This window comes from Cervus elaphus, chromosome 18 (genome assembly GCF_910594005.1).
Source record: "Cervus elaphus chromosome 18, mCerEla1.1, whole genome shotgun sequence".
NCBI lineage: Eukaryota > Metazoa > Chordata > Mammalia > Artiodactyla > Cervidae > Cervus > Cervus elaphus.
Window position 1 is genome coordinate 22,831,565 of NC_057832.1, and position 122,165 is coordinate 22,953,729.

The window sequence follows — 122,165 nt, forward strand, 5'->3', positions numbered from 1 at the left end:
CAGTACTGGAAGTGAAGATAATGGTTGTTGTTGGGGGTCAGGTGAGTGGAAGGAGACATAAAGGGGTTTCAGGTGTACCTGAACTATTTTGTGGTTGAACCTGAGGGTTGGTTACAAAGGTGTGTTCACTTTGAATATTCAACACTTTTGACTTGTCACTTTCTACTTTCTTACATTTATGGTGTACATCAATGAAATAAGTAAAAATATGTTATGATTTGCATCCATATTTACATACTTACATAAATTCTAAGAAGTAAATACTATTATCTTTTTTAATTTTTAAAAATTTATGATACCAATACTATAGAAAGTTTACACCAGTTCTGACTCTCACAGACAGTATGGAAAATGTGATTTATTTGTGTTCAGATTAACACTATCCTAATTTTTCTAATTTGTAGTGATGTATACATTTAAAAATTGAGTGTTTTTCTCTCTTACTTTCTGTTTGGAATATTTTCAAACTCATAGAAAAGTTGAAATAATACAACGATATCTGAAATATATAATTGTATTATACAATAGTAAAAAAATATCCTGGTCATCTTAAATCCCTCATTAGATTTTCCAACTCTTAATTTTTTGCCACTTTTGCTTTTTCTGTCTCTATTTACACACTCATTCACTCTCTCACTCATGTATGTATACATGCATATATGTGTGTGTGTATATATATGCATTTAATTTTGTACTTCTGAATTATTTGAAATGAATGTTTAGACACCATGACAGTTTACCCCTTAAGAATAAGAATATTCTTCTACATAACCACAATACTTTTCTACCACACCTTAAAAAATTAACAAGAACACTATTATCAAGTAACATCTAGTCCATATAGTCCCACAACCGTACCAAGATAATCTTTTCTAACTGATTTTTTTAAAATACAAGATTAAATAAAGTTTACTCACTCATTGCATTTAGCGGTTTTTATCTCTTTAGTCTCTTTTTACCTAAAATGGTCCCCTACCACCATTACTCTACCCAGCTTTCTTGTAGGATGTTGGAAGTCTGTGGCACTTGATAACCTCCTGTTTGTTTTCAGATGTGTTTGACCGTGTTTGATTTTGCAGGCTCATACTGCAAAATTATTATAGGTTTTCAGAAGCACATGTATCAGAAACTGTAATAAATTTTCATTTGTGGCTATTGGTTAATCAGAGCAAGACATTGACTCTCCAGTTGGGCACCAGATGTTTATACAAAGGGGGAAAAAAGCAGTAAGAGCTTTTAAATCTTACACTCCTCTGATTGTACAAGAAATAATGATGACATTTCAGTCTCTGAAATATATTGCGAGGATTTTCCTTCATATTGACACGACATGTTCTTCAATGAATTAGTATAGAACCAGTTTAAAAGTCCTGCGAGTGCAGTGACAGCCAAGAAGGATATTTTGAAGTTTGAAATGATCCCTATATAAATAGAACGGATCAGCATAACTTTGGGATAAAATTAGCGACAGTTTGTGGGCTCTCTAGCATGTGCCTGTTTGCTCGCTGCTCTTCGCCTGATAAAGCACGACAGAGCTTCCAGAGGGACAGGAAGGATGGACGGTACGGCTGCCCCTATCACCAAATCTGCAGCTGCCAAGTTAGTCAAGAGAAACTTCCTTGAGGCTCTAAAGTCAAATGACTTCGGAAAATTGAAGGCCATTTTAATCCAAAGACAGATAGATGTGGACACAGTTTTTGAAGTTGAAGATGAGAATATGGTTTTGGCATCTTATAAACAAGGTAAAAAATTAGAGGTGTAATTGTAAAATCGATAGAAAATGGATTTTTTTTTTAAATGCGCACCATTAGTCACCCAAGGTAAACTGGTAGCTCTTATTGTTTCTTTAAATATAGGTTTAAAAAATATTTCTAATGTAATCATTTCATTCTCTTTAAACTAGACCAAATCATGAGCTGATATATGTATATGTGAATATATTGTTTTCTTTACTTTCCTTCTCTTTTCTTTCTATATCCCTGTGCCTGGAATTTGAAATCTTGGATAAAAATATTTAGTAATGCAGTTTTCTCCTATTTCTAGCTTTTCTTCTTCCTATAAATGCATAAAGCTTCTCTAGATTATGACTAAATAGATTGCTGAAATCTAATCCAGCCACTATGACTGGCTTGGGAACAGGCTACTAACTTTGTGTTAACAGGGCCCTTAAAGATATATCATCTCTATGTGCACTTGAAGGAAAAAGGATTTTTGCCCCTATTTGGAGGGTTAATAAATGGGTAAGGCTATACCTTGATGCACCTTTATGATCCTTGTCATTTAAATGAGTTTTCAGTTCAGGTAGAAACGCTAAAACCAGAAAAGCCAAAAAGTTAACTTTTTTTCCGTGACTGTAGTGAAAGCTTAAAATTGTAGATCTGCTTATTACAGAGTACCTACTTTATGAAGAACTAAGGATAACAAAAATTAGAACCAAATTTCTTTTATCAAGGGATTTTCTGGAACCCATGCTTAATAACTCAGAAATAAATTAGAAGTGAGCAGACTCTGATTTCCCAAATCAGCTAGTTAATGGGGGAATTTGAGTAGCGAGGCCATCTGGTGAGCAGACTGCAAACAAACACCATGTTCAACATCACTTCTGTTTAAACAAAATAGAGGATAAGGTCTTGTGTACAGCATTGGGAGAGATAGCGATTCATTTTTTATGTTTAAAATACTTTCCATTTGTATATAAATCATCAGCATGATCAGTTTTCAGAAGTGAATACTAATGGTATATATTTCTACATTAATACACTGTCACTTCTGAAGGAAGCATGGAATAGCTGAAGCAAGTTAGTGTTTATATTTTTTACTCGAGGATTTTATTATAAATTGCCATTGCTATTTTGACTGGAAAATAAGGAAGGGGTCTGTGTTTTCAAAAGTGGTTGATAGAAGCTCTGTTAAGAAGAAGTATATACTATATGATTAGATTACTTTCATCTTATGTATTTGTTTAGTGAAAGACTTTCTGAATGCCAAATACATTTTAAGGTATTTTTAAAAACGTATACTTAAGCCGAGAGTAAAATAACTTACATCCAAGTCAGCAGGTAATTTGTGTGACCCTGAGTTGTGAAGACTGCCTTTCCTCATCTCCTGAGCATGCCAAATTGCGTAGATCATGGAAAAGTTCTGAGGTGGTGAGAAACGGGGTTTTAGTGGCAGTTTACAGAGAAGGATGCTGTTTCTCTTGCTTCCAGTGGTGTCATCATCCTTGAACGAGAAAAAAATGCACTTTAAAATCTTGCTGTCAGTATGAGCCGACTCTCTATGGTTTTCAATAGAGCTAAATTTTCATTCATGCTAATGGGTGTTTTCATAGGACTGTGGGGATGGGGCTTTCAATTAGAGAGAAAGCAAATCACACTCTCTGGGTTTGGGGGAAAAAACAGAACCATTCCATTCCTGTGCATGCCAGGTGAATGCAGGAAATGACAGAATTTGTGGTCATATCCTCAGAGTTTATGCAGGAAATCATGAGTGTGTGTGCACACGTGTGCATGTCCACATGTACCTATAGAAAGAAATACACTTACTCCGTGTTTAATATGAATACGGGTATAAGACTCTGTCTCTTCAATCTTAATCCCATTTTCTTCAAAGTTTCTTCATATATTTTCACTTGGCTTCCAGCCTAATTATCAAACCTTTGCTTTTAGTCACGAATGGAAGTGAAACATCGAATCCTAGTTGCTAGCCAAGCAAAGTAGACCTAAGTGGCTATGTCAATTTCTAAGTCACAGAGGAATTCCCAAGGACTAGTGTAGTGCTGAGCAGGCTACACTGGTCGTTTGTTCTTTAGTTAGTTAGAATTAGTTCCTTTCTGAATAATTCTAATGAATGAGACCCTTTTCTGTGTGGCCTTGAATGGTATGTGACTGGATTAAACTTTGTGAGATTTTATTAAATCACAGCAGACTTCTGGGATGTTGAATGCTGTTGAATTGTTATGCATTAGTTTTTTATTTTTTAAAGCACTTTTGAAAAGCTCTACAACAGAAAAGTGCACAAATCCTAAGTGTGCAGCTTGATTAATTTTCACAAAATGAACAGACGTCCACAGCCAGCATCCAGATGAAGAAATAGAATGTTACTGGCTTACTTTGAAAGTGTGGCAGTCTTCAGTTTTTAGTTGCTCAGTCTCTCAGTCGTGTCCAATTCTTTGTTACCCCATGGACTGTAGTCTGCCAGGCTCCCCTGTCCATGGGATTCTCCAGGCAAGAATACTGGAGTGGGTTACCATTTCCTTCTCCACAGCTTTTAGTTATTTTTGGCTTAATTGGCATGACAGTGTATAAAATCTAGAACATAATATGCCTCCTTTAAATTTGGTTTGTGTAATTAGTAATGGAATTTATACTCAACATTTGATTGTCTTGTGGGAGATCAACAGTGGTACAATTAATCCCAAATAATTTTTGTTTCTTTTAGGATATATTGTAGCACTTTACATAAGATGTTTAAAAGTGACCACATTTTCACCTAAATTATGGTATGTTTAAGCCAGTATGAAAGTCAGTTTACATTTTTTGTAAAGGCAACTCAAAAATCTGTTGGTGAAGAAATCAACTTGGAATCTTAACAATGCAACTCCAAATCCACAATCTAAATGGTACCGCCAGTAATCAAAAGTTGACCTCCTAAGCAAATGTAAAATATGGACTTGGTGAGGAAAGTAGAACAAAGTGTCTGGAAATTCACTTCTGCTGCCCTGTCTCATTGAGCAGCTTCTCTCGCCTGTGAGAGTGAGAACAGATTTAGAAGCTAGCTTCTAGGTCCAGATGGCGGGTCCTGCCTAGCCCCAGCCCCTAATAACGATTCTTTTAAAGAAGATTGTATTTATTTAGTTACGGGTGTGCTGGGTGTTCATTGCTGCACAGGCCTTTCTCTTGTTGCAGCAAGCAGGGGTGCTCTGAAGTTGCAGTGGCTTCTCTTGTTGGGGAGCATGGGCTCTAGGGCTTGTGGCTTCAGTAGTTGTGGCTCGGGGGCTCCAGAGCACAGACTCAGGAGCTGTGGTGCATGGGCTTAGTTGTCCTGCAGCATGTGGGATCTTCCCAGACCAGGGATGGAACCTATGTCTCCTGCATTAGCAAGCAAATTCTTCAGCACTGAGCCACCTTGAAGCCCAATAATGATTCTTGGAGACATCTCGTTTTGTTTTTTCAAGCATTTTGAACTTCATAATCAAGTCTTCAGATAAAATTATGTTTTGTCAATTAAAGATATGTGACTTTGTAAAGTAAACATCAGCAACATTCTGATTGGTATTTGCATTATCTCCTGGAGAATGACTGATATATCGGTCTTAAAATGAAAACAAGTAAGCGAAATGCCATCTACCAGCTGACCACTTTAAAGTGGGAATGATGTGAAGTAAAGTTAAATAATGAACAACTCTTAACTCCCAAATACAATAAACAGTTGAATAGTTAGGAGATGTCAATGATATACTTTATTATGAGTGAAGCACACAACATTCATAGCGAAAACAGGCCTCTAAGAAAATGTAGAGTTATTCTCAGTAGGTGATCTCCATACTGGAAACATGAATATCCATAAAGCTGTTTCCAGAGATTTTTCTCACCGCATGTTTTGATTCTCCTTCAGGTGTATGAGCCTTGGCTCATTAATGTTACAAGAGGAATATCATACTTATCTCTTTGGTATGAAATTCCCTAGTCAGCAAGGTTAATCAGAATCCTTTTATTAATCAGTGTAATGCACTTTAAGTACTTCATTTATGGCCCACAGCCACAGGTTCTTTGGTTGATAGTCATATTTTTAATTAAAATAGCCAATGACTGATTTCACTGAAAAACTTTCTGACAGGTAATCTATTACTAAGTAGCAAGAGCCTTCCAAATATCTTGAAAGCGCTTATTTTCACTCTGTTAATGAGTAATCTTCTTATCACCTAATTTTCCTGTCTGCCAGAAATTCACTCTCCTGCTTTTGTATTGCCATCCTAGGGTTCTTTTCCTTTCCTAGATGTTCAAACATTTTTCTTTTAAATTTTACATTGCAAGCTTACTTTTTTCCTTCCTCTCTCCTGGGGGAACTCTGAGATTTATCCTGAAAATATTAGCTATTAAAAGATAGCCAAGAATTGTGCTCCAGTCTATAATCCTTCAGGACTGTGTAAATACGTGGACAGAGCAGAGCAAATGTCTGCTAATCCATCCATGAGCAGCGTGTGTAACCTTTGGCTGTAATAACAGAGGCTTCTCATGTGTGGGGTTCTTTGGACTCAGATAACATTATAGCTGAAAACTGTGGCAGATCTAGGGCTTAGCTGAAGGTTTACCAGAAATGTGTACATCCTCCCAAACACTGGAGCAGAACCAACCCCCTCTTTCAAAAGATGACCCAAATATTTCGCGCCTTACCCTCCTTCCTGAGCCAGCGGGTTGTCTACTTAATGACTCTGGTTTCTGATTTAAATTAAACACACACACCCAAACACACACATGAGAATGGGTCTGCATATTTTTGTAGGAGCATAACTCCATTCCTTTAGAATTTTTGCCTAAAAGTGATATCAGCTTGGAGGTGGACTGCATGTAGCTTTCAGACCATTGATGGCTACTTAGAGATTTGTTGTTGCTGTTCAGTCGCTAAGTCATGTCCAACTCATTGCGACCCCATGGACTGCAGCTCACCAGGCTTCCCTGTCCTTCACCATCCCCTGGAGTTTGCTCAAACTCATGTCTGTGGAGTCAGTGATAGCATCCAACCATCTCATCCCCTCTTGCCCCCTTCTCCCCCTGCCCTCAATCTTTCCCAGTACGAGGGTCTTTTCCAGTGAGTCGGCTCTTTGCATCAGGTGGCCCAAGTATTGGAGCTTCAGCTTCAGCATCAGTCCTTCCAATAAATATTCAGGGTTGATTTCTTTTAGGATTGACTGGTTTGAGATTTGGGGAGATTAATTATACAAACATGGGCACTTCCTGCTACTTAATCTCTGCAAGATATTTATCCTCATCTGTAAAGGGGAAGCTTTGTCAAGACGCCCTCTTAATCTCCTGCATGCTGATTATCTACAATGTTATGAAGGCGAAATTATATAAGCAGATTATGTGTCTTGGTCTGGGAATGGTAAAAAAGTGACTATGGATGCTGTAAATCCAAGTGGGCATGGCCTGTATTTGAGAGTTCTTTTGGGGATTTTTGCCTTGGAGAAAGAATCTGAATTTTCATCTCTTTTCTTCTCAGTTAAGCTCTTTGCTCAGGCAGAGCAAAGCAGAGGGCATCACTGCACATAGACTGCAGACCTGGGGCGAGAACCGAGTGATTTACATTAAGGGGGTCAGTACCTCCCTCACCTCTGGCCCTATCAAGGGCTTTGTTCCTGGGTTTCCCTCCCCACGCCCCCCTCCCCAAACACCTCGCCCTGTGTGCAGTCTGAGCATACAGTCAGAGGGGAGCCTGGCCTCTGCAGAGGTGAGCAGAGGGGGCCCTTTGAAAGACAAATGCTAAGAGTAAACCACATTCCGAGTTCTGAAGCCCTAGGACAATTCTGCTGTGGAAAGAAGAGAGAGTGTGAAAAGGACTCTGCCCAGTTAGTTAACTGTATTTCTGTCATGCTGTGACCATTGGGAGTTACATTTTGGAGGAGAAATTGTGATCTCTTGACATACCAGCATTGACAGGAGTGTGTTAATAAGTGCTACATCACTGCGGTTTTTGATGATGGCATCGCCTCATGTTTGGTCCTCAGTGAGGGTGGGTAGGGGGGAAAGGACACTCCTGCTTGTTGCTGCACTTGGTACACAGTGACCCGTGGCCACAGCCTCACTGAAAGTGGTGATTGGATGTGGGTGGCCTCTTTGCTGTGGGCTGCTGCTTTCTCTCTAGTGGGTTTTCCTGCTTTGCAAGGGCTTGAATCATCCAGAAGCTCCCCCCACCAAAGTTCTGCAATGCAGCATCAAGATACACTGCGAGGGAGGCTGGTCTGTATCCGACAATCTGTCTTCTTCCTAATCTCTCCAACTCAGCTCCCTTGGGGCACCAGCTCAGGCATCTTGCTGTCACCCACCTACAGGAACATTCTTAACGCCCAGGTTCCTTTCTAAGAGGTGAGTTGTAGGTGCAGTTCGATTCAGGGAGGTGGCTGAATTCCAAGACCTGGTCCTCTCTGAGCCCAATTTACTGGTTAGTGAGTATGATTATGAGAGACACAGATGTAACTGATGGAGAGGCCGAGGATGACTGATTCAGGTAATAAACAGGCAGGAGAGTCTCTTGGTGCTATTGGGAATTTAGGGGGAAGGAAAAAAACCAACCAGCAAATGTATTTCCATATCAAAGTGTGACGTACTACAGATGAATTCAGAATCTTCTTTCTTTCCTCATGGTTTGTGAAGTTGGGTTGGCACTACACCTAGTCTGATTCCACAAAGACAAAGGCAGATGGAAACCCTGCGCTGCAGATACCCTGAGTCCATTAGCTTGGACTGAGGCAGACGTCTTACGGCTCTAGCAGGCTGAAAAAGTGGCAGTTTTCTCATCTGGAAAATGAAAGGCTTGGACTGGATAACCTTCCCTCCAGCGCTAACATTCTGTGTTTCTTTGATTTTACATCAAAATGATGTTTTCTTAATCAGCTCTCTGTTGCTTCCTTTCTGAGATCATTTTTCTTCCCATTGCAGAAGCAGACATGAGTTTCCAATCAGTTTCTGCATAGAGCTGCCTGATCTTTGCTGCTAATCGGCAGGCAAAACACACTCTGGTTTTCAGATCCGGAACCAGCTTCTTTGCAAGAGAGTTAGAAGGGGCTGTCCTTCGCAGATTGCTTGTAGAGGAAATTTGAGTATTAAGATGACTAGGCGAATTGAGAAAGTAACGTTGAAACATATACATTACCATATGTAAAATAGACTTCTTGTTGTTCGGTTGCTCATTGTGTCTGACTCTTTGCTACCCTGTGGACTGCATGCAGCACGCCAGGCTTCCCTGTCCTTCACCAGCTCCAAAGGGAATTTGCTGTGTGACGCAGGCAACCCAAAGCCAGCGCTCTATGACACGCCAGACGGATGGGATGGCGGTGGGAGGTGGGAGGGGTGTTCACGAGGGAGGGGACCGAGGTATACTTACGGCTGATTCATGTTGATGTATGGCAGAAATCAACACTATTTACAACAGTATTTACACCAATATCATAAAGCAATTATCCTCCAGTTAAAAATAAATAGCTTTTTAAAAATGGGAAAAATTAAATCATGTCATGGGTGAAAAAAAAATCATAAAAAAAAAGATGACTAGATATTGGTGTGAAGTGATTCATTCCTTATCAAAAGCAGGTTGCATACCATATAGCTTAATAACTATGCTTGGAGCATGGATTCAGCATACACAATTAAATGGAAACGTATATATGGACACATGCAAATGTATATACATATCTGCATATCTATATGTGCATGTGTATTTCCACACACACACACAAACATAGGCACAGGGTTGATCCTTCCCAGCCCAGACTGTCTGTGACACTATTTGACTCTTCCAGGGAAATTCCATATCACCAAATACCTTCCATTTTCAGTGTCTGAAATCTGGAATTAGTATCTTAGAACTTAATTCTTTTGTATGAATACAGATTCCTACACAAATTCAGATAATCCTAAGAAGGTCATACTTTAAACAATCCTCAGTCTGTGAGACCTTAGTGTAAATTAACTTTGGATTTCTTTTTAAAGAACAACTTTGGATAAGGGAAGAGTTGGAGAAAGAGAAAGTGAAATGATCCTAGAATTTTGAAAGAGATGAAGAGATTAAAATGTGTGTGAGAGGGAGTGTGTGTGAGTGTGTGTATGTGTGTGTATGTGTATGTGTCTGTCTAGGTTGGAGGGAAGGCTGTAGAAAAACAAACTTTGAGCTGAGAGTATTCATTCCCTCAGGATTAATCAGCACTGTGCATGACCTCTTTAAATTATTTCCCCCCCTGGACAGGGGCACCTAATTTATTTTAATTTTACTTTTATAATTAGTAGTACACACACAAGGGACTAAATTTAAAAGCTCAAAGGGAGCACTCAAGGACAAGTAAATCTATGTTATTGTCCCCCAACCCCCAGTTCTTGGAGGCTACCAGTGCAACCAGTTCCTTGTGTTGCTGCTGCTAAGTCACTTCAGTCGTGTCCAACTCTGTGCGACCCCACAGACGGCAGCCCACCAGGCTCCCGTCCCTGGGACTCTCCAGGCAAGAACACTGGAGTGGGTTGCCATTTCCTCCTCCAGTGCATGAAAGTGAAAAGTGAAAGTGAAGTCGCTCAGTCGTGTCCGACTCTTCGCGACCCCATGGACTGTAGCCTACCAGGCTCCTCCGTCCATGGGATTTTCCAGGCAAGAGTACTGGAGTGGGGTGCCATTGCCTTCTCCGGTTCCTTGTGTTAGGTGTTTATAAATATTTTCTTACATATTAGCATTTATGCACACTTTTCAGCTCCCTGCTTATCTCGCTTGATACTGTATCTTGAGATTTTTCCATATCAGTATACACAGGACTGCCCCCTTCTTTGTGATGGCTGTATGGTGTTCCACTGTATGGATGTACATGCTTTATTTAAACAGTCTCCTATTGATGAAGATTGAGGTGGTTTCCTAGCACTAACCATTAAGAACAATGCCGTGGTGCACTACATGTTGTTGTCCTGGGTCAGGTTGCCAAGATTCCTAACTCCCAGGAACTTCGTACTCTTCAGAAAGAGTTCAGTGCAAGTAGTGTTGCTGGGAGTTGTGTAATACAGTGGCCCTTATATGGCATTTCACACATGAATGAATGTACTTGCAGGATAAATACCCAGGAGTGGCACATAAGTAGCACTTTCCACTTAAATGAGAGAATTTTAATACCTGATCACCAGGCTCACCTTTAATGTGGTCATCATCTTCTGAGTGCCTTGCAAATGCTCATTTTTGTTGCCCAGAAGTACTCACAATATTTTAGATTTATTCTCGCCTCATCTATCAGTGAAAAATACAACTTTTTACTTCTTTTGTTCTGGGTGCTACACTTTTATTAATGTAGTTAACGATTGTGTCTGCTTTGGGGCAGCTTCATCTCACTGTCAGCTCATTTTGAGATTATTGTCAACTCCAATCCCTAGTTTTTTCCTCAAATAAGTTACCATTAAATCATAATCTTCCTACCTTGTACTTGTATAGTGGAATATTTTTACAACCTAAAAGCAAACTTCTGATTTACCCAAGTTAAAATGTATTTTGTTGTTTCAGCTGTAGAGTTTCTTCTGAGCTGTCAGATTATATCTACATCTTCAACTTGCCATGAAATATTTCATCTTTCTGTACCTGTTTTTCATTCCCCACTCATAGTGAGCATGATGCCATGGCTCTGGGTATTGACATTGAAAAAAAAATGTTTATAAAGTTGTCTCTGATGAGCCTAGAGCCTATTACACAGAATGAAGTAAGTCAGAAGGAGAAAGACAAATATTGTACATTAACTCACATATATGAAATCTAGAAAGCTGGTACCAATGACCCTATGTACAGGGCAGCCAAGGAGACACAGACATAAAGAACAGACTTTTGGACTCAGTGGGAGAAGGAGAAGGTAGGATGATTTAAGAGAAGAGGACTGAAACATGTACATTACCATGTGTAAAATAGATGGTCAGAGGGATTGTGATGTGTGATGCGGGAAGCCAGTGCTCTGTGACAAGCTGCAGGGATGGGTGGGGAGCGAGGTGGGGGGTGTTTAGGAGGGAGACAACACAGTGTCTGCCCATGGCCAGTGCATGTTGATCTATGGCAAAAACCATCACCATATTGTAAAGTATTATCCTCCGATTGACATAAATAAATTCAGAAAAACAGACACACAAAGTTTGTTTTGTGATAGTTTGTCAAGATGGCAACTGTTGGACACTTGGAGTAAAGGACTAGCTCAGTGTTTAGAAGTCAGAGGTAAGAGGGAAAACGCAAAGGAGAGAGAGAGGAGTTGGGGTGGGGCGGGGTGGGAGATTTCCAATAACTAATGGGAAAAATTTAAGATCTCAGTTCTAGAAACAACTATGGTTCTCCTGACCAATTAATTTGTATATATAGCTTGTGCTTGCAGGCATAGTTAATTGTATAACACATCATGTTTTCCTGTTTATTTTGGCTGCTGGGAAGTTCAGAGGAAAATTTAGATTGTGGTTCTAGCATATGGAACACAGTTAACACAGTTTATATTTATTTTGGTCACCTATTTGACCCAGGACCTCTTTTTACTTTCCTACCTTATATTTCCCGTTGCTCTTATTTTGTAGATCACTTTTTAAAAATCTTGTATTGTGTAAAATTTGTAAGCTGCTGTAAATTCTTTAATTCTTCTTTGGAAAGAGGTGTTGAATAAACTGATAGGCAAATAAAATCTTGGTGTGACAAATATTCTAAAGACATCAAATACATTCACACCTTAGCCTGACAGCAGCAACAACTAGAGGGAAAAAGCACTGTGATGGAATGAAAATTACAAGCTTGTAACAACTTTGAAATCACTCAAGATAATGACTGGGAGTTTAAAAAAATTCTTTAATAAGCATCTCATGTAAGATAAAATGCAATCACATAAATGAAGTCTCAAACAGAAATACTGTGGACAGGCAGGAAGGTAAAGTAAACAAAGGAACGAGATAATAGGGAATAGTAAAGACAGTGACAACTCGAGAGCCCCAGTCCTGTTTAAATAACCCAAAGAGGCTACTAAGCTAAACATTAGGAGGTCCAACAGCTGCTACTTACAGCTTCCGAATCATTCCCCCAGTTTTGTAAATGCGTGAAAGTCCCCACTAAGCAGGGAGATATCCTAGGCTAATCCGAGGCTAAACTTTCTTTCCCTTTCTTTTTCAGGCTATTGGTTGCCTAGTTACAAATTAAAGTCTTCCTGGGCCACGGGCCTGCATCTCTCTGTCTTGTTTGGTCACGTGGAATGTCTTCTGGTGCTCCTGGACCACAATGCTACAATCAACTGTAGACCCAATGGGAAAACCCCTCTTCACGTGGCTTGTGAAATGGCCAACTTGGATTGTGTTAAGATCCTCTGTGATCGTGGAGCAAAGCTCAACTGCTACTCCTTAAGTGGACACACAGCTTTACACTTTTGTACAACTCCAAGCTCCATCCTCTGTGCCAAGCAGCTGGTTTGGAGAGGTAAGCCTGTCTGGGTGGCTGACCTTGTCATTACTTGCGTGGTTATGGTTTTGCAAATTGGTGATCCTTACTTACATGAGGCAATGTAATTAATAGTACATATCTCTATGCATAAAGCCTAATTTGAGGGCCCTAAAAATACATAGAGAGATGGATGGTTGTGTTTGCCCGGGTCCTTCAGGGATAATCATATTGAAATCTTACTACTGTTTTAACTGTAGGTGTCTTGTTAATCTACACACTTATTTAACAAATATTTATTAGCTCCTGTGATGTCAGGTAATGTGCTAGTAAGTAAGTAAAAAGAGAAAACAGTTTCTGCTCTCTTGGAGCTTATGTTCTAGTATGGGAGATGAATATTGAGAAAATAAATTCTTAAGTACATAATTATAAATTGGGAAAGGGCAAAACAAGGTGGTGTGAAAGAGAATGTCAGGAATAAGCTAGTATAAAATGTATAAAGACTTCTCTAAAGGTACAATATGTAAGCTGAAACTTTATAATGAGAAGGAATTGACCTTTAAAAACAAGAACAAAGAAGAAAAGTCTAGGTATAGGAAATAGCAAGTGCAGAGTTGTTAGGGGAGCAAAAACCTTGGAATACTCCACAAATGGAAGAAGGCCAGTGTGGCCAGAGTATCATGAGTGTGTGGTGGGGCGGGAGAGGCATGAGGGTAGAGGGGAGTGCTACAGCATGATATCAGATATATTAGATTATATATGGCCTGCTGGGGGCCGTGTATGGGGTTCAGAAATGGAGCTACTGAAAAGTTTAAAGCAAGGCAATGACATAGATTAACTGACATTTAAAGTCATCTGGACTTATTCAGAAGTCGGGTTGGAGAAGGCCAAGAATGAAAGCAAGAAGACTAGCAAGGAAGCTCTTGCAATACTGTAGGTGAGGTGGATGATGATTTGCACTGAGGGACATGGAACGATCAGAAAATGGATCTGCAATATGTTTTAGAAGCAGAATTGATGGGATTTGGACATGGACTAGATTTAGGTTGCTGATCAGGGGGTGGTGACAGAAAAGGAAATTTCAAGAACCATTGCCAGGTTTCTGGCTTTAGAAAATGGGTGGATAGTGATGCCATTTTTAAGATGGGGAAACTTGAGGAAGAAAGGTATCATATGTGAAGACTGTTATATCTTTTTTTTTAAAAAAAAAAACAAAACAGATTTTATAGGAATTGTTTCTTTATGTCTGGCGGCTCTGGGTCTTCATTGCTGCCCGCAGGCTCTTGTCTGGCTGTGGTGCGTGAGCCTCGCAATAACTTCTCTTGGTGTGGAGCACAGGCTCTCAGGCCGCAGGCTTCACTAGCTGCAGCCCTCGGGATCAGTAGTAGTGATGTGTGGCTTAGTTGCCCAGAGGCATGTGGCATCTTCTTAGACCAGTGATTGAACCCGTGTCCCCTGCATTGGCAGGCAAATTCCTAACCACTAAACCACCAGGGAAGTCCCGTTATATCATTTTTTAAAAGTCAAGTTTACAGAGGTCATTATGTATAAGCTGTAAATTCACTGTTTTTGAGAAGTAGATAGTCGTGAAGCCATTCACCACAGTTATCTCAGAAAATTCCCTGATGTCCTTGGTAGTTAATTTCCTCACTCTACCCCCACTTCTGGCAACTATTGATCTGTTTTCTGTCCCTTTAACTTCATCCTTTCAGGAGGTCACATTAATTAAATTATACAACGTGTAACCTTTTGAGTCTGATTTTTCCAGTTTAGCATATGCATTTGAGGTTCATCAATGTGATTGCACTCACCGGCTAATCAGACCTTCTTATTGCTGAATAGTATTCCTTGTATAGATATAACACAGTTTATTCACTCCTCAGAAGAGGGGCATTTGGATTGCTTCTAGTTGTTTGTAATTTAGGGAAAAAAAAAAACTGCTATAAACATTTGCATCCACATTCTTGTATGGGCATGTTTCATTTCACTTGGGTAAACAGCTAGGAGTGGGATGATGGGTTGTTATGGTAAGTTTGTAAGGAACTACTAAACTGTTTTCCAAGGCGCTTGTGCCATTTTACATTCCTACCAGCAGTGATAAGAGTTCCTGTTACTCTCCATCCTTGTCAGAACTTCATAATGTCAGATTTTTAAAAACTGTTTTAGCCATTCTATTAGGTATATATTAGCATCTCATGATTTTAATTTGAATTCCCTTAATGACCAAAGGGGCTTCCCAGGTAGCGCAGTGGTAAAGAATCTTCCTGCCAATGCAGGAGACACAAGAGACATGTGTTTGATCCCGGGGTCAGGAAGATCCCCTGGATGAGGAAATGGCAACTCACTGTAGTATTCTTGCTTGGGAAATCCCATGGACAGAGGAGCCTGGCAGGCTACAGTCCATGGGGTTACAAAAACTCAGACACCACACACACACACACACACACACACACACACACACACTGACCACACACACACACACACACACACACTGACCACACACACACACACACACACACACTGACCAAACACACACACACACACACACACACACACACTGACCAAACACATTGCATGTGTTTTTGTATATTTATCTGCTAGCTAAGTATTCAGTTTGGTGAAATATCTGCTCAATTATTTTGCTTTTTTTTTTTTTATGGGCTGTCTTCTTATTGATCTGTGGGAGTTATTTTTGTTGTTGTTAGTTTTTTTTAAATTAGTTTATTTTTTTAATTGAAGGATAATTTCTTTACAAAATTTTGTTATTTGCTGTCAAACCTCAACATGAATCAGCCACAGGTATACATATATCCCCTCCCTTTTGAACCTCTCCCCCATCTCCCTCCCATCCCACCCCTCTAGGTTGGTACAGAGCCCCTGTTTGAATTTCCTGAGCCATATAGCAAATTCCCGCTGGCTATCTATTTTACAAATGGTAATGTAAGTTTCCATGGTACTCTTTCCATACATCTCACCCTCTGCTCTCCTCTCCCCATGTCCATAAGTCTATTCTCTATGTCTGTTTCTCCATTGCTACCCTGTAAATACATTCTTCAGTACTATTTTTCTAGATTCTGTATGTATGTGTTAGAATACGGCATTATTCTTTCTCTTCCTGGCTTACTTCACTCTGTATAATAGGCTCTGGGTTCATCCACCTCATCAGAACTGACTCAAATGCTCAAATGCTTTCCTTTTTATGGCTGAGTAATAGTCCATTGTGTATATGTACCAGGACTTCTTTATCCATTCATCTGTTGAAAGGACATCTCGGTTTGCTTCCATGATCTAGCTATTGTAAATAGTACTGCAGTGAACAATGGAATCCATGTGTCTTTTTCAACCCTGGTTTCCTCATGGTATATGCCTAGGAGTAGGATTGCTGGGTCATATGGTGATTTTATTCCTAGTTTGTTTTTTTTTTTTATACCTAGTTTTTTAAGGAATCTCCATACCGTCTTCCATAACGTGTTGGAGTTCTTTATATATTTTGGATACTAGCCCTTTATAAATAAATGTTTTGCAAATATTTTAATCCACTCTTTGGCTTTTCATTTTCTAATGGTGTTTTTAAAGGAGCAGAAGTTTTAAAATTTTGATAAATTCAGTGTTTACATCTTATGGTTTGTGCTTTCTGTGTTCTAAGAAATGTTTGATTAACCCAAGTAACAGATTTTCTGCTGTGTTTTCTTCTAGAAGTTTTATAATTTTAGGTTTTGCTTTTAATATATTTGATTAATTTTGAGTTATTTTTTTGCATATGGTGGGAAGTATGGGTTAAAGCTCATTTTGTGTGTGTGTGTATGGATGGATGGCCAGTTGTTTCAACATCATTTGTGGAAAAGACTATTCTTTCACCATTGAATTGTTTTGATATTTTTCTCAGAAGTCAATTGGCCAAATATGTATGGTCCATTGATCTATATATCTATTCTTTTTTTGCTAATCCTCCTCTGACTTGGTTGCTTTATAACTAGTCTAAAAAGCACATAGACTGAGTCCTTCTAGGTTAGTTTTAAACATGAAAGGTTTCAGACCTCTTTGAGACAACAAAGCAAATAAGTCAAGGATGCACTTGATATAAAAGTATAGATTTCAGAAAAGAACTCTGGACTAAAGCATTAGGTTTAGGAACCATTGGCCAATAGATTGCATTTGAAACCAAGAAAATCACTGAACTCACCTGGAAATATGGGGTAGAAAGATGAAAGAGAACTTAGGCCCAAGCTCTGACAAATTCTTATGTTTAGATGTTAGCAGGATGAGAGGAGGCAGTAAAAGAGAGTGAAATGATTCCACTTTTGATTTCTTTTCCTTGCAATAACCACCTTCCTCTGTCTATATTTTTTATTTCTAAGAGTGTATTAAAACATATTCCACACTGGAAAATAAAGAGTGAAATGGATTTGCAAATGAAATCGGAGAAAACCCAAGAGCATTTTTGGCATCAAAGAAGCTAAGAAAAAGGCCGGTTCAGGAATGGAAGAATGGTCTGCTGTTCTGATAGATACTGAAAGGTTTAATTAGGTGTTCATTGGATTAAGAGAGTTATTACTGATAAAGATAGTTTTGGTGAAACAGTAGGTGCAGAAGCCAGATCAGAAGGTATGGATGGGAGGTTAGAAACTAGAGATGGCATATGCTGACAACTCTTAATTTTGGCCGCAAATGTGAGCATAGGAGTAGCATGATTGCTGAAGGAGATTAGGGTGTATCATACTAGACTATTACCTACAGTTGAAGATAAAAGGAAATGTTTATATGCCGGAAATGATTTCTAGAAAGCAACAGTTGAAGATGCATGAGACAGGATAACTGAAAGATCTAAATCTTAGAGAAACTGAGATGCGGTGAAGTCCAGAGACCGTAGGACACATCCTCATTTTCAGCGGGCAAGCCAAAGTAAAATATGGCTTTAATGCCAGGGCACTTGCAGATTTGGTTGTTGTAAGATGAGGGGGTCCCTTTCTGATGCAGTCATCAACCAAAGTGAGAGTAGAAAGATTGGAAACATATTGAGAGAGGGGAAGATATGAAAGGATCATGGGGAAAGAATGGGAGAACATGCTTGAAGATGTTATGATCTTCTCAACCTGTGAGGATTAAAAGGAAAAAAAATCAGCCTGGCTTCTTTTTCTTTTTGCCTGCCCTGGGATGAAGGGCCTAGTGCAGAGATGCTCAGAGAAGGACAGGCATCTGTTGGAGCATGGGGCCATCACCAGTTTTCATAGTTACTGATACATATATTTCTAGATTTAGTTTTTATTTTTATCTATATTTTAATTAAACTTTTAAGCTGTTTTCACAAATTTTGGAAGTTAAGAAATATGTTATATATATTTATGTATATTATATATATAAATATATTTGTTTAATTATTGGCCTTTTATATTGCTGTGTTCATCAACTACAGACTAATAGCAAGCTGTCACCACTGTCTGTCCTCTGAGATATTGACACAGTCATCCCACATGTCCTTTACCCTTGTGGACAGAAGGAGACCTAACTAGAGAGGCAGGAGGAGACCGAGCCTGGTTTCCTCTAGGCTGAGACAAAGAGTTAGACTGATGACAATCTTGTAGAAAGAGCAGAAGGAAGTCCATCAAAGCTAGCTCACTCTTTCCCACCACTGCAGCAAAGGCTGAGCCACAACAGGAAAGATAAACTAGTAAAAACAAAAATGTTCAACATCTGTGTGGCAAATAGATTATAAAACTAAAAGGCAGTCCTAAAACTCAGGAAAATATTTGGGACTATGTGACAAAGGCCTCACACCCTGAATATATAAAGAAACTTTAAAAATTAAAATTAGGAGGATAGCAGCTAAGAGAAAAAAGAAAACCAAAGGGACCAAGAGCAGGAATAGGCATTTCAGAAAAAGACAGGCATGTGAACAACAAATAAAGGTGAGACAATGATCATCTGTATTGGTAATCAGTAAAATGTCAATTAAAATAAGAATTAGATGCTTTTGTTTTATTTATTATGTTAACAAAGGTACCAAAGATGATAATACATGTTCTAGCAAGCACGTGGAGCAGTGTTCTTACACAGGCTGCGGCTGCTGCTGCTAAGTCGCGTCAGCCGTGTCCGACTCTGTGAGACCCCATAGACGGCAGCCCACCAGGCTCCCCCGTCCCTGGGATTCTCCAGGCAAGGACACTGGAGTGGGTTGCCATTTCCTTCTCCAATGCATGAAAGTGAAAAGTGAAAAGTGAAGTCGCTCAGTCGTGTCCAACTACTAGCGACCCCATGGGCCGCAGCCTACCAGGCTCCTCCGTCCATGGGATTTTCCAGGCAAGAGTACTGCAGTGGGCTGCCATTGCCTTCTCCGCTGACACAGGCTAAGTGGAGTGAAAACGTGTATGATTGAGGGGACTATCAAAAACTCACAGCTTTTTCTAACTGAGAAATTCTGCCTCTAGGATTAGGGACTAATTCAGCACCTTTTGACTTACTGTTCTCATTGATGTAGGGCCTCAAATTCAGACTCTGGATATATCTCCAAACAAAATTACACATTGAGTCAAAGAGATAACTGATGAGAAAAAAGACAGTTATCATGTAACAGAATTGTGCTTGGTCACATGATCTGTAGTACACTAGAAATTGAGCTTTTCTCCTAATTCTATGAGAGTCTTCAAAATAGTGTACTTACAGTGTATATTATTGTATATTTTTTCAATGAAAGCCATGATTGGTTATGGAATACGTTTAAAATATGCCACAATTTTAAAAGACATATACTGGCATTTTTTAAGATACTTAGTGTCTCAAAAAAGTTGCCTAATTGTTTTTTTGCCCTCAGGTAGTCGTTTATACTACTGAAAAACTTAAAAATACTTGCATATGTAATAGAAAAAATTCAGTTCAGTTCAGTTCAGTTGCTCAGTCATGTCCAACTCTTTGCCACCCCATGGACTGCAGCACACCAGGCTTCCCTGTCCGTCACCAACTCCTGGAGCTTGCTCAAACTCACGTCCATGGAGTCAATGATGCCATCCAGTCATCTCATCCTCTGTCGTCCCCTTCTCCTCCTGCCTCAATCTTTCCCACCATCAGGTTCTTTTCCAATGAGTCAGTTCTTAGCAGCAGGTGGCCAAAGTATTAGAGTTTCAGCTTCAGCATCAGTCCTTCCAATGAATATTCAGGACTGATTTCGTTCAGGATGGACTGGTTTGATCTCCTTGTTAAGCTGTGTTACTTCCATATCGTAAAGACATTTAAAAATGATGTTGTAAAAGGATGTTTATTAACATAGAAAGATTTTTAAAAATAAGTTCATAAGACAGTATGAACTGCATAAACTTATTTTTCTAAAAATTAGATATGATTATGCATATCAGAAAATAATATCCAAATTATGAGTCAAACTTGGTAGCATGACTAATGTTTAGCTGTAGCTAAGCTACTTCAAAAAAAATTGTTTTGTCTGTCAAATTCCCATGATAAATACGTTTTAAAGTTGGTACCTGGAAAATATATCAGAACAAAATAAAACTGCAAGTCAGGTAACTGAGGAACATTTCACCCATTTTATGAATGGAGAAACAGAGAAAAGGAGAAGAAAAGTGCTTGGGGGTAGATCGTCTGGTCTGGAAATTCTAGAAAACTGTCAGCATCCCGCAGCCTTTCTTCTGCATTTTAATGTCTCAGTCTCTTGGACAGTGCTTGGCACCTGGGAAGTACTCAATAAATGGTCTCTGACTCCTGGGAATGACTCCAGGAGCCCTGAGTGCACGGAGGGAAATCACGCCCATCTAGTAAATATAAACTGCTATGTTCACGGCTAATGAAATGCTGCTATTGGTCAGTTTCAGCCTTTCCGTCTCTAGAGACATAGACGAGGGATGAATTTTCTCTCTCCCAGACTATGTGGTGTAGGCACTTTGAAAAGTCACATACATCACTTTGTAGCTGGACAGAGGGAATTGAGACAGCACACAGACAGGAAAATAAGTCAGGCTAACATTAAACTTGGGACCAGAGAAGTCCATTAGAGGAAAACCAATGCCATGGCAACTGAAAACCCATGTAATTTCATTTGCTATTTAATGGGCTCTTTGTGGAAAAGTGCTCTTTGTGGAAAAGGCTAATTGAGGCCAAAAAATTGCATGCAATTTTCTCTTAAAGGATTTTCCCCGATTTTTTCAATGTTGCAGAGCTGGCTTTGTTCTCAAGCTGGATTTTGTCTGCTATTTTTCTGTTTGCCTTCCTACTTAATGCCCCCCATCTTCTGGCCTTTGTTACCTTTGGTATTAGTATAATAGTGTTCATCAGTTGAGAGGGCTTATTTACCTCAGTGAAAATGTCCTTTCTGTGTATCCTGCCTTTCCCTATGAATAAAGAGAGTCAGGTCAGGCTTAGCTGGCTGAAAAGAAGCATATTATTTCTACCTATTCCCTTTCATAAGAGGAAAATGAAAGCTACTTGCTTTTCTCTGCATGAAGCAAATCCTGACAGTTGGAGGAAAATTTGTTACTACAGGAAAGCCATAAAAATTCAAATGTTTCCTAGCAGAATGTAACATGAGGGCAATGCAGAGGAGACCATGCCTTTTAAAAGACTGTCCCCTGCTACTTGGTGTGACAGTCACACAAGTTACCCGCACATTAGGAAATTCCCTATTCAGTGATGTGAACACAGGAAGACAAGATGTCATTGGACTTCACTTCAGTCAAGAAATAGATACGCCTGCTTGACACCTACCTCGTTCATTAGTCCATCACCTCTGTCTTTCCATCTCTCAGGTTATACATTGTAGTAGCAGAAATCTGACCCTCCTAGTCACTTGCAAACAACCTTGGGGATTTTTGTCCCATCTGCTGCATGGTTAGTACCACCTGCACAACATGAATTTAATATTGTCTTTAAATTGACATTATTATTAAGTTTAATTTTAAAGGAACCTTTATATCACTATAAAAATTGATTCGTCATTGTAAAAAATATGCCAAAACCCCTTGCCAAATATAGAAGGTAGTAGTAACAGGGCTTCCCTGGTGGCTTAGATGGTAAAGAATCTCCCTGCAATGTAGGAGTCCTGGGTTTGATCCCTGGGTCTGGAAGATCCCCTAGAGAAGGGAATGGCAACCCATTCCAGTATTCTTGCCTGGAGAATCCCATGGCCAGAGGAGCCTGGCGGGCTACAGTTCATGGGGTCTCAAAGAGTTGGACATGACTGAGCGACTAACACTTATCCCTTTCACTCTCAATAGTGACAGTAAATAGTGGGCAATCAAATTCTTAACTTCTGTCTACCCAGAGACTTTTTTCCTCAGCTAGCAGAGAATGGCTTTAAAAAGTCACATCTTCTGGTTGCTGTCTTTCTGGAAGCATTGTCTTCAGTCCTTTTGCTCTGAATGAGTGAACCTGAAATTTGTTTGCAGATTGTCTCTCACACCCAGTCAAGCAGCAGGCATCCCAGCCCAGTGAAGAATCATGTAAAATCATGGCACACTTGGGAAGGCACTGACTTAAGCAGGGCTTTGTAAAGTCTGTGGTCTATTTAGAAGCAAATTTTAGAAGCCTCCTCTTTAGAATCAGGAGTGAAATAAATTTACTGCTCTCACATCTCACACCTCTGTCTTGGAGGTCCTAGCTGACACAAAGAGAAAAGAAAATAAGATGTAAGAAGGTTGGAAAGCAAGGAAGTAAAACAGCCATGATTTCATACAATATGTTTGTCTAGACTTTAAAAAAAACAAGAAAACTTAAGATCAAATGGTTAGAATTCATAATTGAGTTCAGAAGGGGTACTGCATTTGAGATCAATTTACAAAAATCAATCACATTTCTGTACACCAGAATCAAGCAGTGAGAAATTATAAGAAAAGATGTATTTGTAAAATCACAAGAAATTTAAGGGATCTAGGAAATATATTCAACAAAAGGTAGAACAAACATAAAAATTGATTAAAAGACAGTAAGCGGATACTACATTTATTATGAAAAATATATTTCTTGATTACTCCCTCCTCAGAGGCAACCACTTTCACTACTTTTGGCTGATTAGTTTGATGTTTATCTCCATATTGCCAAATAAATACCATTTATTTATGCATAAAATTGAAAAGAGTAAGTAGCAACGTAAGCAGTTTTCTGATAATCTATTGATTTATCATGATGGAAGTGGAGGATCTGGCTCCTCTTCCTCACTACCCTCCTCCCCATACACGTACATTTCTTAGTCTCCATCCTCATAATATAATTGCATTAAAACTATGAGGCTTGTAGTAAACTAGGATAGTCATTTCTTCTTTTGACAGCATTTCCCCCTGGATTTGTGTATTATTTTCTGCATTTGCTCCTTTTTTTTTTTTTCTGTGACTCATCACTATTTTAACCCCAAAACCTTTTGCCAATAGCTTTAATCTTTTCCGAAAATATTTCAGTTCAACGGGTATTTCATCAGTTTTATTTTGTTGAGGAAAAAGTCCCTTCTGGAGACAACAGATCTGCTCCAATGACTGCCATCCTGGAATCTCCATTCTTCAATGTCCTGGAGGGTCCCTTTGCCCCTCGATGTGTTGGATTTCCTGTTTCCTGGATTTTGGGTTTTTCTAGGTCTTGGTTTGTTGCTTGTTTGGGTTGAGTACCTCTGTTAGTAGGTTTCTGAGAAAAGGTGCAAGAAACTGCTCATGCATTTATTCCACCCTGACTTGGCACAGAATTCCAAATTGATAATCATTATCCTTTAGAATGATGAAGGCATTTCTGCAGTGCCATTTTAGTTCCTCATAGTCTCTTTGCAAAATTCAGAATTAAATTGAAGAATGTAGGGAAAACCACTATACCATTCAGGTATGACCTAAATCAAAGCCCTTGTGATTAAACAGTGAAAGTGACAAATAGACTCAAGGGATTAGATCTGATAGACAGACTGTCTGAAGAACTATGGACAGAGGCTCGTGACATTGTACAGGAGGCAGTGATCAAGACCATCTCCAAGAAGAGGAAATGCAAAATGGCAAAATGGTTGTCTGAGGAGACCTTACAAATAGTTGTGAAAAGAAGAGAAGCTAAAGGCAAAGGAGAAAAGGAAAGATAAGCATCTGAATGCAGAGTTCCAAAGAATAGGAAGGAGAGATAAGAAAGCCTTCCTCAGTGATCAATGCAAAGAAATGGAGGAAAACAATAGAATGGGAAAGACTAGAGATCTCTTCAAGAAAACTAGAGATACCAAGGGAACATTTCATGCAAAGATGGGCACAATAAGGACAGAAACAGTATGGACTTAACAGAAGCAGAAGATATTAAGAAGAGGTGGCAAGAACACACATATACAGAGATCTATACAAAAAAGATCTTCATGACGCAGATAACCATTATGGTGTGATCACTGGATTAGAGCCAGACACCCTAGAATTCAAAGTCAAGTGGGCCTTCAGTTCAATTCAGTCGCTCAGTCGTGTCTGACTCTTTGCGACCCCATGGACTACAGCACGCCAGGCCTCCCTGTCCATCACCAACTCCCGGAGTTTACCCAAACTCATGCCCTTTGAGTCGGTGATGCCATCCAACCATCTCATCCTCTTCATCCCATTCTCTTCCTGCCTTCAATCTTTCCCAGCATCAGGGTCTTTTCCAGTGAGTCAACTCTTCGCATCAGGTGTCCAAGGTACTGGAGATTCAGCTTCAACATCAGTCCTACCAAGGAACACCCAGGACTGATCTCCTTTAGGATGGACTGCTTGGATCTCCTTGCAGTCCAAGGGACTCTCAAGAGTCTTCTCCAACACCACAGTTCAAAAGCATCCATTCTTCTGTGCTCAGCTTTTTTATAGTCCAACTCTCACATCCATACATGACCACTGGAAAAACCATAGCTTTGACTAGTTGTACCTTTGTTGGCAAAGTAATGTCTCTGCTTTTTAATATACTGTCTAAGTTGGTCATAATTTCTTTTCCAAGGAGTAAGCATCTTTTAATTTCATGGCAGCAGTCACCATCTGCAGTGATTTTGGAGCCCCCAAAAATAAAGCCAGCCACTGTTTCCACTGTTTCCCCATCTATTTGCCATGAAGTGATGGGACCAGATGCCATGATCTTAGTTTTCTGAATGTTGAGCTTTAAGCCAACATTTTTACTCTCCTATTTCACTTTCATCAAGAGGCTCTTTGGTTCTTCTTCACTTTCTGCCATAAGGGTGGTGTCATCTGCATATCTGAGGTTATTGATATTTCTCTCGGCAATCTTGATTCCAGCTAGTGCTTCCTCCAGCCAGGCATTTCTCATGATGTACTCTGCATATAAGTTAAATAAGCAGGGTGACAAAATATAGCCTTGACATACTCCTTTTCCTATTTGGAACCAGTCTGTTGTTCCATGTCCAGTTCTAAGTGTTTCTTCCTGACCTGCATATAGGTTTCTGAAGAGGCAGGTCGGGTGGTCTGGTATGCCCATCTCTTTCAGAATTTTCCACAGTTTATTGTGATCCACACAGTCAAAGGCTTCATAGTCAGTAAAGCAGAAATAGATGTTTTTCTGAAACTCTCTTGCTTTTTTGATGATCCAGTGGATGTTGGCAATTTGATCTCTGGTTTCTCTGCCTTTTCTAAAACAAGCTTGAACATCTGGAGGTTCATGTATTGCTGAAGCCTGGCTTGGAGAATTTTGAGCATTACTTTACTCACATGTGAGATGAGTGCAATTGTGTGATGCTTTGAGCATTCTTTGGCATTGCCTTTCTTGGGATTGGAATGAAAACTGAACTTTTCCAGTCCTGTGGCCACTGCTGAGTGTTCCAAAGTTGCTGGCATATTGAGTGCAGCACTTTCACAGCATCATCTTTTATGATTTGAAATAGCTCAACTGGAATTAAATCAGCTCCACTAGCTTTGTTCCTAGTGATGCTTTCTAAGGCCCGCTGGACTTCACATTCCAGGATGTCTGGCTCTAGATGAGTGATCACACCATCGTGATTATCTGGGTCGTGAAGAGCTTTTTTGTATAGTTCTTCTGTGTGTTCTTGCCACCTCTTCTTAATATCTTCTGCTTCTGTTAGATCCATACCATTTCTGTCCTTTATTGAGCCCATCTTTGCATGGAATGTTCCCTTGGTATCTCTGATTTTCTTGAAGAGATCTCTAGTCTTTCCCATTCTGTTGTTTTCCTCTATTTCTTTGCTTAATCACCAAGGAAGGCTTTCTTATCTCTCCTTGATTTTCTTTGGAACTCTGCATTCAAATGGGTATACCTTTCATTTTCTCCTTTGCTTTTCACTTCTCTTCTTTTCACAGCTATTTGTAAGGCCTCCTCAGACAGCCATTTTGCTTTTTTGCATTTCTTTTTCTTAGGGATGGTCTTGATCCCTGTCTCCTGTTCAATGTCACGAGCATCTGTCCATAGTTTTTCAGGCACCCTGTCTATCAGATCTAGTCCCTTAAATCTATTTCTCACTTCCACTGAATAGTCATAAGGGATTTGATTTATCTCATACCTGAGTGGTATAGTGGTTTTCACTACTTTCTTCAGTTTAACTCTGAATTTGGCAGTAAAGGCCTTAGGAACCATCCTGAACAAAGATAGTGGAGGTGATGGAATTCCAGTTGAGCTATTTCAAATCCTAAAAGATGATGCTGTGAAAGTGCTGCACTCAATATGCCAGCAAATTTGGAAAACTCAGCAGTGGTCACAGGACTGGAAAAGGTCAGTTTTCATTCCAATCCCAAAGAAAGGCAATGCCAAAGAATGTTCAAACTACCACACAATTGCACTCATCTCACATGCTAGCAAAGTAATGCTCAAAATTCTCTAAGCCAGGCTTCAACAGTACGTTAACTGTGAACTTCCAGATGTTCAAGCTGAATTTAGAAAAGTCAGAAGAACCAGAGTTCAAATTGCCAACATCCACTGGATCATCGAAAAAGCAAGAGAGTTCCAGAAAAACATCTATTTCTGCTTTATTGACTATGCCAAAGCCTTTGACTGCGTGGATCACAATAAACTGTGGAAAATTCTGAAAGAGATGGGAATACCAGACCACCTGACCTGCCTCTTGAGAAACCTGTATGCAGGTCAGGAAGCAACAGTCAGAACTGGACATGGAACAACAGACTGGTTCCAAATAGGAAAAGGAGTACATCAAGGCTGTATGTTGTCACCCTGCTTATTTAACTTATATGCAGAGTACATCATGAGAAACGCTGGGCTGGAGGAAGCACTAGCTGGAATCTAGATTGCCGGGAGAAATATCAATAACCTCAGATATGCAGATGACACCACCCTTATGGCAGAAAGTGAAGAACCAAAGAGCCTCTTGATGAAAGTGAAATAGGAGAGTAAAAATGTTGGCTTAAAGCTCAACATTCAGAAAACTAAGATCATGGCATCTGGTCCCATCACTTCATGGCAAATAGATGGGGAAACAGTGGAAACAGTGGCTGGCTTTATTTTTGGGGCCTCCAAAATCACTGTAGATGGTGACTGCTGCCATGACATTAAAAGACGCTTACTCCTTGAAAGGAAAGTTATGACCAACCTAGATAGCATATTAAAAAGCAGAGACATTACTTTGCCAACAAAGGTACATCTAGTCAAGGCTGTAGTTTTTCCAGTGGTCATGTATGGATGTGAAAGTTGGACTATAAAAAAGCTGAGCACAGAAGAATGAATGCTTTTGAACTGTGGTGTTGGAAAAGACTCTTGAGAGTCCCTTGAACTACAAGGAGATCCAAGCAGTCCATCCTGAAGGAGATTAGTCCTGTGTGTTCATTGGAAGGATTGATGTTGAAGCTGAAACTCCAATACTTTGGCTACCTCATGCGAAGAGCTGCCTCATTGGAAAAGACCCTGATGCTGGGAAAGATTGAGGGCAGGAGGAGAAGGGGACGACAGAGGATGAGATGGTTGGATGGCATCACCGACTCAAAGGGCATGAGTTTGGGTAAACTCCGGGAGTTGGTGACGGACAGGGAGGCGTGGCGTGCTGCGTTTCATGGGGCCGCAAAGAGTCGGACACGACTGAGCAACTGAGCTGAACTGAAATGTGAGGAGGAGGCCAGAAGGCAGATAAAGAAGAAGATGGTGCTGAGAAATTTTTTCTTCTAGATGATAGAAAACTGAGCATTTAAGAAACTGATGACAGAATTCACTAGTGAATCAGACCCCGAGGACAAAGGAGAGAGGAGGGATATTTTATGGTGTGAGAATCCAATAAGTATGGGCAATGAGATTGAGAACCAGGCAGAGGCATATGACTCTAAAGAGAAGAACACCTCTTCGGTTGTAGTTGGAGGCAAGAAAAGAGAGAGAATGGAAGTGACATGGGGATAGTCAGACTTCTCGGAAGTTTTCTCTGAAAGGTATCTTTATGTTAAAAAGAGGTGAGGACATATAAGAGTGAAGAGAGAGGGGAAAGGGTTAAAAGATTGAGGAACTTAAAAAGAGTTTGAAGTAATTATAATGAAGAGTGGGGGAATAAAGTGAGTAGAGAAATACTGACTTGGGGGGCAGTCTCAAGGACCCAGTTGAGTGTTTGTGTTTGACCTGAAGGTGATGCCAGCCTTGTACGGCGGCACTGCATTTGCACGGTGTGATTTTTGCCACAAAGCTCTCAGCTGCTGGGGGCAGGTGCTGAGAGTATAGATAACCGGGTTCACTCAGGATTAAGTTCATTCCTAGCACCAAGCAGACGCTATGAAGAGTAGGAGGTAGTTTAAGGTTTTGGCAAAAGAGTGATTAAAATGATGGGGAGTGGAACTCAGCTGGATAGGAAGGGGAGGGGAGGCATGTAAGGAATGTCTAATGGACAAAGAGACTGCGGAGAGGGGTTCCAGTGAAACTAAGATGCGAAGATAGGCAGTTATGATCAGAGAATTGGATTGGGGAATTTGTGATTTTTTGGTGTGCATGCTCAGTCATGTTCGACTCTTTGCAACCCCATGGACTAACCCACCAGGTTCCTCTGTCCATGGAATTTTTCAGACAAGAATACCGTAATGGGTTGCCATTTCCTATTCCGTGGGATCTTCCCGACCCAGGGATCGAACACATGTCTTCTGAGTCTCCTGTGTCTCCTGCATTGGCAGGCAGATTCTATACCGTTGAGTCAAGTGGGAAGCCCTGGAGACTGAAAAATTTCAGGTAATGACTCAGTTGCCAGGTGACTATAGGTAGGAGTCACCGCGTCAGAAAGGAGGAGAAAGTGACAGGAATGAGATCCAGGAGTTGAGAGGCAGGGTATTAAACGGGCATCTGAGTGATAGTTAAGGCAACCCAGAATTTGTGTGGAGGGGTCACGTGAGCCAGGCGCTGAAATCTTCAGAGATCGATGGGGAGATAAATGCATTCAGAAGGAAGGTAGGTGGTATTGATGAAAAAGCAGAGCCCCGAAGAAGCAGTGGTGTTCCTTTTTATTTTTGTTGTTTTTTTTTTCAAAAGTGTTAGGGAATAATTGGAGGCAGCAATGGGGAGTCAGATATATGAAAAAAACACCCAGCTATATACTGCAGGCCAGAGTTAAGCATCCCGCATGCCTTCTTTCAGCTTGGAACCAGGCAAAGCTCCTTTGGTTGCCATGGTGACCAACACCACGTCTCCGGGCTCATTAATCCTGTGTTCCAAACTAAGCACTTAGCGATAGGTTCTGAATAAATGCAACAAAGCTCTGCATACTGAAAAGGGCACATTCGTGTTAAGCAGGGGAAAAAGGTTTTCAATTTCATTCATTAAACTGGAGTAAATAATTTAATATCTTTGTGCGTCAGTCCTCCTAGCTAATGAATAAGGATAAATGCTTAATGGAAAATCTAGCCTAATAAAGTTAACAGCATCAGCTTTACGTATAAAGGAAATTGATGTTGCTGGTATATATGCATATGAAGGGAGAAATGGAAAGAAAAAAACATATAAGTGTCTGTGATGTGGAATGTCAGGTACTTTAAAATAAAATGTCTCATTTAATCCTCTCAACCACCATGTGAGATTGTTCTTATTATTCATATTATTTTCTTCATTTTATAGATGAGGAACTGGAAACTCAGAGCAGTTAATAAGGCCCCAGTTAACACAATTGGTAGAATATAACCAGGCCTAACTCTGTCTGATTTGGTTCCACAGTGGTCCTACAGTGCCTTGCTGAAAATTGTATACTGCTGATTCTTCTGGGACTTTTGGCTATTTAAAAAGTCAGGAGAAAAGTTTATGCTAAGGTGACACTGCCTATATAAAAGAGAAGTTTAAATGCTGTATTACAATTCCATTAGCTGAAAAAACCCTTCACCATCATAAGATGATTTTAAAGGCTCTTGTTGGGGAAAAAAAAATGAGAAGGTTGTTGGGTATATTAAACATGTTTAATTAAAAGTGGTGAAGAACGTTTATTCCAAAATGCACCCCTCCCCGCCCCACCTCCTCAAAGTAACCATTTATCCCACTTTGCCATTTGCAAGTACATGGAAGGCACATGTACATATATATGTTTATATATATGCTAAAAAGTAAATTAAAAAAAGAAGGTTTGGAATTGCAAAGCAGATCCTCAACACAGAGGCTGATTTTTTTCTTTTCAGTGTCATTCCTTCATGTGGGTTTTCTGGCTTGGCGCCAGCAAAGGTATAAATAAAGTGATGGACAAAGATATATTAAAAATCCATTAATTCGTTTTCCTTAAAAGTAAGTCTTTTAATTAAAACAACGCTTTGATCAATTTCTAATTTCTGCTTCTAATACAGCAAGGTTTAAAATAAATGGAAACAACTGGGTCCAAGTTAGATATCTCTGTCACTAAACTTAGCAGTTAGCACTTTCTTTTAGTTCAAATACTAATTGTTTTGGTCTCAACTATATGACTATCCTGTGTCTATTTTCTCAAATTTGGGTAATTGCCCCAGACTATTCCCAAATGTTTCTTCAGAGGGAAAGTGTTAATTTTGGCCCTCTCTTCCATTAGTGTTCCTTCTTCAACTGGCTCTCTCTACTTTAAATTCTCCTATCAAAGGCCGTATGTGGGGGGAAAAAAAAGCCATATGTGACCTGAGTTGTAAGTTTTCAGTCTGGATATTTTATCTTTGTTTTGTAACTAGAAGCATCAGAAACCAGAAATTGAAGAATGGCATTTCCTTGGGCCTCCTCTGCTTTATTTATTTATTTTTTCCTATCAGCACTTGTCTAATTTGTTTCTTACTTAGAGGAGGCTGGATCTTATTATCTTCTGAACAGTTTAAACACCATTTAGCAAAAGATATCAGCTTTATAAACAGGAATGTAAGTCTTTTCTTTGTAATCTCCATAAGTAATTATTTATGGAGGATAATCTAAACAGTTTTAATAGGAGACTCCTGGGGCCAGATCTGGAGGTGAAATGGTTAAGTCAAACAAGACCCTGGTGCTTCCATCTCAATTTTCCATTAAAGCTGACCAAGAAAACCTCCAAACAGAGAAAACAGCAAAAGCAGCAGAATTGGAGGCTAAGAAAAGCATAAGCTAGCTTCCTGAAGACGTTCCTACTAATTAGAAGGCTAATGGGAAGGGAGCAAGAGTGGACCCCCTCTTTTCTGAGATAAAACATCTACTGCAATCACAAGAGGTATTAGCCGACCCCCACTGAGAGCCACCGATGGCTGAATACTTGTGGGGAGGCCCTTAGAGCATCCTTCTCCTTTGTTTCCCTTTGTTAGAAGTACCAGCAGCCCTCTGAAACCCTCTTCAATTAAGAGGGCCATGCCAAGCAAAGAACCAAGTGGGAAAGGCAGAAAGTAAATGCACTTCTTGCAAAAAGAGTTGAATTAACCTGGGTTGGGGCAGGAGAAATAGATTGAAGAAGAGCCCTAGGGAATGGTCGGCGTGGACTTAATAATAAGTGGATATGGTGTTTCTCTTGCATGCCTGGCATTTTATCCATATTCTCAATTAACCCTCACAACTATCTTGTGAGAGTAATACTATTCTTTTCATTTACAGATTAAAAAACACTGTGCTTTAGATGAGTTGCTTAATGGTAAGCCCCGGTTTTGAATGCAGGATGACCTCAATGCAGAGCACTTGCTTCTTCCACTAGGTGGGGCTGCCTCTCCTTTGCTACTCAGAATCCTGCCAAGAAGAGAACCTAATCTGGGGACAGCCCTGCTGCCCTGTTGGGAATCTGTCTCCACTGTAGGCTGGACGTGTCAGTCAATAAACCAGCTGCTTCCTCAGCTCCTCCTGGAATGGCCTTGTTCACAGCCCCTGGTGAAGGGAAGGCTTAAGTTGTTAAGTTCAGTAACACTGGATCCTTCTCCACCACAGCCCATTAGACCAGGGGTGGTATGCAAGCCAGGGAATTCAAGTACAACTTGATATATAAAGATGAACTCAAATATAGTGCATAAAAATGCGGGCTCTGGAGTAAGGTTTGTTGTTGTTCGGTCGCTAAATTGGATCTGACTCTGCGACCCCCTAGACTGCAGCACACCAGGCGTCCCTGTCCTTCATCGTCTCCCAGAGTGAGATTGCCTGCATTCAAATTCTGACCTCCTTCCTGTTCACTTCCTGCCTGAGACAGCGCCAGATTTAGCCTCTTCGAATCTCAGCCCTCGTTTACTAAATGGGGAGATTGATAATAATCCAAGGTGATTCTAGGGCCAATAAGTTTGGGAAGATATATGTTAAATTAGACAGTTTTCCTTACCATAGGACTTCTCAGAATCCTTCATATGCTAATATAAATTGGGACTATACCAAGGCGCACAAAATTACTAATTTATTGAACTAAGAACTTTCATTTTTTAATAAAAATGCCCCAGAATAAGTTTTGGGAAATACTGGTTTAGAAGAGTGAGATTAGGGTTTGTAGCTGGAAGGGGAACTCATATTTGGTACGTCAGGCACTGACTTAGCCCTGTGTATATCAATCTCCCCTGAGGGCAAATCCTATCTCACTATAGTAGGCAGATAATGACCCTCCACAGTTGTCCACAGGCTAATCCCTGGAATTTATGAATATGTAAACTTACGCGGCAAGAGGGATTTTGCAGATGTGACTAAACTAAAAACCTTGCAATGGGGAGATGATATTGGGCTGTCTGAGTTGGCTCATCTCCTTAGAACTGGAATTTCTTTTCTGGCTGTGGTCAGAGAAAACCTAACTATGGTAGGAAGTTTAGAAAGGTTTTATGTGAAAAGATTACATACATCATTGCTGGCTTTAAAGATGGAGGGAGAAGTTATGACTCAAGGAATGTGGATGTTCTCTAAAAGTTGGAAAATCCAAGAAGACAGATTTTCCTAAAGACCATCACACTGACTCCTGCTCTTGGCAGACTTATATTAGAGTTTTCCAAAGAAACAACCAGTGTTGGGGGTGGGGGATGTAGGAGAGATTTGTTTTAAGGAATTGACTGATGAGATTGCAGAAGTACGAGGAAAAGTGAAGTTTGAGATCAAGGCAGTCTGGAGCAGAATTCCTCCTTCTTCAAGGGCCCGTAGTCCTTTCTTGTAAACCTTTCAACTGACTGGACGAGGCCCACCCACATTGTGGAGAGTAACCTGCTTTCCTCGGAGTCTACTCCGCGTGTGTGCTTAGCCACCCAGTCATGTCCACCTCTTTGCGACCCCATGGACTGTAGCCCTCCAGGCTCCTCTGTCCATGGAATTTTCCAGGCAAGAATACTGGAGTGGGTTGCCATTTCTTCCTCCAGGGGATCTTCCCCATCCAGGGATCAAATCCACATCTCCTGTGTCTACTGACTTAAATGTTAATCTCATCTGAAAAAACACCTTCACAGAAACATCCAGAATAATCTTTGATCAAATGTCTGAGCACTGTGGCCCAATTAAGCTGTCACGTAAAATTAACTGTCATACCCACTAAGACCTGTGCTAGACTTCTAACCTACAGAGCCATGAGCAAATACGTTTGTGTTGTCCTGGGCTACTAAGTTTGTGGTAATTTGTTACTGCAGCAACAAGGAACTGATACATTCACCTACTACCCATTAAGCACTGCCATCAACTGTAATGCTAGTCATTTCCTACTGAGGATCTGATCATTTGTCTCAGTTTTTGTCCATTTCCCGAGTTCTATCAACAGGGATGGATTTCAGTTCTGACATAGATTGCCAATCCAAACTCAGCCTTGGCTCCTGGACCTCCTCAATGCTAAAGACCTTCATCTCACTCCAGTTCAACCACCCATTCCTATTGTGGCATCCTGGCTCTTTACGTTGCTCCATTCTTTTCACTTCCTATCTTTTCAACCATCACTCCCTCAGTTACACCTTCCCAGTTCTTCAGTGGTGTAGTTACTCCAGTTCCTTGCACCTCTCTTTAATCCAGGTCTCCCAACCCTCCTAGCTTTGTTTCTTTTTCCTCACCGTGTGTCCTGATTGATTACTGGAACTACTGTCTCACCAACATTATGCCTTCTTTGGCACAGCAGGGTTCTTTTGAGCAAATATGCCAAATCTCTGCTTACTGTTAACTGTCTACAACAATATGTTTAAAGGTAAAACAACAACAACAAACTTTTAGCTGCAGCTATATAAACTAAATATATCAGCAAACTATAAACTAAAAAATGAATGAAATTTCGTCTACGTCAGAGGGAATGGATTGGAATGTTTGGATTGGATTGGATTGAATGGATTGGAACATTTTTGATGAGCTGTCACATACTATCTCTTAAACAGAATAGGATAGGTACCACCCCCCCTTAAAGGTTAGGGAGAGAAGTTGACTCTAATGTTCAGTATTTGGCTTCATGGATTCCTTCTCCCCTTAATTTCTTCATCAGTCTGTATCCACTGAGAATACAAACTCACAGCATGCAATGTGTCAGGAATTAGAGAATATCTTGTATTCTCAGTTGATTAGTCACTACCTGTCTGACAGAGCTCCCAAGTGTGAAGACAGTAACAAGAAGTCCAGCTGGGAGGCTATGAAAAATACACTAGCCCACAGGGAAGGAACGTTACCCTGACAACTCAGGAAAAGATCATTCTGCAACTGCTTTCCCACAAGAAATAGAAACACTGAAGCCCTCTGCTTTAGCTCCATTTAAAGTTTGAAGGGGAAGTGGCCTCTAAGAAGCCTAAGCAGAGATAAAGGATAAATGCAAAGGGATATGGGGGTACTGAATCCCTCACCCATCATCCCCAGTTCAGTTCAGTCACTCAGTTGTGTCTGACTCTTTGTGACCCCATGGACTGCAGCACGCTAGGCCTCCCTGTCCATCACCAACTCCCGGAGTTTACTCAAACTCATGTCCATAGAGTCGGTGATGCCATCCAACCATTTCACCCTCTGTCCTCCCCTTCTCCTCCTGGCTTCAATCTTTCCCAGCATCAGGGTCTTTTCCAGTGAGTCAGTTCCTCACATCAGGGGGTCAAGGTATGAGAGTTTCAGCTTCAGCATCAGTCCTTCCAATGAATATTCATGGCTGATTTCCTTTAGGATGGACTGGTTGGATCTCCTTGCTGGCCAAGGGACTCTCAAGAGTATTTTCCAACACCACAGTTCAAAATCATCAATTCTTCTGCACTCAGCTTCCTTTATAGTCCAACTCTCACATCCATACATGTCTAATGGAAAAACCATAGCTTTCACTAGACAGACTTTTGTTGGCAAAGTACCATCTCTGCTTTTTAATATGCTATCTAGGTTGGTCATAACTTTCCTTCCAAGGAGTAAGCATCTTTTAATTTCATGGCTGCAGTCACCCTATGCAGTGATTTTGGAGCCCCCCAAAATAAAGTCTGTTACTGTTTCCACTGTTTCCCCATCTATTTCCCATGAAGTGATGGGACCAGATGCCGTAATCTTAGTTTTATGAATGTTGAGTTTTAAGCGAACTTTTTCACTCTCCTCTTTCACTTTCATCAAGAGGCTCTTTAGTGATTCTTTGCTTTCTGCCATAAGGGTAGTGTCATCTGCATATCTGAGGCTATTGATATTTCTCCCGGCAATCGTGATTCCAGCTTGTGCTTCCTCCAACCCAGCATTTCTCATGATGTACTCTGCATATAAATTAAATAAGCAGGGTGACAGTATGCAGCCTTGACGTACTCCTTTTCCTATTTGGAACCAGTCTGTTTTTCCATGTCCAGTTCTAAGTGTTGCTTCCTGACCTGCATACAGATTTCTCAGGAGGCAGGTCAGGTGGTCTGGTATACCCATCTCTTTCAGAATTTTCCACAGTTTGTTGTGATCCACGTAGTCAAAGGCTTTGGCATAGTCAATAAAGCAGAAATAGATGTTTTTCTGGAACTCTCTTGCTTTTTCAGTGATCCAGCGGATGTTGGCAATTTGATCTCTGGTTTCTCTGACTTTTGTAAATCCAGCTTGAACATCTGGACATTCATGGTTCACATACTGTTGAAGCCTGGCTTCGAGAATTTTGAGCATTACTTTACTAGTGTGTGAGATAAGTGCAATTGTGCAGTAGTTTGAACATTCTTTGCCATTGCCTTTCTTGGGATTGGAATGAAAACTGACCAATTCCAGTCCTGTGGCCACTGCTGCGTTTTCCAAATTTGCTGGCATATTGAGTGCAGCACTTTCACAGAATCATCTTTTATGATTTGAAATAGCTCAACTGGAATTCTATCACCTCCACTAGCTTTGTTCGTAGTGATGCTTTCTAAGGCCCACTTGACTTCACATTCCAGGATGTCTGGCTCTAGGTGAATGATCATACCATCATGATAATCTGGGTCATGAAGATCTTTTTTGTATAGTTCTTCTATGTATTCTTGCTACTTCTTCTTAATAACTTCTGTTTCTCTTAGGTCCATACCATTTTTGTCATTTATTATGCCCATCTTGCATGAAATGCACACTATCAAAGTAATGCACAAAATTCTCCAAGCCAGGCTTTAGCAATACATGAACTGTGAACTTTCAGATGTTCAAGCTGACTTTAGAAAAGGCAGAGAAACCAGAGATCAAATTGCCAACATCCACTGGATCATCAAAAAAGCAAGAGAGTTTCAGAAAAACATCTATTTCTGCTTTACTGACTATGAAGCCTTTGACTGTGTGGATCACAATAAACTGTGGAAAATTCTGAAAGAGATGGGCATACCAGACCACCTGACCTGCCTCTTGAAGGTCAGGATCAACACTTAGAACTGGACATGTAACAACAGACTGGTTCCCAATAGGAAAAGGAGTACATCAAGACTGTGTAGTGGTACCCTGCTTATTTAACTTATATGCAGAGTACGCTAGGCTGGATGACGCACAAGCTGGAATCAAGATTGTTGAGAGAAATATCTAAAACCTCAGATATGCAGATGATACCACCCTTATGGCAGAAAGTGAAGAACTAAAGAGAACTCTAGATGAAAGTGAAAGAGGAGAGTGAAAAAGTTCACTTAAAGCTCAACATTCACAAAATAAAGATCATGGCATCTGGTCCCATCACTTCATGGCAAATAGATGGAGAAACATTGGAAACAGTGGCTGGATTTATTTTGGGGGGCTCCAAAATCACTGCAGATGGTAACTGCAGCCATGAAATTAAAAGGCGCTTACTCCTTGGAAGGAAAGTTATGACCAACCTAGACAGCATATTAAAAAGAAGAGACATTACTTTGCCAACAAAGGTCCGTCTAGCCAAGGCTATGGTTTTTCCATTAGACATGTATGGATATGAGAGTTGGACCATAAAGAAAGCTGAGCGCTGAAGAATTGATGCCTTTGAACTGTGGTGTTGGAGAAGACTCTTGAGAGTCCCTTGAACTACAAGGAGATCCAACCAGTCCATCCTAAAGGAAATCAGTCCTGGGTGTTCATTGGAAGGACTGATGTTGAAGCTGAAACTCCAATACTTTGGCCACCTGATGTGAAGAGCTGACTCATTTGAAAAGACCCTGATGCTGGAAAGATTGAGGGCAGGAGGAGAATGGAACGACAGAGGATGAGATGGTTGGATGGCATCACTGACTCAATGGACATGAGTTTGAGTTAACTCCGTGAGTTGGTGATGGACAGGAAGGCCAGGCGTGCTGCAGTCCATGGGGTCGCAGAGACTCGGACACGACTGAGTGACTGAACTGAACTGTACTGAACAGTTGAATGACCATAGCAGCATGCAGGTTTTTCAGTGAAAATACCATCCAGTCGTAAGACATGGTCTGATATCATGAGCACAAGATTAGAGCAAAGTAGTATGATAATAGTACATTTTGCAAAGTCTGAGTTATGCATGGTTACTTTGCTAAATTTTAATCAATATTTTCTCTCTCTTTTTTTTTTTTGGAATAAAAAGGATGAAAAAATAAAATATGTTTAGGTTGACTGTGCTCAGTGCCTACATGTGGATTGCTCACATCTAGAAAGATATTTTTTCCTTAAGGCTGAGTAAATTAAAAATAAACAGAAGAATAAATAAACATAGGCTCTATGAGAAGTCTACATCCCAAGGGATGAGAAGCAATAATCGGATGCGTCAGCAGATAAGCTTTGATATGAAAAAGATTTGCTTCAGGAGACAGAAGGAAATAGTTCATGATATTTGCTTCCTGTTTTCAGTTTGTTTTTTAAAAAAATACAGGTAGCTGTTAAAAGAGAAGAAACTTCTTATGAGAACAGATTGTGTCTTAAATGACTTGGTTTAATGGCTGTTTATAATGCCAGGCTGTTTTTCTACTCCCTCACTGGCCTTTCTTCAGTCCTGTTTTCCTGGATTTCTCTTTTTCATGTTTAAAAGTTGGGGGGTGCCCCAGGGCTCAGTCAAACACACTTTTCTCATCTAAACTCACCCTGGTGATCTTATCTAGTGTCATGACTTCAAATATCATCCAGTGGTGCTCCCTCCCTGGCTTATTCTCTCCTCTGAAAAGCAGCTCACCTATCCTGCTATGTATAACCCACCTCCACTGGATTTTGAATAAGCACCTCAGGCTGACCACGTCCAGACTGTACCTGGGTCTTAGTCCATCTTAATGCTCGCCATTTTTATAAATGGCAGTTGTGTTCTGTCAGTTGCTCAAGCCAAAAGCGTCAGGAGGGATCTGTGTTTCCTGACTTTCCCTCACACCTCATACGCCGCAAGACCTGTTGATGCAGCTCTGGTCTGACCACTTCAGACCACCCACACTGGGACCACCTTAACCAAAGCCATGTTATTTCTTGTTGGCTACAATAGCAGACTTCAAATAGTTCCCTTGCTTTTGCACTTTCCTTTTTTACAGTCTACCCTCCACACAGGCAGTCTGAGTAATCTTTACAAAAGATGAATCGGATCTTTTCATTCTCCAGTGCTTCCTCCCACATTTAGAATATAATTTAAAGTCTTCTCTGTGGCCTTCTGTGCCTGACCTCATCTGATCCCTGCTTGCCTCACCAATGCTAGTTCCTACTGCTCCCTCTGTTACTCACCTCCCCCCTTTTTTAAAATCTCTGATTCATCCACTATTTTATTTTTTAAATTAATTTTTATTGGAGTATAGTTGCTTTTCAATGTTGTTCTAGTTTCTGCTGTATGGCAGAGTGAAGCAGCTATACGTTGACATGCATCCCTTCTGTTTTGGATTTCCTTCCGCTTTAGGTCAGCACTGAGCATTGTGTAAAGTTCGCTGTGCTATGCCGTAGGTTCTCATCAGTTATCCGTTTTGTCCATGTGTGCGTGCTAAGTCGCTTCAGTCATGTCCGACTCTTTGCGACCCTATAGACTGAAGCCTGCCAGGCTCTTCTGTTCATGGGATTCTCCAGACAGGAATACTGGAATGGGTTGCCATACCTCCTCCAGGGGATCTTCCTGACCCAGGGATCGAACACACATCTCTTATGTCTCCTGCACTGGCAGGGGGTTCTTTACCACTTGAGCCCCCTGGGAAGGACATAGTGGTGTATATATGTCAATCCCGATACACCTCTTTGGACGCTTCTCCTTGCGTTTTCTGAACACATCGCTGTTGTTCTTACCTACACAGGAGCCTTTTCCCTTGTCGCCTTCCCTTTGCCAGGACGGCTTTTCTTCGTGATCTTTGGGTGGTTTACTTTCTTGCTGCACAAAAGTCAAGTACCACCATTAAGTGAAAAAGTTCATTTTCTTCCCTCATCATTCTCCATCACTTTACCCAGCTTTCTTTTTCTTCATAATATATCACTACCTGTAATTTTATCATATATATATATACATATATATATATATGTATATGTTACTTTTTGTCTGTCTGCTTCACTTGCATGTGAAGTCCATGAAGTTAGGGACACTACCTGTCTTATTTACTATGGTCTTCCCAGAGCCTCGAACAGAAGCTGGTACATAGTAGAGTCTCAATGAATATTTGTTCAATTAATGAATGTATCAAGCACTAGGAACACAAAGGCAAATAAAAAGAGCATCTGCTCTCAAGGATCTTAAAGTGAGGAAGCCGAACTTCTTGTTCCTGAGCACTCTAGATGAATTTTTTACAGAGGAGGGACAACCAGCACAGCCAGGAGTAAGGGAAGTTTTTTTTAGAAGACATAGTGCTGAACCTTTAAGGACGAGTAAAGTTAATCAGTCAAAGAAGAAATTCAAGTCATTTCAGGTCAAGGAAACAACAGAAGCAAAGGCACGTAGGTGTTTGCACAGAACTGCAGGATGCTCAGTAATTAAAGCAAAGTGTGAGACAAAAGACAGCAGGAAAGAAGCCTGGAGAGGTAGAAGCTGGACTGTGGATGGCTTTATCTCATGTGATGAAAAGCTTAGACTGTATCGTACAGAAAATGGAAAGCCATTACAGGATTTTATGAGGTAGAGCAATATGGTCAGATGTGCCTTTTAAATACATCACTCTCGGAATTATGGAGGGTGGATCTGAGCGCATGGTAGCCAACAGGGCAAATGCAAATATACAATCCCGGCAGTGGCCATAGGATTGGAATTAATAGTGCCAGCACTCGCTGACTGCTAAAAAGGGGCAGGGGGATGAGAAGGGAGGAGGGATGGAGTGTGAATTTCTGACTTTCAGTTTGATTCACTGGGGCCAAAGCATTGCTGTTCATTGAAATACAGCTTATATGAATAACAGGATAAGAAGGAAACAAGTTTGGGACATGTTAAATTTTAGTGCTCAATGAACCTCCAACTGTTTTGTTCAGAATGCAGTTGTACATTTGGATCTGAAACTCAGGGGTTAGCTCAAGACTGGTTTTATATATATATGCATATACCTATATACATGTATGTATGTATGTATATGCTATTTATTTATATATTTGGCTGCACCGGGTCTTGGTTTAGGCAGGCAGACTCTTAGTCACAGCATGTGGGATCCAGTTTCTTGACCAGGAATCAAACCCAGGCCACCTGCATTGGGAGCCCAGAGTCTTAGCTGCTGGACAACCAGGGAAGTCGTAAGACCAGTCATTTATTTTTTAGCAGCTTTATTGTGATATAATTCACTTATATACAGTCCATCCATTTTAAAGTGTGTAATTCAGTGACTTTTAGTATTTTCACAAAATTATGCAACCACCACCACAATCAATTTTAGAGCATTTCATCACCCAACAAGAGAACTGTCTCCTTAGCAGTCATCCCCCCATTTCCGTCAACTGCCACTCCCCATCACCTCAATCCTAGGCAACCACTAATTTACTTTCCATTTCTATGAACTTGCCTATTCTAGACTTTTCATATACATGGAATCAGACAATGTGTGGTCTTCTATATCTGGTTTCTTTCACTTGGCATAGTGTTTTCAGTTCTGAAATGATGAAATGAAACAATGTGTTAATGCTGTAATCCTCCTTATTGCTGAATGATATTCCATTGTATTGATAGGACACATTTTGTTCATACATTTACCAGTTGCTGCGTTTGTGGATTGTTTTATGTTTTGGCTGTTATGAATAATGCTGCTCTGAATAGTTACATGTAAATGTTTGTGTAGACATAGGTTTTCATTTCTATTGAGTAAATGCCCAGGAATGGAATTGCAGAGTCATAAGGTAACTCTGTGTTTTAACTTTTTGAGGAATTGCCATACTGTGTTCCAAAGTGACTGCACCATTTTGCATTCCTACTATCAATGTATGAGAATTCTCATTTTTCTATTTCCTAACAATTGGTACTATCTTTTTGCTTGTTTCATTGAAATATAGTTGATATACAATATTATATGTTACAGGTGTACAATATAGTGTTTCTCAGTTTATAAAGGTTATATTCCATTTATTGTTATAAAATATTATAAAATTATCAATAAGTGGTGCTGAGAAAATTGGACAGCTAACTGTGAAACAATGAAATTAGCACACTCCCTTAACACCATACACAAAAATAAATTTAAAATGGTTTAAAGACCTCAGACACTACAAAACTCCTCAAGGAAAACATAGGCAGAACACTCTTTAAAATAAATCACAGGAAGATCTTTTTTGGCTCACCTCCTAGATTAATGAAAATTTAAAAAAATAAACAATTGGGATCTAAATAAACTTAAAAGCTTTTGTACAGCAAAGGAAACCATAAACAAAACAAAAAGACCACCCTCAGAATGGGAGAAAATATTTGCAAATGAAGCAACTGACAAGGGAGTAATCTCCTAAATATGCAAACAGTTCATGAAGCACAATACAAAAAAAATAAATTAATAAAAAGAAGGGCCACAATCATAAGATGAGCAGAAGACCTAAATAGATATTTCTCCAAAGAAAACATACAGGTGGCCAAGAGACACATGAAAAGATGCTTAGCATCACTAATTATTAAAGAAATGTAAATCAAAACTACAATGAGGTACTACCGTACACCAGTCAGAATAGCCATCGTCAAAAAATCTACGAACAGTAAATACTGGAGAAAGTGTGGAGAAAAGGAAACCCTCCTACACTGTTAGTGGGAATGAAAATTGATGTAGCCACTATGGATAATAGTATGAAGTTTCCTTAAACAGCTGAAAATAGAACTACGATATGACCCAGCAACCCCACTCCTCGGCATATACCTGAAGAATACCATAATTTGAAAAGATACATGTGCTCCATTGTTCATTTCAGCACTATTTACAATAGGCAGTATATAGAGGCAACCTAAAGGTCCATCAACAGATGAATTGATAAAAAAAGATGTGGTGCATACATACAATGGAGTATTACTCAGCCAAAAAAAGAACAAAATTGTGCCATTTGCAGAATGGCAAATGGATGGTCCACCCATGTGGATGGACCTAGAGAGTTTCCATGCAGAGTGAAGTAAGTCAGAAAGAGAAACAAATGTCGTACATTGATGCATATATGTGGAATCTAGAGAAAACAGTACCACTGAGCCTATTTGCAAAGCTGAGATAGAGACACAGACATAGAGAACAAACACGTGGACACCAAAGAGGGGAGAGGCAGGGATAAACTGGGAGACTGGGCTTGACATATACACGCTACTGATAGGTTACGGTGAAGGATGTCAGATTCGTGATCTCCAAAGAAAAAAATTTAGCTTCGGGGCCAGGGACCAGGCTTGGTCACTCAAGAGCCTTTGTGTAGCCACGTTTTATTGAAGTGTGAAAGGGGACAGAGAAAGCTTCTGACATAGACATCAGAAGGGAGAGTGCCCCCCTCACTAGTCTTATCAAGGCCTTGTGTACTTTTACCAGACCCATTCCCTCAACGTACATCTTAAATGAACAAGATTAGAACTAACAATAGAAGGGTCTCACCAGACCCACTCCCATAATATACACTTTAAGATGACAGGATTAGTCAGAAGGTTCTCAAGAAGGAGAAACATGTCCTCAAGCAGGATACCTGGTTGTTATATAATCCTTAGTACCAAGTTTAAGATGAATTGTTTTGTTGTGATACATTGTTGTTATATAATCCTTAGTACAGAGTTTAAACTGGGTGTTTTGTTTCAGCTCTGGGCTTAAAGAAAAGAAAATGTTTATTTAAAAGTCCTTTTCTCCTCCTTGAGAACTCCAGACCCCTATCTCCTCCTCAAGAGCCCCAGACCCCTCTCTCCTTCTTGGGGACTCCAGACTTCTTATCAACCTACCTAGGAATTGTCTCTCTCACTACTATGTGTAAAATAGATAACTAATGAGAACCTACAATATAGCACAGGAGAGAGAAAGGAAGGTACAATCTTTGTAGGACATAAGTTAATCTTCAAAATTCATTCCAATGTACAGTTGGTGCAGACAAATGCTGTTTGATTCCACTCACATGAAATTCATAGAGTCAGAAGCTACATTGGTAGATGCCCAGGGTCGGGAGCGGTTGGTGGGATGGGGAGGAAGAATGGGGACTTCGTGTTTAATGGGGACAGAGTTTTGGTTTAGGAAGGTGAAAAATTCGGGAGGCTGATGATGGTGAGAGGTGCAGAACAATGTGAGGGTACACAGTGCCACAGTTAAATATGGTTAAAATAGTATGCTTTAGATCATGTGACTTTTACCACAACAAAAAAACATTTAAAAAATATTGACTATACTCCCCATATTGTACATTATATCCTTGTACCTTATTTATTTATTTATTTATTTTGAGAGGGTAAAAAAAAGAATTTAATGATGGCGAGTAACAGAAGGACAATTGTCTCCATGCACGGGGACGCTGAAACTCAGGGACACGTGGCCATCTGAGGACAGGGGCCCGGGGGCTTGGGGCCACCGCGCGGCCTCGGGGTCCTGTGGTCCCACCACTGGCTCAGCAACTGCAGCCTGCAGGGCAGGGACGGGCTTGCGGGGGGGCAGCCTGTCTTCCGGAGGTGGGAGCGGGGGCCAGGGCAGAGTGAGTCAACCTTATACCTTATTTTATACCTGATAGTTTGTGCCTCTTAATCCCATACTCCAATATCACCCTTTCCCCTTATACTGTCTTTTTGATGATAGCCATTCTGGTGGGCATAACGTGGTATCAAGTTGTAGTTTTGATTTACATTTCCCTGATGACTAATGACACTGAGCATCTTCTCATGTGATTATTGACCATTTAGATATCTTCTTTGTGGAGACAGCTATTTATATACTATGCTCATTTTAAATTGGCTTCTCTCTCTTTTTATTGTTTAGATATAATAGTTATATATTCCAGATACAAGCCCCTTATCAGACCTATTGTAGTTCATATAATTTTGAGAGTCATTTGTTCACAGGTAAAGTGAAAAGAGTGGTTATGACTATTCAAGGAAGTTACATACAGTAAGAAACCAAATGATACCCAGCTGAAACAACACAATTAGGGGTTGAGAAGAAGAGAAATCATAGAAAAATAATGAGGGAATAGCCAGAAAGGGAGGAGAAAGCATCCCAGGGAAGTTGAAAAAGTAGATTGTAGAAGTGAATTGTCAGCTCTCCTGGATGCAGCAAAGAAGTGCAGTAAGACGAAGATTCAAAATTGCATATGGGAATGATTGATTGGAAGCCATTGGCAATGTTTCTCAGAGCAGTTCCAGTGTAGTGGTGGGGACAGAAGGCAAGTTGTGATGGATCGAGAGAATCATAGGTGGTAAGGAAGCAGAGACCACCCTTTCCAGAAGTTTGACTAAAAAGAGGTCAAAGGAAATTGGAGAAAAGGAAAGAAAAGGATTAGGACAAAAAGTTGATGAGAGAGAGATGATGGATATAGAGTAAAGAGATATTATCTGTGGAGCAACATTTGACTTCTGGGAAGACCATCAGTTGGAAAGATGGAGGTACTTGTCTTGAAGTAGAGACCTCTCTTTCCTAACATGAAAGGGAGAGGAGATAAAGGTAGGTATCAAATCAGCCAGAACCATTGTTCATCTTACTGTAACTCACAGAAACTCAATTCAGCAAGGGTAGAAGTAACTACTGCTCATCTATATCTCTTTCCCTCCAGGCTCATGGAAGACCACACTTTCTTGTACAGTTCAGCAGGATCATGTGAGCCTTTTGACTAGTGTCGTGTGACTAGAAGAAATGAGTCACTTCCAGGTTTAGGCAATGTAAAGCCCACATAGGGTGTTTCAAGTCCTTTTCTCCCCATGTTGTTGTGGTATTGGAGGAAACCTCAGATAGAGATGGGGAAGCCAGAAGACCAAGGTAGCTTGGATTCCTGATATTCTGTAACTACAGTGGACAATGTGAGTGTGATAAACAAACTTTTATCATATTCAGCCACTGAAATTTGAGTGTTATTAAGGTGAAATTGAAAGAAAGTGAAAGTCTCTCAGTCGTGTCTGACTCTTTGCGATCCCATGGACTGTAGCTGGCCAGGCTCCTCTGTCCATAGAATTCTCCAGGCCAGAATACTGGAGTAGGTAGTCATTCCCTTCTCCAAGGGATCTTCCTGACCTAGGGATCAAACCCAGGTCTTCCACACTGCAGGCGGAAGACCTAGGTTCTTTACCAGCTGAGCTTCCAGGAAAGCTCTCTAGATACCAGGAGTGTTGTTACAACACTATAATTTAGTCTATCCTGATTAAATCCTAGCCTAAGGAAAATTTAGAATACTCAAGAAAGAGTTGAGTAACTTCACTAAGGGAAGGATAGAAATGCGACTGGGCAACAAGAACCAGTATTTCAAACTGACTTCAACAGGGAAGCCACAGCAGGCAGGACCAATAAGATATTTGATAATGGTTATATTAACACAATTTGCTCCAGAAGATATAGGAGTTGTGAGTGCCAACATGTTGGATCAGTCATCTGCAAAGATACTGCAGAGTGATGTCAGGACAGATAAAGACTGAACCTGATACCTATGTCCGGTGAAAATGGGAGAGTGGCTGGGGGCTTGTGAAATGGTAGGTGAGAGTAAAAGGCATAACCTCGAGGCATAAACCTTAACAGATGAGGGATTGTACACAAGGCTGAGAGAGTGATGGTTCAGAAGCACCATAGTTGATCTAGAAGAAGGCAGTTCTCAACTCCAGACCTGGGAGAATGTAAGTGTATAGAAATGGGGCCCTAGGGGAAATGCTGTTTCATTTAAGATTTCATTTAAGATAAGACCATGAAAGATACAGGAAAATGAATTTGCCATAGACTGTAGATTGAAAGGGCAAAGTTGAAACTAGAACAAAGCAGGCTGCTGAAAATGTGCTTTGGGTGACAGTTAATAACAAACTTGACACTGCACCAAATTGCATCCTTGACAAAGAAGCAGACTTGAGAAACAATTGCAGAACTTGCAGAAAGTGAAAAGCCCTGAATATGAAAAAAATCTCATCTTTGAATAATAGGTGTTTCTAAAGAATGCTAACTATTAATCATAAGCAAGACAATATATGTAAAAATCCTAGTGAGTGCTTGAAAAATAGCAGACATTATTAATATTTTCATAAAAGAACGCTGAACAAATATGCTGTCTTTTTTTCTGCATAAAAGCCTATGCAAAACCCTAGCATGGTTTTAAACTGAGGCAGGTGAATTTCAAGCTAATGAGGAAGAAGGTGTCTCAGACAAAACTATTAGCTACTTAGGATTCTAAATTTCTACCTGCAGTTAATAAACTGAAGAAAATTCCTTCTCAAATCCTTACTACTATAACCCATAAGAATGTTTTCTCCACATTTCCATCTGTTCTCATGTATACTGCAGGCCTCTATAACCAATGAGACTAATCACTGTTCACTTGGTTTTACCACACTTTTTCTAAGAAAAGTGTAATATTTAAAGGTGATATTAAGAAGAATGCCATGAGTAACTTACCACTTTTTCACTCATGCATTTAGGATTGGAGTTTAAAAAACTGTGAAGGGATTTTTTTTTTTATCATTGACTATAACTTGTTAGTGGGTAATGAACATTTTGAGCAAAAAAAAAAAAATTTATAGCTTTCAATACATATAAAAATGTTTCCTTTGTGAATATGACCAAAACTTAAAAACAGGGTAGTAGAAAAAATTTCTTGTATAAAAACCAGTTATTTATGTGAAGATGAAATAGGTAAATTTGGTTCCTAGTAAAAATACATGAAAATAAAACCTGAGCCTAGATATATCTTTAATAAAACATCAGCTTTCAACAATGAAAATCGTACAAGTACACAAACAGTGAATAAATAAAAAGTAAATTGCTTATTTCATTGAGCATAACACCTTCCACGTTGTCACAAATGGAAATTTCATTCTTTTTTATGGCAGAGTAGCATTGCTGTGTGTGTGTATGTGTATGTGTGTGTGTATGAGAAAGAGATGCTTAGTGAGATAAGTCAGACAGAAAAACACAAATACTGTACTTTTCACTTACACATGGAATCTAAAAAACAAATATAACAAAGTAAAAATAGACTCACAGAGAACAAGCTAGTGGTTGAAAAGGGAGAGGAGAGGAGAAGGGACAAAATAAGTGAAAGGGATTGAGAGGTATTAATACAAACCAGCAGTTACAAAATAAATGCCACAGAGATGTAATGTATAGCACAAGGAATATTGTCAATATTTTGCAGTCACTTTGTATGGTGTATAATCTATGTATAATCTATGGAGTCAGCGTGTTGTCCACTTGAAACTAAATAATGCTGTAAGCCAATAAGTAAATGTAGGAAAGAAGGAAGGAAGCCAGTAGCCCGTCCTCAGAGTTACATTACATGTAACCTGCATCATTACAACCTGTTTTATTTTCTTTATTGTGTTTGTCACTGTCTGAAATTGTCTTATCATTTACTTACTCCTGTGCTTCTTTTTTCTTTCTCAACTAGTATGGAAATTACCTGGTAGTAGGGGGTCTTGATCCTTTTTCATACTAGTCTTTCTCTGTTCCTGACACAGAACAGGCTGCATGAATGAATGGATGAATCTTGAGATGAACACTTGATCCTTGTTAGCAAAGAAAGCATCTCAAAGAATATGGATGAAATGTTCACTGTTGGGACCAAAGGTGTAGTAGCTTAAGGGGAAGTCAGAACCCCAGAGAATTCTGAAAGCATGGTAGGATTTCTCACTTTTGCTCTTCTGACCTAAAGGAAAAATGAAAGAGGCTGGACTGAAGATAAGGAAAAGAGAAAATTTAAATGTAGAAATGAGACAAACCACTTCCCAGTGACATTTACACCAGAGTATTTTATCAAATAATAAGGTGCAGCCCTAAGTCGAGGGATAATTCAGAATTTGAGAGTGTTCCCTTGACAGAGGGCGGTTGGCTCTCCAATGTAGGATGCTTAAGGAAGTTACGCACAGAGAGCAGAAACAAAACAGAACTAGCAGTGTTCACCTTGTCTCTACCTCTTGCAGCTGGCTGAAAGTCTGAACAAAGTGAAGACAGTCAACACTGTACAAATTCAGGTTTCTAGGGGAGAAAACAAGATAAACTGGTGGAGGGAAAGTCGGAGAAGAGTAAGATTCAAGAAGATTGCACCCTATTCTTTCAACTGTAATAAAAGGTTTGCATCTAATAGAAGGCTTGGATAAAACTGCCTCCATCAAGAGTTAATAAGCTAAGAGAGTATTCTGTAGAGACAATGACTGAATGTAAATGACTGTCCATTCCCCTCCAATACCAACTCCTGCGCTTTTGTTTTATAAGTTTACTGTTTAGCTTTTTGCTTGAGTTTTATTTACCTGAAATTTAACACGCACATATACAAACATATACACACACAGACACAAGATCTAATTTGTGCTTCCACAGCATTGCTAGTCTTTGGTCCCAACACTTTTATTAGATATTCCATTATTTCTCCACTGACTGCACTGCCCCATCTGTCATTCCAGATGCTTTCTATAAGTAGGTTTGTTTCTAGGCTGTATGTTCTTTCTCATCCTCTATTTTAAAAATTGAAGTTTAGTTGATTTTCAATATTGTATAAATTTCAGGTGTACAACATAGTGATCCACAATTTAAAGGTTACACTCTAGAGTTGTTAAAAATATTGTCCATAACCCCTATGCTGTACAATATATCTTTGTAGCTTATTTATTTTATACATCATAGCTTGCACCTCTTAATTTCCTACCCTCTACTCCCTTGCCTCTACCCTCTTCTCTCTTCCCACTGGTAACCACTAGTTTGTTCTCTGTATCTGTGGGTCTGTTTTTGTCTTATTTTATGTACTGATTTATTTATTAGATTCCACACATAAGTGATAACATATATATACACACTAACACACATACACACTCACTACATGTCCATTATTCATTCTTTTGTTGTTGGACACTTAGGTTGCTCCCACAAATTGGTTATTGTAAACAGTGCTGCTATGAACAGTGGAATGCATGTATCTCTTCAAATTAGTGTTTTCATTTTTCTTTGGATATATACCCAGGAGTGGAATTACTGGATCATACGGTAGTTCTCCTTTTGCTTTTTTGAGGAACCTCCATACTGTTTTCCATAGTGTCTGCACCAATTACATTCCCATAAGTGGTGTTAATTATAGTTTGCTTGAATACCTGGTTGGATAAGAACACCCCTTTCATCATCTCTTCTTTCCTTCTTCTTTTTTTTTTTTTTCCAAAATTGATTTGTTCATTACTTTTTAAAAAATTATGTAAAAAATGTTTGAATTACATTGAAATTATAGGTTAATTCAGGGAGAATTGCCATCTTTTACACTATTGAATCTTTCTATTAGTGAACATAGCAGTACTTTACATTTAAGTCCTTTGCCTTCAGTAAAGTTTTTATCATATTCTCCACAGTGATCTTGTTTATATCCTAAAAAATAAACAAGAAAAACATAAGCAACTCAATGAAAAATGGGCAGAGGCTGTGAACAGGCAATTCATATAAGCGAAAATCTTGCTGCCTGTAGACATATGAGAAAACACTACTGCTAATAAGGGGAATGCAAATTAAACCAAAATACCATTTCATGCTGTCTAATTGTCAAACATTAAACAGTGTGAGGGTATCAAGTGTTGGAAATGATGTTGCACTTTCAAACTCTACTGATGGACGTATAAATTGATATAACACTGATGAGTGTAATATGGTTGAAAATGTTCATATGCTACTACCACTAATTCAGTTTCTCTCTGTAAAGAAACTGCTGCATGATTTAAAAGATATTTGTTATTATAAAAAGCTAAAACAACTTAACTGTCTTTCATAGAGAAATGTCTAAACTGTAGTTTAATTATGCAATATAAATCTGTTCAGCAGTTGAAATGAAAAAAAAAAAATCAGCTCTCTGCTCAAAAACATAACATGGCTGACAAAAGCGGTTGCAAAAGTGAGTACCACTTATATGGTTTTTAGGAAAGCAAAATAAAAGTGTATATGTTGTTTATGGATACCTATGTGAGTAATGGGCTTTCCAGGTGGTTTGGTGGTGTAATGGGCTTTCCAGGCGGTTCAGTGGTAAAGAATTCGCCTGCCGATGCAGGAGACAAGGGTTCGATCCCTGATCCAGGAAGATTCCCTAGAGAAGAAAATGGCAACCCACTCCAGTATTCTTGTCTGGGAAATCCCGTGGATAGAGGAGCCTGGCGGGCTGCAGTCCATGAGGTTGCAGAGTCAGACATGAGGAGCGCGTGCACGCATGCTCACACACACACACACACACACACACACGAATAATAAAAGAACAAAAATTTACAAGGGAATGATAAAAGCCAACTTTAGAACGGTAGTTACTTCCGAGGTAAAAGAAAGGGAGGGAAGAAAGGAGAAAAGGGCTTTTTTTTTCCCTCTGTAAAATTTTTTCTTAGAAAAAAGAAAACCGAAGCAAATATGGCAAAGATTAGTATCTGTCAAATATGGATAGAGGTATATAGATGTCTATTATATTTTCTGAGATTTTCTGTATTTTTAAGTTCTTTCATAATTTTTTAAAAAAAATCTTAGATTTATCACTGATGTAAAAATAGGTATTTGGATGTAGTAACACAGTAGATTTCTAACCTAACTCCATTTTACATATATAAACATAAAAAGCTTTTGAATTGTAAATAAACATGGAAATTTCCAGGAATAGAGCTATGCTGCAAATCAAGGCAAAACTAAACCAAAATTGATTTTCTCATTTGGAACACCATTCATCATGGCAATGACATGTGTGGTATTTGAGTTATGGTACAAACCCCTGTGTCAATTGAACGATATAGTTGCTGGGAGTCTACATATGGATTCAAACAAATAAACATTTCATGAGGTCATCTAGGATAGCCAATAACTTATTAAAATTTATACTACATCATTGTAATTTATATTATTTTTAACAATCATAACTATATGGTTATGATTATCAGAAACTACTTTTATTTTGCCTTTACATGTTAGCTAGGTACTAGATTTATTTTTAAAAGATCATGAAAGTGGATGATGTATATTATTTATGAATTTCATTGTGGAATAGAAGAGGCATGTCTCAAAGGGTTGTGAAGCACTGGTCTGGCCTCATCTTCCATCTCCCCACTTAAACACAAAAGTGTGTAAAAAAAAAAACCAAAAACTTGGCAAGAAATTAAGTCCATCAGGTCAAGGAGGGAGGCAAGTGCTGGCTTAGGGATGGAGCGAAGATGTGGCTTCGTTGAGTCGGGGAAGATGGAGCAGTGACAGTTTTTGCAGTAACCGAGGCCTGCCCCCCACTCCCACGTAGTTTGGGAGGCAGTAGAATTTGGCGGGGAATGTGGCTTCTTTGAAAGAAAGGGTGCTTCTGAGGGCCACCTCAGAGCCTGTAGAAAGTAGCAGGGCCCAGCAGAGGGAGCCAGACGATGATGGATCACGGATGATCGGCCAAGTCAACAAATGGGTCCTTGGGGGTAGTTTAAATTTTATTTGGAAAAAAGGAAATGGGAGGTCTCGTAACTAGGGTTCATGTGATTGATTCTGTCTGTTGAAGTGTCATGAAAGGAGACTGTCATACAGTATGGGAGAATGGGAAAAAATGTCATTTTGACTGACACCATTCCTCCTGTGGGCCTGTGTCCCTGTTTTCCTGGCTTCGGGGGTATCAGAGCACCGTTCCTGGGGCCAGTGTCCTCTCTGCACCACTCTTACCCACTGTCCCCTCTTCATTCTATTCTCAGTGCACACAGATCTGTTCTTCTTTGCTTAGCGATGAAGTCTAAAAAGTCCTGGTTCTTTATAAAGCAATGCAAATTAAAAATTTTCTCTGTCTCATTTGCTACCATTTCAGACTAGTTCTGAAGTCTATCTTGCATAAATTAGAAAGTTCATGAAGGTCTTTCTCTCATTAGAAGTTACTTTACCCCAGAAATAACTTACTGTTCTTCCCTGAAATGAAAATTGCTACAAATTTTGTGGGGCTATAGTTTACAGAAATATAAAGAAAACTTTTCAAGAAACAGACTGTGTTCCTACATGAAAAGACTCTATATTGTAAGAATATAAATTCTTCCTAAGTTGGTAAGCACACCACAATAATTTCCATGTGAATTAAATGTTAAATGTTTTAAAATATATACAAATTAAATTGTAATTAGTCTGGTTAATGTTGAAACCTCTGAGAGGAGTAGGGCATTCTAATACTGAAAGCAAAAACAAATGCACAAAAAAAATACAACGGGATTTTTTGATACCATTTTTTACTTCCAAAATTGCAAAAAAGTTTTTGATTACGTAACTACATACTGGGTAAGTAAAATAGCACTCATACATCAATGAGAGATAGTTCAGTTCAATTCAGTTCAGTTCACTCAGTCGTGTGACCCCATGGACTGCAGCACGCCAGGCTTCCCTATCTATCACTAACTCCCAGAGCCTACTCAAGCTCATGTCGATCAAGTCGCCCTTTAAATAGCTCAGATGTTTCAGCTTAATGATTCCATTTGGGGGACTTTATACTAAGGAAATAATCTTAAAATTTACACATAAATCTATCAATTGTAGCATTAGTCATAAGATCAAAACTTTGGAAAAAGTCTTTACACCTAACAGTAGGGTAAACTGACTCTGTGGAATATTATATGTCATTATTTTACAATGATATTTTAAATGATAACAATATGGAAATGCTTATAATAGTAAATAAAAAGCAATGTTTGTTTAAAAATATTGAAATATGTCTAAACTAATTGTTAATTAGGGGAAAATAACATTAAACACAATGAGGTATCACTATGCACTCTCATACTGGCTAAAATTAAATAGATGGAAAACCCCAAATGTTGATGAAAACCCTCACACGTGGCTTATGGGAGTGCAGACTGGTACAATACCTATTTAAAAACATCTAATGACATCAGGGGGATGCCCCGGAGAAGGGCATGGCAACCCACTCTAATATTCTTGCCTGGAGAATCCCATGGACAGAGAAGCCTAGCGGGTTACAGTTCATGGGGTTGCAAAGAGTCAGCCGTGACTGAGCAACCGAGCACACACAGACACAGTACACATTATATATTGTGTTGTGTTGTGGGCTTCCCAGGTGGTGCCGTGGAAAAGAATCTGCCTGCCAGTGCTGGAGACGTAAGGACGTGGGTTTGATCCCTGGGTTAGGAAGACCCCCTGGAGAAGGAAATGGCAACCCATTCCAGTATTCTTGCCTGGAAAGTCCCATGGATAGAGGAGCCTGGTGGGCTGCAATCCATGAGCCACAGAGTCAGACAGGACTGACAGAGCAACTGAACATACACGCAAACACACAGTGCATGTTATATACTGCGGGTGGAAACGTGTCCCCTGTTTGGCCCCCTAAAAAGAAGATATGTGGAAGTCCTGACCCCTGGTAGGTCATGTGACCTTGTTTGGATTCGGGGTTGTTGCAGATGTAATTCACTAAGATGCGTGGAGCAGCATGGGCCCTTGTTGCAGTATGATTGGTGTCTCTAAGAAGATTGGTGTCTCTTATGAAGACAGAGAGAACCAGGTGACTATGGCAGCAGCCGCTGGAGGATGTACCCCTGTACATGTGGACATGTACATGTACCCCTGGAGGATACATCTACACACCAAGGCACCCCGAGCATTGCTGGCCATCACCAGAAGCGCAGAGGGAGGCAGGAGACCGAGGCCCCTTTACTTCTCTCAGAAATAGCCTCCTTTATCAACACTTAAATTTCACTTCTGATCTCTAGACTCGTGCACAAATTTCTGTTATTTGTAGACACCTAGTTTGTGGCATTTGATGTGGCAACTCTAGAAAACCCATACACATTTTCACATTAAAGATGTATATATATTTTTTACATTCCCAAGAATTTATGTTTATGGTCTCTAATTTCTTGAATAAATCACAACATTTAAAATAGAAGTAGTCAAATCATTCTACTTTATATGTAGTTCCTGGAAAAGTTCACTCAAAGACACAATTCAAATATAAAAATAAGGCTCTCCTATTCAGGAGAACAAACCATGCAGTATATCTAGTTGTAGCAAGAGGTCAAGGATCCATTGTAAGTGTCCAAATACATTAAAGAATAAAGGATGTGGTTTGTTCCAAGTTGGCCTGTAAATTTCACCCAGACCCTCCGATTCCCTTTCTTACTGGAAATTCTACAGTGTCTGAAGTGACCCTGCACTGGCTTCTGGGAAGACATTCATTTCATTTCACTCCAGAGCATAGAAGGGCTAACCTGAAGGGAGATCTGACCCAGAGCTGCTCCAGGACGGAATACTGATGAACACAGATGGCAGATCTTCGTGAGGGACAATCTTTGCTTATAATTCTGCTGTCTGAAGTTAGGAGCAGAGACAGTCTCAGAGTTTACAGAACAATATGCTCTCAGAAACCTCACTAGGGGGTGGATTTTGTATTAGACAGCAAGCAAGCTGTTAGGAGTATCCCCTTTCTTAAATGTGTTCCATATGATCAGAGGATGAAAAATGGCATAAAGGAGCAACACATGGAGAACAGATTTTTAAAATTAACAAAATGCAAACTTTCAAGTTTTCAAATATCCAAAGACAGCAAAGCAAACAACAAATTTTAAAGAAAAATAATGAGGTAGAATGGCACAGTGGTGAGAGATTATGAAGCCAGGCTGTCTGCTTTCAAACTTCTGTTCTATTGCTTCTTAGCCTGGTGTAGTTATTAGCCTAAGTACAAATTTCTTCATCTGTAAAATTGGGATAAAAATGCACCTCCTGCAAAGAGTTGCTAGGAAGATTCCATGAGGAATATGAAAAGCATTTAGCTCAGAATGTTAATAAAGAACTTAATAAACATTAGTTGCTACCTTAATAATGATAAAAGTCTTCCCAGATTTACCCTTGAAATAACTATAAACATTTCCAGTAAAACTGATTATAGAGTAGACCCTTTGGGGCCATTTAGCTTACCCCAGTTAAACTAGGATGAGAAGGAAAATTTCAGTTTCTCAGACTGATCATTCTAGTACTTAACTTTCCTATCAGAAAAAATAAAATTTACTCCTTTATAATTTCTAAGGAGATTTCCAAGCACTCATAATTTGTATTTCTAAATAGCCATTGTCGATGATAAATTGCACATATTACATACAGTCTTTAATTGTTTTTTTTTTTTCGATGAGACTTTTATTTTCCTAGCTTCTATTATTTTCCTTTCAAAATGTGACCTTTAGTCTAGTTTGGTCATCAGAGTATTTATTTTTGCTCCAGTTGTGTTCCAAAGGAGCCTCATAGAATTCAGCGGCTTGATATTGTCAGTGTTCAGTCAGAAGACTGAATTTCTATACCACTAAATTTCCCTTGTACCAAGTTTTTAGGTTTAGCTGCTTGGGAAGAAAAAAAAAGACATGATATTTAAGAAATCTCATCAAGAAACTGATGACTTTTAAAGCCACACTTTATTTTTTTTTAATACTTGCTATTTTATTGATAAAGGCTATTTGGCTATCAGAATCACTTTGTATTTCCCAATCCACCTAGGAGTAGGAACTAGAACTCAACTAACAACGCTGCCGCGGCCAGCCCCAGTCCTTCCTTCTCAGGCCCACTCTCCTATCACTCCATATATTTACTGCTTGCCCAGAAGGGGACACTGTCCTCTCAAAGCTGGGGCTCCCATGGGGTCCAGAAATGGAACGTGGAAAAATGGGTAGTCGGAAGCAGCGAGAAAAGGCCTGTTTAATGAGCCTTGTGAGTAATGGTAAAATATGTTTAAATAATTGTCTGCTGCAACCTCCCTTTCTAGGGGCGAACGTGAACATGAAGACCAACAACCAGGATGAGGAGACGCCCTTGCACACGGCTGCCCACTTCGGCCTCCCCGAGCTGGTGGCTTTCTACGTGGAGCACGGGGCCATCGTGGACAGCGTGAATGCCCACATGGAGACCCCTCTGGCCATCGCAACCTACTGGGCCCTCCGCTTCAAAGAGCAGGAGTACAGCCGGGATCACCACCTCATCTGCCGCATGCTGCTGGACTACAAGGCGGAGGTCAACGCCCGGGATGACGACTTCAAGTCTCCGCTCCACAAGGCAGCCTGGAACTGCGACCACGTCCTCATGCACATGATGCTGGAAGCCGGCGCGGAAGCCAATCTCATGGACATCAACGGCTGCGCCGCCATCCAGTACGTGCTGAAGGTCACCTCTGTGCGGCCCTCCGCCCAGCCCGAGATCTGCTACCAGCTGCTGTTGAACCACGGGGCTGCTCGGATATACCCTCCGCAGTTCCACAAGGTGAGGCTGCCACGTGAGAACTGGGCGGGTGGGCAGCAGGCTAATGGGGGCCCAGAGGGTGGCTCAGTCTGAAATCTCCAAGTCACTCAGGCCTGTTGGAGGCCTGGATGACTGCCTCTGACCTTCAATCTGACCTTCCATTTGTGTATATACCCCTAGCTATCTCATCCTAGTCCAAGTTTGTTTGAAGTCTGGGCTGAGAGCAGAGAAAGAGCAAGAATAGCAGGTAATTCTCCATGGCTTGTGTGAACACCGTGTACTGGTAGTGGCTTCCTGGGGGACTGAATGGGAAAGATCAGAAGGATACTGCAAGTCTGCAGAAGCGGTGAATGGTGTCACATGTGCACACGCGTCTCTTCAGCAGAATGTCTGCTCTACAGATGACAGAGCCTGCTTTGGAATTGGTTTGAATACATGAAAGGGAGGCGCAGTTTTCTAGCTTAATGAAAACTAACATTGATTAAGAACTAATAATTAATATTTATTATAGATAAATATAAATATTTATTATAGATAATGAATTATATTTGTTAAGCACACTTATAAATCATCTTACATTTCTTAATTCATTTAATTCTGTAATAATCTGATAAGATAGATTACATTATTATACCTATTCTATAAAGGAGGAAACTCAGGCAGAGTAGTTAAGCAGTTTATCTGATCTTACACAGTAGCACTGTAGGTATTCAACCTTAGTTCACTTGATGCTAGTGTTTAATTTTATAATATGCTGCACAACCTTAATTTAAAATGGTATTTATTGATAATCTCTAATGGGCTAGCAGGGACCAAATATTAACAATATTGGCAAGACTAATACATGGTCACTACTCTGTTAGCTTAGGGTCTAGCTGGAGAGACAAACACATAAAGAGGTAACTTTAATATTTCATGGTAAATGATAAAGTAGAGGAATGAAGGGTTCTACAGCACATGGGAGAGAGTTTAGCATTAAGTTGATGATGGTAATTAATTTGGAAACCAAAATGCCTTTCACCTAAAATAAATCAAATGATAGCGTACCGAGGATCTCACCCATCTAAAAGAATTAACAGGCAGCAGGGGAGTTTTATGTGCTCCCTAATGCAGGGTCACAGAAAGCTAGCTGACAGAAGTTTTAGTAAATTCACAGCCAGCTTCTACCTCCTGCCCTGGTAAAATGTCTGAAGTCCTGCAGTGCGAAGGTTAGTTGGAAGAAAAGTTCCACTGAAGAATTTAGGGGAGGTGCACGCAGCACATTCCATATAGACAACCCACAGAACGTCCCAGCATAGATGTGATGAGTTTGATGATTCCTGAGATCTCAGTTAAGAAATTTTCCTTTGGTTGTCGGTGTTTCAATGGAGGACTGTTTTTCTTTAAAATTGTGTGTAATTCTCGTAATGTCCTGGAACTTTATCAAACTTTTATAGAGAATTCCAAGAGGTTGTGGCTCAGGTGGTAAACAATCTGCCTACAATGCGGGAGACCTGGGTTCAATCCCTGAGTTGGGAAGATCCCCTGGAGAACGGAAAGGCTACCCACTCCAGTATTCTGGCCTGGAGAATTCCATGGACTGTACAGTCCATGGGGTTGCAAAGAGTTGAACACAGCTGAGCGACTTTGACTTTCACTTTCCAAAAGATTATGTTGATTAGAAATAAGATAATAAATAATGTTACAATAATATCCTTTGTTGAGTTTTAGATAGGCTTTATACAGATTATTTAGTTTTATTTTTATAATAACCTCTGAGGTAGGCATTATTATCCTCACTTAAAAGGTGATGGAATTCAGATACTTTTCTAAAGTCACACAGAGTAAGTGGTCAAGCTCATTTATTTTTTTACTGAACTGTGTATTTTCTTTTAAAAAATTATTTTTTATTGGAGTATAGTTGGTTTATAATGTGTTCATTTCTGCTGTATAGCAGAGTGAATCAGATACATTCATTTATTTAACAAGATTCACTGAGTACCTATTATGTGCCAGGAACTGTTCTAGGAGATGGAGACAGAGCCATGAATCAAACAAGGGCCTTCAGGGAAGTTACTTTCTAGTGGGAGGTAGGGAAAAAACAAAGCAACAAATGAAATAAATACACTCTGATATGTTAGGTGCTATGGAGATAAGTAAAGCAAGGTAAATAAAATAAGAGACTGTGGGGTTTCTCTGGTTTACGTACGTGCTATTTTACAAAGGCTGATTAGAGAAAATGTGAATGTGAAGAAGCAAGTCATGTGGATACCTGGGGATGGGCAGGGGTGGGAGGGGAGCATTCTAGGCATAAAAAAGCAGGTGCAAAGATTCTGAGGTACGAGAGGACTGAACATGTTTGAGGAAGCCAGAGTGCCTGAAGTGGGGTGAGGAAGGAGAAGGAGAAGTCAGAGAGGCATATGAGAGGGTGGTTTGCAGACCATTTATGTGGCCTTGTAGGCTGTGCTGATGGGCTTCCCAGGTGGTGCTAGCAGTAAAGAACCCACCTGCCAATGCGTGAGACTTAAGAGACCTGGGCTCCATCCCTGGGTCAGGAAGATCCCCTGGAGGAGGGCATGGCAACCCACTCCAGTGTTCTTGCCTGAAGAATCCAGTGGACAGAGGAGCCTGGCAGGCTACAGTGCAGAGGGTCATAAAGAGTTGGACATGACTGAAGTGACTTAGCATGCACGTACTGGTTGAATATAGGTGGCATTTCAAATAAGATGAGGGCTAAGAAGTTGCCACTGGACTAGACATCTAGTCTAGTTTTACTGGGGACCTCAACAAGAGTTATTTTGGTGAGACAGTGGTGAGAAAAGGTTAGTCAAAGTGGATTCAAAGGAAAAAGGGATAAATGGAAGTGAAACCAGTGAAGAATTTGAGGCATTTTCTTAAAATGGAAGAGCAGCTGGAAGGGAATGATGGCTGATATGTTTGTTGACTGATGGGAGTGTTCTAGGAAAGGGAGAAAGACTTCTTTCGGGCAATTACCTGAGCACCATCTTGATTTGGAGACAGAGGATGAGGTCTAGGGCCCAAATGGAGGTGTTATTCTTGGTAGCACAGACCATCCAACATCGTAGAAGGAAAAGCAGTGCCTCTGTACCCAGATGTGGGGATGTTGGTAGATACATTAATAAGAGTTTGTACAAGTTCTATTGAAATTGCTTCTGTTCTCAATGAAGAATAAGAGGTGGATGGAGACGAGGTTTGAAGGCTTAAGGCAAAGGTGAAGGTGTGAGATGTTGGTCATGGGGAGCAAATGGACTTGGGAAATATAGTAAGGTTGCTGGTTGGCTCAAGCCCATTAAAGGTTAATAGTCATGTGTTTGATTCAGAATGAAGTCTGTCTGACTCCTGAGCCTAAGCCCTTAGATTTAGCAGTTTCCACTGTATTTTCTGATATTACCCAGGAAGTGTAATTAAACCTGAAGGATCACAACACAAGAAGAGACCTAAAGAGGTCATTGTATTTAATTCTCAAGACCTTAGGGAGAAGTAGTGCTCTTTTTGTGTTTGCAAATCTCCATGAAGGCAGATTCTACAGCATTCCCTTCCTTGGGTACCTCGTGGGTTTTGGACCCCTGCCCCTACTCCAGCATCCCTTCCACTTTTTTTTTTTTTTGGTAAATCATCTAAAGGAATCCTCTACTTCTTATTCCTGACCTGGAATAACTCAGATGTATACTAGTAAATTTTTACGTCTTTGTGAAATCAACTCTGAATATTCACTGGAAGGACTGATGCTGAAGCTGAAGCTCTAATATTTTGGCCACCTGATATAAGAGCTGACTCATTGGAAAAGTGCCTGATGCTGTGAAAGATTGGGGGCAGGAGAAGAAGCGGGCAACAGAAGATGAGATAGTTAGATGGCATCATCAACTCAATGGACATGAACTTGGGCACACTCTGAGAACACTCTGAGAGATAGTGAAGGACAGGGAAGCCTGGTGTGCTACAGTCCATGGGGTTGCAAAGAGTCAGACACGACTTAGCGACTGAACAATCAGTTTGTACCTCAGGCTTCTCTTTTCCCACATCAAAGTTTGTATTTCTCCCAAGTTTTTAGCTATTACTTATTTTTGCCTCTGGATCTTGGTCAAGGTATGTCTGAAAATATCAAGAATTAGAACAATGCTTAACCCTTATATTTTCTTTATAACAATTGAGGGAAGACTGCGGCCTAAATGGCCAGGAAAAATATTCATAAAATCAACTGTTGAAGGCACCTGGTTGGCCTCAGTTGTTAATTCTCACCTTCCTTGCAATTTTCTCATTGACCAGTGGGCTTTGCAATGAAAAAATACTTTTTTATGAGCAGTTTGGATGCAACCACCTTAGAAATAAAGTCAATTGGTCATATTCTCTGATAAATTGAACAATTTTTATTTAAAGTACAGTGATTCATTATTTTTAGCTAGGAATATCTACTTCTTAGTTTGCACCCATTTTCTGGATCGTACACACTGGTATCTAGATTTGGCTAAAACAGTAGGTATTAACAATCTAACCATAACTCAGCATTTTAAACTACATATGAAAGGGTTCCTATTTTAAATTTTTACCTCTGCTTTTTCACTCATAACTAGTGACATTCATCCTAGACTTTGCCATGCTATGCATATCAGGAATAAAGAAGCATAAAATTTGGGGGGGAGGGTGGGCGCCAGATAAATTTGTGACCGCCACTCACCTAAGAGTGTGATTTTGAATGAATAGCTTACTTCTTGAGCCTCAATTTCCTCCTCTGTGAAATGGATATGCTCTATGCCTTGGCAATAATATGCAGATGGATTACTTCACTAGAAAGTAATGAACCTTACTCATAGTACGTCACAAATATGCTCAGAGCCCAGAAGATGCTGCCAGACATATTTGTACTTTTTTCTGGAGTCAATTTCAGTTTTCGCAAGGACCCTCCCCCAATTCCTCATGACAGCCTTCATCCTGCATCTATAAATATCTTTCCCTTGGACTACCTCCATTTTTTTATCTCCAATCACATCTCACTCTTCATAATGGGATTTCTAGAAGACAAAAAAAAAAATCAGTCTCTTTCTAATATGACTCATTTCATAAAGCATAATTTTGTGCATATTTATGCTCTAAGGCCACCTTCCTTCCCAGAGAAGAGGATGGAGAGAGACCGAGGGCATGGAGGTGCCAGAGAGACATACCTTGCCACTTTATCCATGAATAATTATATCCTTCTCCTAAGGTTGTTTTAAGAATGAAACATGGTAATATTTAAAAAATGTTTATCATTTCTGGTCACGAATGTGTGCTAAGTTGCTTCAGTCATGTCCAGCTCTTTGCGACCCCATGGACTGTAGCCCATCAGGCTCCTCTGTCTATAGGATTCTCCATTAAATAAATAACCATTTATTATTTAATGGTTTAAATGGTTTAAATATATTATTTAATGGTTTAAATAATTTAATGGTTGCTATTTAGGCAACCATTAAGTAAATAGTAACTGTAATTGTTGTTACCATTACTTATCTGTTGAGCAGTAGAATCAGTTTTCCCAAGCCTGGTTTACCCACAGGGGTTTCCGAGGAGAGAAAATGTATGAGAATGCCTAGAGACTAAATGTTGAGTTTTATTCTGAAACCCCCTGCTGGTTGACTGTGGATAAAACAGGTCTCTGCAAAAGTAAGTTGTTCAGTTGCTAAGTCGTGTCCGACTCGCTGTGACCCCATGGACTGCAGCATGCCTTGCTTCCCTGACCTTCACCATCTCCCCTAGTTTGCTCAAACTCATGTCCACTGGGTCGATGATGCCATCCAACCATCTTATCCTCTGCCTCCCCCGTCTCTTCTTGCCTTCAATCTTGCCCGGCATCAGAGTCTTTTCCAATGAGTTGGCTCTTTGTGTCAGGTGGCCAAAGTATTGAAGCTTCAGCTTTAACATCAGTCCTTCCAATGAATATTCAGGGTTGATCTCCTTTAGGACTGACGGGTTTGATCTCCTAACTGTCCAAGGGACTCTCAAGAGTCTTCTCCAGCACCAAAGTTCGAAAGCATCAAAAGTAAGTAAAAGATCCTTGTCTCATTTCCTGGTAAGAATCACATTAGGGATTGAGTTGCTGCTTCCCATCCCCCCAGGAGCGTGGTGCTGGTGGGGTGGAGCCACAGGTGACTCCATATGGTGGAGGGAGAACCTGGTCCCATAGGATTGCTTGCTCCTGGCTCACAGATGGAGGGAAGTGGCTTCTGAAAGGTTTCCTGTGGGGCTGCTGGTCTGGAGAGCAGCCGTGGTCAAGCTAGAAACACACCCACCTCCCCTTCTAAAGATGTACCCAAGGGGTCATCGTGTCTTCCTCTTTAATTTTAGAGTCAAAGTAGTCTTCACCAATTAGGAAAGGTCTTTAAAATTTCCAACCTCAGACAATTGCTGCTTCAAAAAAAGGCATTCTGCCTGATTCCTAAAGATTTCTTTCAGTTACTGCCAAACTTTCTTGGCTAGACCTCTGGTGTGAGAGAATGAAAGCACTTCCTTCTGGGATTGGAGATCATGAGCATTTCAATTTTAGAAAGAAATCCTATCAGAATGTTACCCATGGAGGAAGGGAATGTGACTACACTGAAAGCTCTGAAATTGAGATGTTGCCCTCTGGAATTCTCCCCACGGCTTGTGGTGCAGAAAGGATTGGCAACTATCCGGATCTGCCTATGGCTCTAGACAGTAGAACATCCCTCTCCTTGACATGTAACTTCTTGAGGCTGGTAAGACAATTATGATGACAAACTGTATTGAAACTGAAGTTAATGCCTTTTTAAAAAGTGCCAGGCTATAGGGGACAGGTCTTTAAATGGAGTTTCTGTTCTCCCACAAGAAATCTTCCAAATGTGAGAAGATCTTAAGTCCTGTTCACAAAGGCAGTTTGCTGAGAGATAACAGCAAGGGAAGTAGGAAGAGGGGCTTAGTAACTATGGGTATAAGTTCTCATTTGGCCGTGTGATTTTGAAGTCCCTTAATCTTTCAGATCCAAGAGAAAACAAAGATTAAAAATATCAGCTTTCCAGGAATGTTTGGACAGTGAGTAAGGCATGTAAATCATTGAGACTAGTAGGTGCTCAACAAAATTTCTTCCTTTCCTTTTCCTCCCAAAATGTACTCATGGTCCACTGTAGGAGTCTTTCCTACCAGCCTTACTTTAGCAGCTTCACTCACCTGTAGAACAGGTACAATTCCATGTTCCAGGGAACACTCTCTGTGGTTGCCATCTGATTCAGTTCTGTTTTGCTCCTCTGAGTTCCTCTAGTGTGGCCATATGCTAAAGAGATTTAAGGATTCAGTTGGCTACTGGTAGATGGTTGGTATTTTAAACAGTTTTGTTGCTACCCGATAGACCGAATAAGAGAACTGGCCCCTTTCCAAAGGAAAACTAAAGAAAAACTATTCAATTTACTATGCAGATGCTTCAAAGTGATTTAGAACAACTACTCCACAGCTCGACTTTCCAAAGAGAAAGTCATCTTTACGACAAGTATGACTGACTCATTTATCCAGAAGATAAAGTGATTTGTTCTCTTGTGGATGGGGAATTCGGTTTCCTTATTTATAAGGAACAAGGTCAGAGCTGAAGATGCTGTCTTCCAAATACAAAACAAATTTGTAGAGGGTGTATTTCATTGAAAGCCACCCGTATGTAATTTATGTATAAATTACATAAGGGGAAAAAAAGAATTATAGGATCTGCAATTGCTTTCCGGGGTACAAAAGGACATTTGATTTTTTTTTTCCCCTTCAGCATAATTCAGAAGGAAGTGATACCCCAGGGAGCCAAGACTGGCTTTTCTTATAGGGCAAGAAAGACATTTTCTGGGGAAGGAAAATGTATGTAAAAGTTTGGGGGAGGTAAAGAAGATTTCTGTCACTGAACCGTTCTGCATATGAAGCCCAGGGTATAAGCAGTCTCTTTAATCATCAAGTACCTTTCTGCACACAAAGATATCAATATAAAAGGGCAGACATAGCTTTAAAATTTCTCTGCTGAAGTGGCTTACAGGTGGCACTTGTATTGGAAGGGTGGCAGGGAGATTTATCTTGAATCTGTTTTCTGATTTATGCTTTTAGGGGTCAGATGATGAGGGGAAGGGTCTTAAGGTCTCTCCAGTTGCCACCTTTTGTCCAACTCTTCTTCTAAGAAGGGAGAATAGAGACCCCGGGGATGTGCAAAAGGTGAAGTCTCCCAGGTTTGCAAAGAGAAAGCAGAAGCTTCTGCCTTCTGGGTCCACACCAGTCCCTCCTCATTTGGTGATCAAGGTTCCTGGGAGTCACCATAGAGTGATGATTTAGATTTTGCTTTCTCAAGCATCTCTTTTTTGTTGTTGCCTGGTGAAACGATTACTGAGGCTTAAAGAAGGCATGTCCAGCTGTCTTAGTTCTGGAAGAAGCTAGATATGTCAGCTCACAGAGTTGGGAGGCTGTCAGGCTAAAAGGAGCCTTTCCTGCTGTGAGAACCATCTTCTGTCAGCAGAAAACTTACTAATCAGTGTAAGAAAAACCCAACGCGGCAGGCATTGGGAGCTTTAGACTTTGTGTATCTCAATACTGCTGTTTAAGGACTACGTGAAATTTGTTATCCTAATGAAAGGGAAGTTATCTCCGTGTGATAATATGGGAGTATGCCAGGTGCAGACTGAAGCACCAAATGTGTGAAGTTAGGCTCCTGAACTACGAATGAATTGTATTCCTGTGGTAAAAAACCCTTGCCAGTGCAGGAGACATCAAAGGCCTGGCTTCAGTCCCTGGGTCGGGAAGATCCCCTGGAGGAGGGCACAGCAACCCACTCCAGTACTCTTGCCTGGAAAGTCCGATGGACAGAGGAGCCTGGCGGGGTACAGTCCACAGGATCGCGAAGAGTCGGACATGACTGAAGTGACTTAGCACAACATACATAACTTAGTTTGAACTGTTTCTGAATAGAGGCTGGGAATAGGGTTGTCAGACAAAATGCAGGCTGCTCAATTAAATTTGAAATTCATCAGTAAAAAGTAACTTTTAGTATGAATATGTCCCATGCATTACCAAGGCCATACTTATCCTAAAAATTATGTGTTGTCTGTCTGACATTCAAGTTTAACCTGGCACCCTACATTATTATTATTATTTGCTAAATCAGGAAACCCTAGGTGAGAAATAAAGAATGTGTTACAAGAGGAGAGTTAACTTTTAGCCACATCTCCTTTGTGTCCATTGTGTTGGCAGGAAGCGGGAGGTAAGGAATTCCTAAAGCCGGATTACCTGTACTGGGTGTGTGAGCATCGTGTCTTTAAGCATAAGCAGGGTGGTTTCCATGAAGAGTGAGTGTAGCCTGGGAATTCATGCAGCGCAGAAGTCAGTGTTCTGAATGGGCACCTGAACTGCGTGTGGAGCCTCCTGACAAGCTTTCTGACTTCCCCATGCTCTTTGTTTTCGGAATTCCTGTACAAGTATATTTTTTACTTGGGCCCTGGATTGATTTCACCTGGCATCTATGTCCTGGTAACTCTTAAATTTAAATCTTCATTTTGGAATACTCATCTGATTACCTGCATACTTTTCACCATGGTATATTCTTCCAGAAAGGATGTATCCGGGAGCCTTTAAAGAAGGCTGTATATAGATAGAGGTCTTGATGGATGCTATTTTCATTATTATTATTATTAACATCTTTGCATTAAAAAGGGGATTATTTTGAAATTTCAACAAAATCCAACCTATAATTACTGTAATGATTATAATAAAGAATGTTTCTTGTTCCAAATATCTGTGTAATAGGATTTGTGTCCTTAAACTATTCATTTCACTGGTCATTACTTAAGGATTAAAATAAGGTTATCAGACTGCATTTGAAAGGACACTAAACTCAGATGAAGGCCGAAAACCATGCTTTCTCTTTGTGTGCCTCTCTGGGTTTCAATTTCCTGATCTTCGAGTTAGGGGTATTAGATAATCCCTAGGCTCCTTTGCAACCCTCACAGTCTCTGATACTGTTAGGGTAGCTTATAAACCAGTGTTCAGAGCCGTCCGTCAGCCTCAGGTTTTGTCTGCCTCTTTTACATAGAACTGCATATCTGCCATTCTCATCCCAACTACAGAAAAAATAGTGGCCACATCTGCCTCAATTTCCCAAGATCAAGGTCCTGGAAGAATTGCCTCCTTACCTTGACAGCCATGTACCCATAGAGAAATCCTTCTAGTTAACGTTTTCCATAGACTCAGAAATGCTGACCCTTCAGAGGTCCCGTAGCAATGGATGTCTGACTCCAACCCTTAGGATTGATGACACAGGATTATTCTTTATTTATGTAGACCTGGCTGAAATATTGTCAGCAGCTCAACTTTGTGCACTGAACCCAGAATATGTATGTGAATGGATCTTCTCATTAAACTAGTATTTATGTTGTGCACATTTGGGCCTCACCACCGGGCAGGATGATTCTGATGCCTTAGCTGGTTTGGAGTTTCGGTATGCACATTTAGTCTGCACTGGCTTATGACTGCAGTTCTTAAATACAGGGATAGTTGAAAGGAATTGTGTGCTAGAACTGGCTTGCTGTGGCTTGCGAAAACTGATTATTAAGTTATCAAGAGTTTTGTGAGTTGATTGTTAAATGCAACCATTATTAAAAATCAAGTCATACCAACCTACAACAAATCATATTAAAAACAAAAACTCAAAATGTATTATTAATACCTCCTGATTATTTTACTATGCATATCTATGTTCTTGATATTATTTGCATATATGGGAGCTGTTTGATGAAAACATATCATGATGCTCCTGTACACCTCTTCCCTACCATATATTCAGAGACCTCATGTTGGTCACTTTACATAGGCCGTGATGCAAGTGTTTACACCACAGAAACCAGCAAATGTTACCATTCAGACCTTGACTTATTTCTTTGTTGATGTCTAAATTTCCAGAATTAATGGAGAGAACGTTACTAATGCAGATTAAACTTAAAAATGTGCGGTGTGTGGTGTCTGTAGCTCTTACATTGTGAATACTGCAAAAAATTGAGAAAATCTGCTTCCAGCATTCAAAAAACTATTAAATGCTTCTACGTAAAAGTCCTTATGTCATTGATAAATGAGTAAATTTCCAATATGTGTCTTCATTGTTTCTCATTTGTGAAGTGATTGCTACTTAGTGTAATAAAAATATCAACTGATGTAAACATAAGAACTACATGCCCTCTTCAGTTGCAGACACAGACTAGCTATGAATACAACTTATGTCTATACAAAATTGATATAAAAAAAGTTAAAGCATTTTGAGAGCACCAGTTGGCCTTGTGGAATAGAAAATATATCATATTGGGTATTTTATTATTTGTAAATTGTGGGCTTCACATTTTTTATATTAGCAAAACATAAACTTATATACATATAGATATATGTACTTTTTTTTTCATTTTTTTTTACAAAATGCCTGTTGAACATTTTCTAGCACACAGTTAACTTAAACCTCCACTTGGTAGAGCCCCTCTGGTTAGTCTATTTGTTGGGACTGACATAGTCCTCAGATGAAGCCATGCTTCCTAAGACCATACCATGTGAAGCAGAAAACGCTTTTGATAAAATTTCAATATTGATTTATGAGAAAAGCCCTCCAAAAAGAGGGCATAGAGGGAACATGCCACAATATAATAAAGGCCATATATGCCAGACCCACAGCTAACATCATATTCAGTCGTGAAAAGCTGGAAGCATTTCCTCTAAGATTAGGAACAAGACATGGATGGCCACTCTCGCCACTTTTATTCAACTTGGTTTTGACTTCTGGAGTCACATAGACCTCAGTTTGAATCCTATCTCTGTCATTTACCAGCTAAATATGCTTGAGTTTATATTCTCCCTGCCTTTGATTTTAAGTCTGTCGTGCAGGGATACTTATAGGACTAACCTCATAAGGTTGTCGGAAAATTCAGCATATATTTAGCACAGGCCATGGCACATGTAAGTTCTCAAAAATGGTAGCTGTAATTTTTTTTTCCTACATCCTCTCTCCTGCCTTTTAGGATTCATCAAGCTTCAGACTACAGTCCTCTACCTTTTCTGTTTATATCCATTTAGAGTGTAACTGAGCCTGACCAGCACATTCTTTGGTGATTCACAAATCTCCTCCGTCTTGACCTTCTCATTAGGGTATCCATGCACATTTTTAGCTAACCTTAGGACATAACATAAGAAATGCCTTCTGTTCATTGTCTGACCATCCTCGGATTACAATGCCCTTCCAGTTTTCCCATTTCCACCGGTGGTACCCTATTTGTGCTTGATCTCAGGCTTCAGAGCTGCATTCTATACTCTCTGTATCTGATTATTCATTAAACCCTACTTATTCTTTCTCGCAGCTTCAGTTACACTTCCTTCTCATGACTAACAGTGAAGCTGGCTGACAAGCCGTTTGGTGCACTCCCATCCCTTGATATCCTTGTTTTTCCCTTTGTGGTCATGGTGCTCAAGAGACACTGATGATCTTTTAACTAATAAGTTAGTCTTTTATTTTTTACTGACATATATTGCTCTTGAACTCTGTGAAATATCTGTTTCTTTTTCTCTTCAACTAGGTCGTAAGCTCCTTGAAGACAAAAGCAGGATATAAACTCAGAGTTACTGTCACCGTGCTTAACCTACTGCTCAGTAGGCTTCCCCGTGGGATGAATTGATTGAATATAACCCTTTCTTATTAAGAGTATGTTTTTTGTTGTTGCTTGTTTTAGCCACTAAGTTGTGTGTGACTCTTTTGTGACCCCAAGGACTGTAGCCTGCCTGGCTCCTTTCTCCATGGGATTCTCCAGGCAAGAATACTGGAGGGGGTTGCCATTTCCTTTTCTAGGAATATGTAATTTTCTAGATTACATAGCTAGATGTAAATATGTAGCTTCCTAATGCTTGTTAAGTCAGTCCCAAGCTCTTCAAGCTGACCTAGTTATACTGTCCGCTGGCTCCATCTTAGCCGCCCTTAACTTTATCTTCCTGGAATGGGCCCCTTAGTTAGGTGACCTTGGTACACACACGCACACACACCTGGGTATTAAAATGATCATCCTTCCATCTTAGTTTTGATTGCAGTCCCAAGACATTGGGTACTTACCACCTCACACTGAAAAAAATGCAATGCCTAACCACCTAAGAAGGACTTGTAAAGGAGGTGGGGAAAACCAGTTTTGTGACTTTTGCCCAATAACAATAGCTAGAGGTTCAGAAGGACCAGGAAATTAGGAAGAAAATTTCCTTCAAAAAGTTATTTAAGTGCAGAGCCATGCCCACTTTCTAATGGTAGGCATCCTGGTTTATCATGAAGGGTAAAACTCAGGAATAGATAATTAGAGGTGATACATCGGGCAAGGCATGGGGAGCATGCACAGAGCTTTCATGCCCTTTTGGAGCACGTTACCCTCCAAGCACTTTGATGTGCTCACCCACCTAAAAGCTACTTGAAACGCCATCTTTTAGGGAGTTTTGTTAGGCGTGACTGATGAAATCATTGGCCACTGGTGGTTGAACTCAATCTCCAGCCCCTCTGTCTTTCCCTGGTGGTAGAATGCAAGGTGTGTAAAAGTTCCAAGCCTCTAATCAAGGATTGGTCTTTCCAGTAACCAGTCTACATCTCGAAGCTCTCTCAGTTCAGTTCAGTCACTCAGTCATGTCCTACTCTTTGCGACCCCATAGACTGCAGCATGTCAGGCCTCCTGTCCATCACCAACTCCCAGCATTCACTTAAACTCATGTCCATTGAATTGGTGATACCATTCAACCATCTCTGTTGTCCCCTTCTCTTCCTGCCTTCAATCTTTCCCAGCATCAGGGTCTTTTCAAATGAGTCAGTTCTTCGCATCAGGTGGCCAAAGTATTGGAGTTTCAGCTTCAGCATCAGTCCTTCCAATGATTATTCAGGACTGATTTCCTTTAGGATGGACTGGTTGGATCTTGTAGTCCAAGGGACTCGCAAGAGTCTTCTCCAACACCACAGTTCAAAAGCATCAATTCTTCAGCGCTCAGTTTTCTTTATGGTCCAACTCTCTCATCCATACATGACTACTGGAAAAATCATAGCTTTGACTAGATGGACCTTTGTTGGTAAAGTAATGTCTCTGCTTTTTAATATGCTTTCTAGGTTGGTCATAACTTTTCTTCCAAGAAGCAAGTGTCTTTTAATTTCATGACTGCAGTCACCATCTGCAGTGATTTTGGAGCCCCCCAAAATAAAGTCTGTTTCCATTGTTTCCTCATTACCATGAAGTGATGGGACCGGATGCCATGATCTTAGCTTTCTGAACGTTGAGCTTTAAGCCAACTTTTTCACTCTCCTCTTTCACTTTCATCAACAGGCTCTTTAGTTTTTCTTCACTTTCTGCTATAAGGGTGGTGTTATCTGCATATCTGAGGTTATTGATATTTCTCCTGGCAATCTTGATTCCAGCTTGTGCTTCATCCAGCCCAGCGTTTCTCATGATGTACTCTGCATATAAGTTAAATAAGCAGGGTGACAATATATAGCCTTGATGTACTCCTTTCCTGATTTGGAACCAGTCTGTTCTATTTCCAGTTGTAACTGTTGCTTCCTGATGTGCATACAGATTTCTCAAGAGATAGATCAGATGTTCTGGTATTCCCATCTCTTTAAGAATTCTTAAATTCTAAGAGCCCCATTAAGAGTCACTTCATTAGCATAATTGAATGATGTAAAGGAGCTCCATTTAAGGAGCTCTATGTGTTAGGAACCAGAAACAAAGATCAAGTATGTATTTCCTATTATCCACAAGGACCTCCTTTCCAACTGCAGCTTGAAATAAGCCTATGCTATGGGAGAGGAGAGACTTCTGAATAAAATTTAGAGTTTCAGTTATTAAAGTAAAATCAACATTTTTATTACTGAAATGACATTTTTCTCCTTAGAAAATGACATTTTCTCCTTAGAAAAAGTTAAGTCGAAACAGGTGTGAGTCCTGCCCAGGGTGTCCTGTCAGAAATGGAGAAGGGTTCCAGGAAGTGAGTTAGTGTGCACAGGACAAGGGGAAATAATAAGGTGGTGTTTTCTTTGTACCCTTTGAAGCGATTCTGTTTCAACACAGCTGTTACGTTTGCTGACGCTACACATGTAGCCAGGTCTCTAAGGGCACGCAGGCAGGCGTGACTGCGGGACACGGCACACACACACCCCTTTCTACCACTTAGGGTCGGCACACACACACCCCTTTCTACCACTTAGGGTCTACAGTTGCAGCATCTCCTCCAAGGAGTCTTTCCTGGTTAGCCCAGATCACACAGCTCTCCTTTTTGGAATTTCTATAATTCCTGTTTTTCAAACCTAACACTTACATATGCGAACCATGTATATCTTCATTGATCTTCACTTGTTTCATTTATGTGTTTTTGCTTCTCATTCTTATATTAAGCCTCTCGCCAGAAACCAGTATATTTTACTTTTGGGGTATGTCTGCTATATCCATCCATTGTCATTGAATAAAGGTTGCATGATTTGTTGGTCAGATATGTCCAGATTTCATGGTGACATCAGAGGCTGGTTAAATATTGAGTTTAATCTAAAACCTAAAGCTAAATCTTCCTGTCTCCTGATGGAAATGCTGGCTACCTGGACTCAGCTTTCCGTTTTTGTTGTTGATGGTGGTGGTGGTTGCCCAATGAACTGTTGAACAGAGCATGCTAATGAAATAGCTAACCTTTGTGCAGTCTTTCTTTTATTGCTGAAGGTGAAAATAGCAGTGAGTGTAGTTTGGTATATGACATAGGTCCTCTTTAGGTGTTGCGCTGGGAAGATGCCTTTGATCAACGTTCATGCTACTCTGTAGTTTGTGTTACCTCATAGTCACCAGTAGGCTTAAGTTCTTGGTTTATGAATATTCAGCTTTTTGCTAATAAAACTTTCTATAGAACTAGAAGTGTTTCCCAGACCGCTGGAAGTGTATTTTGAGATCAGCCTCTCTCAAAATTGCTTCAGTTATGGGCAGGGCATACATTTCATCAGACTTCCACTTTCTTTGTTAGCAACCTCTTTTTTACTTTCTCCTGAATGATGAAGGAAATTAGTCTTATGTTTTTAATCCTCCCATCTACCACGGGAGCTGGCAATGTGTCCAAATACTCAAGAGCTTGAGACTTTGTCAGAGCATTTCAGGGCTGTAAGGAGGCTTATAGGTCCATGAAGTCTTAATATCTCGGTGAGTGGAATGGATGAATCATATGTGTGCATTAAACTAATAAAACTCTACGGTGTCTCTGTAGGTGATACAAGCCTGCCATTCATATCCCAAAGCAATTGAAGTTGTTGTTAACGCCTATGAGCACATCAAGTGGAACGTGAAGTGGAAAAGAGCCATCCCTGAAGATGACTTGGAGGTAAAGCATCCATTCATTTCCTCTGGTTTTTCACTCCACAGGACTTCCAGACCACAATGGAAGTGCAGGAAATTCTAATTTAAAAAAAATGGGTTTTGAGAATGCTTTTAAGAGTTTGAGAATGCCACTCCAATATGAGACAAAGGGTTATAAAATGCAGGTGTGAGAATAGATAAATAAATAGGTATGTAACACTTGGGAGCATCTTGGGAATTTCTCTATCAAGGGGCAAGTTGAACAATTATATAAAGTTGACCATTTTACTTTCTTCCCCATCGATTTCGATGAATTTAATAATAACAACAACAACAACACTTGGGATTGCTCATATAGCATTTTTACCAGAAGATTAAACTGTTTTGTGTAGATTATGTCACTGACTTTAATAAATTGCTTTGTATCGATCATTTTCATTCACTTTTAAATATCCTAAAGTCTTTAGTAAGCAGGTAACAGAGTATTAAAAACTGTGGGACTTCCCTGGTAGTACAGTGGTTAAAAGTCCATCTGCCAGTGCAAGAGGCATGGGTTCCACCCCGGGTCTGGGATGGATCCCTGGGATCCAGATGCTGCAGGACAACGAAGCCTGTGCACCGCAACTGCCGAGTCCCAGCTCTAGAGCCCTCAAGCCAAAGCTATTGAACCGCCACTAGAGAAAGCCCACACGTCACAAGGACGACCCAACGCAGCCATAAATAAATAAATAGGTAGATAGATGGATAAAATCGTGGCAAATATGTGTATAACATAAGATTTAAAAAACAAACTTTGTGATGACTCATGCAGAAAGCTTTGCAAAGCAGAGTCCTCATGCCACACGTGGACTTTGCTGCCTTTGTGAACCAGCTATTTCACTAGCCTTCTTTTCTTGGTTTTAGCCGCCACAGCTGTCCCCAACACGGGAGAGGCGTTGGGCACAGAGTGCAAAGCTCCCTGGGCTTAGAGTCCAGAGCTCCCTGGGCTTAGAGTCCAGAGCTCCCTGGGCTTAGAGTCCAGAGCTCCCTGGGCTTAGAGTCGAGTGGCTTAGCTGCAGTGTTATTCTGCTACTTACTAGCTGCCTTAGCTTTGAAAAGTTGCTTAACCTGTCTTAGCTTTATTATTCCTGCTTAATTTTGCCTCACCATCAGAGACTGTGAAAGCTGCCACTAGGTATGAAGCAGGGACTAGACGCATCAGTGTTGATTTCTCTTGGTGTAAACTGTGAGGCTTCTCTGACTTTAACGTGTCTTGCCTTCCTTTTCAGAGGTACTGGGATTTTTACCACTCTCTCTTCACTGTGTGCAGTAACTCTCCGAGGACTCTCATGCATTTATCAAGATGCGCCATTCGAAGAACGTTACACAGCAGATGTCACAGAGTAATTCCTTTGCTTTCCCTCCCATTGTCATTGAAAAAGTACTTGCTTTTAGAGCCGGAGGGAATCATTTATTAAGCCTTATGAGGCAGAAGTTCCCAATCCTAGATCTTTAAGTGGACTCGCTGGGTAGACACAGTTTGCATAAATAAAATGGTACTTGGGTTGATTATAACACTTCAGGGATGTAGAAACACTTTGCAAACACTGTGTCATTAATCCTAGGGTACCATGGTGAGGGGAAATAAACAAGAGGTAAAGTGAAGGTATTCTCAAAAATAAGAGCATATTCAGAAGGTACTAACATAACAATAATAATGTTATATTTACTTCGTACCTGTTGTCATTTTGTAAAAATTTTCGTATATTATCTCATTTGAGAGGGGACCCAGGTTTTCTTACAACCAATCTCATTTTCTCTCCCTTATCAGTGATAAGTTTACATTACCCTTCAGTTGCCAACATGCAAGGCTTTGTGATAGGCCTGTTAATCTTTGTGTCCTCCACCCTCTCCCACATAGCAGAAATTACTGTTGCTTGTTTTGCCAACCCCTTTCCCCATACCGAGCTCCTCCACTTACTTTCAGAGAAGAAAGCGTGAGCATAGTCAAAACAAGGGGGTCTTAGAAGCAAATGAGAAGTGAAAAACAGAGACCTATCCACTTGAAAGTCAAAATAAACATGTTAACGCACTCTCGCTGAGCCAAAGACCGGAGATGCAACGGTGAATCCCAAGCAAGGACTCCAGCCCTCCAGGACGTCATCATTTAGCAGAGGATCCAGACATTTAAGCAGGGAACTGCCACTCAGGGGCAAGAGCACAGATGCAGGTTCATTCTCAGTGCTTGCCTTTCAAAGTCATGTTTCTGAAATGAAGTGTGGTTTTCTTTGAAGCCTGTTGATCAAGAGAAGGGATAGTGTGAAGTAGAGGGGATCTCTAGCTGCTGTGAGTGTGAATGTAAAAGGCCTCACTTCAGTTTCCTGGCACATCTAGATATTTTTATTTTAGTATCATTTGCTGCATTGTACTGTCCCACGTTCCCTGGGGAAAATATTGCACACTTGATGGCCCCCATGTATGTGACAAAGAAGTTTTAGAAAATGTGTGCAAGGAAATGTATGAAAGGACTTAGGTTGGTTACCTCAGTCTTTTCATGTAGGAGACTGGCATTTCAGAGCATTTTAACTAGAAGATAAGGAGAATTTTGCTGGTGATGGCTGGGTGCAGAAAGCACGTAGAAACATTTTGAAAATAGTAGAAGTTTGAGAAACTTGGAAAGGCTAGTGTGTTAATCAGGTTTGTTAACAGTTTGCAGAAAGAGAAATGTAGATGGTTAACCTTTGGACTTCATGGTTTATGAGGCCACTTTTCACTTCACATATTTGTTCTTGCTAGTCACTTTTAGATATGCTCAGTGACTTTCAGCATTACGTTTTAGAGCTTAGAGCAGAAGTAATTAAGCACAAATAAATCTACTTGCCAGTTGTGAGCAGGATTCTTTCCCCAGGGATAGGGTGTATGTACATGTGTGTGTTTCTCCATCTTGTTGAAGTTTACAGGCTTGAGTGTTGAGTGGAGATGAAGTCAAATATTCCACTAGCCTGCCATCTAGACTGTGCTTCGCATCTTGGGATTTGCATCCTCCTGGTGCTGTGTGGGAAAAATAATGTAGATGCAATAATCTTTCTAAAGTATCAGTTCCACTCAGATATTTTGGGAGGAATATTCTGTACAAAAATGAGATCTGTATTATGGAATAGAATACTGTATATGTGTGAACTAGTCATATAAAACATGGCCCTTAAAAAAACAAACAGTTTACTTGCAGCAAGTGGTATAGAACACATTCTAGAATAGCCAGGTGGAGGTGTTGCCCCCCGCTGCCCCCAGTTTCAGGAGTATTCTGGAGAAATATTTGTGATGCTGACTTGGGCGATAATGCTGAGGCTGAGGATGAAAGGAGAGAGGATGTTCCTTGCATGGGGAAATAACGTTTCTCAGGCTCCCTGCTGTGCTTAGACGGTCTGTGTTAATCTAGTATATAATACAGAACAACTTGTTTTGGATGGTTTATTTGTAGATTTAAAGTTGTTTCTCCTCATCTCTGAACCTTCATTTAGAGGACTTAAATAAAGCTCTTCTCTTTCCTTTCATCTATGTGAGTTATCTGTTGATAAGACTTTTTCCTAACTGACTTCTCAGCAGTTGGACTAAAGAACTCTACATGATTCATTGCTTTCTTCCACACTGAGGAGAAAAAAGAGAATGAGAAGACATGCCTGTAAATAAATAATATTTTCAAAAGAAAGTAAAGGGTAAACACAAATAAAAACCAGGCGATTGCTTTGAGAACAAAAAAGTGTTTTAACAATAATAAAGAAATTGTGCTGAACATAGTCTTCTGTCTGTCACCCTCTCTGTCCTCTTGGGTTTCTAATTTCTTTTCATTCTCACCATTCAAGCAACCATGAGCAGGAACAACAGAGGAAATTATATCCTCATGATAGCTTTGTTAACTTTCTGTAAATAGTCACTTGGTGAGGAAGAAGATAGGTAGTAAATAGTCACCCGTGAGAAAGAATCTTTGAGATGAGGGGAAGACCACCCTTTCAGTTTTCCGCCTTCTTAGGAGCTAGACACACAAGTTCTATTTTTAAATCACCTAGTGTTACACCATCACTGTGTCCTTCCATCCCGAACCCAGTGGTTTCTGATAAAAAATACAGCAGTCAGAAGCCGACTATAAGGATGAAAAAAGTAACCAACCATTTGCAGTGGCTTATCAATGTTGGAAAAAAATAGCTGAGCCTTATATTTTTGTTACTTGGCTGATTGTTTTAAACTACACACTTTCAAAACTTTTTAGAAAAATCCAATGATTTATTTTTTTTGAAACACAGACACCAGATCTAGTATATGGAAGGAATTCACTGTCATTTTCTTTGGGGTATGAACAGAAGCAGTACAGTGAAGAGTTACAAGTTTGGCTCTGGTGCCTGTCTATCTACATTTATATCCACTCTCAACCTAATTTGACCTGTTATCTGGGGAAAATGACGTGCTTGCTCCCTGCCTCAGTTTCCTCACTTGTAAAGATGCAAATGGTGGTGGTACCTACCTCATAAAACTTTTATATGATCACTTTGAAGTGCAGGGAAGGAAAAGTTTAACTTGACCCTCTTAGGGTCCCTGACTGGGTCTGAAAGTTAAACTGACAAAGACAGATTAACAGGAGGAAAACACATAAATTAACTTAATATGTTTCACATGACATGGAAACCTCTATAAGGAAATGAAGACCCTGAAGAAACAACCTTGAGTGTTTTCGTGCTAGGTTTGATGATAAGTGGGTAGTTGTGTAGAAATATGATAGATGAAGGGATGTGAGGTCAGTGTGGTAAGCGAGGGGAAGCCTGGAAATCCTAACTCTTCATTAGGATTCTTCTTTTTTCATTAATTTTTGCTTTACTCTGTTGTGTTCATTTCTACTCTACAGCAAAGTGCCTCAGCCACGCACACACACACGCCCCTCCCTTTCGGACTCCTCATTCAGTCACTGCAGGGCGTGAAGTAGAGCGCTCTGAGCTATGCAGAGGGTCCTCCTCAGTTATCTATTTTATACATGGCATCCATAGTGTATATGGGGCAATCCCGATCTCCCCATTTCTCCCACCACCGCTTTTCCCCCTTGGAATCCATGTATTTGTTCTCTACATCTGTGTCTCTCTTTTTTTGCTTTACGAATAAGATCGTCTGTTCCATTTTGCTCTATTCATTAATGTATGATGTCTGGTTTTGTCTTTCTGACTTACTTCCCTCTGTACAACAGTCTCTAGGTCCATGCATGTCTCTGCAAATGACCCAGTTTCACTCCCCGTTTATGGATGAGTGGTATTGCATTGTTAGGAGTCTTCTTGATGTCCCTTTGTCTTAGAAGATAAGGGTGCTCCTTTCCTCCAGATTTAGGGAGAACACCTCCTGCAGAGGGTTTTATGACCTATTTCAGAGAAGAAAGGGCAAGGATGGTCAGAGTGATCTTCCTATTTTTGCTGTTTTCTTGAACTCCTTCAGTTTAAAATAGTCACTATGCCAAGGTGCCACATGTGGGAATGGTGTGTCTAGAACCCATCGGAGGGTTAAATTTTTAGTACATTAAAGAACACAGGACAGAGTATGACATTCAGGAAGGATTTTGCTATTATTGTTGGCCTTATTTCTGTCATATTCATTATTATTTAGGGAGAGCTATCTATCACTGAGAAACGTTTTCATAGAGTGAGGCTGCAGCTGAAGGTGACATGTGCTAGATTTCTGTTCACTTTTGGAGCTACTTGTTGAGCTGCTTCTACATACCAGACACTTTGCTGGCAGCTGGGAATCAACAGATGACCAGATAAACCAGGCCCCTGAACTTCTTGGGGTTTTTTGAGTTGGGGGCCAGAGATGGAAATAACACTGATGTAGAGGATTAGCAAACAGGCAAACTGATTAATTTGTGAAATTTTGCCCTTTTTTTAAGTGGGTTTATCAAGGATGAAATGACTCCTTTTACCATTTCCTGAAGGCTGCGGAATCACTTTATCATGTGGATAAAGACTGTCAATCAGCTGTTTTCATCTTCACTGAGGGAAGAGGAGGAAATTATCTTGGTAGCAGGAGGAGTGAAGATTGGCAATTCAGATTCCCAGCAGTGAGGGTTACTGCACATCAGAGTAAATGCCCAGGAAGGGTTGGAGGATTTAATTTAATTATTCTTTCACTTTCAAGGGTTTATTCAGTACTATTACATGTATGGTTCTGTGCAAAATATGGACAGAAGAAGGGAGTGTTGATCCCAAATTCCTGAAAGGTTCACTTTCAGTAGCTCAAAGGTTTTTTTGGTTTTTTTGTTTATTTATTTATTTATTTATTTTTTACTAAGTAGTAAGAATAAAAGGTATACAGTGGGTTTTTAAAAGTTAGATGCTATCTAACGGAGCTGTTTTTCTGTCAACCTGCCGTAAATGGTTGATTAGAAATGATTTTCAAAACCTGTATTTCAGTGGCAAATTGCCTTCCTCCTATATTTGTTTACACTTGTCACCAATAAGAAGCAGTACGTGAAATATGAAGAAACAACCTCCAAGAAGCAGTTGATTGTTTTCTTATTTTTTTTTCTTTCTTTTTTAATTTTAGCGACACTAAGTTGATTAGGTGTGCTGAAATTTCTTATTTAGTCATTGGTTTTCTCAGATAGAGGTATGCCTCAATGATATTGTATAACAACTATGCAAATATCCAGCCAAGGAAATAAAATAATGATGCTACCTTGTACTTCTTAAATTAAAGACACCAGTGGGTTCGTTCTTAGTGCTTAATCAAGCACGGAAGATTTGACAAAGCAGAACTACCATCATGTGGTGTTTTGGGTGGCTTTGAAGTAGAAGTTAGGTAACAGAGGTCTTCTCAAGCTCCAAGTGCCCAGTCATTGCCCAGAGTCACAAGGGAAGATGTTAACTCACTGCCCCATATCAGATTTCAGGGAACCTAAAAGTCTCTGATTGAGAAGAGGTGGAAATTAATGGAGATTATAATCAATTTAATTTAGGAAGCAAGACAAATAAACTCAGCTGCCCTTCAGAACACAAATTCTCTCTTTCCCCTGTTCAGGGTCTGGCAGGGTGACTTTAATGGGCTGCATTATCCAGTCTCCTTTCCCCTGTCTTCTTGGTTTCACTCAATGGGAAAACCATCAGGAGACTGAAGAGCGGGAGGAGATGGAGATGGGGACACCTCCTGGCCCCTACCCTGCTGGGCCTTCTCATGATGGTGGCTGAATTCCTTCCTCAAGGCCACAGTTCCTATGATGAGCCCTTCTCCTAAGCTGCTGTTCTCCTTGATGAAATTCTCTTCAGTCATCCTTGGGTGTGCAGTTCATTTCTTGTTGGGGTTTCGGCAAATGCATAAACCATGCATAAGACTGATAAGTCAGTGAGATCTCAGGTGGTGGTCCAGATGATAAGTGCTGTCAGGGGTGAGAGAAGAGGGGGGCCGCTGGGGACCAGTGGTCAGGCCAGTGGTCTTGAGCTGTGACCTGAAGGAAGGGAGGGTTGGGTAATAATTTGAGAAAGAATAGGGCAGTGGAAGGGGTGGAGTTTAAGGTGAGTAGCCTCTGTGAAGGGTTAGAACTGTAACATACAGTGAGCATTTACTATCAATTAGACAAGCTTGCTGCGAGTAACAGATGAACATTTGTTGTAGAGAGTGGAGAATGAGGTTGGCATGGTTGGGTGGGATCAAATCATGAGATATCTTTAACCATGTGGAAGCACTGTAGGAAATCAATGGAATATTATTATTATCATAATTATTCTTTTCCACCCCTATAGCTTTAACAGTAATAATCATTATGATACAACTACATAACATATATTTTATGATTTTCAGAGCATCTTCATGATGCTTAATAAATATAACTGCCTTTACCATTACCTTCAACTCTTCTCCCATGCCAAGAAAAATTTACAATTCTGAAGATTTAGATGTGAAAAAAATATAAAATATGAGATTAGTAAACTCTTTTCTTCCCATGTAAAACTCTCCAATCAAATGGAATAATTTACTGAAGCAGAAAGGAATGATAGCCTTGCATTTTTTTAAATATCAAAAAGCTTAAGAATTTTTTAAATTTGGAAACCTTTTTTGAAAAGGGAAAACTTTCTTCCAGTGCAAAAGAGGATAAAGGAACGGACACAAAATTTGGAGTTTGAGCACTGCTTATAATTCTTGCCACAGCAGCGTTCCAACTGGTAAATTGTTTACAGAAGCACTGACATAATTACAGCCCTTCAGGAACCCCAGAACTCCCAGTACTGCTGAAGTCAAAGGAACAAAGAAAGGCCTCTTTGTAAGGTGATTCATCAGGGAGAGCTCAGGTAGCAATGAATTGTTTCTAAGTAACTTTGGCTGATCCTGCGATAAAGATACATACAAAGAAACTGCAAAGCTTTGTTCCCATGCATTAGCAAAACAAGGTGACCTGGGAGGAAGAATCTGAATTTTGGAATCCAGTAGTTGAGTTTTAATCTCAACTGTGCTACTTAATATCTGTGTGAACTTGGGCTAGTTTCTTAACTCATGGGTCAATTTCTTTATTTGATTAACTAGTGATTAACTACCTGATTTGGGAACTAACTGAAATGATACATGTAAAGCTTCTTAAGCGTCTGGTGTTCAGCTGAACCCTAGTCAATGCTCAGATGGTGCGGGAGTCTACTGGGTGGGAGGCATTATGTAGAATATACCTGAGGACATGGAGAGCTTCTAAGACATGCATGGTATGGACCATGGGCTTTTTTTCTTTTTTTTTATTTGCATTTTAACTGCAAGGATTTTTTTTCTTGTGGTACCAACTCTGTGAAGCAAACTGTTCCAAGCTGACTTCATTAATGGTTCTCTGCTCTTGACTGTTTGACCTGAAGGAGGCAGTGTAGGAGAGTGTTCCCCCTACTGTGAGTCAGAGCTTTGGAACTACCATCAGGTCTCAATTCTAAAAATAAACTCAAGATGACTTGAAGACTTACAGATAACATATGACATCATAAAAATCCTAGAAGAGAACATTAGGCAAAACATTATCTGACATAAACTGCAGCAATGTTTTCTTAGATCAGTCTCACAAAGCAAAAGAAATACAAGCAAAAATAAACAAATGGGACCTAATCAAACTTACAAGCTTTTGCATGGGAAAGGAAACCATAAATAAAACAAAAAGACAACCTATGAACTGGGAGAAAATATTTACAAATGATGCAACCTACAAGGGCTTAGTTTCCAAAATATACAGATAGTGTAAACAGCTCTCTCTCTCTCTCTCTCTCTATATATATATATATATACATTTATATATATATATGTATGTAGGTATATATATATATATATATATATTTATATATACATTTATATATATATATATGCATGTAGGTATATATATATATATATATATATTTATATATATATTTTTTAAACACCCAATCAAAAAATGGGCAGAAGACCAATAAACATTTCTCCAAGGAAGACATACAGATGGCCAACAGGCACATAAAAAGATGCTCAACATCACTAATTATTAAAGAAATGCAAATAAAAACTATGATGAGGTATCACTTGACAGAGTGATACCTGTCAAGAGTATACCTCACAGTCAGAGTGGCCATCATCAAGAAGCCTACAAATAATGAATGCTGGAGAGGGTGTGTAGAGAAGGGGACCTTCCTAAACTGCTGGTTGGCATGTAAGCTGGCACAGCCACTATGGAGAACAGTATGGATGTTCCTTAGAAAAGGAAAGACAGAGTTATCATACGGTCCAGCCACCCCACTCCTGAACACACATCCAGAGAAAACTCTTACTTTAAAAGGATACGTGCAACCGCAGTGTTCACAGCGGCGCTATATACAATAGCCAGGACTTGGAAGCAACCTGTGTGCCCGTCAACAGATGAATGGACAAAGAAGATGTGGTATACATACACAGTGGGATATCACTCAGCCATAAAGAGAATGAAATGATGCCATTTTCAGCAACAATGGCTGGACCTAGAAATTACCGTTACTAAGTGAAGTCAGTCAGACAGAAAAAGACAAATATGATATGATATCACTTATATGTGCAATCTTAAAAAAATGTTACAAATGAACATATTTACAAAATAGAAATAGACTTACAGACGTAGAAAACAAGCTTATTACCAAAGTGGAAGGAGGGGGAGGGATAAGTAAGGAGTTTGGAATTAGCAGACACACATATAGGACATATAAACAACAAAGTCCTACTGTATAGGAAACTGTAAACAGGAAACTATATTCAATATCTTGTAATAAACAGTAATGGAAAAAAAATCTGAAAACTGAATCACTTTGTTGTACACCAGAAACTAACACAACATTGTAAATCAGCTATACTTCAATTTAAAAAGTTAAAATTAAAAAAAACTGCATCTCTGAAGAAAACCAAACTGGAAAGCTTAATGAAGACAAAAAGATCCACAGCAAGTTTCATTAATCTCCTGGTTACGGTTCCAAAGAAACCTGCTCTGCCCTTTGATCTGGGAATAAGGAAGAGGCCTTAAAACCATACTTTTCTACCCTGTTTTACATAATCCAGAGGAAAAATAAAATTGCAGTGAGTTTCTCTCCATGTGGCATAGAAATGGACAATTTCATTAGTAATTCCATTCATTTGATTTCTGTTTTCTGTCCTACTTCTTGCCCTCTCTCTCTCCTTTTCCCTTCCCTTCTTGTCTCTCATCCTCATTTTCTAGTGTCCTTGCTGCCTCTGCTTGGCCAGGATCTCAGTGTGGGCTATGCAGAGGCAATGCTGGTGAATTCCTAGGGACTGTCAGTCATTGATGACACCAGTATCTCCTGCAACTTTGCTTCGGGATGCATGAAGGTGATACCTAAGTCATGCAGAAACTGGGACATTTTGTGCTTCTTTCTCCCTGTCTAGTTCTTTGATTCCTTTGTTCCAGTCTGAAAGCCACAGTTATGGAGGAATTTGTTTTCTTCTTAGCAATAGATTACAAGTTAGAGATAAGGGTCAAGCTTGAAGCAAAAACTACCAAAGAGGTAATGAGAGAAGTTTCCGAGATGAGACCTGCATGCCAGAGAAGGGGCCTGGTCACCCGGCCTCGGCTCTTAGCATCCTACATACTGCTGGTGTCCTTGCTCGGCTCTTAGCATCCTACATACTGCTGGTGTGCTTGCTAAGTTGCTTCAGGCGTGTCTGACTCTTTGTGACCCTATGGACCATAGCCCGCCAGACTCGTCTGTCCATGGGATTCTCCAGGCAAGGATACTGGAGTGGGTTGTCATGCCCTCCTCCAGGGGATCTTCCCAACCTGGGGATCAAACCTGCATCTCTTACGTCTCCGGCATTGGCAGGCAAGTTCTTTACCACTTGCACCACCTGGGAAACCTACATATTGCTGCACCATCAGACACCTCTTCAGTGAAGTCTTAAGGTATTTCCTTTTGGAAGAAGCAGAAGAGTTGCTTCCTGAGATCATTTAGCAGGTAACTAGCCACATGGATGAACAAAGTAAGTCAGCCACAGTGGATTAGAATTCCTCTCCGCCACTCACTCCCTCTGAAACAGTACCTCTCTTTGCAACTAGGGGCAGTAATCACCTCATTGTAGAATTGATGGGAAAGTAAAAAAAATGAGCATGTTTAGTACAATGTCAGGCACATAGTTAACATTTACAAAGTGGTGATTATTATTATGATAGTCCTATCCTGCTTGTCTTTTCCAGCTGAACTCTGCAAGTTTATAAATGACTTGTGGGACTTCCCTGGTGGCTTAGTGGTAAAGAATCCACATGCCAATGCAGAATGCATGGGTTTGATCCCTGGGTCAGGAAGATCCCCTGGAGAAGGATATGGCAACCCACTCCAGTATTCTTGCCTGGGAAATCCCATGGATAGAGGAGCCTGGCAGGCTGTAGTCCATGGGGTCCAAAGAGTCAGGCATGATTTAGCAAGTAAACAACAACAACAAAGTGACTTGTAAACCCCACGCATGTTAGAAAAGTTTACACACACACACACACATCTAGCAAACAGGTGAGCAGAATGTATGGATACATCTGTTCAAGAACACGCCATCAGCATGTGTTGCAGTGCACAGGAGGAAATCTGCCCATTTCTAAACATAGGACACATCTAAATAAATCTATAGGTCCTCTCGCAATGTGTTGATATTTGACTTGGTCTTCAATAGTCCTTACATTTTCTTTTCTGCCTTGGGACAGGGCTGACTAACTCATTGAACATGTTCTGCCTCTATATGTATAGTTTACCTTTCTTATTTAGATATTCAGTTCAGTTGCTCAGTCATGCCCGACTCTTTGCAACCGCATGGACTGCAGCGCACCAGGCCTCCCTGTCCATCACCAGCTCCTAGTGTTTACTCAAACTCATGTCCATTGAGTTGGTGATGCCATCCAACCATCTCACCCTCTGTCATCCCCTTCTCCTCCTGCCCCCAGTCCCTCCCAGCATCAGGGTCTTTTCCAATGAGTCAACTCTTCGCATGAGGTGGCCAAAGTATTGGAGTTTCAGCTTCAGCATCAGTCCTTCCAATGAATATTCAGGACTGATTTCCTGTAGGATGGGCTGGCTAGATCTCCTTGCAGTCCAAGGACTCTTGAGCGTCTCCTCCAACACCACAGTTCAAAAGCATCAATTCTTCAGCACACAGCTTTCTTTATGGTCCAACTCTCACATCCATACATGACTATTGGAAAAACCATAGCTTTGACTAGATGAACCTTTGTTGGCAAAGTAATGTCTCTGCTTTTTTATATACTGTCTAGATTGGTCATAGCTTTTCTTCCAAGGAGCAAGTGTCTTTTAATTTCATGACTGCAGTCACCATCTGCAGTGATTTTGGAGCCCCCCCAAAATAAAGTCTATCACTGTTTCCATTGTTTCCCCATCTATTTGCTATGAAGCGATGGGACCGGATGCCATGATCTTAGTTTTCTGAATGTTGAGTTTTAAGCCAACTTTTTCACTCTACCTGGTGCTTAAATTTGAGCTCTCTTGAGTTGGCAGAAGGGTGGCATGTCCCTTTTCCCATCTGTGGCAGGCAGTTCTAACCAGTTGAGACACTCTCTCCTGTTGAACACAGACTCAGCCACTGAATGCTCAACACGCCGTGTAGACCGCCACTGCCAGTGCTTGCAGTTGACAGGCAAGATTGAACTTTCGTCATCTCTGGGTTCTACTTTCAAGATTCTCACAGACTCACGGTCGTATATTATGTAAATAAAAAGCTGGAAGAGATAGAAAGAAGGTGATAGCTACTGGCACAGATTTTTTGTTTTTGTTTTTTGTTTGTTTCCTCTGTGTGTGTGTGTAAGTATAGAAGTTTTTCAAGTGTTTGTTGAGGTGATCCCTGTAGCAGGTGCTGGGGATTCAGAGGTAAATAATAATAGTCAAAATCCCAGACCTCATAGGGTCATTTTAAGATATACTAGTGCCCATTCCCTACCAACTCTTTAAAAAATCTTAATAAGCTAATTAGATTAATTATACATATGAGTGAGGTTAAGGGCCTCACTCATCATATCGTGTTGTATCATCAGTCTGCCTACTGTCTCCCCAACCAGGCTATATCAGTCTCCCCTACTGTCTCTCCAACTAGGCTATAACCTTCTTAAAGGAAAGAACTTCTGTTTTCCAAAAGATTAAGGTAAAATTTACATACATCAATATGCACAACCTTTGTATAATTGGATGAATTTTTATAAACATATATACCTGTGTAATCAATACTCTAATAAAGATAAAGAACACATATTACCCCAGAATGTTCCTTTCTGCCTCTTTCTAGTAAATCCTCACCTCCCATAGGCAACATCATGTTATTTCTATTACCAGATGTTAGATTTACCTGTTCTTGAATTTCATAGAAATAGAATTATATAGTATATACTCCTTGATGTCTAACTTCTTTCTCTCAACATAGTATTTTGGAGATTCATCTGGATTTTCCCACATATCAGTAGTCTGTACCTCTTTATTGCTTAGTAGTAATTCCATTGTATGAACATACCACAATATGTTTGGGCTTCCCAGGTAGCACTGGAGGTAAAGAACCCACCTGCCAATGCAGGAGACAGAAGAGACTTGGGTTCAATCCCTGGGTTGGGAAGATCCCCTGGAGCAGGGCATGGCAACCCTCTCTAGTTTTCTTGGCTGGAGAACCCCATGGATAGAGGAGCCTGGCAAGCTACAGTCTTTGGGGTCGCACAGAGTCGGACATGACTGACGCGACTTAAAACACACACACACACACACACACACACACACACAGTATGTTTGTCCATTCTCCTGTTGATAGAGATTTGGGTCATTTCTAGTCTGAGGTAATGACGGATGATGGTTAATTTTATGTGTCAACTTGGTTAGACTATGTTACCCAGATGTTTGGTCAAACAGCAATCTAGATGCAACTGTGCAGGTATTTTTTAGAAGTGATCAACAGGCTTAGAGTGTACTCATACTCATTATACTCTGTATTATGAAGGCAGATTATCCTCCATAATATTGGTGGGCCTCATACAGTCAGTTGAAGACCTTATAAGAAACAGACTGGGGTCCTCAGAGGAAGGATTTCTGCTTCCAGACTGCCTTCACATTCAGAATTAAAGCATTAACTCTTATATAGGTCTCCAGCTTGCCCTGAAGATTTCAGATGAGAGTTCCTACAATCACATAAGCCTATTCTTTCAAATAAATAAATCTTTCTCTCTCTGAATACATATACATAGCCTAGTGGTTCCGTGTTTCTGGGGAACCTTGACTAACACAATGGACAAACTTGCTATAAACATTCTTGCTGAAGTCTTTTTGTGGACATGTTTCCATTTCCCTTAGGTAAATATCTAGGAGTGGAATCGAAAGGTCAGCCAGTGGGCATATATTTAACTTCATAAGAAAGTTGCCAAACGGTTTTCCAAAGTTATGGACATATTTTCACTCCCATCAGCAATACAGGAGAGTTCTAGTTGCTGCACATTCTTATCAATATTTAGTGGTGTCAGCCTTTTTAATTTTAGTGTGCACTGATACGTATTTGTAGTTTTTAATTTGCATTTCTCTGAGAGCTAATCATGTTAAACAGCTTCTCTTGTGCCTACTGGGTGTTTGTTTATTTTCTTTGGTGGGCTGCCTGTTCAAATATTTTGCGATTTGTTCCTTTTGAGTCTCAACTGGTAGCATTTAGTAGGAGTTACACAACTACTGAATGAATGAATGGAAGAATATTATATCCTCTATTATCAGTGATTATTCTGAAATGATTATTAAATCTTTGTCCGGTTATTTATAATGCTTCTAAAGTGCTTCAGTAATGCCTGACACATAGGCAACAGCCAACATTTGTCAGCTAGCAATATCATCCCTATTTTTTGTGAGGAATTGGAGATCAGAAAGATTATGTGACTTAACCCAGTTTACCTGGTTACTAACTGTCAAAAATGCTGTTCAACTCTGGGTTCTGTAATTTCACTTTTTTTTTATGTTATTAATAGCTTGACCATTTAAATATAGGATTCACCATTAAATGTGTTACTTCATCTTTCTCTTGACTGTTACTTATGGCACATCTATTATTGCACATACAATGGTGCTAATCATTTTATTTGTGTTTAACTCATTTAAACACAATGATTTTGGGCTCCAAAATCACTGCAGATGGTGACTGCAGTCATGAAATTAAAAAACGCTTGCTCCTTGGAAGAAAAGCTATGACAAACCTAGACAGCATATTAAAAAGCAGAGACATTACTTTGCCAACAAAGGTCCATCTAGTCAAAGCTATGGTTTTTCCAGTAGTCATGTATGGATGTGAGAGTTGGACCATAAAGAAAGCTGTGCGCTGAAGAATTGATGCTTTTGAACTATGGTGTTGGAGGAGACGCTCAAGAGTCCTTGGACTGCAAGGAGATGCAACCAGTTCACCCTAAAGGAAATCAGTCCTGAATATTCATTGGAAGGACTGATGCTGAAGCTGAAACTCCAATACTTTGGCCACCTCATGCGAAGAGTTGACTCATTGGAAAAGACCCTGATGCTGGGAAAGAGCGAGGGCAGGAGGAGAAGGGGACGATAGAGGATGAGATGGTTGGATGGCATCACTGACTCAATGGACATGAGTTTGTGAAACTCCAGGAGGTGATGGACAGAGAAACCTGGCGTGCTGCCGTCCATGTGGTCGCAAAGCATCGGACACGACTGAGCAACTGAACTTATACTGAACTCATTTAATTCTCACTACAGTCCTACAATTCTATGATGAAAGTACTATTATATTTATTTTAGACAATGAAACTGTAGCACAGAGATGTTATGCAATTACCAAAGATTACATAGCTAATTAAGAGGTACAGGCAGGATTCAGGCCTGGTTGGTCCCATACCAATGCCCAGGTGTTTTGTTTTGCTTCTAAACCATAATGTTCTACTGTTTCTTATAACAAGAATAATTTTGGACATGTTGAATTTGAAGGATTAGTGAAATAGCAGGATAGAGAAGTTCAACAGAGTTATAACACTTATGAGAAAGTTATTGACAAAGATGGGGGCAGGGGGCAAAAGAGGAGAGTGTTGTAAGACTGTGTCTGTGTGTTCAGTAAACTACAGTGCAAGACCATTCTAGGAAAGCTGTGTTAGGAGTGGTTAGAGAATGTGCTGAATATATTCGGAGATGGACAAATTCTCACAGTTTGATTCCAGAAAGTTCTGTCATGGCCCCCATTTTTTATGGACTTGCCTTATCTACAAGGAGAGGCCTATAATGATGAAGTCTTATAATCGGCAATACTTTGTATCCTAAGATATTCCACAATATTTTGGCTGCTGTTTGCCGTTAGAGTCTGAGACATGTGGACCTGGGTTACGTACCCATAGGGCCCAGGAGCTCAAAGCCATTCTGATCACCCCTTTTCTATTTACTGGAAACCTCAAACACCCCCTCAAGTGTCTGTTAAGTCAGGCTGACTAATTTCTCCTTCTGCTCAGATTTTGCTCCCCTGAAAAGGCCATCTGAGGAGCAAGGAGTAAGTCAGTCACTTCAAGCTGGCAGCACCCAGGGCTGGAGCTTAATTGGCCTTATCTTAGCTCCCACGGGGTAAGTAACCATGCCAAGCCAGAAGATCTAACCCTGGAAAAACAGCTGCACGTATGTAAAGGACGCCTTTGTGACCTTAGTGGGAGGTTAGCTGAAAGTCAGTCTATATTTGCTCCTGGCAACAGAGTATTTATTGGACCATGGGCTACAAGGCACATTTATTTTCCCTAAAAATTGATCTCTGCACCGAATATCTGGGCATGTCACAAACACCAGGACTTGCACAGCCGGTCTGAGCCGAAGTCTTCCCCTTGACAGTCCAGAGAGGCAGCGGTTGACAAGGAGTGACTAAGCCAGGCTGTGCCTCCTGGGCTGCACACACAAACATGTTTTTGAAGCCCTGTATACACCCAGCAGGAACACACTGTTCTTCCTGGCTGCTTGCCAGAACTTATGAGAGAGCTAGCTCAATGCCAAGAATAGACACCAAGGCCTCTCTCCCGCCTCAGAAGGGGACCCTGTGTGGTGCTGGGTGGCCGGCACCCGCTCCCGGCTCCTCAAGCCTTCCAGACCTAGCCTACAGACTCTTTCCCGGCACTTCTCAACCCCTTGGGTAGTTTTAAAGTAATTACTAGAGACCAGTACATATCTCTGGGCCACTGTAATCATGCTATTCAAAGCCAAATGCAAATACATTCCCTGTTCTCTCATTTGTTTTGCTTCTCGTAGCCTGAGGCCGTGAGCCTTACAGGCAACAGCAGAGAACAGCCACCGGGTCTTTTCCATTTCACAACAGCCACAAACTGCGCTCCCACACTAGCCCTCTGCTGTAGTTCTGGCAAGGAGCACAGAGGTTACTTGAAATTCAACCAGTGCAGGCAAAGTGTTGAAAAAACATTTATCTTCTCTCAGAGCTACTCCTCCCCAGAGTCTTCGTAAATCCTCAGTGTCTCCATTTGGTTCAGCTCTATAGTCAAATATTTAAAAAATTTTTCCTCTGTGAAATGCCTATTGAGAGGCAAGTGTCCATTTTAAAATAAATATTTTTAAAATATATTCCCTATATTTGTATAGGGTACAGCTTCTTGTTTAAAATCTGCTTGCAGAGTTCTCTAAGTTTCAAAAAGTCAACTGCTTTTTGCTCTATGGAATTCTGATTAAGCAAGATAAAACTGCATGGTGTCAATTACCTGAAATTTTGGCATTTACCCAATCCATGCTCCACCCACCCATCCATCCATCTATCCATCCACTCATTCACTCATACTATACTTTTTGAGTTTGAAGATCCTAATAAGTCATCAGCCTTTCTAGCACTGAAGTTGAGAACCTACGGTAATTAAGAGATGATAAATGTCATAGAGATCCTTATTGCTTATTAAGCAACTCAAAATAGAAAAGCTCAGAAGAGAATGATCTGTGTGAGAGTTAAAGATCCTGCCATGGAGTGATTTCACCAACCATATGCAACTGCAAAATATAGAAAGCCAAGCCCAGGCAGGATAAGTTCATTCTGTGCTTAGGACTTGCTAATTGGTTTCACATGTATGTGCATGGAACCCTCCTGGGGCTAGATTCCAATATGGGGAGAGAAATGAGGTAATTCACTGAAAGATACATCTGAGTCAGACTGAAGGAGCTGTTATGACCCTGAGCGCGGTTATAATCAGTGTTGGTGGGAGGTTGACACTTTATTTAGGGAGGTATTGATGGTCAAAAAGAACTGATTTTGAATGCTATTTCTCTACTTCCTAAGTGTGACCTTGGCTTTTCACATTATTTATTCAGTAGGTATTCATTGAGCCCTATTACATGCCAAATGGGCTTCCCCAGTGGTGGTGGCTCAGTGGTAAAGAATCTGCCTGCAATGCAGAAGACGCAGGAGATGCAGGTTCAATCCCTGGGTGGGGAAGGTCCCCTGGAGGAGGGCATGGCTACCCACTCCAGTATTCTTGCCTGGAGAAGCCCATGGACAGAGGAACCTGGCAGGCTTCAGTCCATAGGGTCACAAAGAGTCAGACATGACTGAAGCAATTGAGTGCACACACGTGTGCCAAGCATGGTGGGAGGTGATGGAAATTCCCTTGCCTTTACAACATAACAATGATTATTTTGGGGGCTTCCCTCTCCTAAGTCATAACAATAGCTATCTTTCAGAACTGTGTGGTGTTCACACATAATGCTGTATGTATGATAAGATACTAGGAGGGACCTATTGTCTCTAACTGGCAACTTGGCTCCAAAGCTGGGGACAAATGGATGATAGTTAGAGGACAAAGATATGATTGGAGTTTATTAAGAGGCAAATTCATCCTGCTGCCCTCGTTATCACTCTCAACTCACTCATCTTGAGAGAACTGTTGAATTGTTCATCTTCAGCTTCAGAAAGAATCCCATGTCTTTTCCTTCCTCCCTTGGAGGGTGGTCTTTCTAAAATAAGCCAATGGAGTGCCTCAAGAGAATGATTTGTAGAGATTGGGGAGGGGGTTGCCCACAAGAAGCTGAGCCTGGAATCTCATTTTTCAGTTGGATACCTACTTATGTGATGAATGGATTTGCTAAACGGCACTTTGTGCCTGTTTGAGCAATAGGAAAGAGGTTTCTGGGAAAAACTCAGGGTAAAGAAAATGGGCAGTAGGAGAATAGGGCACATTTTCATTATCTGGCAGGAAAAGGACACACAAGTCTTCTGTAGGTCAAGTGGATACCATGGAAAACGTGAGTTATTGTGATGGAACCACACCCTAAGTGTGACTAGGAGGAGAGACCCCAACAGTTTGTAGGGTGGATTATATAGGGACAGGAGTTGAGGGAGACTGGAAAAGGTCTACTGAAGCTGATTTTCCCGTGAGAGGTGGCCTCTCAGTGGTGAGCTTGCCAAAGGGTCTTCCTGAGTCATCAGGTGTCCCAAAAGAGGTGCAGCATTTGGTTGGTTGCCCTGGGGGAGGGCAGAACTCACAGTGGCACCCAATAAGTATTAAAAAAAATGTTTCTTCTCCCTTTGAGAATGCTGCCTCCCAGCCTCAACACAGCAAAGGACTCAGAAGATGTGGGGGGAAGGGGTTGAGGAACAGGGCGGGGGTCAGGAAGAGATGCCCCCCTCTCCTTGCCCACATTCATGTCTCAGCGTTGTCCCTGGATCGAGAGAGGAGATAAACATTTACATTGGATGAAAATGGAAGTGTATAGTGCTGGGATATGTCTTTTATAAGCTGAAAAGATCAGAAAAGTGGCATCTGTTGGAGATGCCATAAAGTCTTGGGAAGGGGGGATTCAATGGAGCATGTTTTAAGGCAGTGATTGAAGAAAGATAAAACCCTATGCAGTTTGAACCCTGCTGAGTTCACAGTATTCAATAAACTGCTGACAAATGTGAAGTGCTTAGCAAATAGTCACTGCCTCACAAATGAAAGATATCATTACCCCAGTCACCCAAAGAGAATAAATACTCAGAAAATGTCTATGTGTTTCAATATCAAAGAGCAAGTAAGATGCTCAATTTGTATTTTTGCTTTAAGAGAAGCCTAGTATGTTCATGATGTCTTCTGTTTTCCTCATGAAGTTCTTCTCAGGATGTTTTCTGGATTGTTTCACCACATTCCTTTTGCTATTTTAGGCATTTGCCTTTATATATCATAGACCCTCTCAGGGAATCAGAGGATCATAAAGGTCATCTATTCCCACCTCCAACTTAAGTGAAGATAAAATACTATTTAATTATTAGAAAGATATTTCAAGTTCTTAAAAATGAAGTATCTTGTGCGGGGGTGCAATAGAGCAATTTCTGCAGACTTAGTACACAATGAGGACCTTGAAAGTCCTGATGTGGTGAAGCAGAAGGAAGAGGACACTGGGCTTGCTAGGCACAGAGGGGCCAGAAGACTCCAGCAAAGTTACAGTTCCCGTGCTATCAACCCTGCTTAGCACCCATTTCCTCAGCTATAAAATGGGGGTTGTGACAAGGACCACACTAAATCATGATGATGATTAAGTGAGACGATTATGTAAAGCATGGAACACAGCGCTAGGAACACAGCTGAGGCTCAAGAAGTAGCTGTTTCCCCCTTTCTGCAGTTGCAGGGTCAGAAGACACTCCTGGGAAGAAGAAATAATGAGTTATTCAGAGAGAGAGGCATTGGGAAGGGGAGTATCAGGAAAAATCACTAAACATTCACTTGCACAGTCAACTAGAGCTGGTACTTAAGTGCCATTATTAAGAGGAACCACAGAATATTATACTGACACTATTGGAGTAGAATGACATACTGGTATTTTCATATTTATTTCATAATGTATCAATATCCTGGTATTAATATCTGTTGTTTATTCAAAAACAATGTTCAGAATTCAGCAAAATTTTCAAAAATCACTGAAACTAAATATTTGGTAGATTTCACCTATAAAATGTAGAAACATATTACATAACATGAACTAGATTTCAAAAATTAAATATTAAACATACCATTACCATTCTAATTTGAACTAATAGCAAGAGAAACACAATAAAAATACTTATACTAAATAAACTAATATTATAAAAAGTGAAGAAAATAAATCCTGAAAATTAGCAATGAGTTATTTGACTTTTTCGCAGGTCTGATCTTAAGAACCATGTGTATCAATGGTATCATCTTTGATGGTGAGCCAAATTTTGGGGCAAATTTTTCTAGCCACTAGAAAAGCTTTTTCATATTTCATACTAGCTGGAGAAATAGTTGAGAGATAAATATAAACTAAATCCAAACTTCTTTGTCAGCATCTTTTACATACAAGTAATCTTATTTCCTGGGCTTCCCAGGTGGCACTAGGGGTAAAGAACCGCCCTGCTAATGCAGGAGACATAAGAGATTCTGGTTCGATTCCTACGTTGGGAAGATCCCCTGGAGGAGAGCATGGGAACCCACTCCAGTGTTTTTGCCTGGAGAATCCCATGGACAGAGGAGCCTGGCAGACTACAGTCCATGGGGTCACAGAGTCAAACATGACTGAAGCGACTTAGCACACACACACAATCTTATTTCTGTGTGCTAATCTTTTAAAACTTTTTACTTTTATTAAAGACTTCAATATTTTTTACTAGCAGTGAGCTGTAGTTTTTGTTTCTAAGGCCCAGCAGTCGATTTGCAAGATCCCTGGTTCTTAGTTTCTGCTATGAAACAAACAGCCTTTGTTCAAAGAAACAAAACAAATCAATCAAACAGATAAGGAGTTTCCACCACTGAACACTGATTGTTTTTGCTATCAACCTGGCCCCATTCGAAGTGTAGATTTCTTGAGGGTAAGACTAAGTCTTTGTTCTTTATAATTCTCCTTTAGGAAAGCTCTCCTTCTTTATATATTCAGATTAATGCTAAAAATAAATTAAAAAAATACCTCTTTCAAGAAGTAGACCTAGAGAGAATTTGATCTGAGAAAATCTGTGCTAAGAGTTATAATCTTTTTCACTTACAAGCCCAGATGCCTTGAGAGATCATAAAGCCTCCTTTTAAATGTTGGGTTTAACTCTTTAGGTACTTCTCAAGACATAAATAATTTAGATTGCAGATTTTTAAAATATCAAAATAATGGTATCACACCAACAAAAAGATTGGTTCTTTGATACTTGACAATCAGTAGCATGATACACTGGAGCTCTAGAATATTGCAATTCAACATTGCAGTCACTAATTTAAATCATCTTGCTCAGAAAAGTTTCCTTCATTAAGCTAAGTGTCTAAATTCCATTTTTAGAGTAAGTCTCCATGGGGTCGCTAAAAGTCGGACACTACTGAGCGACTTCACTTTCACTTTTCCCTTTCAAGCATTGGAGAAGGAAATGGCAACCACTCCAGTGTTCTTGCCTGGAGAATCCCAGGGACGGGGGAGCCTGGTGGGCTGCCGTCTATGGGGTCGCACAGAGTCGGACACGACTGAAGCGACTTAGCAGCAGCAGCAGCCGCCGCCGCCGCACTAATTTAAGGCAGATATTTACAGGGTATACTTAAATACATGAATACACCTAAGATGTCCATTGCAAGTCCAACTCAATGGACATGAACTCGGGCAAACTTCGGGAGTGAGTCAACCACCACTGGGCGACGGAACAACCAGCGCCAGGTGTCCTCGCTTTAGTCGGTAATGAGAGGGATGCAGACCAAGTCTGTTGTTTTTCAAAGATGAGCCGTGGGCAGAGAACTGCAGGTAGGAGGAAGAGAATTATGATTGGAGGGTCAGACCCAGGAGGGAGGGGCAGTAGATTGGCCCTAGAAAGCCTCGGGCTGCCTCAGGAAGACAAAGTGGGCTTGGAAGAAATGCTGATGCAGGCAGGGAAGGGTCAGAGGGCGGCCAGACACCTCTCCTCCACCACGTTTACACTGGGCACAGTTTGTTGCAAAGCCACTGTATTAAGTGTGACCGAGAAAATGTATCTCTAAAAAGTGACAGTCCAGGCTTTTAACAGCTTGAGGAAGGGAGAAAAATCAGACCTAATATTGTTGATCCTCCCAAGTCACTCTCCCACAGAAGTCCTCCTGCTCTGGTTCACTGGGGCCAACAGAACAAAACCCAATTTGTATCAGGAGCAGATGAAAGCTATACTCTCTGATTAAAGAACGGAGCAGCGCACCAGCTAGCCTCTAGAGCGCGCGCTCACCTGGACGGAGCTCAGTGGGCGGGGCTGCGGGCGGGGGCGGGGACGGAGCTCTCCGCAGTCGGCACGTGTGTGCGGCCCAGGCTCCAGACCACAGTGCCTGGGGCAGCATCTCTGCGCAGGCCCGCCGCCGCCGGCCTGAATATCAGTGTTTGCACAGCGGTCTGTACCTGAGCCACGCAGGTGCTGAGATGTCCCCGAAGCCACTTCTCACCAGGCTCTCCGGTCCAAAGCGCCAAGTTTGAGACCTGCGCGCGTGAAACCAGACGAAGCGCAGGAGACAAGGTTAGACCTTATTTTAGCCCCTAGATGCCATCTTATTTTTTCCCTTGGACCGCAGTGGGCTTTGCTGGTGATGGAGTGCACAAAAGAAGTGAAGAAACACACAAATTTATATAATCAGAAAATATTTAGGGAAAAATTAAGAATAAATGAGGTTGGGTAAGAAGTAACGAAATGATTAGTGAAGTATGGGTTTCCTTAAAGGCGAATATTTTGAGCCGGGTTTTGAAAAGTTGAATGTTGTTGGCAGAAAGAAAATGTCTTTCTACACTGAGGGGCTGGTATATACAGAGGTGTTATCTAAGCTTGGGTTCCTGAGAAAGGGTCTCAGGTTAATCTTATGAGCGTTTGCTTTCCTTTGGAATGCAATCCCAGGGAAGCAAGAGTGAGACAAAACAAAAGCCTAAAAATAAATTAAAAAATAATGTCAGGGAGATTTAGTTATAGAACATTCAAATGGTTGCTCAGTTATGCAGAACACCTCCAGAGAGTGATCTGCGTCATGAATTCACAGCATCTCAGAAAAGGAGGAGAGAAGGGTGAACAGTCTATTACCAAAGCCTTTCTGCCTCCTATTTCTCACCTCTGGTATGCCAGAGTGTTAACTTTCCCGTCTTCCCACCAGAGAGCTGTTGTGGTTTCTGCCATAATAAGAGTGATGGAGGTCATATCAGAGTCTGGCTTTTTCTCTCGAGGATTTGCAGTGCGGCTGAGATAACCAAGGTTAAATGATGAGTCTTCAAGGTTTTATAACCTTTGCAGTGGCACAAGCCAGTCAGCCATTCTGGCCTGCTTTCAACCAGAAGTCAAATCAAGCAGCACTCGAGTTGGGGACAGATGATGCTTTGTGGGGGGCTTCAGTAGTGGCCCAGTGATAAAGAATTTGCAGGAGACTCAGGAGACGCAGGTTTGATCCCTGGGTTGGGAAGATTCGCTGGAGGAAGGCGTGGCAATCCACTCAAGTATTCTTGCCTTGAGAATCCAATGGACAGAGCAGCCTGGTGGGCTACAGTCCATGGTGTAGCACAGAGTTGGACATGACTGAAGTGACTTAGCATGCATGCTCGAGGCCTTGTGGATGTGAGGAGACTTAGGAGGTTGGTCTGGTACAGGGATGAAACTGAATGGTGAAAAAATAAGCATGTGTAGGGGGATAGGTCCCAGGCCGGTGGGTGATTTATGGTATCCTTTGGATGACACTACAGGAAACTAGGATTTATAAGTTGATCTGAGTTTGAAATTTGCCCAGTTTGTTTTGCTTATTATGATTAATAGTATGGTTTGAACTATTCAGTCATCTTTTCAACTTCCTTCCTAAACTTCAGAGGCTGGAAAGGTAAAAGTAACACTTTTCAGATTCTGATGCAGCTGGAATTCTGGAGATGATTCAGGTTGTGTCTCAAAGATGCAGTCAAGAAGCACTTGAATTCAGAACTGAAGGAGATGGCAATAAAAGTATTTATGATGCAGTTGTAGCAGGGATTGAGTGTGTAGACAGGATCCAGGATCAGACTTCCTATCATGGCCCTCCCTAAGGCTTCCAGCTGGCTCGATTGTGTGGGGTGTAGCTTTGGAAATTTCTCCTGGATGCTCAAACTGAGACTGTTTCTCTCTTAATTAATTTATAAGCTTTTTAATGCTCTATTAAAACAAAACCTATTTTGCTTAAATCACTTAAAGGGGGTACTGTTCTAAGGAAATGACTGTTCATACACTCGTAACATTTTTTAAAGGATTGCCAGAGAAGTTCTTCCTCTCTTACCCACTGGACTGCCAAGAAGTTCCCAAACTATTTTTATTATGAACCCAAGTGCCATTTAGGATTCAGTCACTCAGTCATGTCCCACTCTTTGCGACCCCACGGACTGCAGCACACCAGGCCTCCCTGTCCATCACCAACTCCCGGAGTTTACTCAGACTCACGTCCATTGAATCCGTGATGCCATCCAACCATCTCATCCTTCTCCTCCTGCCTTCAATCTTGCCCAGCATCAGGGTCTTTTCCAATGAGTCAGTTCTTCGCATCAGCTGGCCTAAGTATTGGAGTTTCAGCTTCAGCATCAGTCCTTCCAATGAATATTCAGGACTGATTTCCTTTAGGATGGACTGGTTGGATCTCTTTGCGGTTCAAGGGCCTCTCAAGAGTCTTCTCCAACACCACACTTCAAAAGCATCAATTCTTTGGCCATCAATTTTCTTTATGGTTCAACTCTCACATCCATAGATGACTACTGGAAAAACCAAAGCCTTGACTAGATGGACTTTTGTTGGCAAAGTAATATCTCTGCTTTTTAGTATGCTGTCTAGGTTGGTCATAACTTTCATTCCAAAGAGCAAGCGTCTTTTAATTTCATGGCTGCACTCACCATCTGCAGTGATTTTGGAGCCCCCCAAAATAAAGTCTGTCACTGTTTCCATTGTTTCCCCATCTATTTGCCATGAAGTGATGGGACCGGATGCCATGATCTTAGTTTTCTGAATGTTGAGTTTTAAGCCAACTTTTTCACTCTCCTCTTTCACTTTTATCAAGAGGCTCTTTAATTCTTCTTCGCTTTCTGCCATAAGGGTGGTGTTATCTGCATATCTGAGGTTATTGATATTTCTCCTGGCAAACTTGATTCCAGCTTGTGCTTCATCTAACATGGTATTTTGTATGATGTGATCTGCATATAAGCTAAATCATCACTATGACAATATACAGCCTTGATGTACTCTTTTCCTGATTTGGAACCAGTCTGTTGTTCCATGTCCAGTTCTAACTGTTGCTTCTTAACCTACATACAGATTTCTCAGGAGGCAGGTCAGGTGGTCTGGTATTCCCATCTCTTTCAGAATTTTCCATAGTTTGTTGTGATCTACACAGTCAAAGGCTTTGGCATAGTCAATAAAGCAGAGGTAGATGTTTTTTTGGAATTCTCTTGCTTTTTCAATGATCCAGCGAATGTTGGCAATTTGATCTCTGGTTCCTCTGCCTTTTCTAAAACCAGCTTGAACATCTGGAAGTTCATGGTTCATGTTTTGCTGAAGCCTGGCTTGGAGAATTTTGAGCATTACTTTGCTAGCATGTGAGATGAATGCAATTGTGCGGTAGTTTGAACATTGTTTCTTTGGGATTAGAATGAAAACTGAGCTTTTCCAGTCCTGTGGCCACTGCAGAGTTTTCCAAAGTTGCTGGCATATTGAGTGTAGCACTTTCACAACATCATCTTTTAGGATTTGAAATAGCTCAACTGGAATTCCATCATCTCCACTAGCTTTGTTAGTAGTGATGCTTCCTAAGGCCCACTTGACTTTGCATTCCAGGATGTCTGGCTCTAAGTGAGTGATCATACTATCATGATTATCTGGGTCATGAAGATCTTTTTTATATAGTTCTTCTGTATAGCCTTTTAGGATAAGGAAGCCTTAGAAATGGACTCAGATGCCCTCTTTGTCTTGTGAGCATTTTGATAAGTATGACTTTAAGATTTTAGCCAAAAGCCTTTTAGATGTAGGCCAATTATTTGATGCTTCTGGGTCTGTTACCTTCAGCATACCTTCCAGATAAAATATGAAATTAGGGAGAAGTTGTTGCACATTTTGTTAATGTTCTATTAATGTGTAATGATGACCAAGAAATCAAACTCATTTAGGTACATTCAAGGTTCTATGCTTCTTCATGGGCATTAGCTATTTGTGTGCGTGCTAAGTTGCTTCAGTTGTGTTTGACTCTTTGCAACCCCATGGACTCTAGCCTGCCAGGGGGTGTGAATTCAATCCCTGGCTGGGGAACTAAGATTCTGCATGCCATGTGGTCAAAGAAAATGTTCTTTTCCCAATAATATTAAGTGGAAAAAGCATTTGAGACTAGTACTTGTTTGAGACTGAAGCAATGTGCAAGAAGCAAAAGTGATGTATGTAACTAATTATTCAAAATGGTTTTTAATAACATTCCAGAAAATGTTTTCCTCCCAAAAACTTTCTCACCCAAAGCAAGAATGATTATTTGCAAAAATCTCAACCAACGCAACTGAGCGACTGTACAGCAACAACCACCAAAAGTAAAATTCATATCATGCTGAAATAATTCAAAAGATGTGCATTGTTTTCTAGATCCTTACCAATCGAAGTATGACCCACGGGCCAGAACCATTAGCATCATCTGGGAAATCATTAAAAATTCAGTCTCTGGCCCCTTCCAGGCCTACTGATTTAGAATCTACATTTTAACAATATTCCCATGTGATTTGTAAGCACATTAGAGTTTTCAAAGCCCCATTTTTGATATTGTAGATTTGTTCATAAGGCCAGTTGTTGAAATGATTCCATTTAACATTTAAATACATCCAATGTCTTAAATGGCAAACGTCCATTGAAAAGAAGTGAAGTGAAAGTCACTCAACTGTGTCTGACTCTTTACGACCGCATAAACTATAACCCGCCAGGCTCCTCTTTCCATGGAATTCTCCAGGCAAGAATACTGGATTGGGTTGCCATTTCCTACTCCAGCGGATCTTCCTTACCCAGCGATTGAACCCCGGTCTCCTGCATTGCAGGCAGATTCTTTACTGTCCGAGCTACCAGGGAAACCGTAAATGTCCATTAAGGGTCAACAAATACTTATTTGTGTCCCTGTCAATGCTATTGTATGTGAATTATTAATTTAGTCAACTTTTGTTGTTATCACAAGGACCTCTGTTTTATTAATTGGTATTTCTTGAGCTTCTTAAAGTGAGAAACAGTCCTTATTTTTTTTTAACTTATTCTTATAGCTTATTTTTTTTTTATCACTTTTTTTGGTTGCTCTTTCAGTTTCCAATGGTGGATTACCATTTAAAGATTCCTTGAAGTCTTACCAAATGCCCTCAAGTTTGTTTTGGCAGACCCAGAGACATTTTCTCCATTCCTTCTTCCTTACAGAACCATGATTTGCTTCAGCGTCATGATATTTTTAGCCCGAATCTAAGCAAATCATGATGGTCTTGTGTCCCTTTACCATAGTCTGAATTTCCCATCCTTGTTTATAACTAAGGTGACTGAGATTTGACCAAAAGGGAATAAGTTGGAGGCTTATGGGAAAACCTTTATTCCCTAATAAAAAGAACAAAGGTGAAAAGGTAGCTTGCTGGACCCTGTAATTGCTTCTTTTAACCTAAAAGACAAGAAGCCTAGTGCTGTGAGTGTCGTCTTGAAACCGTGATGTGATAAAAATAAGACTTGCTGAGAATGGTAGAGAGGAGGAGTAGAAAGAACCCAATTCCTCTTGACAAGATTGAATCAACACTCATGTCCTGGACTCAATTTCAGGATGTGGGTTATGGGAAAACAAAACAAAGGGAAAAACAAAACAAAACCCACTCCTGCCTCCAAGCCCCATCTGCTTACGATTTGGTTAGTCTGTTTTGTTGTTGTTTGCAGTTGAAAGCATTCCTAACTGGTACAAATAAGGAGGGCTTACTATAGTTAGGGGGCTTCCCAGGTGGTGCTAGTGGTCAAGAACCCACCTGCCAATTCTAGAGACATAAGACACGTGGGTTAGATTCCTGAGTCAGGAAGATCCCCTGGGGGAGGGCATGGCCATCCACTCGTATTCTTGCCTGGAGAACCCCATGGAGAGAGGAGCCTGGTGGGCTACAGTTCAAGGGGTCACACAGAGTCATACATGACAGAAGCAACTTAGCACTCACGCAGGCACTGTAGTCAGGGGATTACTCTGTACGGGCAGATGGTTTGCCCTCTGTGGCTTATGGTACTATGTAGGGAGGCAACTCAGAGGATTAGAAGAGCTGGATTCTGCTATCGGCCTCTACCCCTTCTAGCTCTGAGAAATTGCAATCTTGCTTTACAGAAACTTTGGCTCTGCTATTTACAATGTGCGTGTCAACTCCCAGTGCTTTCTTTTCTAGCAAAAGAAAAGGAAAGAACTCAAGGAAAAGAAAAAGAAAATTGGTTACGTTCTGGAGATTTTTTTTATGTAAATGTATGAGGTTGTATAAAACTTTCTAGAGAGTCAGATGTTTTCCTTGTTATTTGTTGTTTCCTGAAACTTAGGCTTAATTACAGTATCTTCCCAGTAGCATGTTTTGAAGAACATAGTGATTTTCTTTCTCTTTTGGGGATGAAAGAGAAAAGTAAAACTTTAGGAAGATTTTCTTTTAAAGCAATAGCCCTCTTTTCTAAGGTAAACAAACTCTTATGGTGACTCAAGACCTATTTCCTCATAATCATGTTTTAAATACAGGTTGTAAAAAGTCACATCTAGGGCCTGTTAGGAAAATAGGAACATTTTGAGAAAAGTACCAGATTAGTGCTCCATGTATTTTATGTCTGGTAGATTTTAGGTAAAATTTGTTACAGATTTTCAAACTGGTAAATTTGATAGTCTCTAGATAGACACCAAATGGTTTTAATCCACCTAATGCTTAAAAAAATTTGAGTTTGTTGCCAGCAACTCCTCTGTTTCTGCTCCACCTTACACTTCTCCTACACTTAGATTTGTTCCACCTCAGAAGGACTGGCACTCTCTTGGTGCCAAAGTTGCATTAGGGTGAATGTGAGTGCTGGTGGGTGCTATGGATTGAATAGTGTTCACATAAAAGATGCTGGTGTTCTAACCCTAGCATCTGTGAATGCCCCCTTACTTGGAAATAAGGTCTTTGTTGATGATCAGGTTAATATAAAGTAATTAGGGTGGGTTCTAATCCAATATGACTGTATCCTTATACAAAGGGGAAATGTGAACATAGAGACAGAAGGAAGATAATCTGAAGATACAGCGATCACGCCATCTATAAGCCAAGAAACCGCCAAGGCTACGAGAAGCTAGGACCGAGGCATGGAACAGGCTTCCCCTCACGTACCTCAGAAAGAACCAACTTTTCTGACACCTTGATTTTGCACTTCCAGCCTTCAGATCTGTGAGACAATCAATTTTTATTGCTTACGCCACCCAGATTGTTGTCTTTTCTTATAGCTGACCCTGGAAACTCATAGAGTGGGGGAGGACCTTCACCGTTCTGATAGAGGAGCTCCAAAGCAGTGCGGCATGGAACCCAGTGCCTAAAACAAGTTAAAGTCAAAGCATGTGCAGTGTTTTTTTTTAAACAATTATCTTTTAAAAATATATTTCTAATTTATTTAGGAATAAAAATGTATTTCTAATAATTTTTAAAGTGTGAGTGGGAACTGAGCTAGAAAACAAATCTGAGTGAAAGAAAACTTCCTATACTCAAAATTTCATAATTGCATCTTTCTTTATTGAGGTTCCATACTCCTTAATTGGTTTATTGCACCCGGATTCACCCTGCAGAACATGTTTTTATAATGTCCACCTTGTTAGACTGCCATTCATTCCCTGAAATTTGTTTCTCTTTTAAATGTAAAAGTCAAAAAGTATCTTATTTTAATATTTCTTTGATCCTAATTTCCCTAAACCTCTGCCAACTCTGCCTTTAACATGTTTGGGTCTTGCCTAAACTCCAATTGGACCTCTGCACCTTAGCAAAACTCTTCTAGGAAAGTCTATAACAGTCCTAAATATCTGCTCCACTGTATAAAAAATTCTTTCTGGGCTCCCCTAGACACCATATTTCAAAACAAATGTGTTTATTTTTGCATTTTCCTTAGTAAGAGATCAAAAGCTATGTAATAAGATGAAACTATGTCCACTGAGGGGGAAAGTTTTAAGTTATTCTCTAGTCTTCACTAAATAACCATAGTTCCTCTAATCTTAAAGATTTTAGCTTTCAACTTTTAGTCATTTGAATTCTTAGGCAGGGAGCCCTCATCAATTTCTCCATGTTAAGATAAAAATCACCAAACTGGAGATGAATTATTAAGGCATCAGGAAAAAATATCTACTTTGCATGTTGAGAGGAAAGCTTCCCACAATAAAATTTCTAGGTAGAAGTTAAAGTTTCTGTAGGCTGAGCTCCTCAGATTAAAAGAGTGTAGCGATTCTTTAATACTCCTTGTAAAAAGAAACCACAAACACATGGGAAAACTTTTTCTTGCCATGTCAGCATTCCTTTGAGAGGAAAGAAAGAAAATGTTTTGTTGGGAGTTCTTCAGTTTAGCTCTACAAAGACTTAAAAATGTCTTGACTCTCAAAGGCACTTTTAGCTGTAAAACTGCCTGACTCCTCTCCAGATTACCCTGTATGCAAAGACAGCGCTAATTTTTATAAAATATTACTTTGATCATTCAGTTCCTTGGTCAAATTGATTATGGCTCCCTACTATTTTTCAGATCATGTCTTCTATTTTTCAAGATCTTTGATAATGTATACCCATCGTCATACCTATCCCAAATTTTATTTCACTTTACCCCACCATCCAATTTATCACCTTTGTTTTATGGCCTTTCTCTCCCTCTGTCAACCCCAACACATATGGGTTTATAAACAATACACACACACACACACACACACACACACACACACACACACACACACACACACACACACACACACACACACACACACACACACACACACACACACACACACACACACACACACACACACACACACACACACACACACACACACACACACACACACACCCGCCTGTGCTCCATGTATATTCTGGTCCTCAGACTTTTACAAACACCTTTTCTCTTCTGCTGTCTGCTTGTATTTTTTTCTCCTAGCTGGAGCCTAGAACTCTTGAAGAGCTGCATTTCCTTCCGGGAAGCCCGTCTTCTGACCTTTATCTGCATTGTTGTGCTTGTTCAGTCATCCAGTTCTGTCCAACTCTGTGACCCCATGGACTTCAGCACTCCAGGCCTCCCTGTCTGCCACCATCTCCCAAAGTTTGCCCAAGTTCATGTCCATTGCTTTTGTGATGCCATCCAGCCATCTCATCCTCTGATACCCTCTTCTCCTTCTGCCCTCAATCTTTCCCAGCATCAGGGACTTTTCCAGTGTCCGCTGTTTGCATCAGATGACCAAAATACTGGAGTTTCAGCTTCAGCATCAGTCCTTCTGATGAGTATTCAGGATTGATTTCCCTTAAGATTGACTGGTTTGAACTCCTTGCTGTCCAGGGAATTTTCAGGAGTCTTCTCCACCACCACAGTTCGTAGGCATCAATTCTTCGGTGCTCCACCGTCTTTACGATCCAGCTCTCACAACCTATTGTGACCACAGGGAAGACCATAGCCTTGACTGTACGGACCTTTGTCGGCAGGGTAATGTGTCTTTTCATTTTCTTTTCAACCTCTTCTGTTTAGGTTTGTCATAGCTTTCCTGCCAAAAAGCTTCTGATTTCATGGCTGCAGTCACCATCCGCAAAGGTTTTAGAGCCAAAGGAGAGGAAATCTGTCACTACTTCCACCTTTTCCCTTTCTATTTGCCATGAAGTAATGAATGGGGCCAGATACAGTGATCTTAGTTTTTAAAATTTTGAGTTTTAAGCCAGCTTTTTCACTCTCCTCCTTCACCCTCATCAAGATGCTCTTTAGTTCCTCTTTGCTTTCTGCTATTAGAATGGTATCATCTGCATGTTTCTCTTGCCTGTCTTGATTCCAGCTTGTAGCTTATCCAACCATGGCATTTCTCATGATTTGCTCAGTGTATAGGTTAAGCAAACAGGGTGACAGCAGACAGCCCTGTTGTACTCCTTTCTCAATCTTGAACCAATCAGTTGTTCCATACGGGGTTCTAATTGTTGCTTCTTGACAATACAGGTTTCTCAAGAGACAGGTAAGATGGTATGGTATTTACATCTCTTTTTAAGAGCTTTCCACAATTTATTATGATCCACACAGTCAAAAGCTTTGACAGTCGATGAAATAGAAATAGATGTTTTTCTGGAATTCCCTAGCTTTCTCTATGATCCAGTGAATGTTGGCAATTTGATCTCTGGTTCCTATTCCTTTTCTAAACCCAGCTTGGACATCTGGAAGTTCTTGGTTCGCATAATGCTGAAGCCTAGCATGCAAGATTTTAAGCATGATCTTACTAGCATGGCAGGTGAGTGCAATTTTCTGATGGTTATCACATTCTTTAATACTACCCCTCTTGGGAATTGAGATGAGGCTTGACCTTTTCCAGTCTTGTGGCCACTGCTGGGTCTTCCAGATTTGCTAACATATTGAATGCAACACCTTCACAGCATCATCCTTTAGTGTTCTGAATAATTCTACTGGAATTCCATCGCATACACTAGCTTTATTAACCGCGGTGCTTCCTAAGGCCCACTTGACTTTGCTCTCCAGAATGTCTGGCTCTGGGTGGCTGACCACACCATCATAGTAATCCAGTTCATTAAAATCTTTTTTGTACAGTTCTTCCATGTATTCTTTCCATCTCTTCTTGATCTCTTCAGCGTCCACTAAGTCTCTAGTGTTTCTGTCCTTTATTGTGCCCATCTTTGGGCAAAATGTGCCCTTGATATCACAAATTTCCCCGAAGAGATCACTAGTCCTTCCCCTTCTGTTTTCTTTTAGTTCTGTTCATCGAAGAAGGCCTTCTTATCTCTTTGTGCTGTTCTTTGGAAATCTGCATTTAGTTGGATATACCTTTCCCTTTCTCCCTTGCTTTTTGCTTCTCTTCTTTCTTTAGCTATTTGTAAGGCCTCCTCAAAAACCACTTTGCCTTCTTGCTTTTCTTTTTCTTTGGGATGGTTTTGTTCACTGTCTCCTGTACAATATTATGGACCTCCATCCATAGTTCTTCAGGCACACTATTTACAAGTTCTAATCCCTTGAATCTATTCATTACCTCCACTGCATATTAATAGGGGATTTGATTTAAGTTGTACTTGGCTGGCCTAGTGGTTTTACCTGCTTTCTTTAGTTCAAGCATGAATTTATCTGTAAGAAGCTGATGACGTGAGCTGCAGTCAGCTCTAGGTCTTGTTTTTGCTGACTGTGTACAGCTTCTCCATCTTTGGCTATAAAGAATGTAATCAGTTTGATTTCTGTATTGACCATTTGGTGATGGCCATGTGTAAAGTCGTCTCTTGTGTTATTGAAAAAGGATCTTTTCTTTATTCAATGATTTTGGATAATAATTATCCACATTTGGACCTCCATTTTCTTCTCCTTGCTCTGATCTAGATTGATGCTGTCTGGTGCTTGTTTAAATGCTACTTCAGAGTGCTTTCTCATTTTTGTTGTGAACATACAGGCTGCTATAATTTTTAAGCTTCCTTTGCATCTTTCACAGTCCTGGACAGTGATGGAGCATATATCCAATTTCAACAGCTCCCTTTTTACCTCTCTATAGGGAGCTGCAGCAATGACCCGATGCAAAGCACCCATATATGAGGAGTCTTACCTGCCAAAATACCCACCAAGCCCCTTCTCTTGGGTAGGCAAAGGCAACTAGGCCACTGATGGCCACCATAGCTGTCACCATCTCTGTGGATCAAGAAGAGTGGAAACGGCCTTCCCCAATGTTGTGTCTGTGTCCCCTGTCTCCAAGTCTGAGTTATGTGAGACTCGATCTCATAGAACAACCAAAACTAAAATAGCAGTTCTTCAAATCTGTATTGTTCTTTGTCATCCTTTGAGGCAACACCCTCAATTTATTATCTTTTGTGTGCTCACCTTTATGGAACTCGCCTCCTTTGACAATATCACTTCTTTTCCAAACTCTTGCTATGTCTTCTGGAATTCAGCCCTCACTGGCTCACTGGACTTTCTTTGCATATTACATTAATACAAACTGGACTTTTTCCAAATCGCTACTTCTGAAGGTCTCCTATGACAGATATGTGTTCATCGGATTTATCCATAAATAATGAGTTACTGGTGACTTCAGCACCTAGAGGACTAGATTTCAATCATTTGTTCACAAATGCTCCAAGCTTTCATTGCGTCTTTATTTTTATTTTACCTGTTGGATGCACTCACTACCATAGATGAATGTAACTCTGCATGTTTTCCCTACCTGCATGGAAATCAGAAAATTGCAGTTCGTTCAAGGTGTTAAGAAAAATTTCTTCATGTCTAAATATTTGTTTAAAAAGCCAAGAAAAATATATGAAAGAGACCATATGTAATGTCCAAAGCCTAAAATATTTGCTGCCTGGCCCACTTTAACAACCAAAACATGATCTATCTACAACTCACATGGTTTCCTCTCGTAATAGAGGACACATCTGTCCCCCTAGCTAGTAAAAGTTTTGCCACCAATGCTCTGACTCATCCTTTCCCGCTGTGGTGGACACACGCCTTTTGTTTGCTACCATCCTTTCCTTGGGAGAAACATCTCTACCCATTTTGGGTTATCTTTCTCAGTTTATATGGCCTGAAAAGTGAAAGTGTTAGTTGCTCAGCTATGTCTGACCCTTTTTGACTCCATGGACTATAACCTGCCAGGGTCCTCTGTCAATGGAATTCTCCAGGCCAGAATACTAGAGTGGGTAACCATTCCCTTCTCCAGGGCATCTTCCCAACCCAGAGATAGAACCTGGGTCTCCTGCATTACAGGCAGATTCTTTACTGTCTGAGCCATTAAGGAAGCCTCTATATGACTTACATTGGAATAATTATCACCACATCCCTCTTCCGCTAGCCCCGTAGATAGGCACATGATTGAGTCTTGGACGCTTAGAACATTTCAATTCCATATTTACAGAAGTTGATTCTGAAAAAGGCATCTGATCAAAGCTGGGTCTGGAGACATTCCAGGAGGTGTTCTGGAATAAGACACTTAACACCGAGTCCACTCCAAAGAAACTTCCCCAACAATGGGTCCTGCTGCCTGGTATCATTAGAGTCAATAGAATGAGACTGAATTCCATCCAGAAGCAAAGGAAAGCTTTGTTGTTTGATCAAAAAATGGAGAGGGGCAAGCTCTCACTCTAGAGCACATGCTGTCCTGGATAGGTGAGGAGTGGGGCTACTTCATAGGGCTCCCGGCAGAGGGCAGGGTATGGAATTCTGGCAGGGGGTTGTGGCTCCGGATAGCAGTGCTGGCTGCACTGTCTGCACACAGCCTTCTGCTGCCATCTGGAATTGTGCAGCTGTGTAGAGTCTCAGGTGGGAGACCTCTGCACCCAGCCCCACACGAGTAAGTGAAACTGGATGAAGCACAAAGTAAAGAAAAAAAAAAAAAAGGTCAGACTTTGTTATCCAGATCCTATTTTTATTTCCCAGGAATTGTTAGTGGGCTTTGCTGGGACAAAACTTGTCATATCTCCCCCAGAAGTATTTATTTACCTTCTGAAGGGTAAGAACCCAGGATCCTTCCTGTCCTTCCCTGAAGGAGAGTATGTGTACATTAGGGAGAAATATTTTTTCTCACTGTCTCACAAAGGGAGGACAGGGGGACAGCTGTTCCTCTTCTTGATAAACTCTCAAGATTCCTTGGGTTCTTCATCTATAGCACAGATCTCAGTTAGCATGAGGTGACATCTGGCTCTCACTGAGTCACCTTAGAAGGGAGAAAGTTATGGCCAGGGGAGCTGATACAATTTTTACTATATTTTTAGTTGCTAAGTTGTGTCTGACTCTTTGCGACCCATTATAGCCCACCAGGCTCCTTGGTCCATGGGGATTTCCCAGGCAAGAAAACTGGACTGGGGTGCCGTTTCCATCTCCAAGGGATCTTCCTGACCCAGGAATCAAGCCCGCATCTCCTGCATTGCAGGCAGATTCTTTGCCGCTGAGCCACTAGGGAAGCCCAGTTTTTTTACTATAAATATATATAAATAGTTTGTCCTGCCCCAGAAATCTTGACTCTAACTCTCAGGATAATATGGACAATAAAAATATTGAAACACATCAATATTTACAAGCCTAATTTCTATGTTCACAAATAGACTATTATGTCCTTGAGCATAGAGATTATTGTGATGTATTACAGTATTCCCAGTGCCTGACAGCATGTTCAGTTCAGTTGCTCAGTCGTGTCCGACTCTGTGTGACCCCATGGACTACAGCACGCCAGGCCTCCCTGTCCATCACCAACTCCCGGAGTTTACTCAAACTCATGCCCATTGTGATGTAGTGATAAAGAATCTGCCTGCCAATGCAGGAGATGCAAGAGAAGCAAGCTTAATCCTTGTGTTGGGAAGATCCACTGAGGTAGGACATGGGAACCCACTCCAATATTATTGCCTGGAAAATTCCATGGACAGAGGAGTGGGGCAGGCTATAGTCCAAGGGGTTGCAAAGAGTTGGACGTGACTGAGTGTGCGCGCGCGCACACACGCACACAGACGCAGCATAGACAAATATACCTTCTCGGGGAGTTAAATATTCACCATGATAAAGGAATCTGGATTCTTGGTATCGTTGACCAGTCATATCATGAGTGCAAAATACAAAAGATTCTTTTTTCGGGGCTTCCCTGGTGGCTCAGATGGTAAACAATCTGCCTGCAATGCAGGAGACCCGGCTTTGATCCCTGGGTTGGGAAGATCCCCTGGAGAAGGAAATGACAACCCACTCCAGTATTCTTGCCTGGAAAATCCCATGGACAGAGGAGCCTTGTGGGCTACAGTCCATGGGTCGCAAAGAATCAGACACAACTGAGCAACTGACACCTTCACTTTTCAATGTTCAATTTAAAAGGACTCAGAGAAAGAAGAAAGAAGTATATGAAACCAGTTTTTCTTCTAATACATGAAATTAATATTTTCAGCCAATGGGAATAATAGTTTGAAAGACCAAGTAAATATTTTAACCAGTAGATTATCTTTGGTTAAGAAATTGTTTCTTCAAGTTCAGTCCCTAGTTTTATTCCTAGGGTAAAAGTTTTATCCCTAAAATAGTTTCTCCCAAATTAGTATAATCCTACTTGTAACTATCTGGACCAGGTGAAAATAAGGCTCATATCTGACTCTATACAGAGTGCGTGATATATTTTCAGTTACAAAAAACTATTATTGACAGACATTCCAAGAAAAATATAAGAAAATATTTTGTACTTTCCAGTAGGCCAGAGAAGTGTTTTCAAAACCTTTAAAAAAAAGTGTTTTGTGCTTGCTTTTGTTATCATTTGGAATTCCGCTTTCACAAGATTAAATATGATATTTAGAAGGGGAAAGAGGCTGCCTGGGGAACAGCTGAAGCCTAATTGTTATTTTTATGGTTTACGTCTCTCTTCATCCATTCGACAAACAATTATTGAGAGGGTGCTTCGGGCACAGTGCTGTGTGTTTGTTTATGATGTGCAGTGAGCCAGTTTCTTCTCCATTTTCTGGGAGGGACACTCTTGTGCAGTGCTCTCAGAGGGACCCACAGACGTTAATGGATTTCATTAGCTAGCACATGGTAACACCATCCGCCCAGTTTTTGGTTGGGCAGCATTCCTAAAGAGGTCAAGGTCTGGGTTTGATCTCTACCTGAACCCAGATTTTAGCCTCACTCAGCAATTTCAGATCAACAGACCGTACTTTGACCCCAACAATCTAATCCCAGTGTCATAATCGGGCAGTAGGGTATATTGGGGCAAATTTGTTACTATCAGTGATATTGCATGCTCATGCCGTATGACCTCATATCTGAAGAACGTTATTTTTATCAACTCATTTGTATCAGAACTTAATAGAAGGAGCCAGTATCTATTACTTAAAAACCACTAAGGAATAAAAAAAAAAAAACCCCATTATGGATAAAGTAGCTAATATCTATGTAAATTTTATTATGTGCCAAGAACTGTTATGGATGTTTTAGATACATAAGCGAATTTTAATTTTCACAGCATTCCTATAAGAAAGATGCTATAGTATTATCCCCATTTCACAGATCAGAAAACCAAAGCAGAGAAGAGTTACGTAACTTCCTGTGGCTATTAAGTGGCAAAGCTGGCACGGAAGTGTAGGCAGCTTGGTTCCAGAGTCTCCATGCCTGACCAGTGTGACCCTTGGGTGAGAACCCGTTGTTTTCACTCATCGGTCAACGTACCACAGGTTCTCTCCTCAGCTACTCAAATATTAAATTAACTTCTCATCTGAGAACAGCGTGCTGATTGCTGCCTTGTCTCTTGTCTTCCTGTTACCTTTTTTCTTTTTTCAATTTGTTTTTAATTGGAGGATAATTGCTTTGCAACGTTGTGTTGGTTTCTGCGGTAGGTAACTATGCAGCTATAATCGTATGCATCAGTTATAGCTGAATCAGCCGTAAGTATGCATGCGTCCCTTCCTCCCGAGCCTGCCTCCCTCCCGCCCCATCCTCACCCTCCAGGCCATCCCAGACGCAGAGCTGAGCTCCCTGCACCATGCAGCAGATCCCCAGCGGCTCTCTGTGTTACACGAGGTACATGGGCTTGTACCCACAAGTCCATTCTCTGTATCTGCATCTCTACTCCAGCCCTGCAAACAGGTTCATTAATGCCATTTTTCTAGATTCCATGTATAACTGCATTGTTATCTTGTAAATAAACTGACAGTGAGATGTATGATCTTAAGATTTTAGTAAACAGAACGGTTTTGATCCTTTTACTGTCCTAGTAAATGGCTCTTTGATGCCCCAGGTACCACATCTAGACATTCAAACTATATTCACTTGAGCACCAATATATCAATACATTTCCTATCTTCTCCCTGGATTTTTTTTTTTCATGGTTTTCTTCTCGCTGTGTGTGTTAGTCATTCAGTCATATCCAACTCTTTGCAACCCCATGGACTGGAGCCCGCCAGGCTCCTCTGTCCATGGAATTCTCCAGGCAAGAATACTGGAGTGGGTTATCATTTCCTCCTCCAGGGGATCTTCCTGACCCAGGGATTGAACCTGGATCTCCTGCATTGCAGGCAGATTCTTGACAGTCTGAGCCATCTGGGAAGTCCCTTCTTCCCACTTCCTCCCCCTAAGAATGCCCTCTTTCCACCTAGTTACTTTAGCTTCAAATCATTTTTCCTTCTTTAAATTTCTATAGTAATTAATGTTAATGAATATTCCTGGCTATGTATGTTGGGAATTATTGTATCTCCTCTCTTATTGACTTGAACTGTTAGTAAAATCTTTGGTCATGATTCAGTGTCCCATGTCTTTGTGTCTCTGTAACTCTTCAATAGGACTGCAAGTTCCCTGGGGACACAGACCTAGTTTCAATAAATAAAAGGTTTAAGTTAGTTTGTATGTATATATTATAGCCATGATCCATCTGGAAATATACATGGATCCTTCCCAGGTTGAGAAGAAATGCTGAGGGCCCTTGATATCAAGATGGGTGGCTTTGGTTCTAGATCAGTAGAATAATCTGCTCAATCAGGAATTGTTTCATTGATTTTCTCTGTCTTCCCAACACATCAAAAATATATTAATCAAGAAATATTTTTGATATCTACAATACAGGAGACAGGCTTCACATCATGGTTTTTATGCAGGCGTGTGTAATACCTGGCCCTGGGTTGCAGGGAAAACATGATCTAATTTGGTTCCTGGATTTTATACCTCTTTATAACTTTAACAGGCAACCTTAGGAATTAAATCATAAATACTGAAATGGTCCTGCGCATGTGAGAGCTTAGGGGAGGAACTGGGAGAGAAGGCACTTTGGACTGGGATGCTCAGTCCATGGAGAGGGGTATGAATTGGGTCTAGAAGGTTGAATAGCATTTAGAAAAAAGTCAGAGAAGAATAGAAGGGCATTTCAGCCAGGCATATTTACAGTGATCAAAAGGAAAATGTTTGTTGCATATTTAGAAGACAATATACTAAACAGTTCAGTAACAGAATATATAAATTGTAAGATTGATTACATAGGTTGGATTATAGAAAATTATAGATATCTGATTCTTAGGCACTTGAAGGTAGCAAAAGATTCTGAGCTTGACAGTGGTATTTTGAGAAGCCTACTTTGAACTGAAGAGAAATTGAAGGCAGGCTGTTCAGTAAAGAATTATTAGAAAATATAGATTCAAAAACTTCATTCACTCATGGACCTAGAGATTATCATATTAAGTGAAGTAAATCACTTATATGTGGAATTTTAAAAATGAAACATGAATTTATTTATAAAACAGAAACAGACTCACATATTTAGAAAACATTGTTATCAAAGAGGAAAGGGATAGGGATATTAGGAGGGTGGGATTAGCATATACATACTGCTGCTGCTGCTGCTAAGTCGCTTCAGTCGTGTCCGACTCTGTGTGACCCCATAGACGGCAGCCCACCAGGCTCCCCCGTCCCTGGGATTCTCCAGGCAAGAACACTGGAGTGGGTTGCCGTTTCCTTCTCCAATATACATACTACTATTTATAAAATAGATCGTCAACAAGGACCTACTGTGTACCACAGGGAATTCTACTCAATATTCTGTAACAACCTATATGGAAAAGAATCTGAAAAGGAATAGCTATATGTGTATGTATAATTGACTCACTTTGCTGTACACTGAAAACTAACATAATGTAAATTTTATTCTAAGATAAAAATTAAAAATAAAGTTCATCACTATTAATGTATTTTTTAAACTTTATTATTCATTTATTCACTTATGTGAGAGTTCTTTCCCTTCCAGTTATATTGATATATAATTGACATACAGTACTGTATAAGTTTTAGGTGTACAACATAATGATTTTATCTATACACATCATGAAATAATTACCATGATAAGTTGATTGAACATCCATCATCTCATATAAATGCAATTAAAGAAGCAGCAAAAAGTGTTTTTACTTGTTATAATAAACTCAAATACTCTAGAATTAGAAGCATCTTCCTTAAGCAACTAGAATTCATTATTATTTCATACAGGTAGACGAGAAAACTGGGACTCAAATAGATAAAGAGAATTGCCTAAGAACATGGTATAAGATTTTCATTTTTGTATTCAAATTTTTAATTCATTTTTAGATCACAAATGTATCATTTCAAACATATTTTATTATTCTTAAAAGTGAATTAAAAAAAAAAAGATTGAGTTAAGGGCAATTCTACCAAATATCAAAGTACATTTTGGGGACTAGAAACATATTAAAAGGTATAGTTTTAATGGAATTGATAAAAAAAAAAACCTCAAGACTTTGCCTTTTAATAGGCTATTTGTTTATATATTAAAGTATTCTTTTACATTTATGGAAAATAATATGCTAATAAATAATTCTAGCTATATTGCATTATTTGACAACTACTTCTGTGTTACTCTCATTATATTGAACGATGGCAGTAAACATGAAAATGATGTCTCATAATTTGTTGATAGACTTTATTACTTCCTTGCTGGATTTATCACTAAGACAGCTCACATCATTTTCACATCATTTAATAGATTCAACATGTTTTCAAGGCTACTGACATTTCTGTTGGTTTTGAGTGGCTTTTAATGTTTATTTGCACTTCACTAGGAGCCGAAAAATCTCATTAACAGACAGTTGCTCATTTCCATTAAGGCCATGAAATATGGATGGTGATATTTTTTTCATCCAAGGTGAATAACAAGGAAGAATACTAATAAAGTCTGAAATACCAACCCATTTGCTCAAGAAATTTCCTTAGTAGTTATAACTTTTATCCATTATTTAACTTCTTTTGAAATATGTGATAATTTTTAATGGCCAGAGGCCTCCAATGGAGAGCTACATTAAACAAGATCAATTGCTATTTATCTGGCTTAGAAAAATATTCCCAAATTTCTGCAGTATTGTAAAACATTTTGAATAACCTTTAAAGCTTTAAGTCTTATAAAATTTGATGTTCAGTTCCTTTCAGTCGCTCAGTCTTGTCTAACTCTTTGCGACCCCATGGACCACAGCACACCAGGCCTCCCTGTCCATCACCAACTCCCATAGTTTACCCAAACCCATGTCCATTGAGTCGGTGATGCCATCCACCATCTCATCCTCTGTTGTCCTCTTCTCCTCGCACCTTCAGTCTTTCCCAGCATCAGGGACTTTTCAAATGAGTCAGCTCTTTGCATCAGGTGGCCAAAGGATTGGAGTTTCAGCTTCAACATCAGTCCTTCCAATGAACACCCAGGGCTGATCTGCATTAGGATGGACTGGTTGGATCTCCTTGCAGTCCAAGAGACTCTCAAGAGTCTTCTCCAACACCACAGTTCAAAAGCATCAATTCTTCTGCGCTCAGCTTTCTTTATAGTCCAACTCTCACTCCATACATGACTACTGGAAAAACTATAGCCTTGACTAGGCAGTCCTTTGTGGGCAAAGTAATGTCTTTTTAATATGCTGTCTAGGTTGGTCATAACTTTTCTTCCAAGGAGTAAGCGTCTTTTAATTTCATGGCTACAGTCATCATCTGCACTGATTTTGGAGCCACCCAAAATAAAGTCAGCCACTGTTTCCACTGTTTCCCCATCTATTTGCCATAAAATGATGGGACCGGATGCCATGATCTTAGTTTTCTAAATGTTGAGTTTTAAGCCAACTTCTTCACTCTCCTTTCACTTTCATCAAGAGGCTCTTTAGTTCTTCTTCAATTTCTGCCATAAGGGTGGTGTCATCTGCATATCTGAGATTATTGATATTTCTCCTGGCAATCTTGATTCCAGCCTGTGCTTCCTCCAGCCCAGCGTTTCTCATGATGTACTCTTCATATAAGTTAAATAAGCAGGGTGACAATATACAGCCTTGTCATACTCTTTTTCCTATTTGGAACCGGTCTATTGTTCCATGTCCTGTTCTAACTTGCTTCCTGACCTGCATACAGATTTCTCAAGAGGCAGGTCAGGTGGTCCCGGTATTCCCATCTCTTTCAGAATTTTCCACAGTTTATTGTGATCCACACAGTCAAAGGATTTGGCATAGTCAATAAAGCAGAAATAGATGTTTTTTTGGAACTGTCTTGCTTTTTCGATGATCCAGTGAATGTTGGCAATTTGATCACTGGTTCCTCTGCCTTTATAAAACCAGCTTGAACATCTGGAAGTTCATGGTTCACATATTGCTAAAGCCTGGCTTGGAGAATTTTGAGCATTACTTTCCTAGCATGTGAGATGAATGCAACTGTGCAGTAGTTTGAACATTGTTTGGCATTGGCTTTCTTTGGGATTGGAATGAAAACTGATCTTTTCCAGTCCTATGGCCACTGCTGAGTTTTCCAAATTTGCTGGCATATTGAGTGCAGTGTTTTCACAGCATCATCTTTTAGGATTTGAAATAGCTCAACTGGAATTCCATCATCTCCACTAGCTTTGTTCATGGTGATGCTTCCTAAGTCCCACTTGACTTCGCATTCCAGAATGTCTGACTCTAGGTGAGTGATCACACCATCGTGATTAACTGGGTCATGAAGATCTTTTTTGTACAGTTCTTCTGTGTATTCTTGCCAGCTGTTCTTTATATCTTCTGCTTCTATTAGGGCCATACCAATTCTGTCCTTTATCAAGCCCATCTTTGCATGGAATGTTCTCTTGGTATCTCTAATTTTCTGGAAGAGATCTCTAGTCTTTCCCATTCTATTGTTTTCCTTTATTTCTTTGCACTGATCGCTGAGGAAGGCTTTCTTATCTCTCCTTGCTATTCTTTGGAACTCTGCATTCAAATGGGTATGTCTTTCCTTTTCTCCTTTGCTTTTCTTTTCTCTTCTTTTCACAGCTATTTGTAAGGCCTCCTCAGACAGCCGTTTTGCTTTTTTTCCATTTCTTTTTCTTGGGGATGGTTTTGATCCCTGTCTCCTGTAGAATGTCACGAACCTCCATCCATAGTTCATCTGGCACTCTATCAGATCTAGTCCCTTAAATCTGTTTCTCATTTCCACTGTATAATTGTAAGGGATTTGACTTAGGTCATAACTGAATGATCTGGTGGTTTTCCCTACCTTCTTCAATTTCAGTCTGAATTTGGCAATAAGGAGTTCATGATCTGAGCCACAGTCAGCTCCCGGTCTTATTTTTGCTGACTGTATAGAGCTTGTCCATCTTTTGCTGCAAAGGATATAATCAATCTGATTTTGGTGTTGGCCATCTGGTAATGTCCATGTGTAGAGTCTTCTCTTATGTTGTTGGAAGAGGGTGTTTGTTATGACCAGTTTGTTCTCTTGGCAAAATTCCATTAGCCTTTGCCCTGGTTCATTCTGTACTCCAAGGCCAAATTTGCCTGTTACTCCAGGTATCTCTTGAATTCCTACTTTTCATTCCAGTCCCCTATAATGAAAAGGACATCTTTTTGGGGTGTTAGTTCTAGAAGGTCTTGTAGGTTTTCTTAGAACCATTCAACTTCAGCTTCTTCAGCATTACTGGTTGGAGCATAGACTTGGATTACTGTGGTTTTGAATGGTTTGCCTTGGAAATGAACAGAGATCATTCTGTCATTTTTGAGACTGCATCCAAGCACTGCATTTCGGACTCTTTTGTTGACTATGATGGCTACTCTATTTCTTCTAAGGGATTCTTTCCCACAGTAGTAGCTATAATGTCATCTCAGTTAAATTCACCCATTCCAGTCCGTTTTAGTTCGCTGATTCCTAGAATGTCACCATTCACTCTTGCATCTCCTGTTTGACCACATCCAGTTTTCCTAGATGATGGACCTAACATTCCAGGTTCCTATGCAATATTGCTCTTTCCAGCATGGGACTTTACCTCCGTCACCAGTCACACCCACAACTGGGTTTTGTTTTTGCTTTGGCTCCATCTCTTCATTCATTCTGGAGTTATTTCTCCACATTTAACACAGAGTTTGAATCTGCTTTTAAATGCAGGGATGATGTTCTAAAGACAGAGGTTACTTAATATGTTTAGTCATGTATTTATCCAGGAGACATTTATTGAGTGTCTAAGTGACTGTCATAGCTCAGTTGGTAAAGAATCCGCCTGCAATGCAGAAGACCCCAGTTCATTTCCTTAATCGGGAAGATCCTCTGGAGAAGGGATAGGCTACCCATTCCAGTATTCTTGGGCTTCCCTAATGGCTCAGCTGTTAAAAAATCCACCTGCAATGTGGGAGACCTGGGTTCGATCCCTGGGTTGGGAAGATCCCCTGGAGAAGGGAAAGGCTACCCACTCCAGTATTCTGGCCTAGACAATTCCATGGACTGTATAGTCTATGGGGTCACAAAGGGTTGGACATGACTGAGTGACTTTTACTTACTTTACTTAAGTAACTGTGATGTAAGGTAAAAAGTGAAACATCCCCCCCAAGAGATGTATGGATAGACTGTTAATGGAGATAGAAGCCTACCGCTCTAACTGTTCAAGGCAGGGGGCTTGGGAACCTTTTACATGAGCTCCTATGAACTTATGAAAATTCTTCAGTACTTTCATCAAGACAGACTGAAGTGACTTGGCTATACCATGCACATTTGCAGTATTGGTACATAGCTAAATGTAAATATAGTACCTGAAAATGTAGTAGGAGAATAAAGAAATTTTAAGGGCAGTGCTTAAGCTATTAGCTCACAATAATCTCTCTTTGCCCATGTTATTATAGTTAAGATCAAATGCTCTTACCATTTTGAACCAAATTTGAAATTTGGGAGAAGTGGTATACAGCTAATTTTAATGAAAATTTAGTCCACTTTGTTGAACTTGAAAATTCGAAAAGATGTATGTGTGCATAAACAGAATTGTGGGACTTGAAGTCTTGCAGTTTTTATGGAAAAGTAGATGAAGCTCTGAGCCCAGGGCATGTGGTAACACCGTACTTCCCAAGTAGCTCAATTCAAGGGAAAAGTTAGTCTCTCAGTCGTGTCTGACTCTCTGCAACCATAAGGACTGAGACCCACCAGGCTCCTCTGTCCATGGGATTTCCCAGCCAAGAATACTGGGGTGGGGAGCTAAATCTCACGTGTGTATGTGTTCCTGGGCTTTATTCAGACACAATGTGGTACTTCCTTGATAGAAGAAGAAATGAAGGTAGTCAAGTGAAGGAGAGTGTTACTGATTAAGGGCTTAGGTATAGGTTCTTTAGGATCTAATGCTGTAGGTTGATGGAATTTTTTTATTCATATATGATTATCTTTAGAGATACCAAGGGAACATTTCATGCAAAGATGGGCACAATAAAGGACAGAAATTATATGGACCAGTAATTAGCCTCCAACTAATAAAAAGATAAATAAATAAATAAAAATAAAAAAAATTAAAAAAAAATAAAAAGTCACCTTTAGTAGAAAGGTTTATTATATATAAAAAAAAAAAAGAAAGAAAGAAATTATATGGACCTAACAGAAGCAGAAGATATTAAGAAGAGCTGCCAAAAATAAAGTGGCTTAAAGCTCAACATTTCAGAAAACTAAGATCATGGCATCTGGTCCCATCACTTCATGGCAAATAGATGGGGAAACAGTGGAAACAGTGACAGACCAAAATCACTGCAGATGGTGACTGCAGCTGTGAAATTAAAAGACGCTTACTCCTTGGAAGGAAAGTTATGACCAACCTAGATAGCATATTAAAAAGCAGAGATATTACTTTGCCAGCAAAGGTCCATCTAGTCAAAGCTATGGTTTTTCCAGTAGTCATGTATGGATGTGAGAGTTGGACTATAAAGAAATCTGAGTGCTGAAGAATTGATTTTTTTTTTTTTTTTTTAACAGTCAAAATTTTATGTATTTATGCATTGGACTTTAGGTTTCTAGAGGCAAGTACATTCATTCAGTAAATATTTACTGATTGCCTAAGATTTTACTAGGCATTAGTGGAGAAATGTGAGAATACAAA

The 122,165-nt window shown here is 40.3% G+C and overlaps 1 protein-coding gene across 1 annotated transcript; it reads left to right on the forward strand.

Annotated features, from left to right (window-relative positions):
* Positions 1 to 1,489: 1,489 nt before the first annotated feature.
* Positions 1,490 to 77,289, forward strand: ASB4 (ankyrin repeat and SOCS box containing 4). The gene is made up of 5 exons (XM_043873254.1): positions 1,490 to 1,742; positions 12,868 to 13,167; positions 56,968 to 57,458; positions 73,668 to 73,781; positions 75,025 to 77,289. Exons 1-5 carry the CDS (start codon positions 1,556 to 1,558, stop codon positions 75,211 to 75,213), a joined length of 1,281 nt encoding a protein of 426 aa, XP_043729189.1. The 5' UTR covers positions 1,490 to 1,555; the 3' UTR covers positions 75,214 to 77,289.
* The last annotated feature ends 44,876 nt before the right edge of the window (positions 77,290 to 122,165 follow it).

Coding starts and splice junctions, on each gene's coding strand:
- ASB4 (XM_043873254.1), top strand. CDS start 1,556: ATGGACGGTACGGCTGCCCCTATCACCAAATCTGCAGCTGCCAAGTTA. Junction 1,743..12,867: donor TTTGGCATCTTATAAACAAG/GTAAAAAATTAG, acceptor TTTCTTTTTCAG/GCTATTGGTTGCCTAGTTAC. Junction 73,782..75,024: donor TCCCTGAAGATGACTTGGAG/GTAAAGCATCCA, acceptor CTTCCTTTTCAG/AGGTACTGGGATTTTTACCA.